General features: G+C 49.1%; 2 protein-coding genes and 1 long non-coding RNA gene across 8 annotated transcripts in view; 2 read left to right on the top strand and 1 right to left on the bottom strand.

Annotated features, from left to right (window-relative positions):
• ITPKB (inositol-trisphosphate 3-kinase B) overlaps nucleotides 1-8,776 on the top strand; it is a 105,037-nt gene extending 96,261 nt beyond the window's left edge. For all 4 annotated transcript variants that reach the window (XM_086345070.1, XM_086345071.1, XM_086345074.1 and 1 more), the window contains 4 exons: nucleotides 741-945; nucleotides 2,990-3,091; nucleotides 4,660-4,731; nucleotides 5,596-8,776. In XM_086345070.1, coding sequence (XP_086201196.1) covers nucleotides 741-945; nucleotides 2,990-3,091; nucleotides 4,660-4,731; nucleotides 5,596-5,811 — 595 coding nt within the window. In that variant the 3' untranslated portion in view covers nucleotides 5,812-8,776. The remainder of the gene's footprint in view (nucleotides 1-740; nucleotides 946-2,989; nucleotides 3,092-4,659; nucleotides 4,732-5,595) is intronic.
• A 13,335-nt stretch (nucleotides 8,777-22,111) lies between these two features.
• Nucleotides 22,112-95,682, bottom strand: STUM (stum, mechanosensory transduction mediator homolog). 2 transcript variants are annotated; one of them, XM_086345076.1, is made up of 3 exons: nucleotides 95,234-95,682; nucleotides 40,819-40,998; nucleotides 22,112-22,576 (listed from the first exon to the last, which is right to left on the bottom strand). In XM_086345076.1, exons 1-3 carry the CDS (start codon nucleotides 95,430-95,432, stop codon nucleotides 22,494-22,496), a joined length of 462 nt encoding a protein of 153 aa, XP_086201202.1. In that variant the 5' UTR covers nucleotides 95,433-95,682; the 3' UTR covers nucleotides 22,112-22,493. The 2 variants fall into 2 exon arrangements, with proteins under 2 accessions (XP_086201202.1, XP_086201201.1); XM_086345075.1 differs by lacking the exon at nucleotides 22,112-22,576 and adding an exon at nucleotides 34,967-36,075 and having other exon boundaries at nucleotides 95,234-95,649.
• A 51-nt stretch (nucleotides 95,683-95,733) lies between these two features.
• LOC147356813 (uncharacterized) lies at nucleotides 95,734-107,406 on the top strand. 2 transcript variants are annotated; one of them, XR_015143539.1, is made up of 3 exons: nucleotides 95,747-95,875; nucleotides 105,345-105,538; nucleotides 105,818-107,406. It is a non-coding gene; the product is annotated as an uncharacterized LOC147356813 (long non-coding RNA). The 2 variants fall into 2 exon arrangements; XR_015143538.1 differs by lacking the exon at nucleotides 105,345-105,538 and having other exon boundaries at nucleotides 95,734-95,875; nucleotides 105,818-106,061.
• Nucleotides 107,407-143,230: the final 35,824 nt, after the last annotated feature.

Consider the following 143,230-nt stretch of genomic DNA (forward strand, 5'->3'; position numbering starts at 1 on the left):
CAGCTGGGCCTGCAGGCTTCATCCCCGCCCCGCCCCCGACACCTGTGCAGAGGGCGCGGTGGTGAAACAGTTTGCTTAACTGTGTCTTCTCAAGGCCTGGTGTCTGAGAGGCAGGAAGAACCCAACATGTCTCTTCTGTAGCAAAACGGAGCCCCGAGGCTCCCCTCTCCTCCCCACCATCATGCTTCTCCCTCCAGCACTGTAGCTCCTTCAGAGACCGCCTTCTGGCCTGGCCTTTTTACTCAAGAAGGTGTTCCCTCTTCAGAAAGAGGCCTCAGGATCACCAGGGAGATGGACAGGGTAGAGGGACAGAACATGCTCCCAGACCCATACAGTTTCTGGCTTCCAAAGCCCTCGCTTCTTGGGAGGGTCCCAGGCAGATGTGGGGGGTTGGGAAGCTGGGCTCTGAATGAACCTGCCTTCAGCCCCCTCCCCATCCTTACCCCAGCAGGACGAGCTCCCAAGCTGCCCTGCCTCCTCCTCCCCTGCTGGTCCTGTGAGCTTCCCCGAGAAGGAAGAGCTCCTTGGGCTTTGTCAGGCCTTCCCAGTGGTCCCGGAATGAAGTTGCCCCTGTTAGGCAAGGCTGCCCTGGTCTCTGTCAAGAGCCAACCCCAGCCCAGCCCAACATGTGCCCGCCCTGGGTGAGCCTGGCTTGGCCAAGCTGACTGCAGCCCTTGGGCAAGGTGTCAGTGGGCCTTGGTCCAGCCGGCGGCCCTCATGTGGCCTCCCTTCCCTCCTAGGACCTACCTGGAGGAGGAGCTCACCAAGGCCCGGAAGAAGCCCAGCCTCCGGAAAGACATGTACCAGAAGATGATTGAGGTGGACCCAGAGGCCCCGACCGAGGAGGAGAAAGCCCAGCGGGCCGTGACCAAGCCACGGTACATGCAGTGGAGGGAAACCATCAGCTCCACGGCCACCCTCGGGTTCAGGATTGAGGGCATCAAGGTGAGGACGGCCAGGTGGGGCCTGAAGCTGCCTGAGCCGCCCAGCTCCTGGATGGGAAAGGACTGGGTCCTTGGATTCCACCAACATTCACCCCAGGGGTCCTTCAGAGACTGTAAGATTCCTCCCAGTATAGAGCCAGGGCACGGGCAGCCAGCGTTTGGGGAAACTGGCCTTCTCCTTGGTCTGAGGTGGGGTGGCCATGGAGGGAGCTGGGGCCTCGGAGCAGGGGTGCCTTCTAGCTCTGCCCAGCAGTAAGCGCTCTGCCAATGACCCTGCCTTCAGTCCAGACCATGCCTGGCAGTGAGTACCCACACAGCAGGGCCCTGCCTGGATGCCAGGGCTGGGACCTGGCTCATTCTGCCCAGGGTCCCAGAATGAGGACTTTCAGTGAGATGCAGGCAAGGGAGGGAGCCCGCTAGCTGCTTTGATATCCGAGTCGTCTGCCCAGGTGGGCAGGACTAGGCACTGCTCTGTCCGGGTCACCAAACACCTCTGGGGAGCCTGCACTGAGGCCACCCCTCAACTTCCAGGCCACCTCATTCTCCTTTCTTTCCCCTTCACTCATTTGAGTAGGGCCTGAGAATGCTCTCCCCAGAGTCAGGCTCCCAGACGCTGCCTTTGCTGTTGGATCTGGGCGTCTGCTCAGACGTGCGTTTCGTCCCAAGCAGCATGGTGTGAGGTGCTGGCCCCTCGGTCTCAGGCAGCCATCCCTGTCAGTGGAGGACAGTTCCTGAGCATTCTTGGGTTTCTCTTCTCTGTCCATTCTTGGCTCATGTTGGCCGGCCCTTGCCCAGAGTAGGGCATGACTCCCGAGCAAGTGAAGCCAGGGCAGCCTCCTTGCAGATGGCATTGGGTGGAAGTTTCTGCTGGGCAGTGGCCCCTGGGACAGCTGCTTTATGAGCTGAGAAAGCCACTTGCTCCTCCCCTGTCTTCTGAAATCAGCTGTTGCTGTTGTTATATGCACATCCTCTTCCTCTCAGCGCTCCTTTTCCTTTCTGGACCTGTCTGAAGCAGTCTGCTTTCCCCTTTACCTCTCTCTCCGTCTCAAGCTGGATCTTCTGGTCTGTCTGTTGTCTAGCTGTGTGGGAGCAGCCCACAGCTTCTCGGGCTCTGAGAGAAGCCAGCTGCCTTCACCAGCTCTCCACCAGCCTCTCCCCTCCCTTAGTCCAGGAAAGGCCCCCCGCAGAGACCCTCTGTGGGGTGGGGAAGGCCCAGGCCACCGCTCTCTCCCTCTGCCCAGGGTTCTTACAGAGGCAGCCACAATGCCTTAAGCTCAACTCCTGGGGTGCACAGACCCATGTCTGGGGGCTCCTAGGAGAGCCATCCTTTCTCACTCTTTGATCTTAAAGAACAGATATCCTCATAAAGGTGCTAATTAAGCCTCACGTGTTGCCTGGTCTGCCTGGAACAGACATAGCACCAGGCTTAGAAAATGGACCCATTTCGTGTGCTGGGCGGTGCTGGGAGCCGGGTGGGCTGTTAAATCTCAGCTTTCAGGGAGCCTAAGTCAGAGACCTGAAATTACAAAGGGAATCTGAATGTGGGGCAAGGGGCTTCTCTCTCCTGTGGGGAGCAAGGGCGTCCCTGGGCAGCAGGGAGCTTCTGGCACCCAGGTTCCACGGTGCCGACACCCCGGGCCTCTATGGGCAGCAGAGGCCCGTGCAGCTCCCTCAGAGCCCCACTGCTCGCACTCGGGACCCTCAGGATGGGCAGCTCTCACGGCTCTGCTCCCCCAGCTTGGCCCAGGTGCCCCTCAGGCTTCCATGCCTCCCTGATGCCCTTCCTCTCTCTGAGACTCTGGTGCCACCCGCTGCCTCTCCTCAGCCAGGGCCCAGGTCAGGCGCCCCTCTGCTGTGCTGTCCCACTAACCGCCCCGTGCCTGGTCAGTCCAGCGCCTGCCTCCTGGTGCTGCATGCGGGCGCCTCACTGCCTGGGGGTCAATTTGGGGCTCCTGGCTCTGAAGCATGGGGTGGGGGAATGAGTGCAGTGCCCACCTGCGGGCTGTCTGCTGAACTGCCTCCCGGGTGGGTGTCATTCTTTTCAGAAAGAAGACGGCTCTGTGAACCGGGACTTCAAGAAGACCAAAACGAGGGAGCAGGTGATTGAGGCCTTCAGAGAATTCACTAAAGGAAACCCAAACATCCTGGTGAGTCGGGTGCCCCTGGCAAAGGGGGCTGGGCCCTCTCTGGGGGTGCTTGCCAGCCCAAGACTGAGCAGTGGTACCCATGCAGAAAACCATGGCCCCGAACTTCTGCTTGGAAGGTGGAGAGGGAGATGCTGTGGTTGTCAGCCTGTCAGTGGGTGAACATGTGCTTGTTTTTTCCTTTCGTCAGAAACTCAGCTCCCCAGAATGTCTCCATCCCCTTCAGAGCACCCCTTTCCAGAACTGTATTCCTCTAGCGCCACCCACCCCCACCCCACCCACCGCCTGCCAGGTGTTACACCAAGTGCTCACCAAACCTTCAGAGCAGCCGCCTGCAGCGGCTCAGCATCCTTGTCCCCATTTTACAGATGAGGAGACTGAGTGGTCGAGGGCACACAGCAAGGAAAGCAGGGGAGCTGGGGCTCACACCCAGGGGCCTGGCAGCCTGCTGGTCTCTGCACTTCTAGGCCTGGCCAGCCCTCCACTAGGCTGAGACTGAGGGAGGGAAGTGTGCGGGGGACAGAAGGTGAGATGTCACATCACCCTCCCCAGCAAGAACTGACAGGCTCTCTGAGCCTGGAGGTGTGGGTGGCATAAGTTCGTGACAGATGACTTCATTTGCTGTAGGCAGGCTGGACAGATGCTCTGAGCACTGGGATCATGTGAGGTAGGGCGTGTTGAGCCCCCACACCCCGAGGACAGGGCACCCTGTGACAATCAGGGCCTTGACTACACCAGGGAGGTGGGCCCTGGAGCCCTCCTGAGAGGCACCTTCTCCTGCATGGGCTCGCCAGGACTGCTGAGCAGGAGGGCTGGACCCAGACAGCCCTTCTCCAAGGAAACTCAGCACCGGCTGGTACTGGGCAGTCTCCCTCCTGCCTTTTCCAGCCGAGAGACTTCAGTCTATGGTAAGAGCTAGGCTTCAGTCATGGGACAGATGCCCCAGCTCAGCAGAGCTGCTTCAGAGTGCATGGTGCCCGCGCCTGGCCAAGAGGGGTTTATTCCTGGCGCTGAGCCCCAGGCTGGCGCTGCTGCACATGGGCGTCAAGGGGACCCTGTGTGCTTGTGTGCGACGGGCTTCCCTCCTTGCAGCCCCCCGGGAGGGTGGATGCCCCAGAGCCAGCACAGCTCTGCGGAGAAGCCACTGGCAGAGAGATTTGTGGCTTTGGCTCTTTTATGCTGTTCTTTTCAAAAGTTCAGGGCAGTGAAGTTTGTGTCAGGAAGTTCGCACCATGGCAACCGGGCCCCTGGGTGCTGCCTCCACACTGCTGGCATTCCAGAATAGACTTAACCCCTGTGCGAGGGGCTCCTGGACTGACTCCCCTCCACCCCAGCACCTCCTGTCACGAAGCAGTGTGGAGTAGAGGGAGCGTGGGACCAGGGCCTCAGCTGCCATGCCTTCATGGGTCTCAGTTTCTTCATTTCTAGATGAGGAGCTTGAAATTATCAGAGTGCTAGGACCCTCTCATGGTGACAGTCAGTGACTTTTACCAAGGTAAATGACACCTAACCCCACCACACCACCCCCCCGCCCGATATATTTAAAAATCCGGGCATCTTTCTGTTCCCAGATTGCCTACCGGGACCGGCTGAAGGACATTCGGGCCACCCTGGAAATCTCTCCCTTCTTCAAGTGCCATGAGGTAGGTGTCAGGCGTTTGTCCTCAGGGGTGGAGACCTGTGCTCTGTGTGGTGGCCCATGACCTTGGGGCGCCTTCCTGAGTTGTGGGCCTGTCCCCCACGCTAACAGACCTGCTCCCGAAGCCCGAGGGCCGTCCTTAGGCTGACTGCAGCCGGGTCAGGCCCCTCACTCCACCCGGGAACCACACTGCAGCCATCTGCCAGGCTCCCCGGACGGCCACGGGGGCTGTGAGCTGTGGTCCTGTCACCCTCTCCTCCCTCTCCCTCCCGACCACGGGGGCTCCTCCGTTCTGAGTGGCTGTGGCAGGACTTGTGTCTCCTACACCCGAGGGTCTCTGAGCTGCTGGAGTAGCCAAGAAGCCCTCCATCACCACTCCAAGATCCTCAGGAAGGGCAGGCAGATCTCAGGGTACCACTCTGGAGCAGGGCTCCTGCTTTCCTCTGCAGGCAGAGGGCAGCACGCAGGGAGCCTGAGAGAGAGAGAATTTGGGGATTGACAGCAGTACCCGGAGGGGTTCGTAAGACCCTGACTTGCTGGGGAGCCCAGGCCCACGTACGAGCACGCACACACGCACACACACACACACACAGGGTCTACCATCCTGGACATTCCTCCCTGGCTCTGTTCACACTGTGGGTGGTCTCGTTCTGGATCCCATGTACTCTGCCCTGGGCGTGGCCATCCTCCTGGGCTCTGCTGCCCAGGAGAGAATGGGGGAATGGAGCCGTGGGCTCTGGGCCTCACCTGAGTGTAGCTCTGCCCACTTCACACTGAGGTCTCCGGCTTTCCCGAGCCTGGTCTGCAGCAGGGTGAGGTCAGGGTAGGGCCTGGCCCTTCCCAGCCTCATCCCCTTTCTCCCCTCCAGGTCATCGGCAGCTCCCTCCTCTTCATCCACGACAAGAAGGAACAGGCCAAGGTGTGGATGATCGACTTTGGGAAAACCACGCCCCTGCCTGAGGGCCAGACCCTGCAGCACGACGTCCCATGGCAGGAAGGGAACCGGGAGGACGGTTATCTCTCGGGCCTGAACAACCTCATTGACATCCTGACGGAAATGTGCCCCAGTGCCCCGCTCGCCTGAGGCTACCCTCCGCCCCACCTCACCACCGCCCTGGCCTCTTCTCGCCCTTGCTTTCCTTCTCCTTCTGAATTTTCCCTTCACTCCCCAACTGGGTGCAAGCCCCAGAACTGACCCTCCCGATCGATCGGCACTACAGGACACTTTGTAGAAGGGATGAGATTTTCTAGTTACTTCCTAACTGAAGGGCTCGAAGCCGGGGTTTCCACTTTCTTTGTCAGTAGGATCTCCTACTAGCAGAGAAATACCCAAACCCAGGCTTGGCCACCTGCTGGGAGGCCAGTTGGGGTTTAGAGCTGGGGGGAGGCTCAGGCAGCCATGGAGTTCCTGGCTCCAGAGGGGACCCTAACAGAAGAGCACCCCAGCCTCTGGGCAGGTTACCTGTGGGGGCCTGCTGCCCCCTGGTGGCTGGTGCTGGTGATGGCACTGTTAGGTGGGGCCCTCTTCTGCCTTACCCTTTGGGGATGGGCTGACTGTTGCTCTGGACGTGAGGACCTGCTGCCAGGCTTTCTGGTATTTGGGGCACAAAACCATGTCGGCCATGAGTAAAAGACTCTGCTTATCAGCCAAGGGACTCCCAGAGATGCCCTGGTGGCCTTTGTAGGTCTGCCAAAGCAGGGACCCCTCCCATTGGGTATTGAAACACCCCAGCACTGGGATAGACCCAGGATCCAAAAGTCCCAGATCCAACTTGACTGTGCTCTTGACATTGAGCTTCCTGGGAGGGCACAGGCAGGAGCTTTGTTCTTCCTTCTGTGGTCTTGGCATGAATTCAGGGGGACACTCTGCAAACCTGAGCTTTCAGAGATGTCCTCTGACCCCCAGGGCCTTCCACCTGTGCCTCCCACTCCCCTCCTTACTTTGAGCAGTCCTGAGGGCTGGATGGCAGCGGGCCAGAGCCCAGGCAGCCCCAAGGGAAGAAAGAACCTGCAGAGGACGCTCCTGTCCTCTCACCTCCCCACTTCCTAGTGCCAGCTGGTCCCCCTGATGCACACCCAGGGCTCTCACGAAACCCAGAGTGTCCATCAGTTAGGGGGCAGAGCCTCAGGCCAGCGCTGAGCAAGGAGGAAGCAGGACATTGGCTCACTGGCATAATTTTCCCCCCGAAATAGCAGCCTGGAGGGCTTAGACCAATTTCCCAAATGTGCTGTGGGCAGCTTCCAGAATATGTGGAAGATGCCAGGCATCTCTTCCTGGGGTTACTAGGTTGTTTGAAGATTCATAGGGAACCACTTGTAAGCCTTATTTTAGTTGTAAAACAAGTAGGTCTGTATTATTGAGAAGGATGTAAATCTTGCATGACTTTTAAAGAACAAAACTCCAGCTCTGCGGCCGTTTGGTGCTGTGGCCCAGGTGCTGCTGCAGGAGGTTGGACCCATGGCTCTGCAGGGAGATGCTCCAGGGACACATGGAGTGGATGTGTCCCCAGGTGTGTGTGCCTGGAGGACCAGTCCACAGGGAGGGCTTCCTGGGCTGCCCACCATCACCCCAGGGTCTCTGGGGGAACTGTCAACTTGCCCATGTGACTTACGTTTCCCTTTCCATCCTGAGTGAGTGACAGTTGGTGGGGGCGGAGGGTGGGACACACGAGGATGTGTAAGTACAGATTTTAAAAAAGGAAATCACTTTTCAACTTCCTGGCTCTTGTTCAAAACAGCAGTGAGCTCCCGTGTGGGCTGACTTGCTAAAGGTCACACCCCCGCCCGGCTGAGCACTAGAGAGCTCGTGACACCACCTGACCCTAGAAGCCAGAAGCGCCAAAGTCAGCTCAGGGTCTGGGAGCTGTGGTCAGCTGGGTCAGAAGGGACCCCAGGGGTCTCTGCTGCAACTGTCTGGGGGGGTCTGGGACATCATGAATTCAGATGTAAAGCCCCACTAGGGGCTGGTTGAGTTACCCTCATTCTATCTATGAAAAAAAGTTTGCTAAAGCAAAATAATGCTATGAACAAAAACTACAGGGGACCAGCTTAACCAATTGAAGAGAACAAACTTCCCAAGCACTTTAAGCAGACGCCAGTTGTTTGCAAACAGTGTGCTAATATACAAGTGATTTGTTCATTAAAGGTGCCCCAGAGGGCCTCCCCTTGGCAATTCTTTGCTTTGGGTGACAAGTATATACCTGAATGGTAGAAAGTGGTATCTCTGTGGGGTTATTCTATTACTTAGGGGTTTGAGGGGTTTGTATTTCCTGTGCTACTTCTCCTGCACACCTCCTCTCTCGCACCCCATTCCCCCCGCTGTCCCCCACTCCTCTGTTGTCCAAGCGGGCTGATGGATCCTGGAATGGGATTCAGGCAGTCTGGAAACCTCCCCCAGCCAGCCCGGTCCAGGTGGGGACCCCCTGGGCCCTGGCCCTGCAGGTGTTAGGAGGGAGGGCCGAGGTGTGCACACCTGCACACACGTGAGTGGGTGGCCCCGTGGGGCTCCTGGGGTTCAGCACTGCTCAGCAGTGGAGGGGGGTTCTCAACTGCTTGTCCCAAATGTGCTTTTAGTATCATGTAAGAGGTTTTTAAGTTATATTTATTTTGTGGGTTTTTCAATTGCACAAAACACTAAGTCTGAGAGGCCGGATGCTATTTCTCCTTTAAAGCTCTGCCTTCTTTCTGAACGTCTTTTCCCACCCAGTGGAAAGAGCCCGGATGTAGCCTTGGCCACTGCCCCCCTCCCCTCCCCACTCCCCATGGACTCTTTCCACCGCTAGCTGTATTTAGCTTTGAGTTTCTCTGCGTCTGGCCAACCCCCATGTGTATATAACCCAGGCCCTTGCTTGGGAAGAAGCAAGGTGCTCACCCCCTGCCAGTGCCTTTTTCTGGAGAAGAAGACTCCCCCGGGTGTTCTCCTTCCCTCTGCACCCCTCTCCTCGCCACACCTTTGGAGAAAACTGAGCTGTTACAGACCCCTGCAGCGTGCCTGTCAAACAGACTTTACACGCCCTGTACCTTCGTGAATAAAGGCCCTGGAGACCATGGTGCTGGGCGCCATCTGTGTGCTGTCCTTCCCACCCCACGTCCTTGAGGGGTGTCTGGGGGCGGGGGCAAGGGTATCTTTGCAAGTTGGAGGATCCAGTGGGGCTATGATAACTCCCAGGTGTGTGGGTCAGATTGGGTAATATTTTAATCGGCAAAGGGTTTTAAACACTTTTCAAAACTCTTTTCTACTCTTCCCATGAAAACTTCACATAGTATCTCAGGGACGAAGCCACAGTCTGCTCCCCCCTGGAGCTGGCAGAGCTGCCAGCAGCCTTTGCTTATGCAGCCTGGCTCTGGGTGCTCACGTCTCTAGTCCCCTTGGATCCCGGTATCGGCTCCATGAGTAAAGCTGTATAGTCTACCAGTGGGGAAACTGAGGCTTAGAACAAACACCTTGTCCTGGGTAATAAGTGGGAAGCAGGGATTCAGATCCAGAATTTGCCTGTTTTCAAAACCAATTCTGTCTTCTCCCTCCCTGGGAGGACATCTGGAGGGCAGAGAGCTTGTCTTGTCTTTGCCATGCATCCCAGGCACTGAGCACCAAGCCTGGCACATAACAGCTGCCCAGCGAGGGTTTGGTGGGCTAATGCACGGCCGTGGGGCTGGGTTGGCCGAGGAAGACCACTGAGAGCAGGAGCCCTGGCAGCATATCAAGGACTCGCCTTGCCCTTCCCTTCAGGCCTCTCCCAGCTCTAGATTGCTGGCGGCTTCATTTGCAGAACCCAGCGTTCTGTATCCAGGGGGCTGGTTCATCCTTATCATTTTGAAAAATTACAGGACAAAAGCACAAAACAGCCACAGTGCCTTTGCGCCTTCTGTCCCTCCTGGCTGGACTGCTCTCCCCAGGTTATCCCGTGGTAACTGCTCGTTCTCACGCCTGTATCTCATTCCTGTCCCTGCCCCACACTAGCTCTGTGGGCTCCAACCAGATTCATCCCAACTGCTTCCTGCCCTTTCTTTCCTCTCAGCCCAGAGCCCTGGGACGTGCCCATGTGCCTGTGTAACCCTGAAGTCTGGGGAATTTAACAGTCCCCCTTCCCGTGGTACAAACCTTTCCCCAGTGGGAGACAAGAACAGGTCACTAGGTCCCTGCACCTTCACCACACACCCACCTGCCTGATGGATGCAGCTCCCCAAAGGTCCTATCAGATCAGACCAGCAGCTGGTCTTCATTCTGACAAAGAAGCTTCATTGGAGAAAACTGAGCTGTTACAGACCCCCGCAGCGTGCCTGTCAAACAGACCTTAAATGCCCTGTTGCCTTCCTGAATAAAGGCTCTGGAGACCATGGTGCTGGGCGCCATCTGTGTGCTGTCCTTCCCACCCCACGTCCTTGAAGGGTGTCTGGGGGCGGGGGCAAGGGTATCTTTGTAAGTTGGAGGATCCGGTGGGGCTTCATGCTGATAAAGAAGCAGGAAACAAGCCTCCTCCTCAGGCTTTGCTCCCTGGGGAACCTCAGCAGAGATAACCATCCTTTAGCTCTTGGCTCCCATGTTAACTCCTTGGAAAAGTCTCTGAACCCCTGGCTAAAGCGAGTGCACCCCAGCCACACTCATCTCCCACCTGCTGCTCAGTGTTCCCAAACCATCTACAGGACTTGGGGTCTGTCTCCTCCATTCCGAGAGCAGAGACTTGACCTTTTAACTACAGTTTTCCACATTTTGCAGTGCCAGACACAGGGCAGGTGCTCAGGCAGTGTTGATGGGGTCCCTGAGCATCCCCAATGACCATGGCTTTCGGGCACACAGATGCCCCTTCTTAGGCAGGAGCAGAGTTGCTCCCAACCGGCATGGATTACTTGGCCTCCATCCTCTGCCGCCTTCTTGTCTGTGCCTCTTTCAGCCATCTGTTCTGAGTGTCTTTCTCTAGACCTTGCCATTGCCAATAATTGCTCAGTAGAGGCACTCATGGAGAACACTCCAGTATTCTTGCCTGGGAAGTCCCAGGGACAGAGGAGCCTGGCTGGCTCTAGTCCATGGGGTCACAAAGAGTCAGACATGACTGAGAGACTAAAGAACAACAACAAGGCTCACGACAGTGCTTTCTGGGATGGGTGAGTGTCACTCCCTCTCCTCACCATCATCACCCCTGCCCCCGCCAGGCTTTGTGATCGCTCCCAACCCATGTGCAGCTCCTGTGGCCATGAAACCCTGGCCTCGTATCCGCCTGCTTTCCCTGCTCAGCCTCCTATGTCTCCAGCACAGACTGATGGAGACATCGCTACAGCCCACCAAAGGTGCCGTCTCCACACCCTGCCTGGGACCTGGGCCACCCACTCGACCGGGGCTCCTCTCCAGCTGTGCAGTCAGGGCACCAGGAGCATCCAGGCCTTCTCAGCTTCCGCACTCCTCACCCTGCTAACCTGGAGTGGACCCTACATGTCCCCTAGAGGCTCGGGCCACAGAGAAAGGACCAGACCCCAGGCCATGGGGACACAGAGGAGCATGGGTACCACCAGGGCACACGTGCCCCTGAATGGGGAATAGCCATCCTCTGGCTTACTTAATGGGATCTTGGGTCTTTCTGCCTGCTTCAGACAAACTGCAGTGGCCAAGGTGGCCCGTCAAACCCTGCCTGCCCTGGGGAGGGAGAGTCAGCACCTGAACCAGTAGAGCTCAGGGACCCTGCTGCCTACAGGCCACACACTTTGTAGGTGGAGACAGGATGGGTCGGCGGGGGGCGGGGGCGGAATCACTCCGGTGTGGCTCCACTGCCTCAGAAGGGTTTGACCTTAACGCAGCCGGTAAGTGCAGACCCTTCCAGAACTAAGTCACATCACGTACCTCGGCCAATCACAGGGGCCTGCCCCTGCTCACCTCCCACCCACGCTCCACTCCACCGGAACAAAGCAGGAGAGCCCTGGGCACAGACATGGCCTGGTGGGCAAGCTGATACCACCACCCCACCCTGAGGTTCTGCTTCCTAAGGGTGACCAGCTGTCGGGGACCTGTGTTGTGGGGAACTGGAAGGTCAGTCACCCTGCCGCTTCCCAGAACCACTTGTTGTACCAGCTGCCTTGGCAGGCTTCCCTGAAACATGGACGCCAAGGTAAAGGCTGATGTGCTAACACTTCATTGGGAAGAGCAGTCCCTGGGGGCAAAGGTGAGGGGTGGGGTAATCGAGGCAGGGATAAGGGCAACATGAACAGGAGGGAAGCTTACAGAGAGGCCTTCATGCTAGGGTCTGTGGTCGGTCCTACAGGGCAGGGAGGAATGGACATTCCCACTGGTTATCTGTGTGCATCTCTGGGGTGACACTCCAGCTCCTTCAACAACCTGAGCACAGGTGCCTGTGCTGGGTCAGTGCTGGGTGGGGGTGGGGGGTAGGGGGACAATGTGCCTCCTGGACTGTGGGGGGCAACAGAGGGCTTTGCCGGGTTGCTCTGGTTTCTGGGGTGCTGTGGGAACTAAGTCTGGTGAGGAGCTTTTTTTTCCATAAATTATACCAACAGGGCAGCTCCCATCTGACACGCCTCTCTTCTGCCTCTTGCGTTTCCCTGACTGAGGGACTTACCCCACACTCAACTGGGCAGGACACTGGACACATCAAACCACCCTGCAGGTGTGCCAGGCCTGGGGAGGTGAGAGGGGTCGAGAAGAACAGAGCTCTCTGAGAGTCTACAGAGGGCCAGCTGGAGAGTTTTCGGCTGTCTGGACAACATGGAGGGATCAGCAGGAAACCTCCTTGAGATAGTATGAGGCCCAGCGGTTAGGGGAAGTTCTTGGGCGGTGTGGGCGGAAGGTACAGGGAGCCCCTTACCTGCCCCCTAAGCAGATGTGGCCTGCTCAGCCAAGGGACCACTCTTCCCACATTTGACATGGCCCCGAGGTCTCCCCAGGAATGTCACTGAAATCAAGGGAGTCATGTGGCTTAACACAGAGGTCTTTCACCTTTTGAGGGTCATGGATGCGGGAGATAATCTAGAGCAGTAGTCCCTAACCTTTTTGGCACCAGGGACCAGTTTTCATGGAAGACAATTCTTCCAGGGACTTGGGGTGGGATTGAACTGGGGGTGGGGGGTGTATGTTTCAGGATGATTCAAGTGCATTGCATTTAGTGTGCACTTTAATGCCACCACCAATCTAATACCTCCTGACCTGACAGGAGGTAAGGGTCTGTGGCCCAGAGGATGCGGACCCCTGATCTAGAGGGAGCTATGAACCCTCTTCTCAGAAAAATGTCCATGAGCACACGCACAGACAAATTTATATATGAATGCAGGGACTTCTAGACACTCCACAAAGCCCCTTGAAAAATTCCCAGATAGTATATGGGCCCTGGCTTAAGAACTCTTGGATTGTAATTGCCCTTCCCAACAATACATTATGGACATGTGCCCCACCCATCCCCTCACTGCAAGGACGTGTCTGTGCATGGGAGACTTGCCCGGCCTCTGCACCCCCTCCATCCTCCCCTCACTGCAAGGACGTCTCTGCATGGGAGACTTGCCCGGCCTCTGCACCCCCTCCATCCTCCCCTCACTGCAAGGACGTCTCTGCATGGGAGACTTGCCCGGCCTCTGCACCCCCTCCATCCTCTCCCTTAACCATGCGACCTTCTAAACAGGCACCATCTTAGAACTGCAGTCCATCTGTCTTTAAGCAGAGCTTGATGGGAAACAGCCATGCCTGGTTCCTTCATGTACTGCATATGGCAGCTTTCGTACTAAACAGCAGAGTTGAGTAGTTGCCAGAGACTGAACAGCTGCAAAACCTAAAATATTTACTATCTGGCCCTTCACCAAAATGTCCTCCAACCCCTGCGGTGACCGCTGATGAAAAATTGCTACCTGTCAGGCACCATATCAGGTGACTTAAGGCTACAGAAAAACTTATAAAACTTCACAAAATGGGCTTTGTTAATCCCATTTTGTACACAAGAGACACAGAGAGGGTGAATAACTTACCTAAGGTCACGCAGCTGAATCAGCCTTTGAACCAAAGCTCTAGATCTTTCCATGACCCTACATGACCGAGCCTCCCAAGCAGCCACGTTTGTCCCCACACTGGCTGCATCACAGGATTGCTGGGATGGCTTGTTGTCAAGCCGTAAGTCCTGGTTTCGGTGACTATAAACCTGACCAGGCCCTGGGGATGTTCATCCCAAGCATGGCTTCTCCTAGGGGTGGGTGCTGAGCTGCAGAGCCCCCAAGACCAAGAGGCTGCCCCTGGTCTCCAGCCAGCCTTGGGGGGTTGGGCGGGGGCGACCCTGGATCAGGAGCTGTCTGATGAGGCACTGTTTGTTCTGGACTCTGAGTGACCCTTCAGGGAAGTGCGGCCTGCGCAGCACCGTGACGCCACTGCTCGCCCCACCCCAGCCCAGCAGCCTGTGCAGAGCCAAGCGCATGTGCTGGCTCACGGGGGGCCTTTCCACAGGAAAACAGAAAATGCATCCTAACTTTTGAAAACACCAGGAAACCGCTCACGTGTCATTTTTCTCTCTTTACTGTGATGGCATTGGCCGGCTCCTGGCTTCAGCGGGACACACGGAGGCCTGAGATGACAAATTCAGCAGAGAAGTCAGGGAGGGAGTGGAAAGTGCTGAGAAGAGAGCTTTCACTCTTTAGCAAAAGGTGAGGGCTTAAGGTTATCTTTTTCTAATGAGAAAATAACTAGTTTGATATAATACTAACAACAATAATAACCTAAGAAATGGAAGGGCTTTCCTGGGTAGGTGCCTGTCTCAAAATGTAACCCAAAGGCATACACTGGGCGGCTTCAACAACAGGGATTTATCCAAGTTCTGGAAGTCCTGGATGAAGGTCTGGCAGGGACTGGGTTCTGGGGTGAGCTCTCTTCTTGGCTTGCAGACAGCTTCCTTCTCTCTATGCCCTCACCCGAGCAGCGGGTGGGGAGGAGTCAGCTCTTGTGTCTCTTCCTCATCTTCTAAGGGCAGCAACCCTATCTAATGAGGTCCCCACCATTATGACCTCACATAACCTTTATCAGGCCCTCACAGGCCCCATTTCCAAATACAGTCACACTGGGGGTTAGGGCTTCAGCATATAAATGGGGTGGGGTGGGGGTGTTGTGGGAGGGGGTGTGGGGGTTGGGAACACACAACATTCAATCCATAACAGAGCCCCTGTGCTCCCTAATACCTAGGGCTAGTTCCACCTCCACCTTCCGGTCCCGAACCTTCCAAACTTGTGAATGAATAAAGCAGTTTGAAGGGTAGGGATGGGTCATGCAATGCTAATTTCTGTGGTTTGCAATGTGGCAACATGTATTTGGGTTATTTTAAAAATAGTTTCTGCAAATCATGGACAACCAGTATCTTACTGAGACAATTTGCTGTTGACAGCAGCCCTGTTTTATTTCAATGGGAGAAAATGCCCAAGTTTAGTCATGCTTTAGAGAACACGTGCTGGAGTGAAATCAAGACTGCAGCCTACAGAGGCTGCTGAAGTAGAGAGCAGTCAGAGGAGGGTGCCCCCTTCTGGATAGACATGTGCATTACAATGTACAGGAAGAAATGGAAGATGATGGAAGATGGGTCAGTCAGTTCAGTCACTCAGTCGTGTCCGACTCTTTGCGACCCCATGAACCGCAGCACACCAGGCCTCCCTGTCCATCAGCAATTCCCGGAGTTTACCCAAACTCGTGTCCATTGAGTCGGTGATTCCGTCCAGCCAACTCATCCTCTGTTGCCCCCTTCTCCTCCTGCCCTCAATCTTTCCCAGCATCAGGGTCTTTTCCAGTGAGTCAGTTCTTCCGATTAGTTGGCCAAAGTATTGGAGTTTCAGCTTCAACATCAGTCCCTCCAATGAACACCCAGGACTGATCTCCTTTAGGATGGACTGGTTGGATCTCCTTGCAGTCCAAGGGACTCTCAAGGGTCTTCTCCAACACCACAGTTCAAAAGCATCAATTCTTCGATGCTCAGCTTTCTTTATCGTCCAACTCTCACATCCATACATGACTGCTGGAGCCCGGGGTGGGGGTGGGGGGAACATTTGGGGACGGGACGGGGAGAAGGGTGTGCCCAGGCACACTTCTGGTGCTGTGTGTGGACTTTCTCCCATTGACCAGAGGCTTTTATGCCAGGGCGTGATGAGATCACATTTGTAGTGGTAGATGGCTCTGGCTGCCTGTGCCCTGGGGGTGAGTGGAGGGGACAGATGAGGTGAGGGGACTCATTAGGAGGTTAGGATAAGCCAGAGGGTCCTGAAAAGAGGTGGAGACCATGGACTGAAGAATGTGAGAGGCATAGTGTGGGTGCCCATGCACACATGGCTGTGGGAGGGCTGGGCTGGGGTGCCCAAGGGTGACCAGCTGGTAGACTGGGGCAGGGGAAAGGCAGGAGGAAAAGCAGGACTAGGGGTGGGCGAGGAGGGGAGATGGCGAGTTTAGTTTGGATGACTTGAGATAGAGGTACCTGGGCAACATATCCAGGTGGAGCCGTCTGCCGGCAGCTAGGCACGTGGGCCTGGAGTTCAAGAGCAGGCCTGGGTGGGGAACGGGCTTCTGGAGTCATGGGAATAGACTGTGGGCTTCCCCAGGGAGGCTGGAGTGGGGAGGATGTTCACAATATCATGGTAAGTGACGAAAGCAGAATTCAGAATTGTATGTGCTATTTGGCCCAAGTTTTAGAGTTAAAAGGAAAACCTCAGATTATTCACAGTGCTTTTTTTTGAGTGATGGGATCATGAGTGTTTTATATTTCCTTCCTTACAGTTTTCAGTTTAATCAAAAATTTCCCAGCAGACATAATTTGCTTTCATAATCAGAAATATGTACGTGTGTATGTGTTTTGGAGTCGCAAAGAATTGGACAGGACTTAACGAACGAAGCTTCCCTGGTGGCTCAGACAGTAAAGCGTCTGCCTACAGTGCGGGAGACCTGGATTTGATTCCTGGGTCGGGAAGATCCCCTGGAGAAGGAAATGGCAATCCATTCCAGCACTCTTGCCTGGAAAATCCCATGGGCGGAGGAGCCTGATAGGCTACAGTCCATGGGGTCGCAAAGAGTCGGACACGACTGAGCGACTTCACTTTCACTTTCACTTTAGCGAATGAACAACAATGTGTTTTGTTTTTAGTCACTACCTCTGAAACCAAAATGTCCTTAACCCTCCCTTCCGAGCCCCCAAGCCCTGCTCTTTGGGTGCTTATCACACACTGTTGTATTTGTTCACCTGTGGGAAAGTCTGAGTCCTCGTCATCCTGGGGTCCTCAGCTCCAGCCCAGAGCCTGGCACATAGAGGCAGCATGAGAAATCCTGCATCAGTGGAAAAAGGAAACTTAGAAGGCCCACCACAAAGCATGTACCCAATGGCCAGGCAAGACCAGGGGCTCCCTGGAGCCCTGACAGTGCCCTTGCCAGGATCTTAGGCTAGTCAGGGCACAGGAACTTGCTATTTATGGAGCTCTCAGTCCTTGGCAAAATCTGTTTATAAAGAAAAAAATCTAGCTATTTGTAAATGTTCATGAAATGCTAATATTAATTATAAGGATCAGCAATGAATAATATATTAGTTCATAAATGAGCTCATAAAAAGCATCACTACTTTTATAGAGGACGATTTGGCAGTAAATAGTCTCAACTTTTTAAAATACATATCCACTGACTGAGCAAAACTGTCCAGGTGTTTATTTACAGATACCATAGCCCATGTGTCCGATGACACCGACACAGGAAAATTCAATCCAGGACAGCCAAAGATTGCAAATGCCGTCCATGTCATTGTGGGGCCAGGCTAAATGAAATGTTTCCAATGCAGCTGTTAAATATGACGCAAATGAACATATCTATGAAAAAGAAACAGACTCACAGACATCGAGAACAGACTTGTGATTGCCACGGGGATGGGGGTGGGTGGGAGGGGAATGAACTGGGAATTTGGGGTTAGTAGACGCAAACTATCATGTTTAAAGTAGATAAACAGCAAGGTCCTACTGTACAGCACAGGGAACTATATTTACTATCCTCTGGTAAATCAGAATGGAAAAGCATTTTAAAAAGAGTGTGCATATAAATATACACACTCACCTCAGTCGTGTCTCACTCTTTGCATCCCTATGGACTGCAGCCCACCAGGCTCCTCTGTCCATGGGATACTCCAGGCAAGAATACTGGAGTGGGTTGCCAGGCCCTCCTCCAGGGGATCTTCCCAACTTAGGGATAGAACCTGCATCTCTGATGTCTCCTGCAGATATATATATATATATATATATATATATATATATATATATATCTGAATCATTTTGCTGTACAGCAGAAATTAACACAACATTGTAAATCAACTATACTTCAGTTAAAAATGGACAAAGCAGTAGGACACGAGAGAGTTCAGAAAGAGATCTATACACGTGTTATGAATTCTTTTTCAACAAAAAATGCAAAGTAACTCCATGAAGAAGAGACAGTGTTTTCAACAAAAGGTGCTGAAACAATTGGGCATCCATATACAAAATAATCTGAACTTTGACTCAAATTTTGCATCACATACAAAAATTAACTCATGTAAACTGAACTCAAATAAAACCTAAAATTATAAAACTTCCAGAAGAAAATATGGGATAACATCTTGGTGATTTAAGGTTAGGCAGAGATTTTCTTGGATATGTCACCATAAAAGAAAAATATGATAAATTGGACTTCACTAACATTTAAAGCTTCTGCTCTTTTAAAAACTTTGTTAAGAAAATGAAAAACCAAGCCACAAATTGAGGAAAAATATTTGCAAAACACACATCTGACAAAGGATGCAACCATTATATCCAAACGTATGTTTTTAATTGTGGTAAAAAAGCCACATAACATGAAATCTACCCTCTTAACAAAATTTTAAATGTTACATTACACTGTTGTTAACTCTATGCACATTGTTGTACAACAAACTCTAGAATTTTTTCATCTTGCGTGACTGAACCTCTATATTCATTAAACAATTCCGCAATTCCTTCTCCACGCAGCCCTTTGTAACCACCATTCTATGCTCTGTTTCTGTGAGTCTGACTACTTTAGATACGTGGAATCATGCAATATTTGTCAGTCTGTGGCTGGCTTATTTTACTTAGCAAAATGTACTCAAGTTTCATTCATGTTACAGCACACGACAGGATTTCCTACTTTTTCAGACTGAATACTATTCCACTGCATGTATATTCCATGTTTTCTTTGTCCGTTCATCCCTTGATAGATGTCAGAAACTCCTGAAACTCACCAGTAAGAAAACAACTTTCCACCAAATGGGCAAAACATCTGAACAGACATCTTACAAAATAAGACAGGGAATAAACACGTAAAAGATACTCAACATCATTAGCCGTAAGGAAAATGCAAATGAAAACCACAGGGAGCTGCTACTACTCATCTATTAGAATGATAGGCTTAAAAAAAGAACCTGTGGTAGCAAGTGCTGGTGAGGATGCAGAGTAAGGGGGACTCTGACTCACTGCTGAAGAGAATAACACGGTAACTCTAGAGAACGCATAACAACTTCATATGAAATGAAGCATATGCTTATTGTGCAGCCCAACAACTCCACAATCCTAGGGATTTACCCACAAGAAATGAATGTTTTATGTCCACATGAAAACATTCTCAAATGTGTATAACAGCTTTATTCATTATCCTGGAAACTCTGCAGATCTCCTTCAATCTGTGAATACGTGAAAAATGCGGTTATCCTTACAGTGGTATACTACTCAGCAGAGACCAGGAGCAGAGTACTGGTGAAGGCAACAATGTGGATAAAGCGGAAATGCATTAAGCTGGGACTTCCCTGGCGGTCTAGTGGCTGAGGCTTTGCTTTCCAGTGCAGGGGGTGTGGATTTCATCTCTGGTTGGGGAGCTAAGATCCTACATGCCTCGGGATGAAAAAGCCAAAATATTAAAAAAAAAAAAAGGAGCAATATTGTAACAGATTCAATACTTAAAAAAAAAAGAAAGAAATGCATTATGCTAAGTGAAAGCAACCATGATGCTAGTTGTAATTATATATGAACTTTCCAGGTTGCCCTAGTGGTAAAGAACGCATCTGCCAATGCAGGAGACATAAAAGATGTGGGTTCAATCCCTGGTTTGGGAAGATCCCCTGAATGAGGGCATGGCAACCCGCTCCAGTGTTCCTGCCTGGAGAATCCCCATGGATAGAGGAGCCTGGCGACTACAGCCCTTGGGGTCACAAATAGTCGGACACGACAAGTGACTTAGCAGGCACACATGACTCTCAGGATATGACTTTCTGGAAATGTAAAAACTGTACAGCTGTACGTGTTTGACAAACTGTATATAGGCTTGTATACAGGATTATTTGCTATAAAGGGTGAATCATGTAAATTATGTCTCAAAAAACCTGAATGAGAAATTAATTGATGTCCCTTATTGACTCATTTGAAAAGACCCTGATGCTGGTAAAGACTGAGGGCAGGAGGAGAAGGGGATGACAGAGGATGAGATGGTTGGATGGCATCACCGACTCGATGGACATGAGTTTGAGTGAACTCCGGGAGTTGGTGATGGACAGGGAGGCCTGGCGTGCTGCGGTTTGTGGGATCGAAAAGAGTCGGACACGACTGAGCGACTGGACTGAACTGATGAATAAAAAACACCTGAAACAAATAAATCACCCAGCGTCGCTGTTAGTGTCTTGGACTAACTCCTTCTACATCTCTTATTTGTGCCTGCTCTACATAAGCTCTGTTCTAGGCATCGTGCACATGTTATTTCATTTATCCTTAAACACAGTTATTAATTACAGAAACCAAATTCTGTGAGGCTACCTCATGTTTCTGTGAAGGTATTTTATAGCTGTGTTTAAATTCCATCATCGGTGAACCTTAAAGTAAGGAAGACTATCCTCGATGACCTGGGTGTGTGCTAAGTTGCCTCAGGCGTAACTGACTCTGTCACCCCATGGACTGTGGCCCGCCAGTCTCTTCTGTTCCCGGGCATTCTCCAGGCAAGAATACTGGAGTGGGTTGCCAAGTGGTCCCCCAGGGATAACCTGGGAGGGCCAGTTTCAATCAGTTGACAGGCCGGAGGAGCAGAACTGAGACTTCCAGGGAAAGAAACGTCACCTGTGGCAGTTTCCACTCATGCCCAAGAGCTCCAGCCTGCCCTTCCGGGTGGCCAGCCCCAAAATGATGAGATTTGCCACAGTCGCCTGAGCCAATTCCTTGCTACGTATGTGTCCCACTGGTTCGGCTTCTCTGGTTGGTACGCCTGAAAGATACACCAATACTCAGAGACATCACAGACAGGCATCGGCTTATCCAGCGAGTTAGTAGCTCAGGGGTCCTGCTCTTTCCCACTGCGTTACCCCAATCAGAGACAGGAGAGAAGAACATTTGGGGGTTTTGTTTGTTTTGTATATGCCTCCTTCTTTTATTTATTTAAATGAATTGCATTTACATTGTTAAAATACTACACAATTCTGTAGTTGAGAATTGGGCATATTTGTTTGTGATGAATGCCTGAGTACAATTTTCCCCCCTCAAGCTCCTTTTCTAGAGTTGACATCAGAATTATCTTGGAGCCAGTAAGGAGGTACTAACATTTCTATGCTGTGAAGTTGAAACAATCTGATTCAGGGAGTTAAGTCCCAGATTTGTCACCTCATTCACACTTCAACCTGTCTTCTCTTTCAGATTATTAGAAAGGAACATTTTGACTTGCTTCTAAGTTTAAAAAAGAAAGGAATAGGATCCTGGACATTCCCTCCCTCCCTCCTACCCTATTTCCTCCGCAAAATCTCTGGCCATGAATTCTCTCTCTGGGGCCCCTTCTTTACTTTAAGCTTCTTCCTCTCTTCTCCCCACCCAGTGTCTGGCTCCCCCTGCACTAGATTGACTAGAGCCCCTTCTCTGATGAAATAGCCACGGGCTTTCCCGCAGCAGGGCCTTCCAGAAACGACCCGGAGTCCTCCCGACCATCATCGCCCTCCTCCACTGTCTCTCTTTTCTCACCGCCTCTGGCATGCGACAGTGGCTGTGGAAGAGGCTCCTTCTGTTGACCAGTTCACTCAGGAGAGAACAAAGTGAAGGTCCCGGAAGTGGCAGGTCTGAAAGTTCTAGCACCTGCAGGCTCAGGCCCCTCAGAGCTGGGGGTGTTGGGTGTGTGGGGTCTTAGACCTGCACCTGCTTTGAACTGGGGTTCCAATCACTCAGGAAGGGAAGCCAAGGTGGGTGCCAGGGACTCATTATTTCATGGGTGTATCTAAATCTGTGTTGGGCAGTGAGGTGAGAGTTGTAAGGACAGAGCTGTGGGTTCCCTGGCTCTTTTCTAATCTCAAGGCACTGGGTGGTGGGGCACTGGGGCTTGCAACCGTGTTGGTGAGACACGCAATCCATACACTGACACACACACACATGCTCAACAGCAATCAAAACACATTAAAAAAATAATTTTATTTATTTGTTTTGGGGGGAGCTGTGCTGGGTCTTCGTTGCTGCTAGGGCTTTTCTCTAGTTGTGGCGAGCGGGAGCTACTCTCCAGTTTCAGTGTGCAGAATTCTCACTGCAGTGACTTCTCTTGTTGCGGAGCCCAGTTTCTAGGACATGCAAGCTTCAGTCGTTACGGCACATGGGCTCAGTAGTTGCGGCTCCTGGGTGCTAGAGCACAGGCTCAAAAGTTGTGGCACACGGGCTTAGTTGCTCCAAGGCATGTGGGATCTTCTTGGGTCAGGGGTTAAACTCCCATCTCCTGCATTGGCAGGCAAATTCTTTACCACTGAGCCACCAGGGAAGCCCCAAACACATTGTTTTGAGGAACTAGGATTTCTTGTTCAAAATATGGGCATGTCCAGAAATCCAGGTCATATGGGTGTTGGTTGAAAGGACCAAAGGCATATACTCTGCAGAAGAGAAGAGAAGGGGAGATAGAGACAAGAGAGACACCCTCAGATGACTGAGGGGCTGCCTGTCTCGTCGAAGAGGGAGAGGACCTCCTGCATCCCATCTCATCCCCATTCTTTAGTTCTGGAGGGACCACGGGGACTGATGGGGAGAAGTTACAGGGAAGTAGGTTATGACTCAACCAACTCTTTCCATCCCCCAGAGGAACAAGCTACTGAGTCCCTGGTCATTAGAGGAATTTACATAAAAGTCCCTTGACCAATCATCTGGCAGATGGGAGGCGGGAATTCTTAGAAAAGGTAGGGGATTGGGCACCATGACCTCCAAGCTCCCTCCCAACTCTAAGATTTTACAAAGAGCCACTTGACATTCATAGTTTTCAACTAACAAATATGCTTTCATGTTTACCTGCCTTATACTGAAAAAGATACACTTAAAGGCTCAAGTTTTATACATCAAATCCTGCAAAACCAGTAGGGCTGCCTGGATCCAGGGGAGGATGTGATATGGAGTGACTGACAGGAAGTGAATCTGGAAAGCAATCTGGGGAGGTGAATTTTGAATAGGATGGTCTTTTTTTAAATTTTTATTTATTTGATTTTTTTGGTTGAGCTGGGCCTTCATTACTTTGCTCAGGCTCTCTCCAGTTGTAGTGAGCAGGGGATATTCTTCGTTGCAGTGCGCAGGCTTCTCACCGGTGTGTCTTCTCTCGTTGTGGAGCACAGGCTCTAGGCGAGTGAGCTTCAGTAATTGCAGCACGCAGGCTAAGTAGTTGTGGCTCATGGGCTTAGCTCCAAGGCATGTGGAATCTTCCCAGACCAGGGATTGAACCCGTGTCTCTTGCATTGGCAGGCAGGTTCTTATCCACTGTGCCACCAGGGAAGACTGAATGGGATGGTCTTGACTTTCACCACTCAAACCACACTACTGTCAGTAGAGAATTAGATCATTCCAACTGGGTGCTCAGGGCAGGCCTCCTCCTTGGGGCAGACCAGACCAATTGCCAGGCTGAGACCTCAAGGCCAAGGCAGCAGGCGAGGCCAATGATCTTCTTTTGTGGTCCTTGGCACACGCAGCACTCCCCACCTGTGCAAAGTGTGACTCCCTTAGAAGTTCCCAGATTCGCCTCCAGTGACCCGGGGCTTCACGACTCGGGGCTGCCATACGGCCACAGCAAACAATGCCTTTTGGGTTGCACAACAAAGAGAGAACAGAGCCTGTAGGTAATGCTTTCTCCGAAGTTGAGAGACATTTTGGAAATCCTTGTCAGGCCACCACTGCTTCCTGATGCTTGGCTGTTGACCTTCTTCCATATGTTCGCTGTCTTTTGGTCTCGATTCGTTCCTGTCCAAATGAAATTCTTTGAGCCCCTAGGCCTGTTGGTTTGTTCTTATTTTCATGGCTAGCATCCAGCACTTCAGATGGGCAGGAAGCCAATGGACACAAACTTTACTTCTATACTGGGTTCTGAGAGGATCTTTGGCACAGAATATTTCCTTTTTTAGGTAGAAGGTGGGAGGTGGGAAGAGGGGGCCAATATGCAGGTGTGCTTCATGTCAATTAACAACTTGCTGCTTCTAATTCCACCTTCCCCATGCAATGAAATTTCCCTGGAACAGGGCCAGAGATGGCATGCGAGAAATAAAAATATTATTGGAGCTGGTGTTATTTGGGGGAGAGTGTCATGTCTGAGAAACCTAGCTCCCTCTGTGAAGTGACTGGGGCCACTGGCTTGGCTTTGCGGAGAATTTTGTGGGGCTGGATGGCAGGACAGTAGCTGATTGTCTACAATCGCAGAGAATTCCCAGGGACTTTGGGAAACTAACCTCTGTGTTCCGTCTTCACAAGGGCTAATAAGGAGGAGCTTAGACCTAAGTCCTGAGCCTTCAGCCTTAGTTTCTTATTCCTTAACTGGCCTCTTGGTAACCAGAGAGCAACTCCCAGCATGCTTTTGGTGCCTCGTCACGTGCTCAAAGGCCCTGCATCCACCCAGAGGGTCCACACTTACAATCCTTCCTAGGTGGGAAGAGAAAAGGGTTTTTTTCGCATGTGTGTTAACCTTTTCTGGAACTTTTCATTTTTATTTGTTTATTGATGATTGATTTGGCAGCACCTCGATTTTTGCAGTATCTTAGTTCCCTGACCAGGGCTTGAACCTGAATCCTGGTAGTAAAAGCACCAAGCCCTAACCATTGGACCACCAGGGAATTCCCTGGAACTTTTCACTGAAGTGAAAAAGTTTTCATTAAAATCATGTGCATATTTACACCTACATTTTTTTCGTATAAAGACTGTTCTCCATCACTGTTGAGATAGGCGGGGTTGGGGGGAGTGGGAATCCGGGAGGACAGGGCTGGAAGAGATGAAAACCTGTAAGAGCTAGACACACCACTTGTCACAAGGAGGAGGAAACCACACGTGTGCTCAGGCCTGGTGTGGGCTCACGTGTGTGTGTGAGCGTGTGACGTATGTAAGGATTTTGTCTGTGTGTGAGATGTTGTAGAAGCTCCGTAGACGGTGGCTCTTCATAGTTGGGAAGATCAGTGAGGACAGGATGAGTCACACGAGGCTTTGGGAACAAATATTTACGTAGGGTTTTTTTCTTGTTAGAGAACCTCAGCTTGGACCAGTTTATGGAAAGGAAAAAAGGAAAAAAATGCAAGGAGTCGGGGAGGGAGAGGAGCTCAAGCTCCTCCTCATCTGTGAGGACCTCACAGATGGCTCACGCATTTAAACTGTCCTGTGGGCAGGGCCGCTGCTGCCTGGAGGTGATGGAGGTGACACCCTCCATCCCTCTCTCATCTCCGCTCTTCCCCTCGTTGCTGACGTCTTGCTTCATTCTCATGACTCCATGTTGAGGGGGCGGGTGGGGGACCTTGGCCATTGGTCGCTTTGGGCTGACAAACCACTGCCTCAAGACCAAAGAGGGGAAAAAGCTTTCCTGTACTCTAGTTCGGAGAAGGCAATGGCACCCCACTCCAGTACTTTTGCCTAGAAAATCCCATGGATGGGGGAGCCTGGTGAGCTGCCGTCTATGGGGTCGCACAGAGTCGGACACGACTGAAGCGACTTAGCAGCAGTACTCTAGTTAGGAAGATCTCAGGGGGATTCCTCGGCCGTTCAGTGGTTAGAACTCCACACTTTCACTGCTGAGGGCCCCGGGCAGGAAGGACCTGGATCTCTGCGGATTAATCCACCATAGCCTGTCCCTAACCCGCAGGACAGGCCTGTCTGGGGTGGGGTGGATTTTGTGAGTGAACGTCTTTCCCAGAATCCCATGGGCCAAGCGGGGGAGGAGCTGGCCCCTGGGAAGGGCGGGTGGACAGCAGAGCAAACAAGATCCCAGTCTTGCATCCTCCACCACGATGGATGTGGTTCCTGAGCTGGGCCCTGAGAGCCAGGGAGGATTTGAACGGAGAGAGGAGGAGGGCTGTCCTCCACTCAGAGAGAGGGAGCAGGCTGCAGACTCTAGGGGCACTGCCATGCCTAAAGCCACAGCACTGATCTCTTCGCAATAAAATCTATATGTCACCACCTCAGCTCCTTCAAAAAGATTCTGGACGTGTGTCAAGTTTCCCCAGAAACTTGAAACCAACAGCAGAGGTGGTGCTCTTTCCCCTGACTGCGGGGTTCCCCTCCTGGCCTGGAACCTCAGGAGATGGAGACAGCTTCTAAGTGTTTGGAAAGTGCTTATTTCCTCCACTGACAACATTCCCAGTTTTAAAAGTTTCTTTGCTTTCTAGAGTCTTTTTTTTTTTTTTAACGTAGCTATTTTTGATGAAAGTATAAATATCCACCAGGCTGACTGGAGAGACAGCTGCCGGCTCCTGCTCTGAGCACAGCCTCCACCCCCCCTTACCCTCCACAGAGCCAGCCAGAACCCATCAGGGGGCCTGGACTCAGACTTGTGGCTGGAGGGGGCACTACTCCAGGGCCCATTCAGGTTTCCAGGCTTTCCACAAGGACACTCAGGGCCGCAAGGCCACAGGAACGGCTGCACAGCTGTGCCCTGGAGGAGCCAGGAAGTGGGTGGACACCAGAAGTGCCCAAGGTGTCCTGAGCCCAGGACGAGGGGGCTACTCTGAAAGAGTACCCCACACACATGGCCAGACACTGCTGTCTCCTTTTTTGGAGGGAAGGTCCCACTTCTCCTCCTCCTACCAGCCAAGTGACCATTTCAGTAATTCCCAGTTTATGTTGCTGTGTGAGAAGGTCTCAGTGACCCAGCTGGCAGCCATCCTCCAGCACCTCAGGCCACTGGCCAGCTGGGGACTGAAAGAGGAGCTGTGCATTTAGGCCACACCTTCCCGCTCAAGGAGCTGCCCAGGCCTGCTGCTTTCTACCCTCCCTCCCTCCACTCCACTCTTCTTTCCCATAAACTGATATAAGTGGAGTCCCTCTTACTGGTAATAACAAATCTTAGCCAAGTCCTTGCTCCCAGGACACTCTGCCCTAGGTTTCTGTTCCCTTCCGGCTCCGTAGGCCACGCATCTTCAGAATAGATCCGAAACCCAGTCTATAAACCCAGCCATGGCCCTCCCACCCACACCGCCTCCCATCCCCAGAGCATCTTCCCACATCCCCTGCTGGGACTGACCACAGCAACTGCAAACCTGTCTCAGAGCCTGCGGTCTGAGAATGCGGAGATTTCTGGGGAACGGTTGCCTTTGTGTTTGTCACAGCCCCTTCCTTCTGGGTCTGAGGAGAACTATCTCTGTGGGGGACTCCTTTCCTCACCCTCTAGGAGAAGCGCTGGAGGCTTCAACCAGGTCACCCCTCCTGAACATGAGCAGATGGGGGCTGGGAGGGGAGAGGAGATCTCGGTGCCCCTGAGGGTTCTTTCCTGTGATGCAGCAGGGCTGGAGGGTGCTGCTAGCTTCATCTCCACTGCACCTTCCCGTCAGCCGGTCTGAAGCCGGAACCCTCTGCAGGAAGAAGTCTCTGGCCAAGAGCATTTCTGGCATAAGTTGAGCACAGCAAGTACCAGAAGAGGCACATGGTCAAGAAATGCCCCTTAGGCGGGGTCTGGGTGACCGTGAGTATCTTGGGTCATTATGTTACCTCAGGCTTTGCATCCTGGTTTTAGCAGTGACTAAAGTCAACCCTTGGGCTTCCCAGGTGGCTCAGTGGTAAAGAATCTGCCTGCCAATGCAGAAAATATGGGTTCGATCCTTGGGTCAAGAAGATTCCCCTGGAGAAGGAAATAATAACCTGCTCCAGTATTCTTGCCTGAGAAATCCCATGGACAGAGGAACATGGCGGGCTACCGTCCAAGGGGTTGCAAAGACATGACTTAGTAACTAAACAACAGCAAACAAAATCCAACCCTTAGGCTCAGATGCCATTTCTGGGGCCTTGAAGGGTCCCTGAGGTTGAGCCTGACGTCTCCCTGCAAGGTTGTACTTTGTGGCATATTCACTCTTTGGGGCAACAGCATCACCAAGACCCTGAGATGGCAGCATCTCTCAGTAGACACACAAGAATAGCCCCAGCCAGAGGACCAGGACCAGATTGGTGACCCGTGGGGTACCGGAGTGATGTGAGGAAACAGTGAGAGAAGCAAGGCCTTGCCCTTGGGTGTGAGTACTGGGGTGACACCCGGGGACTCGCCTCCCATGCCCCCCGGGACTGAATGCAGCTCTACAGATGCGGGGTCTCTCTGCTGCTCCCAAGGCATGTGAAATCAGACAGTCTGTTCCATCATCCACACTCAGTGCTCCTGAATGTCGAGCCACCTGTCGTATGCCTCCCTGGGCACCAGGGAGAGTCTGGAGCCTTCTTAATTCCAAGCACGACTTCCTCATTTAACGTTATTAGATTTCATCTTGTTATATGGCCTCTGCCTGCCAAGAGCTTTTTGAATTCTGATTTGTCTAATAGATTTAGTTCCCTTCATCCACAAATTTGATAAGCTCTGCAGGTCTTCATCCAATTATTACAGAGAACACAGGCAGGGCCACCGGCCATGCCCTGAAATTCCCTCCAAGGTAAGTAACATTGGTTCAACCAGGCCCTTGCTGCAGCTTAACAGCGAGTTGTAAGTTCCCCTAAGCACCCCTATTCTGCTTCTCATTTACATAGGAGACTTGGACGAATGAGTATGCCAGACACATGTCCCTCATCAACCGGTCTCCAATCGAGAGAAGGAAATGAGTTTCATCTGTGCCCCCATTCTTGGTGAGCCCGGTCTGGGCACCATGCTCAATTTAACTCACCAACTTGCGGTTACAAAGGGATCAGATTACCAAACATGTGGGCCTTTGAGAACTAATTTGCCCAACCCTCCCAGGAGAAGGGGTTGAGGAAGAAGTCTGAAGGAAGGCAAGGCCCATCTTGGAGAAGGGCAGCCTTCACAGCAGGAAGGACACCAGCTGCAAACACTGCCAAGGGAATGGGAGGGAGGCACTCCAGGGCCAGAGGTCTGTCCAGTTATGAGCTCGAGAGGACACAGGCAGGTGAGAAGCCATCAGAAAGGTCACATGAATGTTTATTACATAGAAAAGAAGGAAAGGAAGAAAAGGTTTCCAAAGCCATCGTTTTGGGATTAAAAAAAAAAAAAACCACAAACTTGGAATGTCAAAGAGATGCCATGCTTTCTATATTTATAATAGGAATATATAAATATGTACATGGAGATATGTACACAAGTTTTTATTGTCATACATGGTATTTTTCAATACATATACAGTAATGGTGCTTGAAGGACGCATTTAAAGCCAGGAGAAGGCTGGAGAAATTGGAACCCTCCTCAGTGAGCGCCTAGACGGTGCTGTGGAGACTCAGCCAGGTCAGGCAGGTCTGCCAAGGTGGGCACTGGGGAGGTGGGCACGGTTATGAGGATATGGGGGAGCTAAGTTGCAGGCAGGGCTGGGCGCCAGACTGCAAGGTTTGGGCCAAGGTAAGTCTGGAAACTTCCCTAGGTCTGTGACATTAAAGCTTTCTTCCTCTCTCAGAAGGGAGGAAAGCTGCAGTCATTGCAGTGGGCTGGAAAATATAGGAGCACTGGATCCCAGGGGAAGTCTGTGGTGGTGGGGTAGGCTCCCAGTTGTCTGGACGGAAGAGAGACAAGAGAGCCCTGGGAGATCAGAGAGTGGGTCTTGCTGGAGAACAAAAGAAATGTACGGTGATTCATCTAACATAAAGAAGAGAGACCCAAACAAAGCCAGTCATGGTATCAGAAATTATAAATCAAATACAACACGTATTCGTTATGAATTCTGCCGAGACACACAGAATCTGTCTTTTTTCTATATATGTTGTTTTTTTAAAAATGGTACCACATACAGCAATATGGAGCTTAGCCTGTGTAGGGGGGGCAGCCACATGCTACCACAGGCTGTCCAGGCCACCTACAACCACCAACACCCTCTCCCTGCTTGGCACAGGGGTCAAGTGCTAACCCAGAAAGTGGGGGCAGATGTGACCTCTGTCCCCCTTCTCTTCTTACTGGTTCCTGTACCTGGGCTGCTGGCAGTGGGGAGGTGGGAACAGAAAAGGACCTTAAAGAGAGGGTTGTATGCAGCCCTACAAGAGCTGGGAAAGAGACCATTGTCTCCTTCTCTCTGAGCAGACCCCCCTACCCCGCCACAGGAGGCCAAACTGAGTGTGGGGATGGGCACAGCCAGGTTTGGTAGGGTGGGGACGCTGAGCCCGTGGACCCTGGGAGGAAGAGATACAAGACCAGGGGTCCTGGAGAGAGAAGAAAAAGCGTGGGTATCTGGGCACAGGATGAAGCCAAATGTGCCATCCGCCAGAGCCCATGCTGGAGAGAGATGGTTCCCGGGTGGGCTCCTCTGGAGACATTAATTCCCAACCCTGAGTCTCCAGACAGAGCCTGGCCTGCCTCCTCCCAGCCTGAAAGGAGCTGTGTGTGCACGTGTGTGCTGTGTGTGGGTGTGAGTGTGTGCACAGGCGGGGGTGTGCGTGTGTCTGTGCTTCTGCTCGCTCCAGGGTGAAAGTGCAGGTGCGGAAGCGGACCGTGGAGTCTGGACCAGCCTGGGTGGTTGGCATTTGGACAAATCCAGGAAGGGGTGAAGAGGGGTGGGGAATGGAGATTTCACAGCTAGATCCAAGGCAAGAGGCAACTTGTACCAGAAATCAGGACACACGAGTGGGACCCTGTCGTCAACCTCCCCCTTCCCTGCCCTGGACAGGATCAGGAAGGGAGAGTGGAATTTGTCGGGGGAGGGCAGGCAGTATTTCGGTTTTACTAGGAAGAATCCATGGGGCCTGCTGCTCCCTCTCCCTGTCCCTCACCTGGCAAGGCTCAGCCTCCAAGCCCTTTGGCTCCGAAAGAAATGGGAAGAACGGCAGTTGCCCAGCCCCTTCTTGTACCCAAGCTACAGATGGTTAAACTGAGGCACAAGGCAGTAGGAGAGACAGAGTGCTGAGGGTGGAACTCACCCTCTCCAGGCTTGTGGGGCATTTGGGGTCACCTTGGTTTGGGGTTTTCCCCACCCATCACCAGAGGGGCTCGTCCTCTCTCCACAGGGGATTTGGGGTGGATCTATGAGAATCTGAGCATAATCCTCCATGCTCTGTGAGTTCAAGAACTTTCTAAAGTTCTAAGAATCTGAAGGGAACAAAAGTGATGAAAAATACAGGCCCCCAAGCATCGCCACCTACTCATGCTGACCTCAGCCTCCCTTCTGCTGACAGCCTGGCTTCCTATCTCCTCCAGCACATGCCAAGCTCTCTGGGGGCTCAGCCCTAGGCCTTGGAGAGCATCTCCCTTCTCCGACCTCCACTCACCTCGCCGTCCCACCTGGGATGCTGCTCTCCAGGAAGACAGCACCTTCGATCAGCTTCTCCAAAGCCACGCTCAGGACCTACTTGGCCCATTTGGTGCCCACTGAGGGCTTGCTGATGCACAAAATCAAAACAGGTGCCCCCACTCATAGGACTGCAGGAAGCTGGCACAGGGAGCCCATGGAGACAAAGGCTGGGTTCCATGGAGGAGCGTGTGTCAGCAAATGGTCAGCAACTGCTTCAAACTGCTCATCCTAGAGACGAGGTCATGGTCTCTGGGGAGTGGGGACTGGTCCTTTAAAAGTGCTCTGCCACCTTGGGATGCGGAAGGCGGTGGGAGAAGGTTCAAGAGGGAGGGGACATAGGTATATCCATGGCTGATTCATGTTGATGTTTGGCAGAAACCAACACAATATTGTAAAGCAATTATCCTTCAATTAAAAATAAATAAAATTTAAAAAACATAGCAAAAAAGGGCTCAGCCACCTCCAGCCTGCCTGTTGAAAATCCTCTAAACCAACCAGCAACAGGGAGGAATGTAACAGTGAACACCTCCTGCAGACACTAACTGGAGAATTTACATCTAAATTCTACATCCCCAAGCGGTTTACACAGCACAAGAGGCTTTCTTTGCCATGTCACTAACGTGATAAAAACAGCTGGTGTATTAAATCCCGAGGTGGGCCTGCAGCCCACAGCCTGCTCTCCTCCCAGGAGGGGATCCACCCCAGCTCAGGCCCAGGGACTCAGGCAAGCTGAAAAGCGAGAAAACTCCTGCATGTTAGGAGGCAGCCCCTCCCATCGGCTCCACCGTTCTTTTACACTGCAGTGCGGGGCGCCCTTCGGGCCTGCCTTCAATGAGGAGCGTGGGTCTGAGGGCCGCCTGGGGTGGTGACAGCAGGGTGGTGCCCTATTACTGCTGAGTGGGCCAGATACCACCCACCCCACTGCCGAGGACTCCCTCTCAGCCACTAAAGTCAGCTCCATGCCATGAGCGTGTGATGCAGGATCCGTGGCCTCCTCTCTTGGTGCCTCAGTTCTGACATTTGAAAACCCGGCACACTGAAATTTCACCCCATCCCCACCCCACCTCCCCCGCCACTCGGTAAGGGTCACGGGAGATCAAAATGCACCACACAGTGCCTGGCAAGGGCCCAGCGTCTGGGCACTATGTCCCTTCCTCACCTCCCCTCACGTACAGCCAGAGGCTGGCTTCGAGGCCACAGCGGGGTGGCTCCTGCCTGTTGCCCCAGCACCACAGAAGGCAGGAGGGGTGCCGACTGGAGCCAGGAGCCATCTGTCCCTGTGGCTCCCACAGGGACTGCGCCCTTCCCTAAGTCTTGTCGGGGACTCAGATCTTAAGATCCAGGGGGACTGTCTCCACTGTCCACAGGACACTCCCTGGCCGCCAGGTGGCTCATGCTGGCTGTAGGATCCTGCTCTAGCCCGAGGGAATTGCCACTCTGATCCAAGTTTCTCATTCACTGTGAGGTTCTCTGTGTGCCTGTGATCCCTGTCCCGAGTACCCATGGCTTAGGAATGTCCTACGGAATTCTGACTGATCTATGGCTGGACCTGAAATGCACCCTGGGGTTTTTGGACTATTACCCTTGAGACAAGACCCAACCAAAGTGTTGGGTGTCAACCAAGCACTTGCTTGTACAAGGTTCCTGCTTTTCAGTTGGCCGGTGCTTCATAGATTAACTCTGGCCATCTAACGGTCAGTGGACATGACTTTGAGCAAACTCCAGGAGATGGTGAAGGACAGGGAAGCCTGGCGTGTTGCAGTCCACAAGGTTGCAAAGAGTCAGACACAACTTGGCAACTGGACAAGCTAACCACCTGAGCGGCCAGCTCAGAGGACTTGGAGTACACTGGCCGCTGTTCCTTATCTAATGACAATGACGAAACTATTTTGAGCTGATCCACACTATTTTGGGCAGTCCTCACAGACTCATTGTTCAGAAGATAGGCAGGGGTCTACCTGGAAAGGGCCTGCCTCCCGAGGCTGGTGTGTTCTCAAGTTGGGAGAAGCAGCCACAGGTAAGGGAAGGATCTGGGGGAGGGGGCGTAGGACGGGAGATGTCCTTCCAGGCACACACACCCCTGCATGAAGCCAGCCCACACTGGGACTCGTGGTGATACCTGTCACTCAAGAAAACTCCCCTCATGTCTGAATTGTGTCAGTAAACATGAGACATAAATTGCTAGCTCTTCTTTACCCCCCTCACAGCCGCCCCCAGCCATGCCAGGAAAATAAGCCCCACCTCTCCCTATGGGCGCTGCCTCCACCTGACACCTGTCACTGCGAACTCTGGGGAGCTATCTGGGGGTGCCGGGCTGTGGGCTGTCCTTCCTTCCCTCTGCTGGAGCTGTTTTTATCTGACTCCAGTGGAGGCTCCGCGCTCCGACGCCACTTCCTCGAGAGCAACCAGCCGCCAGCCTGCCCTCCTCTTGGCCTGGGGGATGCTGTCTTCTCACAGCAGAAGGTTCTGACTTTCTGGATAAAGCCAAATCCGATCCCACGCCTTGACAACACAGAGGCTTCTAAACGTGAAAAGAAGCTGCAAAGGCTTGGGTTGAGGCCAGGAAGAAAGGAGGGGTAAGAGACAGACACTGCCAGGTGTCCAGAACATGTAACCTGGCCCCAGGCAGCTCCTCAGAACTAAGGGATGGACGGGGTGGTGGGAGGTGGGTAGGATCAGGCCAAGGAGCGGAGAGCCCACCTCTGATTCAGGGCCCGGGGTGGAGGTGGGGGGCAGCAAGTGGCTCAGGGAGTTCCATTTCTTCAAGGATGCCGGTTTGCTATCCAGGCCACAGGGAGCCTGAGACCCACCTCCCAGCAGGACTGTAACTAGAAAGTTCGGTGGATGGAGTGGGTGGGCCACTGCCCCAGGTGGAGAGTATAGGAACGGAGACTAAGCACGCAGTGGCCCCCAAAGGGGCGCACGGTGGAGCGAAGGGCCTACCCAGCTGCCGGTTCCCCAAGCCTTTCCATCCATTAAGGGGAAAACGACCAGAAAAGGCCACTCTTCTGTGCTGCTTCGCTTCAGCCATGTCCAACTCTCTGTGACCCTATGGACCATAGCCCCCAGGCTCCTCTGTCCATGGGATTCTCCAGGCAAGAATACTGGAGTAGGTTGCTGTGTCCTCCTCCAGGGGATCCCCCCAACTCAGGGATCGAAACTGCGTCTCTGTCTCCTGCATTGGCAGGTGGATTCTTTACCACTAGCGCCACAGGCCGCTCTTCCATCCCTGGCCAAATTCTGACTGAGTCCTTGATAGATAGGAAAAGCCCCTTGGAGAGGAACACACCCCGTGGCACACAGTCCAGTGAGGCCAGAAACTTGGCTTTGGGCCAGTCCCACATTTTAACAACCCCTACGTTAGAATGAAAACGAAAAGAAAGCAGACATGTGAATGTCTCCTTTGTCACTGTCATTTAGATCTCCTTTCTCTTAATTGCTGATTGATCTTGAATCAGACATCTTCGGGTGGTTGTGACTGTAACAATCACTTGGGTGTCGAAAAGGCCCCGATCATCCCTTTGCAACAGGAGGAATCCCCGTGTAACACCAGCAAGGTCACCCGAATGCCTCTGTTTGCAGGATTTTTGCAGAAGAAGGATTTTCAGAGAGGGGTCCACAATTATTATTATTATTATTTTTTGCAATTCTAAAACCCCTAAAGCTCTCAAATGGTGAGTTTTCTCCCCTTACGTATTTAGTGGCAAAATCTGACCTGTACTGAGGCGAAGCTATTTACAGTTTTATTGATCCTAATAAGTCTGATTATTCACATGCTCCTCTACAGAAGTGGTCCCGTGTTTCATGGTGTGAGCAGGTCCAGACTCCGCCGGGCTGTCACGAAATGGATGGCAAACGTTTCTTCTCTTCCTCAGATCTAAAATGTGTGAAGTCAGAGACCTGTCGGCCCTAAGGATTTCAGAGAAAGGAGTATGGGCCCCAGACAGTGTTGAGTGTAATGGGGAAGGCTGCCCATGTGGACCTGGGTTGGTGAACTTGTACATGAACATCTGGCAATTCCAGCAATTTTGCCCCAGGAATGGAGCCACTGCCTTCTTCCCAGGGAAACAAAGGTCAGATCCGCCCAGACCTGGAGACTTCAGTGGCGAGGAGATGGAGGCAGCCATGGGGCCAGCAGACACCCATAGGGACCCATCCCTGCCGACAGTGGAGGGCACAGCAGGCTTTTCCACACCAGGCAGGAATCTGTCTATCCTTACTCATGCCCGGATGTTGGCCCCAGGAGACCACTCCCACAGGGGCCCAGAGGAGGTGTCCACTGCAGTCCTGCCCCTTGACGAGCCCTGCTCGCCTGGACGGGGTCACTGCTGCCTGGCCTGGCCGCCCCGCACACCCTCACGGTGGGCAGCAGACAAGGCGAGGTGGCCCGAGCCTGGGGCACTCCAGCTTCTTGCATCAGCATCCCCGCCTCCACCCCACTCCCCACCCAACCCAGATACCCTCTGGGCGTCTGTGCTACAGGACTCTCTGGAGCAGCAGGAGGAGCTGGCAGCTCTCAGAGCCTGCTGAGAAAAGCAGGTGCGTTTTCAAAATAAATAGTATTCTCAAATGCCCTTCTTTCCACTCCAAACCCAGGAAGCGGCAGAAGAGAACACGTGAAGACCCCGGGCCGGCCGCTGCCTGACGTGGCCCTCCTGGGCACCGGGCTTCTCAGCGGCTCGCCCGGGCTCACAGCTGCTGTGGGATGCCCTGCTCCTTGTAGCCTGTGAGGGAGAAGCAGAGGAGAGATGGTCAGACACCCACTTCCCTCACCATTTCTCCAGGCAGTGCCTCCGGACTTGAATATGCTAGAACTTATTCACACAGACGTGTGAATGACTGCTATAGCCTTTGCCCAGCTTTTCCCAAGGGCGCTGTCTTCTTAATGGGAAACAGGGTATGAATGAAGAGAGTGGATTTCGGGGTTTAGTCGGGGAGACATGAGAGGAGGATTTCTGTTACAGACCTGCTGGGGGTTGAAAAGTTATCAATGTGCTCCTGAATCCACACCCCTGAAGCCACTGCACAAACGTGGCCCCGGCAGACTGGCCTGCTGCCATTTCTTAACGCGGCGCCTTGGGAGAAGGTGCCAGGAAGACTTCCCCAAGTGATGGGCATCTGGTACGTGTGGATGGAGAGGAGGAAGGAAGAGAAAAGGAAGACAGCATACAGAAGGGAGGAGCCAGGCCGGCGTGCTCCATCAGTTGGACACCTGTGAACCTGTGACACAGGCCAAGGTGACCGCTGGCTTCGAGCCTTTAAAGCCTTGGTGATGACTATGAGGACATGAGAAAAACTTGATCACTGTTGATATTAAGGAACTGATGCTAGTTTATTTGAGCATGAAAAGGTACTGCGGTTCCTTTATTTTTTAAGACATCGACTGGGATATTTAAGGGTGAAATTGTCATCTGGGTTTGCCGAGTAGTTACCCCTATTAGCTGGTAAGTCAGCCCACAGAGGAGCATCAGTGGACTTGTGTTTGTTTTTTTTTCTCCCTTTATTTACCAGGTTACTTATCAAGTTAAGGTGTTGGGGGTGGAGGCAGATGCAGGCAGTAATAGAAGAAAACAGAGCGGCCGTGAGTGGAGGATGGCTGAAGCTGGTCTAGGCGTTTAGAGACTCACTATACTAGGCCTTCTATTTGTGTCTATGTTTAAACATTTTCCAAAATAAAAAACTAAAAATAGAAGCTTGTTGGCCAACTGGAAACGGGGTGTTTGTGTGCAGGAAGTGGGGGGTAGGCGGGGGACGGGGAGGGGAGCAGTGTGGGGTAGGGGAAGGGCAGTGAAGGGGAGGGTCCAGGAAGCCCAGGCATGAGAACTGTGCACACCCCAACAGACTCACCTTGAGAAACTTCGGAGAAACACAGGAATATGAGGCAGCATGAGGAAGAGGAGAAAAAGAGAAAGAGAAAACAGTCTAAAAAGAGAAGCCAGACATGAGACCAGCTGGGACCTGGCACCTGGGACCCTTTGCTGCAGTGCTTGCACCCGGACAAACCCTCTCTGAACAACAAAATACAAAGAAACTCATCGTCGTGAAGTCACTCAGTTGTGTCCGACTCTTTGTGACCCCATGGACTGTAGCCCACCGGGCTCCTCTATCCATGGAACTATGACGGATCAAAAATAACTGCATGCATGTGCATGAGCAGTAGGGGCAAATTATGGACAAGAAGATACAAAAAGACCAAAAGAACCAACTGTCACTTCTGAAGCGCCTGGAGCAAAAGCAGGGTGTCATGCACGTCCCCAGCACACAGCACCACCTAAGGCACCCCTCCAGCCAGAACCCTGGACCTGCCCCTTCCTTCATCCCATATAAGGAATCAGTTCACCATTCTGCTCAGGGAGCGACCAAGGGAACCTGTTACTTGTTCTCACTCCCCTCTACTGCAACAGGGGCCCCCAATAAAACCTTGCCTGATTTCTCATCTGGCTTCCTGTCAGTCTCTACTGATTAAGGAGGCCAAGAACCCTGGTCGGTAACAGAGAGACTGCCTGAAATATAAAAAGGGAGAGGCTGCATGCTGGGGATTGGGAGATGGAAGGGGTCTGCAGTCTGCATTCACAGTGACCAGCCACTGTGGCCAGTGGGCAGCCCCAGAGGGTGTGTGGGCTTCGGCTCAGGAGTGCAGAGCATTCTCCCCTCCCTGGGGTGGTCATTCTCCATGAGACACCGCCAAGAAGCTCTCTCCTCTTCCCTCCGAATCTCAGCCAAGGTCGCTCTTCTGCTCACCTTCTGCTCCTCACTTTTCTGCCCCCAACCCATCTTTGCCTCAAGACGAATTCTGGATGGCTCCAAGGAGGGACAGCTACAGGACAGGTTTGACTGTGACAACCTAAAGATGTTGAAGTGACCCATCCTGGCCCCTATCTAAGCCGTGGGGTTCACCTTTTATGTGGACAGGAGTCACATATATAAAACCTAATGCTTTGGGAAAGACTAAGGCAGGGAATGGCAAACAGACTTCTATCTTGTAGACATCTTGGACCCATTAGTAGTGACTGCCTGAAGCCCTGTATTGAAAACGGGTAAGACTATTCAGCAGAAAGTGTCAAGACAGATTAGCAATGTCTGCCAAGGGTCAGTCAGTTCAGTTCAGTCGCTCAGTCATGTCTGACTCTTTGTGACCCCATGAATCGCAGCATGTCAGGCCTCCCTGTCCATCACCATCTCCCGGAGTTCACTCAAACTCATGTCCATCAAGTTGGTGATGCCATCCAGTCATCTCATCCTCTGTTGTCCCCTTTCCCTCCTGCCCCCAATCCCTCCCAGCATCAGAGTCTTTTCCAATGAGTCAACTCTTCGCATGAGGTGGCCAGAGTACTGGACTTTCAGCTTTAGCATCAGTCCTTCCAATGAACACCCAGGGCTGATCTCCTTCAGAATGGACTGGTTGGATCTCCTTGCAGTCCAAGGGACTCTCAAGAGTCTTCTCCAACACCACAGTTCAAAAGCATCAATTCTTCGGTGCTCAGCTTTCTTCACAGTCCAACTCTCACATCCATACATGACCACTGGAAAAACCATAGCCTTGACTAGACGGACCTTTGTTGGCAAAGTAGTGTCTCTGCTTTTCAATATTCTATCTAGGTTGGTTATAGCTGAAAAAGGCTCCTGTACAATTACCAAATATTTATTGACCCACACCAGTACTGCTGCTGCTGCTGCTAAGTCGCTTCAGTCGTGTCCGACTCTGTGTGACCCCATAGACGGCAGCCCATCAGGCTCCCCGTCCCTGGGATTCTCCAGGCAAGAACACTGGAGTAGGTTGCCATTTCCTTCTCCAATGCATGAAAGTGAAAAGTGAAAGTGAAGTCGCTCAGTCGAGTCGGACTCTTATCGACCCCATGGACTGCAGCCCACCAAGCTCCTCCATCCATGAGATTTTCCAGGCAAGAGTACTGGAGTGGGGTGCCATTGCCTTCTCCGCCACACCAGTACAGACTATCGTTAACTTACTGATTATTTTTATTAATATAAGCAGAGCAGCAGCCTTGCGAGTTTCTGATTTTAACTTTGATTTAGAGTTCTCTGATTTCCCCCTTAGGAGGTTTTTCTTGATGGTATATTTCTTTTGTTGTTATTGTTTTAATTAATTAATAAATTCTTTATAGTAGGTCCTTGTTGGTAATCTATTTTAAATCTAGTAGTATGTACATGTCAATTCCAAACTCCTAATCTATTCTTCCCCATGGTATGTTTCTTGGTGACACTCACGTAATGCTAGGTAAAAAAAATTACCCTGTGTTGTTGCAATTGGAAAGTCTCCTTCATTTTTACAGGAAGAGGTTGGAGTGACACGAGAAACAACAGCCCCTTATCCAGTATCTACGAGGGCAGACATTGTGCTGCTGCTGCTGCTGCTAAGTCGCTTCAGTCGTGTCCGACTCTGTGCGACCCCATAGACGGCAGCCCACCAGGCTCCCCGTCCCTGGGATTCTCCAGGCAAGAACACTGGAGTGGGTTGCCATTTCCTACTCCAGTGCATGAAAGTGAAAAATGAAAGTGAAGTCGCTCAGTCGTGTCGGACTCTTAGTGACCCCATGGACTGCAGCCTACCAGGCTCCTCCGTCCATGGGATTTTCCAGGCAAGAGTACTGGAGTGGGGTGCCATTGCCTTCTCTGCGTGGGGTGTGGGGAGAAGGGCAAAGGGCCTGTGAGGATGTGCTCCGTGTGAGTGAGGAGCTTCGGCCTAATGAGGTAGACAGAACGTGTGACAATACAGGGACGTGCACGGGGGCACGGGGGGCACAGGGTGAGGAGCGCGGCTGCTTAAAATAGGTGTCTGTCTTAAGATCTCGCCGGGTTATTTTTAAAATGTTCATCAAGTCTTCTTCGGCAGTTTTGTGTCGGGATCAAGTTTGTGTTAAGTGACTGGTGAAGGTCCGCTGAATACAAAATCAGGAAGAGGAAGGCTTTAGCACCAAGGAACAAAGAACTTACTTTAAAAGAAGTTGAAATTATGCGGCTCTGGCTGTTAAATAAAAAGCAGTTACAGGGTTTCCTGAGCACAAGTATGCCCGGTGGGCTTTTCCTTCTTTCTGGAAATGGCATGATGGAGGCTCAAGGGACTGAGCTCACGAGGGCCACACCTTGCTACCCCGGTGTTATCAACCCAGCTGTTTCCTTGACAAACGTGATGCCTGGTGTGTCTGAGCTAAACAGGTGCTCTCTCCCTTCCTTATTCATGCCTCTGGCTCAGGTCCCTGACTGGTGCTCTCGTGATACCCTGCAGGCCCCAGGGCTGGGCATGCGGGGAGAGTCCCCCAGGCCAGGCGGCCAGGGACACCAGGGAGCCCCTGGAGGAGGAGCAGGCCCAGCTGTGCAGATCTCCCTGCAAAGCCCCCACCTGACCCCCAACAGGATCACAAACAAACTCCCAGCCCATCCTGGCCCCCACCCCTCCTCCAGCCCTGCTCCCCTCATCCCGGCCCAGCCCCAGCCCCACAGCTACTCACTGGCGAGGATGACCATGTCCATGCCCCAGAAGATGCTCATGATCCAGCCCACCATGACGATGGCTGTGAGGATCTGGATGAGGGCTGCGGCGATGTTCAGCCAGAAGACACAGCACACGTGCCTGTCCGGGAGGTCCGTGCGGGCGCCACACAGCACGGTGAAGGCCGAGACGAACGTCCCTGTGAGAGGCCAGAGGGGACAGCCTTTGGAGGGCGCTGGGAGACGCAGCGGCACGTGTGCCCATCATGAGCTGGGGCCCAGTGGCTTGCCCTCCAGGAGCTCCGAGAGGAACAACTCAGGTCCAGCACTTTGCTGCTCAGACCACTGGTGCCCATGCTAGAAATGCCAATGTACCAGCCTGGAGGAGGCACAGCCCTGGGCGGCCAAGGACCCAGCACAGTCCTGAGGCCTCAGGGGAACACAGATGTCACCTAACAATCCATTCCTGCCATTAAGGAGCAACAATGCAGCCACTTGAAAGGACAACAGGCAGCAGGTAGAAAGGACGCCAACCTCGTGTGGCAAAGCTCCTTAGGGCCTAAGAGTTCAGAGGTAGGAGCTGGAGTCGTTGAAGGGACAGGGAAGCCACCCAGAGGGTAAATTCAGGAAATGACCCCCAGCACACACACTGACCACGGTGCCTGCAGAGGGGAGTAAGCTCAGGCCAGGGTGCATCTCCCAGAACCCTTCCTTCAAGGGGCTCTCCCAGACACCCCAGACCTGTAAGAGGAGGGACAGAGAGCCCGAGATTTTCTGAGCAGCCACAAGGCACAAAGCAACGTGGTGGGTGTGTCTGTGGTCCTTACTTCATCCCAAACTTCCCAGAGCCCTGCAGGTATTAATAATATCACTACATTTTTATTGACACTTTTCTCAAGCCAGGCTCTTCTCTACACAGGCTCTGAGCCCCATAACAACCCTGCAAGTTAGTTGGCGTTCCTCCTATCTGTGTAAGTTCCCTATGGCTGCTGTAACAAGTTACTGCAAACTTAGTGACTTAAAGCAACACAATTAAAGCAACAATTAAGGAAAACAGTATGGCCCTTCCTCCAGTGCTGGAGGTCAGAAGTCTGAAATGGGTCCTTGGGGCTGGCTCCTTTCTGGAGGCTCTGGGGGACAATGGTTTCCTTGCCTTTTCCAGTTTCTCAAGGTTGCCCACATTCCTTGGCTGATGGCCCCTTCCTTCGTCATCAAAGCCAGGAGCTGAACATCTTCTCTCCTCTCAGACCTCAGCTTCCATCCTTACATCCTCTCCCTCTGACTATGATCCCCCTGTCTCCCTCTTATAGGGACCCTTCTGATTATCCTGGGCCCACTGGATAATCCAGGGTAAGCCCCATATTTTTAAGATCCTTAAATTAGTCACATCTGAAAAGTCCTTCCTTTTTATGTAAGGTAGCATCTTTGCAGGTTCTGGGATCAGGATATGGACATCTCTGGGGGTGGGCATCATTCTGTCTATCATACTATCTTACATATTGCATTAACCTGGTGTTTCTGATGCTTTGGTATCTGGAGACTTGCTGACTCTGTAGAGATCCCCCTCCCAGGGCTAGCCAATTCCTAGGGATAGCAAATGACTTTCTTATGCAAGACAAACAATCGAGAATGCACACCCAGACTGCTCTTTTATAGACTCTCACCCTCTGGGTCACTCTCTTCTGCCCTAATCACTCAGAGCCAGGCACCAGACAGCTCAGGCAGTCCTGACACCCTGGGGAGCACTAGCCCATCCTAAGCCTGCTTGACCTATCTTGACATTCCTTCCCATGGAAATCACAGCAAAGGCTCCCACCCATGTCTCCCCCTAACTTCCTCTGCCTCCTAATGGACCCTGATCCTTCCACATGTGCACCTCCAAAGTGTGGTATGCCCTCTCCTCTTAGGAACTGCGAGTAACAAACTACCTTTTCAATGGCTGTCATTTCCTGATCTGTTGGCCTCACCATAGCTCACTATTAATAATAACAAAACCTACATTTTAAAGTGCACACATACACTCAGAGTCAAGAATTAAGTATCACAGAGAGACCCAGCACAGCCAAAAATAAATAAATTAATTAATTTTAAAAAGAGGGTTAAGTATCTTGTCCAAGTTCTCACGCATGGGTAGGCATTGACCCCACCACTGTCTGATGAGAAAGACAAACTTGGAGAAAGGAGAACTGAAAAATGATGGGGACATGAATTCAGGGCTTAGTAGCAGACATGGAAGGAAATAGGACATAGGGACCATTAGAATGTATATGTCACCATCCACTGCCTCTGCTTATGTATCATGCTGTGAGGCATGAGATAAACACTAGATGATACCATTTAAAACACACAGCCAAAGCGGAAAGATGGTAGAAGATGAACAGGAGCATGTGGGGGAAATACTAAGTAAAATTAACACAGGTGCCACTTACCGCATCCCTATAGTGCATTACAACACACTACCACCCTCTCCAGGGACCATCCCCATGGAAAAGAAATGCAAAAAAGCAAAATGGCTGTCTGGGGAGGCCTTACAAATAGCTGTGAAAAGAAGAGAAGCGAAAAGCAAAGGAGAAAAGGAAAGATACAAACATCTGAATGCAGAGTTCCAAAGAATAGCAAGAAGAGATAAGAAAGCCTTCTTCAGCAATCAATGCAAAGAAATAGATGAAAACAACAGAATGGGAAAGACTAGAGATCTCTTCAAGAAAATCAGAGATATCAAGGGAACATTTCATGCAAAGATGAGCTCGATAAAGGACAGAAATGGTATGGTCCTAACAGAAACAGAAGATATTAAGAAGAGATGGCAAGAATACACAGAAGAACTGTACAAAAAAGATCTTCACGACCCAGATAATCACGATGGTGTGATCACTGACCTAGAGCCAGACATCCTGGAATGTGAAGTCAAGTGGGCCTTAGAAAGCATCACTACAAACAAAGCTAGTGGAGGTGATAGAATTCCAGTTGAGCTATTCTAAATCCTGAAAGATGATGCTGTGAAAGTGCTGCACTCAATATGACAGCAAATTTGGAAAACTCAGCAGTGGCCACAGGACTGGAAAAGGTCAGTTTTCATTCCAATCCCAAAGAAAGGCAATGCCAAAGAATGCTCAAACTACTGCACAATTGCACTCATCTCACACACTAGTAAAGTAATGCTCAAAATTCTCCAAGCCAGGCTTCAGCAATATGTGAACCGTGAACTTTCTGATGTTCAAGCTGGTTTTAGAAAAGGCAGAGGAACCAGAGGTCAAATTGCCAACATCTGCTGGATCATGGAAAAAGCAAGAGAGTTCCAGAAAAACATCTATTTCTGCTTTATTGACTATGCCAAAGCCTTTGACTGTGTGGATCACAATAAACTGTGGAAAATTCTGAAAGAGATGGGAATACCAGACCACCTGATCTGCCTCTTGAGAAATTTGTATGCAGGTCAGGAAGCAACAGTTAGAACTGGACATGAAACAACAGACTGGTACCAAATAGGAAAAGGAGTTCGTCAAGGCTGTATATTGTCACCCTGTTTATTTAACTTATATGCAGAGTACATCATGAGAAACGCTGGGCTGGAAGAAGCACAAGCTGGAATCAAGATTGCCAAGAGAAATATCAATAACCTCAGATATGCAGATGACACCAAACTTATGGCAGAAAGTGAAGAGGAACTCAAGAGCTTCTTGATGAAAGTGAAAGTGGAGAGTGAAAAAGTTGGCTTAAAGCTCAACATTCAGAAAACGAAGATCATGGCATCTGGTCCCATCACTTCATGGGAAATAGATGGGGAAACAGTGGAAACAGTGTCAGACTTTATTTTTCTGGGCTCCAAAATCACTACAGATGGTGACTGCAGCCATGAAATTAAAAGACGCTTACTCCTTGGAAAGAAAGTTATGACCAACCTAGATAGCATATTCAAAAGCAGAGACATTACTTTGCCAACAAAGGTTCGTCTAGTCAAGGCTATGGTTTTTCCTGTGGTCATGTATGGATGTGAGAGTTGGACTGTGAAGAAGGCTGAGCGCCGAAGAATTGATGCTTTTGAACTGTGGTGTTGGAGAAGACTCTTGAGAGTCCCTTGGACTGCAAGGAGATCAGCCCTGGGATTTCTTTGGAAGGAATGATGCTAAAGCTGAAACTCCAGTACTTTGGCCACCTCATGCGAAGAGTTGACTCATTGGAAAAGACTCTAATGTTGGGAGGGATTGGGGGCAAGGGGAGAAGGGGATGACAGAGGATGAGATGGCTGGATGGCATCACTGACTCGATGGACATGAGTCTGAGTGAACTCCGGGAGTTGGTGATGGACAGGGAGGCCTGGCATGCTGCAATTCATGGGGTCGCAGAGTCAGACACGACTGAGTGACTGATCTGATCTGATCTGATCTGACCACCCTCTCCTACTCACACTGCCTCTAATTCTTATGACAGTTCATGATGGTTATCATTATCCCCACTTTACAGATGGGGAGACCAAAGATCAAAGAGGCTAAATGACTTGTCCACAGACTAGAGCCCAGATTTAAACCCAGATTTGTCCAGAGCGGAAACCTGAGCTCTTTTCAGTCTAGGGTGTTTCAGCCTTACATTAAAAATTAAGGAAAACAGTATGGCCCTTCCTCAATAAAATTAAAAATAGAGTTGCCATATAATCCAGGAATTCTACTTCTGGGTATATACCCAAAAGAATTGAAAGTAAGGTCTCAAAGAGATATTAGTATGCCTATGTTCATTGCAGTATTATTCACAATAGCTGAAACATGGAGGCAACCCAAGTGTCTATAGAGGGATGAATGGACAAGCAAAATAGGATCTGTACATATCATGGAATAGTATACATCCTTTAAAAGGGAGGAAATTCTGACACGTGCTACAACACAGATGAGCCTTGATGACATTACGTTAAGTGAAATAAGCCAGTTACAAAAAACCAAATGTATTATTTCACTTATATGAGTTACCTAGAGTAGTCAGAATCATAGGAATAGGAAATAGGATGCTGGTTGCCAAGGTCTGGGGGGAGGAGGTTACGAGGAGCTATTGTTTAATGTGTACAGCCTCAGTATTGTAAGATGAAAGAGTTCTGGAGACAGATGGTGGTGATGGGTGCACAGCAATTTGAATGTGCTTCATGCCCATGAATTGTGCACTTAAGAATGGATAAGACGACAAATTTCACATTCTGTGTAGTTTATTACGATAAAAAGAATTGGAGGGAAAAAGGAAAGAAAGTTCATCCTTAATGATTTTCAAAATATTCTTGAACCTTTCCACATTCCCCCACCCCTGCCCAGGCCAATGTCCTTCATGGACACAGATGGTGCCCTGACTCTGGCCAACAGTATCCTGACTCAGTGGGATCTGGCTGAGGTTCTGTGACCCCCTGTCTCTTTGTAGCTGTGGCCTCGCCATGGTCATCCTGCCTAGGAAATGGGAACAAGTTCTTACTAGACTGAACCATAAGAAATCGCCATCTTGGTAGGTCAGAGTAGCTGAATAACAGCAATTTCATATGGCTCAAGCTAACATGTAGCTGATATGAAAAATTTGAGCATAAGGAAACCCCTGAACTCAGAGATTCTTAGTTAACTAATCCATCCTCTGCCCAAAAACAGCATATCACCAGAATTACCAAACTGATTAGAGGCCAGTGAGCCTCTTCATGCATCTAGTTGCTTGCCAGGGAGGCAGGGAGACCTAGCCAGCCTGCTGCTCTGGGGACAGGAAACATCAGCAAAGACGAAGGCTTACCTGCTGGGGAAGCTGGGCTGACAACATGCGTGTGGTGTGGGAGGGACTTTCGGGCACTATTCTTTTACCCACATTGACAAACTAAGACATGTATAAAAATAAAAGCACATTAGTCACATACCAACCTGTACAATATGTACATATATTACCCGCAGTTGCATCAATCTGGATAAATTACAAATTAGTTGTTAATTTGGATAAATAATTTCATTTACTAGGAAACAGTGGTGATAGGTCCCTTTAGCCATTTGTTGTTTTTGTTCAGTCACTCAGTCATGTCCAACACTTTGCGACCCCCATGGGCTGCCAGCACACCAGGCTGCCCTGTCCTTCACCATCTCCTGGAGTTTGCTCAGACTCACGTCCACCAAGTCAGTGATGTCATCCCTTTTGCCATATGAGGTAATATATGCCACAGAAGGGTTTCCCAGGTGGCACTAGTGGTAAAGAACCCACCTGCCAGTGTAGGAGACAAGAGATGTGGGTTGGATCCCTGGGCTGGGAAGATCCCCCGGAGGAGGGCTTGACAACCCACTGCCATATTCTTGCCTGGAGAATCCCATGGACAGAGGAGCCTGGTGGGTTACAGTCCATAGTGTTGCAAAGTTGGACACAACTGAAGCGATTTGGCACACATGCCCGCACATGCTATCGAAGGTAAGCATCAAGTGAATGGATTTATAATATACAGACATCGTTTTAATCTACTCAACAGGAAATTTAAAAAATGATTTTAGCACTGCTGCTGCTGCTGCTGCTAAGTCGCTTTAGTCGTGTCTGACTCTGTGCGACCCCATAGACAGCAGCTCACCAGGCTCCGCTGTCCCTGGGATTCTGCAGGCAAGAACACTGGAGTGGGTTGCCATTTCCTTCTCCAGTTGCATATGAAGAGGTATTATTTTAAATGAGTCTTACTTGCTAAAGAAAGAGCCCCCACTCCCAACAGCAACCACTTAGTTCTACCAGTCCAACCAGTTATTCCATGAGCACCAACCCTGAGCCAGTGCCAGGCCCTGAAACAGAGAGTGCAGGCTGGTGGTGGAGACTTGGCTGGGTCCCTTGTGGGGAGCTCATGCTCTGGTGGGGATACTGGGTTCCAGAAAGAACAGTGACGAATCAAGTTTGGTTTATCAGGAAAGACTTCACAGAAGCAAATGTGATGAGGGGAAAGGTATAGAAAGCCAATGGGAAATAGTCAAGGGGAGGGGGTGAAGAACATCCCCAAGACAACCTAGAATGTCCGTCCAGAAGCCCAGAGGGTGGCAGGGGACCTTGAGGGTGCCGCGTGCGGGGCAGGGATGAAAAACGGGGCTGGAGGTGGGCAGCTGTCAGACTAGGGGGGGCCCTGAGGGCCTTGTTATGGGGCCTGGCTTCCTCTTCCAGGCAACCAGGCAGCCCCTGGGAAGGCTGGTTTCAGTGGGGAATCACAGGTCAGGGTTGTGACTCCCAAGGGGAGGACAGGGCACAAGGGATAAGGCAGAGTCTGGGAGGTGAGATGAGATGAGGCAGGCAGGGAAGCATGGTAGTGGGTGCAGGGGAGAGAAGGAACCCCAGGAGGGGGGGCGGGGTGTCCTGGAGATTGAGGGGCCTGTTCATTTCAGAGAAGAGAGAAGGGGGCACAGTTGGCTCTGGGTATCTGGTTTCCCACACTATGTGGTGAATGTGGAGCCACAGACCAGGTGGGGACCCCAGTGAGGGTGGTACTCATGGGCTGAGCAGAGCCAAGCTGGAGACAGGCTCAGGAGGGTCGCCTGCAGGTAGCAGAAGTCGTCAAAGTGAATAAGGTCACCCAGGAGGGGGTGGAATTCAAGGGAAGACCCAGGGGACATCAAGGCCACAAAGGGGACAGAGGGGGCCCAATCAGAGAGAGGTGAGAGCGTGTGTCCCAGACACAGAGGAGTCTCAGGGAAGAGGAGCTGGTGGACAGGGTCACCTGCTGCAGAGATGGAGTGGGGACAGGCAGGCCCTGGGACGAATTAAGTTACCAGTGGCCTCGGGGAGAGTCTGAGAAGCTGAGGGGCTGAGAGCAGGGAGCAGGATATCAGAGTTTCAGGGAGAGAAAGAGGTGAGGATTCGAGCACATGGGAGAGGACCCCTCTCTCCTTGGGAGAAACTCAAGCTTGTTTGGTTGCTGAGGAGAAGCCAGCAGGGAGGGAGAGGATGAGGATATAACCAGACCAGAGGATGCGGGTAGCAAGGTTCTCGAGAAGGTGAGGGGTAGGGGGATCTACTGCAGATTTTCCAAACTGGTTTGCACATTAGAATTCTCCAACTGAGGTTTATGTATTTCAAACTAGGAAATTTATTTCCAAATTGGGAAAGGAGTATGTCAAGGCTGTATATTGTCATCCTGCTTATTTAACTTCAATTGCAGAGTACATCATGCAAAATGCTGGGCTGGATGAAGCAAAAGTTGGAATCAAGATTGCCAGGAGAAATATCAATAATCTCAGATACGCAGATGACACCACCCTTATGGCAGAAAGCGAAGAAAAATTAAAGAGCCTCTTGATGAAAGTGAAAGATGAGAGTGAAAAAGTTGGCTTAAAACTCAACATTCAAAAAACTAAGATCATGGCATCCAGTCCCATCTTCATGGCAAATAGATGGGGAAACAATGGAAACAGTGACAGATTTTATTTTGGGGGGCTCCAAAACCACTGCAGATGTTGACTGCAGCCATGAAATTAAAAGATGTTTACTCCTGGGAAGAAAAGCTATGACCAACCTAGACAGCATATTAACAAGCAGAGACATTACTTTGTCAACAAAAGTCCATCTAGTCAAAGCTATGGTTTTTCCGGTAGTCATGTATGGATGTGAGAGTTGGACTATAAAGAAAGCTGAGTCCCGAAGAATTGATGCTTTTGAACTGTGGTGTTGGAGAAGACCCTTGAGAGTCCCTTGGACTGCAAGGAGATCAAACCAGTCCATCCTAAAGGATATCAGTCCTGAATATTCATTGGAAGGACTGATGCTGAAGCTGAAACTCAAACACTTGGCCCACATGACGCGAAGAACTGACTCATTGGAAAAGACCTTGATGCTGGGAAAGATTGAAGGCAAGAGGAGCAGGGGGCGACAGAGGATGAGATGGTTGGATGGCATCATTGACTCTATGGTCATGAGTTTGAGCAAGCTCTGGGAGTTGGTGTTGGACAGGGAAGCCTGGTGTGCTGCAGTCCATGGGGTCGCAAAGGTTCAGACACAACTGAGTGACTGAACTGAACTGAACTGAGGTTTATACTAATGCAGGTTGCAGGGTACCTCCAGGCCACCAGAGGCACAGGGATGGGTCCAAGGACTGCTTGTTTGAAAACAGAAAAGAAACATTCCCCCAACTGATTCTAACACACAATCAGGCTTGAGAATCCTTCTCTGATAGGTGGAGAGATTGGCCTCTCAGATAGAGAACCAGAAAACCACACAACCTTGTAGGAAATTAGCCCACAATTCTTGCCTTTTACTCTGTCCCATAGCATCCCCCACAAGACTTAGAGCTGAGTCAGGGAAGCTGTCCTCCACAGGAGAGGCAGGGGCCTGGCCACAATGTTTCTGGCGGGGGCCAAGGTCCAATCAGGGCTTCCCTGGTGGGTCAGTGGTAAAGAACCCACGTGTAATGTAGGTGATGCAGGTTCAATCCATGGGTTGGGAAGATTCCCAGGAGAAGGAAATGACAACCCACTCTAGTATTCTTGCCTGCAGAATCCCGTAGAACAGAGGAGCCTGGCTGGCTATAGTCCATGAGGTCACAAAGAGTTAGACGTGATTGACTGATTAAACAGCAACAAGGTTCAGCCAAACACTAACTGGCACAAAATGATGGTAATGAACTGAACTGTCAACTACCATAATCAGTGTGCTGAAAGACACCTGGGACCTAGGTGCAGACATATGCATTCTGTGTCCCTATGACCCCAAGGGAGAGAGATGGGCAGGGGAAGCCTGAGGAGGACCCTGGCCCCACCCCACAGAGGCTTACAGCAAAGACGCCAGAGGGCTTTGCAGTCACAGCCCCCTCTGGCCACCAGGGCTCTGCTGAGGTCACTGGCTTCCCCAAGGAGCTAGGGCTGAGGCTCCAGGAACGGGCAGTGGGAGGGGAAGGACTCTTTCACTTCCATCCTGGATGTCCCAAAGGGTCCTGAGGAGGTGGTGGGGACAGGAGGAGGAGAAGCAGGGCAACGCGCAAGCTGGCAGTCTCCCATCAGGACAGAGCCTGAGGGCTGAAATCATCCTTCTCGAGCCCCTTCCGGCTCAGGTTTTCTCTTGACTCACAAGGGAGTAGTGGAAGGTTCTGAGCTTAAGGCAGGGGAGGGGGGGATGGGGAGGGTCACAACAGGGAGAAGGGTAGAGCTTTCCTCTGAAGCAGCTGCTCCAGAGAAGATGTGCTCCCCTGGGACGAAGGCCAGGCAGTCCAGTTGGATTCCAGGCATCACCTGCAGCTGCCTCTGTGGTCATTAAGATGTGCCGCTCATCAGTGGCTGAGACTCACACCTGGATGCCCTCCATCACTCCTCTAGGAGTGTGAGTCTCAAGAAGGAAATGTAAGAGAAGCCTTGGTCTGGACTTCACAGCCTAGTGACAGGACAAGCCACACCTTACAGAACACATCCCACTGCTAACTGTGTCCAAGTCAGAGCCAGAGTGAGATAAATGGGAGATCACGTTCGGGGTCAAACTCAGTTCTATAAGATTCCATTTCTCAAACCTGATGGGGGGTGGCATAAGAAGCAATGGAAATTGTACTAAAAAATACATCTTCCTGGGTCAAACAACACTGAGATTCTAATTCAGCCAGTCTAGTCATCAAGTTTTCATCATTATGCAATCATTTCAATTGGAAACTGGACAAAAGCCCTAGGAAGACAGAATCAAGATAGTTTCAAAGTAGGGCTTCCCTGGTGGCTCAGTGATAAAGAACCCACCTGCCAATGCAGGAGATGTGGGTTCGATCCCTGGGTCAGGAAATGGCAACCCACTTTGGTATTCTTACCTGGGAAATTCCTGGACAGATTGAATTCCAAAGAAGATATACAGATGGCCAACAGGCACATGGAAAGATGCTCAACATCACTAACCATCAGGGAAATGCAAATCAAAACCACAATGAGATATCACCTCAAACCTGTCAGAATGGCTTTTCATCAGAAAAAAAAAAAAAAAAGCAAGTGCTGGTGGGGATGTGGAGAAAAGGAAACGCCCATGAACTCTTTGTGAGAATGCAAATTGATACAGCCACTGTGAAAGACAGTATGGAAGATCCTCAAAAACTTAAAAATAAAACTACCATATTTTCCACTTACGAGTATTTATCTGAAGAAAATGAAAACACTAATTAGAAAAGATATAGTCTATGTTCATTGCAGCATTATTTACAATAGCCAAGGTAAAGAAGCAACCTAGGTGTCCACCAATAGATGAATGGATGAGGAATGGATAAATTGAATACTACTCAGCTATAAAAAGAGAATGCAATCTTGCCATTTGTATCAAAATGAATAAACCTAGAAGGTATTAATGCTAAGTAAAATAAGTCAGAGAAAGCCAAATGCTGAGTGATTTCACTTATATGTAGAATATAAAAAACAAAACAAATGAACAAACATAATAAAACAGAGACAGAGACAAAAATACAGAGAACAAACTGGTGGTTGCCAGAGCGGGAGGAGAGAAATAAGTGAGGGACATTAAGAGGTACAAACTTCCAGTTGCAAAATAAGTGAGTCATTGGTATGAAATGTACATTGTAGGTAATACAACCAGTAATTATATAATATCTTTATATGGCAACAGATGGTAACTAGACTTACCATGATCATTTTGAAATGTAAGAAATATCAAATCACTATGTTGTGTAACAGGAACTAACATAGTGTTATAGGTCAATTATACTTCAAAAACAAACACATTCACAGAAAAAGAGACGGGATTTGTGGTTACAGAGACAGGGTGGGAGAAGGTGGAACTGCATGAAGGTAGTCAAAAGGTACCAAATTCCAGTCAGTTATAAGTAGTAGGGATGCAACGTATAATGTGATAAATATAATTAACCCTGCTCTATGCTTATTTAACTTATATGCAGAGTACATCATGAGAAATGCTGGGTTGGAAGAAGCGCAAGCTGGAATCAAGATTGCTGGGAGAAATATCAATAACCTCAGATATGCAGATGACACCACCCTTATGGCAGAAAGTGAAGAGGAACTAAAAAGCCTCTTGATGAAAGTGAAAGAGGAGAATGAAAAAGTTGGCTTAAAGCTCAACATTCAGAAAACGAAGATCATGGCATCTGATCCCATCACTTTATGGGAAATAGATGGGGAAACAGTGGAAACAGTGGCAGATTTTATTTTTGGGGCTCCAAAATCACTGCAGATGGTGACTGCAGCCATGAAATTAAAAGACGGTTACTCCTTGGAAGGAAAGTTATGACCAACCTAGATAGCATATTGAAAAGCAGAGACATTATTTTGCCAAAAAAGGTCCATCTAGTCAAGGCTATGGTTTTTCCGGTAGTCACGTATGGATGTGAGAGTCGGTCTATAAAGAAAGCTGAGCGCCGAAGAATGGATGCTTTTGAACTGTGGTGTTGGAGACTCTTGAGAGTCCCTTGGACTGCAAGGAGATCCAACCAGTCCATTCTGAAGGAGATCAGTCCTGGGATTTCTTTGGAAGGAATGATGCTAAAGCTGAAACTCCAGTACTTTGGCCACCTCATGTGAAGAGTTGACTCATTGGAAAAACTCTGATGCTGGGAGGGATTGGGGGCAGGAGGAGAAGGGGACGACAGAGGATGAGATGGCTGGATGCCATCACCGACTTGATGGACGTGAGTTTGAGTGAACTCCAGGAGACGGTGATGGACAGGGAGGCCTGACATGCTGCGATTCATGGGGTCACAAAGAGTCGGACACGACTGAGCGGCTGAACTGAACTGAACTGATGTTATATATGGGGCTTCCCATGTGGCTCAGTGGTAAAAAATCCACCTGCCAATGCAGGAGATGCAGGAGAAGCAGGTTTCATCTCCAGGTCAGGAAGATCCCCTAGAGAAGGAAATGGCAACCCACTCCAGTATTCTTGCCTGGAAAATCCCATGGACAGAGGAGCCTGGTGGGCTGCAGTCCATGGGATGGCAGAGTTGGACACAACGTAGCGACTAAACAACAACAACATGTTGTATATGAAAGTTGTTGAGAGAATAAATCCTAAGCGTTCTCATCACAAAGGAAATTTTTTTCCTATTTCTTTAATTTTGTTTCTTTATGAGAGGATGGATGTTCATTTCATGATGTGTGTAAGTCAAATCATTATACAATACTGTATGTCAGTTATATCTCAATACAACAGAAATAAAAATACATTAAAAAAATCTGCCAGTGTCTTTGCCCCATCGATCCTGGACTTGTGGCAAAAGGCTTTATGAATTGTTCTCACCATTCCAGACAGCACAAAGACCCCTAATGAGGTGGCAGCAATTCATCAGAAGGTGGCTTATAAGTTGGAAGCTCATCATTTCAGTGCAGTAACGGCGGGGGGGCGAGGGGTGCTCCTGTTGTCAGCAGCTCTGAGCAGACATTCTATCCATCTCTGACCAATTAGAGATGGGAAAGTGAGTTTATTACAACTTAAACCTTTCTGAGCATCAATTTCAAGGAAGAAAAATAATGAAGGGTGGACAGGTGAGCTTTCTGTCCCCCCAGTAAAGAGAAGGTGTAAGGTACCCAGAACCACTTTGCCCTCAGCCCCAACTGCTACACGGTGCCCCTCTCCTCTCCCCTCTCCCTAGTCAGAAAGGACTAGGACACCCACTCTGTACTCCTCCCTGGGCCTCAGGCAAACTCTGAGGAGTCACTGAGGGATTCAAGGATTGAGGAGCTCCAGGAAAGGCAGCCAGGAAGAAGCCTTCGGGTGGATAAGGGGGTTTACAAGTGAGACCTCCGCAGGTAACAGTCCTGGTTCGAGACTACAGCCACTGTGGGGCCTTAGATTTTCCAATGGAAACAGCTCCATGGTTTCAAGGAAGGAGAACAGGAAGACCCCATGGCTACCACGAATAAATCTGTCGTCCTTCCTTTGAGGACAGAGAAAACAAGACCAGCTCCCTCCTCTGTCCCTCTTACTGCGGCCACTGTGACATCAGGCTGATGGGGGTGAGGGGGCAGGTTGACTGCAACTGATAATTTAATGGCAATGGGCACTGCATCAGCCTCCCTGTGCTTGTTAGCAAACCTCCTCTGCTCTCAGCTCCAAAACACACTCCCAGCCCTGGACAAGCTGCAGGACTGAACTGGACCCCTTGGACTCTCGGGGGCCCCAGGAAAGCCTGGGGCAGATCTTCAGCCTAAGCAGAAATATGCTGCTGCTGCTGCTACTAAGTCGCTTCAGTTGTGTCCAACTCTGTGCGACCCCATAGACCGCAGCTCACCAGGCTCCCCCGTCCCTGGGATTCTCCAGGCAAGAACACTGGAGTGGGTTGTCATTTCCTTCTCCAATGCATGAAAGTGAAAAGTGAAAGTGAAGTCGCTCAGTCGTGTCCGACTCTTAGTGGCCCCATGGACTGCAACCCACCAGGCTCCTCCGTCCATGGGATTTTCCAGGCAAGAGTACTGGAGTGGGGTGCCATTGCCTTCTCCAAACAGAAATATAAACACATGCAATTTCTCAGTTCCTCAGTTTTGAGCCCTGTCACAACAGATTCTGCCTTAAATGGCAGAGGATAAACCGAGGAAGTGGGGATGGGACCAGGAAGGCGGCTGTGTACTGACCAGGGCGAGGAGCCCAAGCTGGCACAGAGGCCCCAGGGGACCGAGTTTCGTCCCTCCTGCCTTCCAGCAGGTCCGGCGTTCAGGGTGGCCAGTCAGGTGGACAGACGGACAAGGGCAGCAGCAGTGACATTTGCTGGAGGAGACAACACCGCTTCCATCTCTTCAGAATTCGCAACCTGACAAGATGCAATTTCCATGGATGGGTAGACACTGAGATTAAAAACAGAGAGGGGCTCTGCCCAAGGTCAGAGCTGCCGGGGAGCCCTTCTGAGATCACTGCAGTGAGAACCCGAAATGAGGTGAAACCTGAGGCGCTGCTCTGGGGACACTGCTGCAGCAACAAACTCGGGAACTAGAGCCCAGCATCCGCCCCTGAACCCAGTGGGCATCTCACCCACATGGGCAAGGCCTCTGGGCTCGAGGCTGACCCTCATTCGATCACCCAAATGACAAGTAACATCTTTGTAGCGGCTGCCATCTGCTTGCATTGAGATTCTTGAATTGGAGTCACTCTCTCTTCACTGAGACAAGTGAGAGGATGAGGCTGCCCTGAACCTGTGGCACCCAAGTGAGTGGGAGGCCAGGTGTGCCAGCACCCGAGGGCGCTCATCGCTGGGATGCTGGGGGAGCTGACCCAGGTGCCCCGAGCAGTGGCCCCCCAGACGGGGCAGGAGGGAGGGCACCTCGGCCTGGCACCCTGCCTGAAGCCCTCGGCAGCAGAGGCCTTGGGGACCCCCGACCTGTGCACCACAGGTGGTGGTGGAACAGCCCCCATCAGAACACCCAGGCCTGGAAGTATGCATTCCTGGGTGCAAAGTCGCCCCTTCCTTAAAATCACACCGATTCATCTCATCCACTCATTGCCTCCACGTATTCAGGCAGCATTTATGAAGCACCTGCTGGGTGCCAAGAACTGGGCTAAAACCAGGTGCACCAAACAAACAGGAGTGTCCCAGCCCTGAAGAATCTCACAAGGTGGCGAGAGACAGAAGTCATGAACAATCCGTGAGGTCAGTCCTGGGGGATAGGGCCAAGGGAGGGGACCCCACATTATAAAAGGGATTCTGAAGCCAGAATGGCTGCAACCCCTACCCCCGCCCCCCAAAGAAGCCATGAGATCCTGACAAGTGACTGAACCTCTTTAGGCTTCAGTTTCCCCATCTGTGAAGCTAAGGTAGCAATAGTAGACTGCCTCACAGGGACATGAGGACTGAATTCGAGCATGTAAAGTACACGGGACACAGGGAGCCCTCATGGGAGCAAGGGGAGAACCTTCACCCCAAGCAGGGAGACCCAGAGAATCTTCCCCAGGAGGTGATGCCAGAGCAGAATCCTGACGAACAAAGAGTTATTCTTGAACATGAATGAAGCTGAAAATCTAAATGAATCCTGCTCTCCTAGTGGCTTGTAGCCAATGGTACTACTCTTCATTCCACCTTAAAACATGATTTATTATAACTTCTAAGTTCACTATGTCAGCCTCATGGAGACGGAGGCTCTGTATGCATCCATATGTCATAGTACTCTGTGGCCAGTAAAATTACAATTATGATGACTCTGCAGCAAGCCAGACAAGTGCTTTAAGTGAAACTACAAAAATAGTATGTATACTGTACAGCGGACTATTTAAAAATATTCACATCTGTGGACAAGGATTGGAGTGTATTAAGCAGATGGGAATTGTTTTGCTGTGGCAGAATTGCGCTTAGTTGCTCAGCTGTGTCTGACTCTTTGAGACCCCATGGACTGTAGCCCACTAGGCTCCTCTATCCATGGGGATTTTCCAGGCAAGACTACTGGAGTGGGTTGCCATGCCCTCCTCCAGGGGATCTTTCCAACCCAGAGATTGAACCCAGGTCTTCCACATTGCAGGTGGATTCTTTACCATCTGGGCCACCAAGAAAGCCCATGGAAGAATTTGAGGTAACTTTTTCTCTATTTTCAAAACCAAATTCTCTTGGAACTTCCTTGGTGGCTCAGTGAATAAGAAGCCACCTGCCAATGCAGGGGACCCAGGTTGGATTCCTGGTACGGGAAGATTCCACAACTGCTGAGCCCGTGTGCTATCGCCACTGAAGCCTACATGCCTAGAGTCTGTGCTCTGAAACAAGAGAAGTCACTGCAATGAGAAGTCGGAGCACTTCAATGAAGAGTAGCCTCTGGTTGCTGCAACTAGAGAAGAGCCTACACACAGCAATGAAAATCTAGCACAGCCAAAATAAATAATTAAAAACAAATCCTTTTTTCAGTTAGAAAAAGTTTCAGGCACCTGTTAAGATCCGATTCTGTGGCCCACCAAACAGCATCTTACTGAAACGGAGCAGGACTCTATGGTCCTTGCAATCCCTCCATATCATCTACCTGCCTTTTGCCTGAGGAACACTTAAATCAAAGAACAAGTTTAACCGAGAAGTGAGAAATACGGAACAAAGAAAACAGTCAAAGGAGACTAAATAATAATAATAATGTAGTCATTAAGCACAGTCAAGGGCCTTCAGTTCTCAAGGGCTATAGCTAATATTCTGAGCCATATCCTGTGAGCTGTCTTACAGATACTAAAACACCAGGAGAAGTTAACTACATGATGTCCAGACTGTACTCATGACATAAGCTGCCACAATTCTGAGAATTGGCCTCAGAGAAATGGGAACAAACGGGCCCTAGAACTGAAGATTAACTGTATCTAAAATAATCAAGATGACACTGGTCAGACCACTGATGATCAACTTGAAGATGATGGTCAGAGATGACTGTATTGTTTCTGCATGTAGTCTCCCCCCTCCACTTCTGTCTACAAAAGCTCTTGCCCCGCTGGTTGCTGTGGCAGGTGGTGGGAGTGTGGTGTGCAGGGAGAATCGGCCTTCGGGCAGATGTCCACCATTCTCTACCCCCAACTCAGTTGCCGGCATCTGAAGTAAAGTGAACTTTCCTTTCCACCAACCTGGCCTGTTTATTGGCTTTTGAACAGCAAGCATCCAGACCTCACATATTCCCTTCGGTAACATGATTGGTGACAGAGAAAATCACATTGCAGTCAATCAAACCAGAGGACAGATGACATGCAGACACCTAACACAGAAAAGAAATGATGCTGTGTGACAACACCTGGGCTGCAACAAAAGTCCCTGAACATCCAGGAACATCTCTGGAATGCAGCCCCCAGTAGAGCATCTTTCCCAGTGAAGCTGGCAAAGCCGGATTCTTAGATGGGAGGGTCGGGCTCATTTGTTGGAGGTGGGAGGAGAAGGAGGAAGCTGAGGGTTCCTGTTTGGAAGCCAGGAAAGGACTCTAGTCCCAAGAGACCTGGAGAAGCCATGGTGGCTTCAGCAGTCACACGACAGTAACAGTGGAAAAGGAGGTGGCTGAGCTGGTGCCCCAGCCTCCCAGAGGGCCAGGGAGGAGGAGGGAGGGCAGCAGGAGGCCTGTTTGGGGTTGGTGCTCAGGTGCTCCCTGTCTGGCTGGGGCCTCCCCATAGGCCCGGCAGTCAGACACACCTGCTCCTTTCTGGAGCCAGGCCTCGTGGAGTGGCCCCAGTGTGTGCTTCGTGCCAGGGACAGCTTCCTGCTGGAGCTTCTGGGGCTGGGCTCAGGTTGGCTCTCGCCACGCAGGGCTGATGTTGCAGCTCATGTCATGGAAGCACGCCACACCTGCAGAGAGAGGGTGTCCGCTGCGGTTCTTCATTTCGGAAGTAAGCAACTCAATAGGCTCAGATGACAAAGGGAGTCATTGGCTCACATAAATTGGAAAAGTTCAGAAACGCAGTGTGGGCAGTGGTTAGAAAAAGTGGGCTCGAGGGTCAGACTGCTGAGCGCAATTCCTGATTATCATTTACTGGCTGTGGGGACGTGGGCAAATTACTCTGCCTCCAGAGGCCTGTCTCCTCATCAAAAATTTGTTGACCTATTTCTTCATCTGTAAGGTAGGAGTTATAATAATACCCTTATGCAGGCTCTTTGTAAGGCTTAATAGAAATTATGCATTTAAAGTGCCTGGAACACACTAAGTCCTTAACCACTGTTTACTATATTATTATTAATAAGAATTCAGGATTAGTTTGATTCCGTGACTCAATGGTTCAACACAGACGCAATGTCTTCCACCTCTCTGTCTTCCATGGCATCAGCTTTATCACAAGACCTACTTCTCTCATGGTGACAAAATGATCGTAGCAGTTCCAGTTTTCACGTCCACATAGCACTTGTCCAGAGAAGACAGAACATTTCCATCCTACTATTCCAATCAAGAGTCCTGAGATTAACCCAGAGTGGGCTGTCACATGCCTGCCTTTGAACCAACGATTTGGCAGAAGGTACTTGCTGTCTTAAGCAATTGGGCTCGCCCCTGGAGCCAAAAGTAGGGTCAGCTTTCTTTATAATGCCCAGATTGCATTGGGATGTGGATTCCTGAGTGAAAATCTTAGTTTGGGGGCAGAGAGTGAAAAGAGGGTAATATGGGGCTGGTAAATTGTCCATGATGTTCACTAACAGAGGAGAAATGTGTTACAAAATCCAGCAGAGAAATGACAGACTGGACCATCTGTTTTGAAATGAAGGTGTGATTTCAAAAGGTAGCCCCAAATTCTTTGACATTCTTCCATCAAGGAGCGGAGGTCTACATTCCTTTGTCTTAAACTGTGCTCTGTGGCTGGCCAACAGAACATGTTATTATCAAAGCACAGAGCTGCCAACCACGTGTGGTATCACCTTTGACCCACACAACTGGAGGCAGCAGCCTAGGACGAGAAAGGCTCATTGGCCCTGTAGCAGGGCCATCTGACTTCTGTGCCTCCTGGACACAGAACTAATGTCTCTTGTCCCACCTCCCATTGAGGGATGCCAGGCTGAGTCAGAGACAGAGAGGAGGACTATGGTGACCACAAGGCCACGGGGAAAGACAGAAGAAGGGGCCAGTGAGGAGGGGCTCCCTGAGGACCACTCCAGGTGGACAAGGACAGAGTAATAAGCATGGAGGGGGAAGAAGAGAGAACGGCCTCTACTTTCCTTTCGGCCAGACATGTGTGCTTGACGTCTAAAGACAGATCCCTTCCCAGCCCTCCAACATTCGTTACTATGGCTCTGCTGATGGATCTATAATGTATCAAGCATGCGTTAGAGATTAACATTTTACTGTATTACCTCACCCGATTCCCACAACAATCCACATCTTTATCCTCTTTTAACAGACAGGACCTAGAGTAAAGGTGCATTAACCAACTGTAGACGAGCTTCCCTGGTGGCTCAGATAGTAAAGAATCTGTCTGCAATGCAGGTGACCTAGGTTTGATCCCTGGGTTGGGAAGATCCCCTGGCAAAGGGAATGGCAACTCATTCCAGCGTTCTTGCCTGGAGAATTCCTTGGACAGAGGAGCCCAGTGGGCTATAGTCCATGGAGTCACAAAGAATCAGACATGACTGGGAGCAACTAACACACACACAACCAACTGTAGTCAGCTGCAGAAGGCAGGAGCCAGGGCGTTGAAAATGCAAATGAGATTTCAGTGGAATCTCAGAGACACCTCAGCAGTGGAGGGGCCCCAATTCTCTCTGAACCCATGTCTTTTGCAATGTGCTTTGCAACTCCTCCCATGAAAAGAACCTGTTTCCCCACCCTTTGAATCCAGACTGGCCTTGTGACTTTCACGGGCCGATACATGTGCTAGAAGTGGCATCATACCAGTTGTGAGCTGAGAGCAAGAACCACAGGCGCCTGCACTTGCTCTCGTACAGCTCTGTCCAGGCACCACATGAACAGGCCCAGCCCATCTGTTGGGGGATGTGAGCACATGGAGGAGGCTCCAGCCATGCAGCCCTCCTGAACCCAGCCCACATCACATCCCACAGGCTGCTGTTTTAAGCCACTACATCTAGGGGAGGTTTCTTATACAGCAAAAGCTAGCTAAACACCAACTGGGCCTGTTTTCAGAAACCCAGTGGCTACCAGGAAAGGGGAATGAGAGGCTGGAGGACTGGAGACCCTTCACTCCATCAAGAGAACAGGAGGGAGGGATTGGACTCGGGTTTTGGCTGCAGACCCTCTCCTAGGACCTGAGAAAGCCTTTCCAGAAAATTAGCCTCCCCCTGGATCATTCTCTAGAGAGACTACCTCTGGGGCTGCACTTTGTACCACTTGCTAGTTTCTTAAAGGGGCAAGGAGCACAATGGATTTGATAAATCTACTTATTTCAGGCAAGGGCCAAGAATTTAAACCAGCTGGCCTGATGGAGGCCTTCCTGTAGGTCTGGGAGGCTTGGACCTGACCCCTGCAGTGCAAGGCGTCACATAGTTGTCCCAGCTGCAGCCTTGGTATAAGTGGGGTTGCAGCTGCACCCCTGGGACCAGAGCTTCCAAGAGAAGGTTGGGAACTTCTATGGTGGCTGTAGGCTGACTCAGCCGAGGGGGGCATGGGGAAGGGACGTGGAAGCTGTGATGCTCAATGGGGCAGACACGTGAGTAGGGAGGGAGGGAAAGGCAGGAGCTAGGAGGTTGAAAATGGAAATGAGATTTCAGTGGAATCTCAGAGAAACCCCAGCAGCTGTGGAGGGGATGTCCATGTTACCAACCAGGAGACTGGCCGTGATCAGTCCAGAGAAGGCTCTGCCCAAGCCACTGTGACCGGAGGGGGCCAGGCCAGGCTCAGGAGGGAACTTACTAATGGGTGGCAAGCCCCGCAGCACTGGCTCCTCCCCGCATGCTCGCTTCCTACTCACCGGCCACCTCTTCTCATCTGATTTTGCTGGTTGCCTATTCTTCACCCTCCCACTAGCTGGCTGTCCATCTTCCCCGACCATCTTCTCTGCTTACACTCCCTCCTGCTGTACAATCTCCCCGAGCACTCCAGCTCGGAGCACAGCGGTGCCAGCCCATGCTCCACCCAGGCCCCCACGGGCCTCTGGTTGCCACTATGTGCTACTTGCATGTAGCTCTCTCGCCACAGTGAAAGGCCTTCGGGGGCCCCAGCCTCGTCTGGTCCACCTTTGAGGTCTCTACATTGCCTAGAAGCATAATCGGCTCATAGCAGGTACTCAAGTACCTGATGAATCTGAATGGAAGACAATTCCTGGGTGGAGAGTGGTCCTAGGAAGGTACACTCTCCCCCTGCGCAAGCTACGAGCATTTTGAAGGGTGTAGCCAAAAGGTAAGAAAGCTGACTCTGAAACCAGCCTCCTTGGGTCTGAGCCATGGCTCTGCCCCTTACCACCAGTGTGACCCTGGACAATCTCTTAACCTCTCTGGGCCTCAGTTTCTTCGTCTGAAAATGAGAGCAATAATCTCTACCTCTCCTGTGTTGTCATCAACTTTACAGGAAGCGTTTGGTGCTTAGAACAGTGCAGGGCACCCACTCATTGCTGTGGTTCAGTCACTCAGTCATGCGTGACTCTTTGCGACACCATGGACTGCAGCACACCAGGCTTTCTTGTCCTTTACTATTTCCCAGAGTTTGCTCAAACCCATGTCCATTGAGTCAGTGACACCATCCAACCATCTCATCCTCTGTCACCCCCTTCTCCTCCCACCTTCAATCTTTCCCAGCATCAGGGTCTTTTCCAATGAGTCAGTTCTTCGCATCAGGTGGCCAAAGTCCTGGCATTTCAGCTTCAGCATCAGTCCTTCCAATGAATATTCAGGGTTGACTCCTTTGGGATTGACTGGTTGGATCTCCTTGCTGTCCAAGGGGCTCTCAAGAGCTGGAGAAGGTGCTCTTCTCCAGCACCACAGTTTGAAAGCATCAGTTCTGTGGTGCTCCAGTAAGTGCTATGAAAGTGCTGTAACTATCAGTACACTAGAAATAGGGTTTGCATTTTTCTCCCCTCTATTTTCCAGGCACTGGTACAATGCCTGGCAAGTGGCAGGCCTTTAGTAAGAGTTTATTACATAAATAGATCTCCACAGAGGCATCAACTAAGGCCCAAAGACGTGTGTCTAAAGAACTGGGCAAGGTGTGTTTGTAGATTTCTGCTGTTTCTGCTGCCCTCCTGTCTTTTCTCAGGGGTCATGTGGTTGACCTTGAATGGACCATGAGCTGCTTGAGGGCAAGCCTGGGTGGTTAGCTTATAGGTAAGTCCATCTGCACTGGGCTCCCATCCCACACCCTGACCTGCTTCTGCACTGTGTACACAGCTCACATTAAAGCAGAGCCCTCGCAGGACAGCCTTAGCTGAGAAACTGATGGTTACACAAGCCGAGGAGACAGATCTGCCTTTCACAGCCCCTATGGATAAGAGATAGGCTGAGGTCCTGGGAAGACAAAGCAGCTGCCTACACGTGCTCCAAACTCCTTAGGAAAGGCCAAGTGGTAAAGGAGAGCAGAGTCATACTGTGGCCTTCCAGCCCTGCTTGGGCACTTAGCACTCACTGTGGGACCTCAGCCAGCACTTCTCGTCTCTGAGCACCCTTCCACTCTCGGGGTGGTTGTTATTACTGATGTTCTTGTCTTTGGCACCTGCAGGATTCAGTCCCCAGGACACTAAACACTTTGCCTTCTGAAACGGAAATGACCCAGCTTCTTGGAGGGTTGTGCAGTTCACGAAGTATCTTCCCATTCTTCCTGCAGACCCATCAGGGTCTGAGAACAGAACAGGGAAAGGACAGAAGCCCTCGGGGAACAGCCTGACAACAAGAGACCAAAGCCCTGTTGAGAAGGAGCTACAAGAGAAGTAGAAGGAGTTTGTGTCCCAGAGCACCCCACACCCCCAAAGTGAACACAAACAGACCCAAGCACACATCAGGAAAAATGTCCTTAAAGGGTTTAGTGGACCACAGCCCCCTCCCACCAATGAAATGCCAGGAACATTTCAAGATATGTGAACAACCATGCCACATAGACAGTAGCCCCAAAGGACGTGTTTCCTCCCCTGCAAGGCTGTGACTCCTGCACCCACACTGCCAGGGCGTGACCTCTGCAGCAGCAGACCCCCAGAATCCACATCGGGATTTAGACGCATGGGTCCTGGCCACAGTTCACCCTGATAGAAGTCAGGGTACTTGGTTCCATCACCCGCTTTATTCACTGATTCACTGGGCTGCAAATTGGCTCTTTCCAGAAATGAATTTCACCCTCTTTGAGTGTGCTTTCTGGGAGTGATTTGAAATTAAAAAAAAAAAAAATTAATGTGCTTGTGACCTGAAGAGCAGATCCCTGGGGATGAGCTTGCTCTGAGCGGCAGCCACCCCACGGAGACCGATGACATGCAGGACAAGAGAATCCCCCATAAACAAAGAAGAACGTATTTCACTTCCCAGCCACCCCCTCAAACGCAATGGTGTCCCAAAGCAGAGCACAAAGTGTTGGTTAAAAATGCAGTCCTGTTCCCTTATGTCCCTTTCCTGTGCTTCATCAGCGGAGACAGGCACCTGGACATTTGGATGCTGAAGGGCAGTTGCCAACTTCAGCATCACCCACCTCATCTCTAGAGGTGAAATCAGCAGAGAGTCAGGTTTATACTGCACTCCGAAACCCAGGACATTACCTGTTGCAGTGATCCAGCCCACCTCCACAGGGTTGGGAGAAGCAGGTGCAAATGGAGAGAAGCCCACCAGCCTCCTCTGTCCATGGAATTCCCCAGGTAAGAATACTGGAGTGGGTAACCATCCCCTTCTCCAAGGGATCTTCCTGACCCAAGGATCCAACCCAGGCTGACGGAATGGCAGGCACACCAGCCAAGGTCCTGTGGATACCACAGTGGGCAGACAGTGCAACGTGAGGTACCAACCACAAGTGGTTATTTGTTACAGTATATCTACGTCTGCAGTTAATGGCATGAAATTAAAAGACGCTTACTCCTTGGAAGGAAAGTTATGACCAACCTAGATAGCATATTCAAAAGCAGAGATGTTACTTTGCCAACACAGGTCCGTCTAGTCAAGGCTATGGTTTTTCCAGTGGTCATGTATGGATGTAAGCGTTGGACTGTGAAGAAGGCTGAGCGCCGAAGAATTGATGCTTTTGAACTGTGGTGTTGGAGAAGACTCTTGAGAGTCCCTTGGACTGCAAGGAGATCCAACCAGTCCATTCTGAAGGAGATCAGCCCTGGGATTTCTTTGGAAGGAATGATGCTAAAGCTGAAAGTCCAGTACTTTGGCCACCTCATGCAAAGAGTTGACTCATTGGAAAAGACCCTGATGCTGGGAGGGATTGGGGTCAGGAGGAGAAGGGGACGACAGAGGATGAGATGGCTGGATGGCATCACCGACTCGATGGACCAGAGTTTGAGTGAACTCCGGGAGTTGGTGATGGACAGGGAGGCCTGGCATGCTGCGATTCATGGGGTCGCAAAGAGTCGGACGTGACTGAGAGACTGAACTGAACTGAACAGTTAATGGCAGGCTCATGTCATTCTTGAGGCTTGTAAATTTCCCTGTATGCTTTGTTTCCAAGGATAACCACTTGGAAAGTCTAGTTGAGGAACATCTCATATACCAGAGATGGTACCTCTTGATTTGCTTTGGGCTGAATGTGACACAAAGCCAACTCAAACTAGCCTGAGTGACATCATCGCAACTGATAAGAAGTCCAAAGAAGTTCAGTTGTGTCCCCAAGGCTCTTCCCATCTCTGCACGACCACACTTTAACCCAAGTCCATACCCAGACGGCTGTAGCAGTTCCAGGAATCTCCATCCAGACATGATAATGTCTGCAAGAATAAAGAGAGCCTCTTCCTGTAGCCCTGTTTCAGGCATGAGGAAACATTTCCCTGATTAATGATCATTGAGTCACCTGTCAATTTCTGAACCAGTCACCCATAAGAGGTTGGAGTCACAAAACTGGCTTTGAATGAGTCATCTTGGTGGAAAGGATGCTCGGGGTCAACCTCCCTGCCCATCACACTAGGCCTTTACCTGGGAACAGTGGGCCTCTCTCCTCTTCACCTCTGGGCATACCTCCTCCCAGGCAGCCAGATGCTCCAAATCAACCCCAGAGACCACTGGGAGCAATGTCACAGCCGAATGTCTAGAGAGTCCCTCAGAACAACCACTGCATTTCAAAAATGTCCTGCCCGAGTGTCCATCACTGATGAATGGAGGCACAAAATGTGGAATATTTACAGTGGAATGTCACTCAGTCTTAAAAAGGAAGGAAATGCTGACACGTGCTATGACATGGATAAACCTTGACGACATCATGCTAAGTTGAATAAGTGTTAGTCGCTCAGTGGTGTCCAACTCTTGGTGACCCCTGTGGACTACAGCCCGACAGGCTCCTCTGTCCATGGGATTCTCCAGGCAAGAACACTGGAGTGGGTAGCCATTCCCTTCTCCAAGGGACCTTCCTGAGCCAGGGATCAAAGCCGGGTCTTCTGCATTACAGGCAGATCCTTTAGCGTCTGAGCCGCCAAGGAAGCCCAGTTGCAAAAGGACAAATATGGTATGATTCCACACAGAGGCAGAGAGTAGAACAGAGGTTACCAGGGAGGGGAGGGAGTGGGAATGGGGAGGAACTGTTGAATGGAGACTGAGTTTCACTTTCAGATGATAAAGTTCTAGAGATGGAGAGCGGTGAAGGTTGCATGGCATCGTGAATATAATTACTGTTGCAGGGTTGTACATGTAAAAATAGTTAATATGGTCAATCTTATGGATATTTTACCGGAACAAGAAAAGTGCCCTCTGGATGTCTACTAACTCACTAGTTGCTGGCAGCCTTAGTGAGAATAGAGTCTTTACCAAGGACGTTCACACCCCACAGAGCAACCACTTGAGAGCTTTGATCCTGTGTAATCTTGCCATGATTTAACTTCATTACGGCTTTGGGCATACGGGAAGAACCCCTTTTTCTTCTCTGATTTGAATGCCATGCTGATTAAAGAGGCCCAACCCACAGGGAGGCAGCATGTGAATGCCAAAATGAGGGCCCCTAGATAGGGGCACTCACAGCTTGGGGACCCCAGGACATACGGCCTGCCCCCTGCCCCCTAGTACAGCGCAGTCCCTCTAACTCTTCCCCTGCAGTCACCCTACTCAAAGGCTCCAGGAGACGGAACGTTACTCCCTTTAATGAGGTGCTTCTGAGACCCGGGGTAAGAAGAGACAATCAGTCTACCTGCCAGGGGCAGCTGGGAGAGGAGTTGTGTTCTTTTCTGGTGATCCCCGTCTGACTACCGAGCCAAGGAGAGAAGCACGGGGTCAGACGAGTTGCTTCCACAGCTCATGGATTTCTGGGAGCAGAAGTCATTATGTGGAAGGAGTCTTATCTGGGGCTTTGCATCCTCAGTAGAAGGTTCTCTTTTCCGGTCTAAACAAGCAGAATGATGGAGTTGGCAGCCCAGGAGCTGGGGGGTGGGACTCGGCCCCAGGCCAGCTCCCAGGCAGGCTCTGGGGAGAGCTCACCACCAGACTTTGCCTATTAGGGCAAGAAGGCTCTGCAGATGTGAAAGGCCGGATCTGTGGTCACAATGTAGTTGCCTCTGATATTTTGGAAGTTCAAACTAGCCACTGTAGGTCCCAGTCACCTAAAAGGGGGCTGGAAAACGGGTGAGTAAGGCATACAGCTCTGTAGAAACAGCTCGTTGCTTTTTTCCTTCCGAACTAGCACTTTGGGAAGCTTTGTATCTGATGGACTCCCAGGAATCCCCATTCCATCTCCCCAGTAGGAGTGGTACAGGCAGAGGCTGGCCCAAGGCCGCTGCCCCAAACTTCCCTGTTGCCTCTGAGCCATCCCTACTTTGCTACCCAAGGGCCAGCCAGGCCTGGCTGCTGAGTGCAGGGGCCTGGCTCTCTTCTGTCCTGCCTGTCTCTCATGCTACCCACCCTGAGTGCTCTGCTGGGGTGGGGGCTGGAGAGTGGCCTGTGAGAGACTCAGGCCAGGCCAATCTGTCTCTCTGAGAACCCTCAGCTCCCAGCCGGGGTGCTTGCTAACTTCATGCTCCCCTTCCTGCATCTCCCCATCCCGTGTGCAATGGGGTAGGGCAGTGGTCACCTCCACCTGGGGTTCACCTGAGCCAGGCCTGGCACAGTCTCCACCCTGCTCATAACATGGGATGGGGGGTGACAGTCCATACCTGTTCGGTGAGCTTGTCCCCTGTGAGTGCCCGGCAGGCCTTCCCCTGGAGGGTGATGAGGTCTGCAGACCCAAGGTCCCCTGATACCCAGCCGGGTGCCCCCTTCCATTTCTCTGACTCATTCACTGTCAGAGCCTGACTCCTACCCGCTCTGGGCTTCAGGGGTCCTCTCGCAGCCCCAGCTCAGGTGCAGCCCTGGGGATGTTTAGTCTTCAGACTCCATAACAGATTTCTGAAGCACACCCCACTGGCTGCCTGCCCCATTGCTCCTCCAGAAAGGTGCTTCCTGGCACACAGGGCACAGACTGGTAGACAGGACCGGACTTATGGACCCAAATCTAATCAACATGAGTAACTCCCCAAGGAAACCCTCAACCTTGACTCGGGTTTACATCAGGGGCAATTTCTCTAATACTTTGTCCTTTGGCTTGGCCTGCAAGTCGGTTGCAGCCACTGTGGCCCCTTCCTCCACTCAGCTCTCTCCATTCTGAATGTTGCAAGTGGTAACGTCCCCACCCTCGCACCCCGAGATGAACATGTTTCTGTGAGGTCGCAACATCCCTCACCTGTCGGCTCATCTGTAACTTTTACCTACTTCATATCAGTTCCTCTTTTGGAAACAGTGCCCATAGCTTCCTCTGGGGCCTTCCTCTCTCCTACACTCAGGCCTTGAAGTTAGGATGGGACTAACCTTGACTACCCCTCCCAAACTCCCAAGGCAGAAGGGTGTTACAGAGCTGGACCATCCAGACATTCTACTCCCTGGGCCACAGAGATGGGCACATGACTCAAACCAGGTCCATAAGATTCAGTTCCAGGAGATTACTACCAACTGGGAGGAAAAAACCCTCTTTTGACTGGAATTGCTAGTGTAAAAGACTTCAATGTGGAAAACCGAGAGCTACCGTGTAGAAAGAACCCACCTAAAAATCAAACATAGAGGAATGGAATTAGGGCCAAAGTGGGGAAGAGAAACTGAGTCCTGAGAACATCTTTGAGCACCTGGATCCAACAAGGCCTGAAATCCACTGTACCCCAAGATTCCACAGTTCTACGAGGCAACACATTTTCTCTTCTTCTTAAGCCAGCTGAATTGGCTTTTTGATATTTCTGATTGAAAGATAGTAACCCACCACCATGTGTTCCAAGAGCTCTATGTGTATTACCTCACGTACGACACGAAGCCTATGACGTAGGTACTAGTAACATCAAGCTGTTTGAACTGAGGCACAAAGAACTTAACTGACCCGCATGAGGTTAGGAAGAGCAGAGTCAGGAATGGAGGGCTGAAGCACCACTTGGGAGAACCGCAGTATGCAATAAGTAACCAAGGTGGCAATCCAGATCACCTTATCAGAACTGCCCACGTAACAGTGTTGTGGGTGCTGAACTGACTCTCAGATAGTTGTATTAGAACAACAAGCTGAACTTTATAACCTTCAAAAGGCCCAGGACTCAGGCATGACCTCCATCCTGCATCCCTGTGGGGCAAGAGAAGGAAGATGTGGTCACACCACACTGCTCAGGGCTCGTAGTCAGGGGCCTTGGGCTCTCTCCCTGCCTCCTGCCACTGCCCCACAGCTTGCAAGAGTCCATCTCACCTCTGAGCCTTGGTGTCTGAGTCTGTAAATTGAGATGCTTGGACAGCATGTTCCCCAAGAACCCTTTCAGGTCTAACTTCGGTGGCCCTGGTCCTGTGAAACTAAAGAAAGCTGTTCTGGCAGAACCGACAGCATGGGGCCCATGACTTTGCTTCTTAGTGATGGGGCAGAACCACTGGGGTGGGGAGGGGTGCTTTTGCACATTTTCTCAGAGGTTGGTGGGGTTACCTACATGTGGGTTTTTCCTGTGGCTGGCAGAGAGTACCTGGGCCCCAGGAACTCTGCCCAGTGGCTGACTCAAGGACTCTGGGAACACGGAGAGGTTTCCCTGCCCACCTAACCTGCCTGCAGGCCTGTGCACTGGGCATGGCCCAAAAGAGAGCATCTCCCCCTCTGACCCCGAGGTGTCAGGGGCTCTGCCGTGGGCAGGGTCTGATGCCGGTGCCTCCTGACTGGCTGTGTTCTCCATCTCCTGGTGGCACCTGGCCGCATAGTGCTGTCAATCTCCCCATCTTGGTTTTCCTGGTTTCCACTGAAATCCAGGGGCCTTCCCAATGGCTCAGCTGGTAAAGGACCCACCTGCCAATGCAAGAGACACAGGTTTGATCCCTGAGTCAGGAGGATTCACTGAAGAAGAAGATCCCCTGGAGAACTGAAACCTAGCTTCATGAGACCAGCACTGGTCTCATGAGACCAGCACTGCAGACCCAGGAATTATTTGAGTGACTAAATTTTTGGCACTTCATACACACATATTCAAAACTGTTAAATGCATATAGTAAATATTAGAGAAAACTGAAAAAGCCCCATACCCTGTCCCTCAAGAATCTCATAGTCAAAAGCTCTCTTCTTTCCAAGGTCAAATTACATCCCAATGACCTTGACCCGGAACACCTGTGCTGCAAATGCCCCTCGGTAGAGGAAAGTGAGGGCGCCGGCCTCCGTGATGACACAGGTCACAGGTTCTCATAGCAGCCCTAACACCGCCATGACATCAACACTTACTTATTCACTGTTTGTTTAAGTGTCTTGCTGCTTATACACAGAAGGGCAAAGTAGGAAGATTAGAAAGGGAAGAGGTTCTCAGGGGTGAACTGGGGGCTACAAACCCTCTGGGGATCCATGAACTAGGACTGGAAAAACTTACTTCTTTATTTTCACTAACCTTTAACTTAATTTTAGCTTTTCCTTTCATTATAAATGTAGGTGACAGCTACAATAATATTAGCAGAACCTGGTCTTCATCACTAATCAAAATCACGGATAGTTCCATACCACACCGAGGCTGAGAAGTAGATTTTTCAAACTATCACTGACAGTTATTACTATTTCAAAGTTATAGCCCTTATTAGACTCACTGCTGGATCTTTTTATTTAGTGTATTAATACAGAAGCATGCTGTTTCTCTACACAGATTTGTTTTAATATTTTGATAACTGTTTTTTAATATCACTGTTTTCTTTATATGTCTGCGTACTAAAAGTGTATTACAATTATTTTGAGAGGGAATCGAAGGTTTTACCAGACTGCTAAAGGGTCCAATGGCTTCAGAACCCCTGGATCTGGGTCTAATATCCCCTCCAGGTGCAAATCTGCCACTCTCCAATTACACACTATAGAAGGCCATTTGACTGGATGCTGGGTCTCCAGGTGGCGGGGAAGGAGGGAGGTGTGAAGAGAGGCGAGCCCCCCAGGTGATGTTTGTTCCAATGCCCAGAAGGAAGCGGCCTGGAGGAAGGTGGCTTGGTGTCCCCGGGTAGGAACTTTTCTCCCTCGGAGCTCTCCAATCGAATCCAAGGGCTGCTGCGTCTGTTCCGGGCTCCGAGTTTCTCTGCCCACTGGAGGTGCTGTGCTCAGACTTTTCTCGTGTACTCTACAGATTTTTATTGTGTTTTCTACGGTGCTTGTGGGCATCGTTGGATGTTCTGACACTGCCAGCGTGTTCTGGATGAGCCCTGTTGCTAAGAAACAAACCCCAGAGGTATCTTTAAACACACAGCCCCGTAAAAGCACATTCCTCCTTGCTCGACTCCAGGGTGTCTCTTCTCGGGGCTGCTTAGGTTCAACTAGCAGCTGTTTTCCAAAGGCTTCATTTTGAGCCTCAAGGATAACCCTTTGAACTGCTCCAATGACCCAACAGGGGGGCCGAGTTCAGTGCTCGGGGTGGTGGCCCTGGGCAGAAAGGAGGGCACCACCCTGGCCAAAGCTTCCTGCAGACTCCAAGCTGGCAGCTGGTGAAGGAAGGTCTCCTTGGAGGGATCAGCACAGGTTGAAGGGACAAACGGGGCCATGACGTGCAGAAGTGCCTTGAGGGACCCACATACCCACCTACATGCTGGGGGCTCCTTTTAGGATTTCTAGAAACCCCTGACCTCACCATTTCCTGCAGAGCAGTTTCAACTTAAACAGCCTCTCTCTACCTGGAAGGCTCCAGTCTTCCCTGGTGTGTCCACCAGCCAGCACAGAGCAAGGGCTCCAGAAAGGGACACCACCTTCCCCTCCCAGCCCCAAAAGCAGGGAGGCCCCGCAGGCAGGCCCTGCTGGTAGTGGTCACCCCTGGTTCCCTTCTTTTCCCCTAGGCCTGGCTCTGGGGACACCACAGATTGAGGCTGCCCAGGAGTTTATCACAGAGAAAGCAATGGCACCCCACTCCAGTACTCTTGCCTGGAAAATCCCATGGACGGAGGAGCCTGATAGGCTGCAGTCCATGGGGTCGCTAAGAGTCGGACACGACTGAGCGACTTCACTTTCACTTTTCACTTTCATGCACTGGAGAAGGAAATGGCAACCCACTCCAGTGTTCTTGCCTGGAGAATCCCAGGGACAGGGGAGCCTGGTGGGCTGCCGTCTCTGGGGTCGCCCAGAGTTGGACACGACTGACGTGACTTAGCAGCAGGAGTTTATCAATGGGGTTCTGTTTTAAAAATGCAACTTCTCCAGTCCCACCCGACTCCTACTAATACTAACGCAAACTCTCTGGGAATAAGAGTTGGGATGTGACAGCTAACAAGCTTTGCAGGGTTTCTGATACACCCTGAAGTTGAAGAACCACCGTATAAGACCATGCACCAGCCATGTCGCCAGCTGGCTGTCCTGATATTAAATTACTGAGGACCTGCTGGGAGCCGGGCATTATACCAGCCCCAGAGGGCAGAGCTGAGTGAAGACTGGTTCTATGTTCAATAGGCTCACAATTCAGAGGCCCTGCTGGCTCACACAGCATCGGTCCTCTCAGGGCTAGAATGGGAGGACTGGCTTCATCCCAGTACAAATTCCAAGGACGATAATATTTATTTTGTTAAGCAATTTAAAAATAGGCAAAAAAACTTAAATAGAGATTTCTCCAAAGAAGACAAACAAACGGCCAGCAGGTACAGCAAAAAAGTGCTGAACATCCCTAATAATCAGGAAAATGCAAATCAATGAGATATCACCTCACACCTGTCAGAGTGTCTGTTATCATGAAGACAGGAGATAACAAGTGTTGGAGAGGGTGTGAAGAAAAGGGAACCCTCGATCACTCTCGGGAATATAAATTGGTGCAGTCACTAGGGATAACAGTATGAAGGTTCCTCAAAAAATTAAAAATAGAACTACCATATGATCCAGCGATTCCACTTCAGTGTTTTTATCTGAAGGAAATAAAATCATTATCTCAAAGAGATAGCTGCATTCTCATATTCATCACAGTATTATAGTCAAGATATGAAAAGGGCCTAAATGTCTGTCAGTGAGTGAATAGATGAGAAAATGTCATATATATATTCACATATATATGAATGTTATTGAGCCTTTAAAAAAGAAGGAAATCCTGCCATTTGTGACAACATGGATGGAACATGAAGGCACTATGCTGAGTGAAATAAGCCAGACACAGGAAAGCAAATGTTGTACGGTCTCACGCACGGAATCACAAAAAAACTAAAAGCCAAATTCCTAGTAAAAGAGAGTAGAATGGTAGTTACCAAAGGCTGGGCCATAGGAGAAAAGGAGAGGTGAAAGACATTAATCCCTTTATAGCTTGGGGGAAAATGTAATCCTCACTGTGTTCCAAGCACAGTTCTAAGACTTTATATGTTATAGCTCATTTCATCTTCTACAAAGTAGGTACTATGATTATCCCCATTTTGCAGATGAAGAAACTGAGGCACAAGCCTTTAAGTAACTTGCTCAATGTCACACAGCTATCACATGGTAGAGTGGAATCTTGGCCCTCAGCAAAATAAAGAAGCAATACCCTGAAAAGGATCACTGGGATTCGGGAAAGCACACACAATAAATTGGGGATCCCCAACTCCCCATCATCAAATGCCCTTCTTGTTCCCAAACCCAAAGGGGGCCTCTCCCTCCCACACCCCCATTTCTGGGCAGTGTAGCAGGTGGTTCTGCTTCTAATTTATTTTTCGCACCCTGAGAGTGAAATCTTCCCATTCCTGGCAGGGAGAGTAAGGGCCAGCCTGGCCTTCCTGCACCCTGAGCATCTCAGATGGCAATGCCCCAGGGCAAAGCTCCCCACTACAGTGCACACCTGGGCCTCCACTCCACAGCAGGGCAGCAGCCGCTAGAGGGGGCCACAGGCAGAAAGGCTCAGGTCCCGCGGCTGCTGTGTTCTTGGCTCAGCAGGCTCCTACCCTCTCCGAGCCGCCCACCAGCCCCTGCCATGCTGCCTGCTACTGATGCATTGTTAAAAGAAAAGGAGAAAAAAGAAAAAAAAAAAAAAAACCTCTAAATTAAATATATGCTAAGGGAAGAGGCTGGAACAGCGCTCCGGGCACCGTCCTGGTTCTGATTCCTACTCTGGATGGGACGGGGCAGTGAGCCACTTTCCAGCACTCTCTATGCCAAATTCCTCTAGGCTATTTCAGGGCAAATAAGAATGTCTGGGAAGCCCTCTGGGCAGTCCTGGAAGGCATCACTGCGGGAGACTCCCCTGGTCCTAAACAAGTCACTCCACCCACGGTTGATGGCCAGACACATCCCAGGCACCCGACAGGAAAGTCCCAGCCACAAAGGTGCCAGCTTTCCGCCTGGCATCCACAGGTGGACCCAGCCCAGGTCACCCCCAGAAGGAGCCTCGCCCCAAGGCTCGCTTACTCTAGAAGCACCAAAGGGCGCCTCACATCTCTCCTTCACATTCTTTTTCAATAAACACCCTTAACAGCAAGAGAGCAGCAGTTGCTATCTCCAGTCTACACAGACGGTCTACTGGGTGAGGGGGAGACTATGAGTGGTGTACCTGGGGCTCCGCACCTTTCCAACCTGTGCAAACCGGAATGTGCCCCTGTCCTCTGCACACTGGGGGCACCACTGTGCAGACTCACGTGTGCACACGCTGGATGAGCAGACATAGCCCCCTCCGGGTATCACAGTTCACTTTCAAGGAATGGAGATCAGCATGCTGCCAGACAGGGAGTCTGGCACGTCCCCTGGGTGGCCCTGTTCGTATTTCCGGTGCTACATAAATAATAACAGTCAACACAATGGCTTTCTAGTAATTCATAATTTCTTATGATTCATAATTCTGTATGATTCAAACCCCTCGGCTGTGTCCAGGTGCTCGATTAGGCGGCTCCTGGCACCGAGTGCCCAGCCTGCTCACTAGAGAGCCCTCACTGGAATTCATCTCACACTGACACACTTCCACTTTTAACTCCTCTTACTGGTCATTTCTCTTCCAAAATATTTTTAGTTTCTAGAAAATCCTCTCTTATTCATTCTGCTTCTCCCTCGATGGCTTTGTATATTTCATTTTCTGGGAGATGAAGTTTCACTGAGAAGCCCCTCCGTTTGTGAACTGAACAAATATCTAGCATTACTGGTAAAAAGTTGGGTGCCACTGGGACCCTCTACCTCTTCTTCTAATTAAATCTGCTTTTCCTTAACTGCTAGTGTTCAAGATGACTATAAAACTATTTCTGGTTCAATATGTTCTTCTTTTGTTTAACAGGAATATTGCTTTGATTTCCTATTATTTTCCATTACAGACTTCAGCATTTTAACAGTATTATACATTAAATGGGATTTTTTATTTTTAACAAATCTGATTAAAAGGAATAAAAGAGCCCTCAGGCTCTTCACCATTCCTTGGGCAGCTCCAGAGTGTCTAGTTCTTAAAGGTTTTATGAAATCCACATTTAGAGAGACTGCAGGTCAGTGCGACCCGGACAGGACCATTAACTAGCAGAGACCATGCCCACGGTCCGGCACTGCACTGGTTTCATCTGGAGAGCAGACTGGCCTCCTTTTCTGCTAATCACATCCACTTTCCAGAAGCCTCTCAAGTCAATTGCATTGTTTAGAGACCCAGGTCTCTGCCATCACATGGATTCTTGGAATCAGATTTGTAGCATTTGAGGGAGCAGCCACGGGTGGCTGCCAAATTCACCTCCTACTTTCCCCCAGCCATATCAACCTCAGCCTTCAATGTGCAAAAATCTCCACAAAAAATCATGTTTATGGAAATTATATCGCCATGGCAACTGTAAAGGTCTCACAAGTATTTTTAAAATAGCAAATTAACAAAACCCACTCATAAAAATCTAAAATCTGTTCCTTGATGGGCATTAGTGAACACACAGATTCTAACAAATACCAAACGTGTTTTGTGACATGATGGCCGAATGTCTGTAAAAAGTGCTCCTGATCTTGGATTAACTGGGGACAGATCTGTGAGATCTGTGAGAGCAAAGTTTGATTTTTCTAATAAGAGGTTGCACCTTGGATACATTCTGGAAAATAACACCAAGATCTTCTGGTGCAGAAAAATATGGGTAACAGATCTGAATTGCTGAAATACTAATTTCTTACTTTCTATTTTCACATCACTGATATTATTACCTTCCCCACTCTGCAAGACTATTCCATTTTTAACTCATAGGTTTTTAACAGTTGCATAAGCTTCTGCCGCTGTGATTTAGCCTGGCTGAATCTCTATTATAAAACCTGCTTCTCAAAAGTCTGCACACAAATCACAGAGGAGGAGGGGATAAAAAAACCAGATTCAGAGGTATCCAACCAAAACCTTTTTTCTTTTTAAAAGTGTAATTGGTATGGCTATCAAAGGGGATCCTTTTAAGCAGATGATGCACTAATTTTTGGAGTCTTTTGTAAAGACTTAAAACGCAATAGGCGTATTTTGATGACTCTTCTCATAACAAGGAATCGTTGAGGGTTTTAACAACTCAAACAGTGGAGGTTCTTTTTGAGAGTGGAGGAAGAACAATCAAACCATGTACCTGACAACTTCTTTCTTTAGTTGGTCTCATCCTCCAAAGTGTGGTGGAGGGGAGCAGGGATAGACAAAGGAAATTGTGAGGTGAGGGGGGTGGGCAAAAGCAAAATGATGTGTCTTCCAGAGCAGAACACACAGCAGAACACACATTTGCTCTCCGTGAAGCCTAGAGTGGAGAAGGGAATCACTACCCACTCCAGTATCCTGGCCTGGAGAATTCCACGGACAGAGGAACTTGGAGGGCTACCATCCATGGGGTCACAAAAAGTCGGACACGACTGAACGACTTTCACAGGACAGTGAGGTAAAATAGCTGTTACAACAGCCTGGCCTGACGCTGCAACTTCCAAAGTGATCATAAAGACGGAGAAATAGCAAAAAGTTGCTTGTGAATGGGAGCTAGTTCTTAAAAGGCGGACGGTATTCAGACTCACATCAGGAAAAGAGGGAGAGAGAGAGAGCGGGCCGAGTGGCCAACAGGCTCCAGTGTGAAGGAGGGCGGTGGCTCTCGAGGCAGCGATGATGCTTCCAGCAATCAGAGTCTGCGACGGGGACCGAGGGTGGGGAGGGGTGGGAGGTGGGGGTGAGGGGAAGGTAGAACCCTGGCTTCTGCCACTGGGGAAGGAGGGGCAGCCCAGAGATCTCTGAGCCAGGGCCCGCGACTGTCCAGGAGGGAGCTGGGGCTGGTGTCTGTTGAAATCCCATAAAGGAAAACACAGAAGGAAGATTCCTGGCCCTGGGGTGGGGGTGGGGGGGTGCCGCTCAGCACGGTGTCAGCACCCCCTCCCTGGCCCCCCCCCTCCCCCGGCACTCTCAGGAATGTGGCATCTCACGAGCACGAGAGCCATTTGGAAGCTGGACGCCCACTCTTTTCTGGCTTCGTGTACTGGCTGTTCCAGAGCTTCCAGGAGGAAGACTGTGTTAGAAACCAACTTCTTAGCAAAACTGGGCTGTGGGGGGAGCGGGGTGTGGACAGAGGCGGTAGTGGTGCCAAGCTGGTGGTTCAGGTTCCACAGCCCAGGTGGGGGTCTCTGTGCCAGTCGGGGTCAGTGACTATTGACAGAGGTCTGGGCAGGACCAGGAGGACCACCAGGGAGAGTGAAATGCTGACGTTTTGCAACAGAAGGAGCAGGAAGGGCGGTGTTGTCTGAGTCTGGAGAGAGCTGGGTGCAGGAAGAGGGAGTACTGGCCTGAAGCTGCAGTCACAGCCAAGCCAGAAGGAGCTGGAAGGGCCAACACCCAACCTCTCTCTTCCTTTCCTCTGACCTCTGCCAGTGCCTCCCATTGGCCGACACACCTGGAGCAGGTGAGGTCACATGGAGCTCAGCCTCCAGGCCAGGGATGGGTGGAGAATGGATGGTGGGTGGGGGAAGAGGAGGGGGTAGCCTCCCCTCCTGCCCACCTCAGCAAGGGCAAGCCTCACTCAGGCCCTCAGAGCATGAAAGCAGGAGATGAGCCAGGTGGCAGGAGTGAGAGGAGCCAGACAAGCTGCTGGAACAGAGCCCCCATTCACTTCCTGACTGATAGGGACATGGTCGTGGGAGCTTGATCTTATTTCATTAACTATCTCAGCACAAACAAGGAGGCAAGAACAATAATCACTTTCCTTTGGATGAGTACAAAGTGGGGCCCATGGTGGTGGTGGGGAGGGTGGGGTGTGGGTGGGTGAAGACCACTGGGCCAAGGGTGCTGTTACACAGGTCTGGAACCAGAAGCCAGGATTTGGGATCGCAGCCTGGCAGGGGCCATGCTCCTTCCCAGCTCATTATCAGTCAGCAGGTGTGGCTGGGCTCCTGCTCCATGCTGTGGGCTGGGCCACACTCCAGGGGACACAAGAGAGGAGTAGTTGAGGAGACAAGACTAACCCATGTGATAGATTTCTTGGTGTTCAATTGCTAAGTCATGTCTGACTCCGTGACCCCATGGACTGCAGCATGCCAGGCTCCTCTGTCTTCCACTGTCTCTCAGAGTTTGCTCAAATTCATGTCCATTGAGTCGGTGATGCTATCTAACATCTCACCCTCTGCACCCCTTTCTCTTTTGCCTTCAATATTTCCCACCATCAGGGTCTTTTCCAGTGAGTCGGTTCTTCACATCAGGCGGCCAAATATTGGAGCTTCAGCTTCAGCATCAGTCCTTCCAATGAATATTCAGGGTTGACTTTCTTTAGGATTGACTGGTTGGATGTCCTTGCAGTCCAAGGAACTCTCAAGAGTCTTCTCCAACACCACAGTTTGAAAGCATGAATTCTTCAGTACTCAGCCTTCTTTACAGTCCATCTCTTACATCTATACGTGACTATTGGAAAAACCATAGCTTTGACTATGTCGGCATGTGATAGATTAAAAAACCCAAAGCTTGAGTGACGGGTAGGCCAGGAAGTCCAAAAGAGTAAATAAATTCTCGATTTTAATGCATATTCTACCCGTCAACCCTATCCTCTCCCTCCAGTCTGTGTTCACCATCTCCAGACTTACAGTAAGAACCACGTGCATCTCCCCCACGGTTGGTGGTAGTGCCAATGCCCTGATGCCTAGGGGTGGTGGGTGAGGGACTCCATGCAGACTATGAAATGATGGGACGCAAACAGCATTGGGGAGATGTAACTGCTCACTCCTTCCTTCCTGGGTCTACCTTTAAGGAGCGCGTGAGTCTACCTCCAAGTCCTTACATCCTGGCACAGGGAAGACCAGCTCTCAGTCCTCAGGGGAGCCCACACAGGAACACTGATGGTACCTTGTGGGAGGTTCTGCATTAAGCTCAGAGGAGAAGCCAGCAGGGAAAATAAAACGCACAGCCATCCCATCCAAGTGTGGGCCCAAGCAATCAGGGATCTTGCCAAGGTCATGGCTTTTCTTTGCTTTCCTTTACCCCAAATCGATTCCCAAGCCCCAGGGTTAGACACCTCTCCTCGGAATGGACTCAGAGTCCAGCCACAGGCACTGAGGGCCCAGACCTTGGAAACCTGGCCATGCCCAACCTGGGAGTTTTGGCATATCAGCCACTTGTCCCCCTCTCTGCCTCGAACCACAGAACCCCAGCTATAGGACCTAAGATGGTTATGTTTATTTTTCTCCTCTCTGAGTCAGGCCACGGCGCGATCCCTGGAAAGATTCCACTTCTAGGTTCAATCCATATGACCTCTCAGAGCAGCTCAGGCCGAAGGGCGAAGGGCGGCTCTCCCATGCCCTCCCAGCATGGTACAATCATTGATTGTTGGCTTGAGGCTGGTTTCTTTGAGGCCCACAAGTGATTCTTGAACTTCACTCTGAGATGTCAAAAAGAGGAATTACCAATACCAGAAAGACTTCTCCAAAATAGCTCTGCAGCACTGGGACCTACTCCAGCTCTGGCTGAAGCATTCAGATGCCTGATGGGCCCCCAGGGAAGGCTGGGAAGGCAGCCGGGTCAGTCTCAATCAGCCACTGCAGGGCAGGCCAGTTATGTGCACTGCCCACTGGCTCCAGCCTCCCCAGAAACTCACTTCATTATAATCTAGCCTGTATTTTTTGATAGATATGTTGATGGAGCAGAGAAATGGTTCACACTTCCAAATGGCTGCAGTAAGCTTCTGCACCACCTTGGGGTTTTAATGTTTGGCATTCCTGAGAAAATCCCTCTTGGGCGTCTGGGCCCTGCAAGCCAATGCCACCTTATATCATGACTTTTTTTCCCCATGGCCCCAGGTGGTCCCTGACTGAGGTAGAGCTGGTAGACCTCAAGTGATAGGAAAGCACTTACATTGGGTGTAGCCACTTGGATTTAGGTGCAGTTGGGAAGGCAATGGCACCCCACTCCAGTACTCTTGCCTGGAAAATCCCATGGACAGAGGAGCCTGGTAGGCTGCTGTCCATGGGGTTGCTAGGAGTCGGACAGGACTGAGCAGCTTCACTTTGACTTTTCACTTTCATGCATTGGAGAAGGAAATGGCAACCCACTCCAGTGTTCTTGCTTGGAGAATCCCAGGGACGGGGGAGCCTGCTGGGCTGCCGTCTATGGGGCTGGACACAGAGTGGGACACAACTGAAGCGACTTAGCAGCAGCAGGTATACCTAAACTATGAGTTCAGAATTTTTGACTTTTAACCATATAATTTTTAACTTCTGATTTTAAAATACTTTCAAACCTAACAGAAAAGTTTCAAGAATAATACAGAAAAATCCTGTCTACCCTTTACCCAGATTGCCAGTTTTTTAACAGTGGACTAGATTTGTTTTGTCCTTCTCTCTATCTTTACATATTATTATCTTTTATTCTGAACCATTTGTAAACAGGCTGCATACATCATGGTTTTTTATTCCTTAATACTTCAGTGTGTTTCCAAAGACAAAATATTCTCTTACATTTCCACAGCACTGTTACCCATTTTAGGAAACACAATATGGATACAATGTTTTTTTCTAATCTACAGTCCACATTCCAATTTTGTCAACTGTCCCACTAATGTCCTTATTGGTATTCTTTTTCCCTCCAGTACAGAATCCAATACCCTTAAGATTATACTTTATATTTAATGATCATGCTTTTTTGTATCCTTTAATTTTCACAATGATGATATTGTGATGATACCACATGACAGGTATTTTGTAGACTGTCCCTCAATTTGGGGCTTATCTGATATTTCCTCATGAATAGATTCAGATTATACACCCCTGGTTAGAATACCACAAAAGTAATGTTGCGTCCCTCTCAAGATATCACGTCCAGAGGCATGCAATGTCTGTCTGTCCATCCTTGATGATGCTAATTTTTTAAACAGCTTTATTGAGATATAAGTCACATACTGTGGCGTTCACCCATTTAATCATGCAATGGCTTTCAGCATATTCAGGTGGTGCCACCATCACCACTGATCAATTTTAGAATGTTTTCATCACTCCCAAAAGAAACTCTATGCTCATTACCAATTATTCCCCCTGACCTCCCAACCGTATCACTCTCCCCCACAACTATCTCCTGTCTCTACGGATTGGCCTATTCTGGACATATCATACAAATGGAATCACATAGTGTATGGTCCTTGGTGACTGGCTTCTTTCTTCTAGCAGGTTTTCAAGGTCTAGGTAATGTTATTTTGTTCACCCAGCCAAGAGGCTGTCTGGTTTCTCCATTGTATGATTCTTCCCCTTGCAATTAAGAAGCATTCTGTGGAGAAACACTTTAAGATCATGCAGATATCCTGCTTCTCATCAAAATATCCCCCTAGATTTAATTTGATGGCTATTGCCCAAACAAATCTTTATTAAAATGGTTTACTAAGATTGATTTGCCTCCACTGCTCCCCCCTCCATCCCCACCTACACTTAGCTGTTGTTGGCTGTCGACCTGGCTATTCCCAGTCCCACGGTGGCTGTCCTCAATGAATCCGCCACAGAGCAAGCCCTCTGGCCCACAGATGGGGAGGCCAACATCCTGCCTCTGCCCCACATCCCTCTCCTGAGGAGCTGAAACACCAAGGACCCTCAAGAGACACCCTTGCTGTGGCACAGCCCTGCTCTAGTGCCGTCTCAGACCTGGGAACGGAATCCCTTCCTTCTGAGTCAGGAAGGCTAAGAACTGACATGAACGCTGTGTCCCTCGGCTGAGGGACACACTTACTAGGGTAAGGGAGTAAGGATGTGCTCTTGACCCCACCTTCACAACCAGAAGTCAGCTGCACACACACCTCCCCCCCGACAAGTGCCTACTGGACCCTGCCAGGTGCTGTGGGAGGTGGAAGGTGATGTAGCATGGCCCCACCCTTCAAGGAGATGATTCCAGTACAAAGATTAAGACAACAGAAGAACAGAATTTAATGAAAACAAGAGAAATGTCCTAAATGGCCTGACAGTCCCAGGAGGGTGCTCCACATGGGAATGGTCAAAAAGGGGTTGGAAGAGCAGGGCCTTGGAGATGGGCCTGGGAGGTGGGCAGGATTTAGACCTGATGGTGCAGGAGGATGCTCCAGGCAGGGGTCCAGAGGGGCACCATAAAACCATGTGCTTCAGTTCGACTAAATTAAAGGGAGGGAAAGAAGAAGCGAAGTTTGTTGAATCCTGGTGGGTCCAATGTGGAATGTGAGCTTAGTCCATGGACAATAGAGAGCTATTGCAGGTTTCAGAGAAGCAGAAAGAAATCAGCAGAGCTGAGCTATGGGCAGAGATGGGCTTAATCTGCTAACATGGAAATTCTATTAAAACCATAGGAGCACTGAGCTGTAGCCCAGAAGACCCACGTCCATCTGAGGTGCTATGGGCGTGGCTTTCTGCCGCCTGGCCGAAGGGTGACTCTCAGGCCTATGCAATATCCACGACCAGGGCCACGCGTCCCCAGGGAGAGGGGACATTTCCACCTCGGAAATGGCCCACGTTTCAGCTTATACCACCAGTGCCGTGTTTTTGTGTTTTCACTGAGAAAGTTTTCCTTCTTGCTGAGATGTTTCTTTTTAAAACAAAACAGAAAATAAAACATGACAACCTCCCAAACAATGTTTGTTCCGGAAGCCTCCAGGTGGCTCGCATCTCACCCATCTGGGCCTCGCCTTCTGAGACGCAGATCCCTGACTAGCAGAACTTGGAGGCAGTCGTGACCAAAAGGTGCCCCAACAATCTCCCTTCCTCAGAAGCACCTGCCTGAAGGTGTTCCTGTCACAGGAAGCTCCCGAGGTTCTGAACAGAAAGTGGCCAAATGCTGAGGCTGGAAGGCAGGGCAGGAAGAGGAGCAAGAGGCTCTGGATTTGCTAAACACCACCGAGCTGCGCATTCTGAAAGTGATATTTATGGTATGTAGCTAGATCTCAGTAGAGCTTACGAGGGGGAAGGCTGGGGCCGTGAGAAGAAGGGACTCTGGGTGATGGGACTGGATGTGGTCACTGATGAGTCACGTGGTGTCCCCTGCAGCCCTCATCAAGTCTATATAATACCTGCACAGTCGTTTAACTTAACAAATAAGTAATTAACCCTCTAGTACAGGGCTTCCCAGGTGGTACAGCGTAAAGAGTTTGTCTGCCAATGCAGGAGACTCTGGAGACGTGTATTCGATCCCTGGGTTGAGATCTCCTAGAGAAGGAAATGGCAACCCACTCTAGTATTCTTGCCTGGAAAATTCCATAGACAAAGGAGTCTGGCAGGTTATAGTCCATGGGGTTGCAAAGAGTTGGACACAACTGAACAAGCGTGTGAGCACGTGCGTGCATGTACACACACACACACACACACACACAAGTTCGAGGCACCAGGGTGGAAGGTCTGGGGCTAGGAAAGTGATGTGAGGTTGTGGGGAAGAGCCTCAGGTCCTGGAGGAGGCCTGTTCTCTGTAAAATGAAGTCGTCAGATGGCCCTAAAGCTTCCTGACCCTGGGAAAGGTGGACCATTTTCTTTATTGAAGTTTCAGGACAAGTGACAGGCTCTTCTCTGCAAGCACCAAATCATTCTTGGCTTCAGGGTTCAACTTCTCAGTGAAGATCAAAGCCTACAGAAGGCCTGGCCATGGACCCTACACATTCCAGGTTCTAGGACAGCCCTGGTCTCATGTTATTTTATTCTTTTCAAGAAAAATGACTTATTCAATGAACTTAAGACCTTTCATAAAATAAACGCATATAAGTATCCATCCACAGATGAATGGATGAAGATGTGGTATATATATAGGAAGGGATATTACTCAGCCACAAGAAAATAATGAAATATGCCATTTGCAGCAACAGGGATGGACCTAGAGATTATTATACTAAGCGAAGTAGGTAAGAAAGAGGACAACAAATACCATATGATATCACTAATATGTGGAATCTAAAATACAACACAAATAAACGTATCTATCAGACATATCCACCAGATGGAGAACTGACTTGTGGTTTCCTGGGGGCTGTGCAGAGGCTTGGGAGTTTGGAGTTAGCAGTTACAAACTATTAAATATAGGATGGATAAACAGCAAGGCCCTACTGTGTAGCACAGAGAACTATATTCAATATCTTCTGATAAACCATAATGGAAAAGAATGTGAAAAAAGAATATATATATATATATATATACACACACACACTTGAATCATTTTGCTGTACATCAGAAATTAACACAACATTGTAAATCAATTATACTTCAATAAAATTAATTTAAAAAATGAAATTCTGTCATTTTCAACAGTGTGGACTGACCTGAAGGTTATTACGCTTAGTGAAACGTCAAAGATAAATACTGTATGATTATCACTTATATGTGGAATCTAAAAAAAGGAATGAATGAACGTAACAAAACAGAAACACAGAGGGAACAAACTAGTGGTTATTAGTGGAGAGAGGGAAAGGGAGAGGGGCAAGACAGGGGCAGGGGATTAAGAGATACAAACTGCTATGTATAAAATAAGCTACAAGGAGGTATTGTACAGCACAGGGAATACAGCTAACACTTTGTAATGATTTTAAATGGAGTATGATCTATAAATACACTGAATCACTATTTTGTACACCTGAAACTAATATAATATTATAAATCTGCTATACTTCAATAAAAATACACTCTCCCAAGGCCAAGCCCACCTTTTGCCCAGGTGATGGCGTTTCAAGGCTACAAACCACCAGTATGGCCTCCAAGATGAATGAATGGTTTCCTTGGACTCGTGAGCTGGGAAGTTCAAACACAAACCTAAGAACTGCCTAACTTTTGTAGTAAGATAATGACAGGTAAAATTTAAAGGGCATTTGTGTGTGTGCCTGTGTGTGTGCACACACTTGCATGCACACTCACACACCAACCTGATGCTCCTATAGCCTCTTAGCAAACAGTAAAGTTGTCCTCAGAGACATATCCCTCGCAGAGGCCCAGGGTTTGGGGGTTGTAATGGCAGAACCTTCTCATAAATGGTAAACCAAGCCCTAGAGGCCAGGCACTCCCTCGCCTCCAGCATGTCAAGTGTGTGAGGTCCAGGCAGGGCCCAGCAGGAGGTCCCAGGTCTTGGCTCTGAGCTACGTGGCACCAGAGGCTGAAAAAACCTCCCTGTTTAGGGCTCTGCTGCCCGCCTTAATGACACTGAGAGGGAAACTCCAGGACTGATCTTGGAAACAAAGGAAATTTCATTCATGTTAACTGGGAGTGATAACCCCCTTTCTGACCGTGGAGTGCTTCGTGGTTAAACAGAACACAGTAGCCTTATGAGATGGTAGAGCAGGGGTTATTTCCATTTCACAGACGGGGAAACAGGCTCAGAGAGGAAGGGGCTCAGAACTACACACATGTGAAGAACCAGACCAAGCTCTGGGGCCTCCTAACTCCCTGGGGCTTTGTGAATCTGATGCACTAAAGATGTGACTTAGTCCAGTGCCCTCTAGGTCACCCACTGTATTCACCCTCCCCCTCGACCTGTGCATTGCAAGACCACTTACAAGCTAATGTATAAAAGTCACTGTGTCAAGTGACACCTGTTCAGCGAGTCTCCCGTGGAACATATCCTTTCATGAGTGGGGTCACAGCCTGGGCAGTGACACTGAGGAGTGACCAGGTTAGGTTCAATAACATGAATTGCATCCACGTATCTTCTGAGATGTTGCAAGAATTGGAGCTGCTGTGGGGAGCAGCCACGGTCAGCCAGCAGGTGACCCTGAGGAAGTTGGTGTCAGACTCAGTGTAGACCCAGGAGCGTGCCGAGCAGAGAACTGACGCGCTGCCTTCTACAGCACGCCCCTCCTGCTGTTGGCAGGTCTGTGCTCCAGCTGAGATGCAAAGTCAAAGGAGATGAGGTCCCTGTACACCGTATGTTTGACAGAGACAGTCCTCTTAAGGAACACAAACTCGCCAAAGAAAGGAAGTCTGGGGAGGATGGAGAAAGCCACAGTCTTAAGATCATCTGGAAGGTGTTATGGGCTGAAGAGTGTCCCCTCAGAAGTCCTACCTCCCAGTGCCTCCACACATGACTGTGTTTGGAGATAAGGTCTTTAAAGAGGCAAATAACTGAAATCGAGGCTTTTAGGATGGGCTCTAGCTCAATATGACTGGTATCCTTATAAGAAGAGAGATGTGGACACAAAGACACACAAAAGGAAAATCCTGTGAAGACGCACGGAAAAAGTAGTCACCTACAAGCCAAGGAAAGAGAATTCAGGAGAAACCAGTGCTGCTAACACCTTGATCTGTGACAATTTCTCATCTTGAAGCCACCTGGTCCATAGTATGTGTTATGGCAGCCCTAACAAACCAATACAGGCCCAGTGAGCTGGTGACATTTGAGCAAAGTAAAGGATAGGAACAAGGAATCCACACAGATGTCTGTGGAACAAGTACTCCAGCACATGCAAAAGCCTTGAGGTGAGAAGATGCTTCCAGCACAGTCAGGAAACAATGAAGAGGCCAGTGGGCTGGGGTACAGTAAGCAAGAAGGAGAGGAGATGAAATCAGAAAGACAGTGGGAGAGATGCTGTCCCCCAGCCCACAGTGGTGCTGTGTTATCCAATATGATGGCCACTGTGGCTAGTGGGCACTTGAATGGGGTTAGTCCAAACTGAGATTCAATGCCAGTGTAAAATTCACAACAGATTTTTGAGAACCTAGTACACAATAAAAGAAGCATAAAATATCTTGTCAATAATTTTTATATTGATATACATTGAATGATAAAATTTTGGATACACTCAGTTAAGTACAATATACTAATAAAGTTAATTTCACCTTTTCCTTTTTTATAACATAGGCACTAGAAAATTTTAGATTATACTTGTGGCTCATGTTGTATTTCTTTTGAAAATTTCTGGCCCAGGGTCTGGTGGGTCATCATGAGAACATGAGCTTTTACTCGAATGATATGACAGCCATTGAAGGGTTTCCAAGTGACAGGATCTGACTCACTTGGGTTTTTAAAAGGATCACTCTTATTGCCATACTGAGGACCGACTATGAACAAGGTCAGTAAAGGCAAGCAGCCCATTAAGAGGCCATTGCATTCTGGAGAAGATGGAGGATTGGGCCAGCAAGGCAGACCCAAGGTAGGCAGAAGTGATCAGATACTGACTGTATTTTGAAAACGGAGCCAAGTATTTCCTGACAGACTGGGCGTGGGGTGTGAGAAAAAGAGGAGTCAAGGATGAATCCCAGACTCTGGCCTGAGCTACTGGAAGGATGCCATTGCTAAGATGGGGAGAGATGAGGGAGTAGATTTGGGGAAGAAAATCAGAAGGCTGTTTTTGGGTAAGTTAAGTCTATGATGCCCTTTGGTTTCCAAGGAGAGATGTTGAGAAGAAATCAGTTGGATATAAGAGTCTGGAGGTCAGGGGAGAGTCTGAGCTGGAGATCTGGATCTGGGAGTCATCATCACGAGGATTTAATTTACAGCCAGGAGACTGAGCGAGAACATCAGAGGGGTGAGTGGGGGCGGAAAAGAGAACAAGATCAAAGAGAAAATCAAGATCAAGAAGATCGAGTGCCTGGGGAACTCCCAAGTTTAAAAAACTGATGAGATGAGCAAAGGAAACGGAGACGGCTTCACAAGGTATAAAGAAAACTAGGGAGTGTAGTGTTCCAGAAGCCAAGTAAAGACAGTGTTTTCAAGGAAGGAGTGAGCAATTGTGTCCAAAGCAACTGCAAAGTCTGAAGACAGAATTGACCACTGGATTCAGCAAATCTGGAGGAGACTGGCGATCCTGATAAGCACAGTTTGGGCAAGTGATGGAGGTAAAAACATGCTTAGAGTGGGCTGAAGGGGGATTGATGACAACAAATGTAGACAACCCACCCAGGGAGCCGCACCATAAAGGGGAACAGAGCAATGGGCAACAGGCAGAGGTGAGGGTAGGGTCAAGAGAGCCCATTTTAAAAAGATGAGAGACAATTTTAGCATGTATATGTGCTAAGAATGAGTCATTCAACAAAAGAAAACCGATGATATCAGAAAGAGTGGCAACTCTTCTGGTGTTTTCCTAATCTCCAGAGTATGCTTATATTGCGTTTTCTGTCTTATCAACTACAGATGTCATTTATTGACTCTTGTTATGATGCGTAAGAGCTAGCTTACTTTTATCATTCATCATTTCTTTCCACTCTTATCTCAACATGACCCCATTGTCCTGATACATTACTATCTCAGTGTCTCTGCTGATTTCCTTGGTAGCCTTTATTTCTTGGTCTATCAACTTCAGACAGCATGTCTTGATCACTTACTTCACATGAGGAGGGTATTCACACCTCTACCCTACCCTCTACAGATTAGTCAGTTGTGGTAGGTTGTGCTGGGAAATAACACTAACACAACAGCAGAAAAATCTCAGTGACTCAGATTTATTTCTCACTCGTGTGACATGTCATGCCCTGCTCCCATTGTTCTCCTTATTCTGAGAACCAGGTAGAAGAGCACATCTGAGACCTGCCGTTCTCGTGAGAGAAAGAAAAGAACGGTGGCAGAACCTCACAAAGCCTCTGAAAATGTCTGCTCAGGCCCAGCATATGTCACTTCCACTCACTCAGCTGGCCAAAGTGAGTCACATGGCCAAGCCTGATAACGTTGGGCAGGGAAGGAAATAGTCTCCTCCCACAGGAATCATGGCATTAAGTGGGTATGTGACATCATCTTTCAGTTCAGTCGCTCAGTTTGTCCGACTCTTTGCAACCCCATGGACTGCAGGCAGGCTTCCCTCTCCATCACCAATTCCCAGGGCCTACTCAAATTCATGTCCATCGAGTCGCTGATGCTGTCTAACCACCTCATCCTCTGCCATCCCCTTCTCCTCCCACCTTCAATCCCTCCCAGCATCAAGGTCTTTTCCAATGAGTCGGTTCTTTGCATCAGGTGGCCAAAGTATTGGAGTTTCAGCTTCAGCATCAGTCCTTCCAATGAATATTTAGGACTGATTTCCTTTAGGATTGATTGGTTGGATTTACTTGCAGTCCAGGGGTCTCTCAAGAGTCTTCTCCAACACGACAGTTCAAAAGCATCAATTCTTCAGTGCTCAGCTTTCTATATAGTCCAACTCTCACATCCATACATGACTACTGGAAAAACCATAGCTTTAACTAGACGGACCTTTGTTGTTAAAGTAATGTCTCTGCTTTTTAATATGCTGTCTAGGTTGGTCATAGCTTATCCATAAAGTCATAGCTTATCTTTCAGTGGATAAATGGAAATAACAATTTATTCTATCACAATTTACCTGTCAATTTCTATAAGCTGTTTTTTTTTTAATTTTATACTGCCAAGGGAAAAAAATCTTACATCCACCTTTATAGCTATTATTAAGTAGTCTTCAGTGCTTTGCCTGTGGTTGGTGTTAGAAGCTAAAAACCACTGAGATGCATTTATATCATTATGACTAAGCAAATACTCTTCACTACAGAATCAAAGAGACCCATATTGTGCACCACTATTCACAGACCGACTCTATGCACTTAAAAGAGCTTTTCTTATATTCCACCACTTGCCTAAAACCAGGTCACAGTTTGATTTGCTTCCTATTTAAGCTATACCTTTAATACAGTGTTTTTTGTTTTTCCTGAAGTTGTTACTTTTTTCTTTTTTTAAATTGTTGATAGAAGAAACATCTGCCTTCTACACACATCCCTAATATCCTCAAATTCTTTTTCATTTAGTGTTTGGAATCCTCTGTTCTTTTTGAAGCCTACTGACCTCCTGATATAACTGGATAGTTTGCTTCATTTGGAGATCTTAACACTTTTACACAGCTTTTTGTCTTTACTGCAGTTACTAATTGCCTTCTGTTTTTCTTGCTTTCTGTTTTGTATCACCACTTTAATCTCTTACAGTGTACCAATAATACTCTCTACTCTGTGGATTGTCCCTTTCTCCCAACTTCCTCAGAAACCTCATTCCTGGAGCCTTCTACCCTCCTATAGTAATGAAGACTGACTGCTCTCCAGGCCTGCTGAACAATTTTATCCTGGGTTGCTTTTCATGGCTGCTTTCAACTGGATATACTATTCCCTGGATCTCATACCTTCTTTTTTGGTTTACTCTCTTGTTTTGCTGAGATACATCCTCAAATGATTTCCTTAAAAAGACTGACTAGGATGTAAACGTTATTGGTTCTTTCACCCTTGGGACTGCCTCACTTCTATATAAAATAAAGGCCTTGGACCAGACGATCTCTAATGCCTATTCAAGGAATATAATTCTGGTTGGTCAGTGTGCATTCTATAAATAGTATCCTATATCAAGGAGAGACTTTAAATGGTTCTTGCTCTAAGGAACTTACAATCTACTTGGATAGACAAAGAATAAACTCTTGTAACAGTAATAAAAAGGTAACAATACAAAAGATGCCACAAGGCAGGGCATGATTCATCATCAACTAGAGGCTCAGACTTAAAGGAAAGAGAGAGAAGCTGAGCCAGCCTGTGATGTGCTGACCAGGGAAAGGAGATCTTAGCTGAGTGCCAAAGAGCAGGCAGTATATTAGGGGGGGATTAATTATTTATGAATATTCAACAGTAGATTAATAGCCAACATTAATCTGATGGAATAGTTAACAGCCAGTGAAAGTTCTCCTCTGTCCCACTTTCCCTGCCACAGAGTTATCAACATTTTCATTTCACCAAGTCAATCAAGATAGAAACAATTTTCAAATATGAAAGTATAGTTTTTCTCATAACAAATAGATAAACCCTTTGGCCATTTTGGGGCATAACAGTGAACTTCCACTACGTGTATAAGTAATTGTGTATACTTATAAATGCCATACCTGTTGGACTATGAAAGTGTTGGCCATGGTCTCTGTTAGCAGAGTTTCACTGAACAGGAAACTACCATCATCCATTATTCAAGTTCATTTTGTATTGTTCCAATGAGGATCCAGAATGACCATAAATCACTTCCCTTCCCATTGACTCCCCAAGAGAGGAAACATCCCTCTGATGGTATGTTACCACAACAGCCCTTCTGCTTGGACCAAGGCAGCACCAGGGAATTGTAAGGACTGGGCGTCTCCATGGTGGGTCCTGCAGACTGGATGAACCTGAAGTGCTGTCAGAGAAAAATGGTGCCTTCATTCAGCCCAGCACTGGCACTCCCATCCCATTTGCGAATGAGGAGAACACTTGCAGGTAAGGAAGTTTCCAGAAAAAAGAAGAGCTCTTTGGGCCCGTGCTGCTACCAGTTTCCAGAGAGCAGGAGTGATGTGAGGATGGCAAGTGCTTGGAGCCACATGATGGAAACTTTTAGCAGGGTCTAACCTAATACTACTCCTTCAGGGAGGCATCCTCTGAACTCCCATCCCAGCCCTGGAAGAATCAATTACTGCTCAAATACTGTTCCTGCTGCCATTATAGCAATAACAAATTTAAACAACGTTTGCATCAATTTTCCTTAACAATATATGACATCTTGACTGATTTATTCATCATCACATCCCCAGTGCCGGGCACACAGTGGGTGCTCTGTGTTTGTTGAATGAAAGAGTGAACAGATTAAAAGAAGCTTCATTTCCTCAAAGGGCAGGGCCAGACATGAATATTCAGTTTTCACAGGAGCATCAGATATGCTGGAGGACCTAGAGAAGTGGATCTGGGCTAAGGGAAAATTTTCTAAGTGCTGGGGCCATTCAAACCCCAACAGGGTCAGTTGCAGGGGGCGGGGCGGGGAGTGGGTGGCAAAAAAAAAAAAAAAGCCTGGAGATTTTGCCTGGGCTGTTTTGTTGTCCAGGATTCCACTGCAGGTCAAGGGAAGCAGAGAGGTCAATACATACTCAGAAGAAAGGTCCCAGAGGGCAGCCCCCCACCCCAATACACCAGAGATGGGACCAGGGCTCAGCTCTGCAGAGGGTCAAAGAGCAAGACGGACCCACGGTCTCCACAACACTCTCTAATGGCCAGACCCCAAGCTTTATGTAATCTCATTTTATCCTCCCAGCATCCCGGAGGGACAGGCATCCCTGACTGACAGATGAGAAATACCAGCAAGGATCAAGAACTCCCTTCAGTGTGTGTGGGGGCGTGGGGGGTTGGGGGTGGGAGGCAGGAGCCCATGCACCCAGTCAGTTGTACAATGACAGCCAATACAAAACAATAAAATGCCTGGATTTTCAGTCACTGAAAATTCAGAAGTCTATGTACCCATGGCTCACCTCAGCCTGTTTTATTACTTTTGTAGTTTGCTTTTTTTCTCTCTCTCTTTCTTTTATTCTGTCTTCTTAGAAAGGTTTCTTACAAAAATCCCATAGGATTCTGATCTAACAATAACAGCAACAAAATGTTATAAAGGGCATGGGCATGCATGCTCAGTCATGTCTGACTCTTTGTGACCCTCTGGACTATAGCTGGCCAGGGTCCTCTGTCCATGGGATTCTCTAGTCAAGAATACTGGAGCGGGTTGCCATCTCCTCCTCCAGGGTATCTTTCCAACCCAGGGATGGAACCCCATCTACTGTGCCTCCTGCATTGGTAGGTAGATTCTTTATCACCCAGCCACCTATGTAAAGACAGAAAAACTGGGGGAAGGTGGGAGGAGTTGGCAGGAGGGCAGGGGGTGTGGCAGCGGGCCTAAGGGTGAGAAAGGGACCTAGTGAAGCAGACCTAGGAGGTGCTCAGATGAACAGGGGCTGACCCAGCAGAGACTCGGTGTAGCTCTGCCCACCTGGCAAACAATGTGCGTCTTTCCTCAAAGACCATAAGATGGCATTTACTTCACCACCTTAAGAAAAGGAGAATCAAGACACATCCCTGCCGGTGATCTTCACATCCCCAGGGAGATGGACAGGCAGTGAGTTTTTCACTCCAGCAGGTGGGAATTTCTGACACAGCTACATTGGCCTCGGCTTGCCTTCTCACAGGGTCCACATGTGCAGAGAGACCTGGCCTGACGACACCTACCAGGCTGCTGAAGGCACGACAAGGGGACGCCCACCTGAAGGCCACCTAGCTTTCTGCTCAGACACATACACTTCTCCAGCAGCATCCCCCCACCTCCCCCTAGGGGGCAGAAAGATGAGCAGGAAGGGGAAAGGGAACCCGACCTGCGTGGCTGGGTGCGATCTTCCCTATCAGCACCCCAGAAGCCCCTGCAAAGCTGGTTAAGAGCCGGGCGTGAGAAAGGCCAAAGCAAAACAGAAAGCCACTTCTAGCTGACCTCTGTTCTTGGGAACTTGGAGCCTTGCAGCGGCAAGCTTTTCTCCTGGGCACAGAGGTGCCTGCCTCTCCAGTCCCACGCGGAATTGGGGCGTGGGGTGCTCTTAACTCGGAAGAAGAGCCGGTGCCAAGTTGGCAAGTTGGGAGTGAGCGGGGAGGGGATGCAGACATATTTGGGTGTGGGGTTAGGAGAGGGAGGGTCAAGAAAACTTCGCATTTCCTCTCTTTATGCCCCCACTGGGCACTCCTATCTCTGTGATGGGCCTCTGTTTTAAAATTTGGGACACAGGTGCCATCAGGGACCGTCCAGGCCGCCAAAGTCCAACACAGAATTACACCCGCGGGCACTCCACGTTCTCAGGAACGGAAGCGATGGGGGGAGTTATGGGGTCAGCTCTGGCCAAGTGCGGTTCAAACCCACAGGCATCTAAACTAATAAAATCGTCCCTTTTCCTCGGCGTCCTGCGGGGAGTGCTAGTGGAATCGCTGGCACGCCGGAAGGCGGTGGAGGAGACTCTGGCTAAAGAGCTCTCGCCCCCACACGCCCCTCACTGCGAGAACGCAGGCGGGGCTGCGGGGTGTCTTCTGTCCCAACTCATCTCCCTTTTTTCCCCAGCTCGACCGACTTCTCCAATGCCCAGGAGCTTGGTCACTGGCGGCCCCAACGCTGGTCTTGCTGGGGCCCCGCGCCCCTCGGAGGATGGAGCTCGTGGGAGGGCGCGCACGGCGGAGAGAAGAGGCAGGAGTAGCCGGGGCCGAGAGAGCCGCCCGTGGGGCTTGCCGGCAGACTCCAACATTCCCGTCAAAGTTTCCGGCTCCTCGAGGCCGGATCACCTGGCTCCCAGGTCGGAGAAGGTGAAAGGAGTGTCAGGGAGCCCTGTGCCTCCCTCCGGGCGCCCCCTCCACGCGCTTCTGCCACCTGCCAGAGGGCGCTAGGAGCGCCGGCGCGGCGCTTGCAGCCCGTGGGCGCGGCCCGAGGGTCCCTCCCTGACCCCTCCCCTGCCGTCCTCAGCTCCCGGGGCCCGGGGCGCAAGGGGTCGGGGCCGTCGCGTCTTACCCAGTCCCGGCACGAAAGTGTTGAGGAAGAGGCAGATGACGGCCACCGGGAAGGGCATGTAGGGGATGGCGGCGCGCAGAGGGCCCTTCTTCTCGCGGACTTGCACCACCACCCCGCTGGACGAGGACGCCCCCCGCTCCGCCGCAGCCACAGCCGCCGCCGCCGCCGCCGTCTCGGCGTCCTTGTGCGAAGGCTCCATGGCCGGGCGCGCTCCCCTCCCCGGGAGCCGGGCTGCCGCGGCCGGGGCTGCCGCCCAATGCACAGGGGGCGGGTGGCGGGCGGCTTTCCGGGCACTGGGATCCGCGCCGAGCTCAGGCGGCCAGCGCGCTCCGGGTGCGGCGCGGCTCGCCCGGAACCCCGCACGACCGCGTCCCCACGCGCCCGGCCCTCTGCCGCGCGCTCGGCTGCGCTCCCACGCCCCCGGCGGAGGGGCGGGGAGGGCGGCGTGACACCCGCTGACAGCGCTCCGACGCCCCTCCCCGCGAGGCCCCTTCCCCGCCCTCCCTTCCACTCCCCCACATCCCCCCGCCCCCCAAATACCATTAAAATCTGGGCGGAGGGAAGCAAGTAGAAGAGGACCGCGGAGGGAGCTGGCTGTCCAGATACTGGGAGGCATGGACACACCTCTCTCGCCCCAGACAGGTGAACGGGGCGGGGACCTCCGCCGAGGACACTGTGAATTGGGCGCGTGCGTTTGGCTGGCCCGGAGGGGAAAGGCTTCGAGACTGAGTCTTCTAATCTGGAGGTTGTGTTTTAACGCTAGGGAGATGGAGGCAAGGAACGCGCCGCGCCTGCTGCCTCCTGTGCTTTAAATTCATTCTGATTTGAATGGATCTCAAGTCAGTGAAAAAGCGATTTTAGGATCGATCGAGCTGAAAGCAGGAGACCCAGCTATTCAAACAGGTCTCCATGAGGCTAGTTAAAATGGAACCCTTCCTTACACACACACACACAGACAGAAAGAGAGAGAGGGAGGGAGAGACGCGAAAACTAAAAGAAATGAGCCTGTTGCTCGAAGGGGGGATGTGGGGAACTGTCCCCGAGCAGTTCTGGGGAAAACCTGGGCTTTTTGTGAGCTGGCCTGGTGGTTAAGAAGCCAACGAAGACACAGCGCCCTCTGGTGTTGACATGCAGCAGTTGGTAGAAGCGGGATTTGGCCAGCCGTGTGCAAGCGGTTAACAGGAGGCCCCATATTTAATCAGATTTTCTGAATATCGCCGCCTTCACCTCCACACCTGGAAAAAGTGAAGGGATGCAAGCAACCGCCACTTACGTTAGGGAGGGATTCAATGCATCAGAATTATCCTGATATTCAGCAAATCGTCTGAATAATTGGAAGGATGCAAATCCACTTGCTTCCCAGCAACCCTCTTTCTCCAGGAAAAATGGTGATTGAATAATCCTCAAACAGCCCAGAGACTCTGGGGAAGGATACTAAAAAACCGTGTATTATTTTGGAGGTATCTGAATTAAATTATTTTATTTTATTTTTAAAAAATATTTATTTGGCTGGGGCAGGTCTTAGTTGCAGTGGGGCGGGGTAGGGGGCGTGAGGGGTTGGGGCCGGGCGGGGAGGGCTGGTCGACTGGGAGTGGATCTTAGGTTGTGGAATATGGACTCTAGTTCTCTGACCAGGGAGGGAACTCGGGCCCCCTGCATTGGGAAGGAGGAGTGTTAGCCACTGGACCACCACCAGGGAAGTCCCTGAATAGAATAATTTTAAAAGCAGATGGTCAGCAGGGGATAGTGGTGATACTAGTGAGCACATACTAGTAACTAGTTAGGCCTGGCAATCATAAGTAAACAAAACTGAAATACTTGTTCTGTCTGACCACTAACTACCTGTATGACTCAAAAGAACTCATCAAGCTTTTTATGGGCTTGAGTTACTGTGATTCAAATCAATATTCAGTTTAATATGCATTTATCAGGGGTCTAATATGACTTGGATTCTGGAGAGAGGTAAAACCCAGACCCTGACTTCAAGGGTCTAATAGATGAACTGACAGATACTAACAACTACAAGGGCAGAATTATAGATGGTGATGAGTGCTGTAGCTGCGTTAAGCAGAAAGTGCTGAGAAAACATGGACCCATCTGTGAAACCAGCTAGAGAAGGGAGGCGTCAGAATATCTCCCAAAGAAGGTGATAGTGGATGAGACTTGCGAAATGACTACAGTTAATTGCTCGCAGGACATTTATTTTATTTTAAACAAACACATTTATCCAAGCCCTCTACCAGGCGCTGTGCACTTTACACATTTTAACTCATTTAAGCCTTACTACATTCTATCTTATTGGAGAAGGAAATGGCAACCCACTCCAGTGTTCTTGCCAGGAGAATCCCAGGGACATCGGAGCCTGGTGGGCTGCCGTCTATGGGGTCGCACAGCATTGGACACGACTGAAGCAACTTAGCAGCAGCAGCAGCAGCACACTCTATCTTGTATTATTCATTACCCCATTTTACCAGTGGGGTCATTGGTACACAGAGAGGTTAAGTAAGGATTCTCTGGACGTTTTTTCACGGAGTACCTGAATGGTTTGAGGGCCACTGAAAGGATTTCAGGGAGGGAAATGGATTTACATCTTCCGATTTTCTAGATGATGTGCTTAATATCTGGATGTCAGAAAGATATATAGATAGAGCAACAGCATGTACAAAAGCATGGAAACCTAGACTTGTAGGAACTTTCCAGAAATAGGAGTGTGTCAGGACGAGGACTGGCGTGGGCAGGGGCTGGAGATGGTGGTGGGGGATGGGCAAGAACTAAGTAATGATCTCCAACAATTTGGATTGTATGGAATCAGTGCAACATTCTAAGCAGGCATGTGGCATGACCTGAGTGTTACAGTTACTATGTAACAAACTACACCCAGACACAGCTATTTCATTATGATGACAGATTCTTTGGGTCAGATTGGACAGAACAGAGCTGAGACAGCTCTTCATTGCTTTAAAATATGTCTAGAGCTGAGAGGACTCAAACAGTGACAGCTGGAATAGCCATGGCTAGAGGATCCACTTCCAAAAGGATCCTCAACTCTGATATCTTGACTGGGATGACTTGACAGCTGGCTCTGCTGGGGCTGTTCTGTAGAGCCCCTACACAGGGCCTTTCTACATGACTTGGACTTTTCACAACGTGGAGCCTGGTTTCTGAGAGGAAACTTCCCCAGAAAGGACATGGCAGGACCAGTGCCCTAACATCAGAAATCACGCAGCATCAGTTCTATGGGCTGTATTCATCAAAGCTGTCACAAACCTGCTTAGATTCAAATGGAGGACACCCCACCTCTCAATGGAGTAACGTCAAGAATTTGAGCCCTGATTTGAAAGCCACTCTAATGAGATATGCTGACGAAGGTCTATATAGTCAAAGCTATAGTGTTTCCAGTAGTCATGTATGGATGTGAGTTGGATGATAAAGAAGGCTGAGTGTCAAAGAATTTATGCTTTAGAACTATGGTGCTGGAGAAGACTCTTGAGAGTCCCTTGTACTGCAAGGAGATCCAACCAGTCAATCCTAAAGGAAATCAATATTCATTAGAAGGACTGTTGCTGAAACTGAAGCTCCAGTACTTTGGCCACCTGGTACAAAGAGCTGACTCATTGGAAAAAACTCTGATGCTGGGGAAGATTGAGGGTAGAAGGAGAAGGGAGCAGCAGAGGGTAAAATGGTTAAATAGCATCACTGACTCAATGGAGATGTGTTTGAACAAACTCCAGGAGTCAGTGAAGGATAGGAAACCCTGGCATGCTGCAGACCAAAGAGTCAGACATGAATTAGCGACTAAACAAGAGCAACCAATGAGATATGGTTTGGTGGAAGGACTGCTCAGTCAACTGTGTGGAGGTTGGATTCTAGGGGATTGTGGACAAAAAAAAAAATGTTGCCTGCCTTTTCAGTCAACAACAAACGCTGATCTCCATCAAGTGGGCAGCTACTGCAGCGACCTGATGGTGTGCCCTGAGGATTCAGGATCAAGAAAAAGCAAGATACTGGCCCTGGATAGTTAAGATGCATAACAAAGGAGTAATTTCAATGAACCCAGACTCTTGCATCTTCCATATATAGATAAGCACTAAAATTATTAACTCTAGATCCCTTTTGTGTGTGTGTGTGATTTGCCATAATCTTTTGATGTTCAACTACATTTGTTTATTTAGCAAAAAATCCTATATATCCTTGCTCCTCCCTTACCTCTTCGGAACAGTTTTTCAGAGTTATCTGAGAGGTTATTTCCCAGGTTTTAGTTCTCAGTAAAGTCCCCTAATACAACATAACTCTCAACTTTCAGGTTGTGCCGTTTTTTGGGTTTTTTTGTTGTTGTTGTTGTTTGGTTGGTTGAGGTTCTTTTTTTTTTTTTTTTTTCATTTGACGGTGTAAAATTAGATCTCAATGAGAGGGGAACCTCTTCCCGACCTTTCCCCTATGGTGAATAGGGCAGGAATAGTTTTTATTAATAGACCAAAAGGAAAAGTTGAGTTTGAGGGACTGAGGGCGGCCAAGGGGTGGTGGGCACTTGCTGATTAAATAACCAGCTGTCTTGACTGTCAGTCAACATGAGGCTCAGTAAAGCAGTTTGGGTTGCAGCTTTGGGAGCCATCAGCGTATGAATAACAGTTAAAGCCCTGTGGAGTAAAACAGACGTGAAGTAAGAAGAGTGGAGGACCTAGGAGAGCCATCAGAAGTTACTGAAATTAAGCAGAAAGGAAGGAGGAAGGAGAAGGTTTTTAAAGAAGAAACACTAGGAATGTTTCATGGAAGCCAAAAAGGAAGATTTTTAAGGAGGAGTGGTCAGCAGTGTCAAATGCCATGGAAGGACCAAGGAAGACCTCAAAATTACCTATGGGGTTTGGCAGTTAGGAGGTTCAGCTCCCTGGAATCCCAACTCTAACATCTCACCCACTGTGTCTGTTTTTAAGGAATTTGTCCATTTCATTTAAACTGTTGAATTTGCTAGGATAAAATTATTCATAATATTCTTTTATTGTCTTTTTAATGTCTGTGAAATCTGTGATGATGTCTCCTCTTTCAGTCCTGATATTTGTGCTTTCTCTTTTTTCTTAATCCTTCTTGCAAGGGATTTTTCTGTTTGACATTGTGACCACAACTTGTATTTGAAGCAGAGTTTAAGATCTAAGTTATTTCACGTAGGAAGAGGTCTCCAAAAAGGTTAAAACCTTAAAAAATTATCTCCCCCCAAAATCAGACACAAATATAACAACAGAAAAAAATCAGTTGATTGCATCAGCCAAATATATCTGGGCCAGGCATTGGGTCATCAAGATAAAATCTGTTGTTTGGCCTTGTTCTGTCATCAGCTGAATAAAGTACTTCAGCTTTGGACCTCTTTTTAGCCAAAAACTTTTTTTTTTTTTGCTTAAGTCAGCTTCCAAACTGTACAAGGAGTTCATATATCAACCAGGATGGCTCCTTTTGGCAAAGATTATATTGTAGCTTTGGCAGTAGAAAGACAGACCTTATTTGGAGCTCTGTGTCTGAATGATTTCTTAACCTCTCTGAGCCTCAGTCTCCACAATTGTAAATAATACTTATCTCATTGGTGTACATGTCAGGATTAAGGGAGAAAATATGTGCAAGCTACTCAATAAATGGCCACTGAGTCAGAAGCCTTTCATTCCCAGGAATACCTTGGTGGCTCAACAGTAAAGAATCTGCCTGCCAAGCTGACAAGGGTTCAATCCCTGGGTTGGGAAGATCCCCTGGAAAAGGAAAGGGCAACTCATTCCAGTATTCTTGCCTGGGAAATCCCATCGACACAGGAGCCTGTCAGGCAACAGCCCATGGGGTCACAAAGAGTCAGACACACCTTAGCCACTAAACAGCAAAAATAGAAAATCCTAACTCAAATTTAGCTTACAGGGAAGACAAGGTGTTTATGGGTATGGTGGCTTTTTGATATATGAATTTGGCAAAGCTGAATTTCAGCTTCCAGAACTCCCTTTCTAATTTGTTTCCATTTCGAGTGGATTAAAGGTGATGAACTCTCTCAAGAACTGAAGGACAGAAGCAGTCAGTGGCTACTTCATACCATACACGCACCTTCTCTGAGGTATTTCATCAAATGTTAATCTAGGTGTTGTGATAAAGGAATTCTGCATATGTGATTAAAGTCCCTAATCAGCCAACCTTAAGTTAATCTATGACAGAGTGTCCTGGCTGGGCCTGACTTCATCAATTACAAGTGCTTTAAGGCCTCATCTGAGGGAGAAACTCACAGTGACTGTTAGGGCAGCAATTGCTCTCCCTTCCTTCTAGATCTTCCTCTGTGACTGAAACCTGTGAACATCAAGGTTCAGCTCTTCCTTGTGATCTTCTCTCCCTGTCTGCCTGGACTTTAGATTTGCTTGTGTGTGCTCAGTCATGTCCCACTCTTTGCAACTGTATGGACTGTAGCCTGCCAGTCTCCTCTGCCCATGGGATTTCCCAGGCAAAAATACTGGAGTGGGTTGCCATTTCTTCCTCGAGGGGATCTTCCCAACCCAGGGGTTGAACCTGCATCTACCAGATTTGCTTAGACAGTCCCTATAGCTGTGCAAGCCAATCCCTTGTAATAAATCCATATTTACATCCTTTATCTATCAATCATCTATGATTCTGCTGGTTCTACTTCTCTGGTTGAACCCCAACTGATAAAATGGGATTGCAAGTCTGGGAAGTCCAGAGAAGGACTCAAACTATAACAATGAGTCATCTAATCAATTTCCCACCCCCCTCCATCTCTCAGCTCTGCTTCCCTCCGTGTGAGGGGGCTTCATTCTGTAGGCTGGTGCTTCCCATGTGGTGAGGAAGATGGCCTCTGAACGCTTTAGAGTCACATCTTCCCAATCAAGCCAAGCAGAAAGACACTTCTTTCTTTCCCACAGAAGGGGTTCTGATTGGCCCACCTCTTGGATTAGTCACTGTTGCCAGGATACTGTGTTAAATTTGACCAGGCTTCTGAGAGGTAGGATTCTCTCAGCAAGCCTTAAAGAGTGAGTAGAAGCACCTCCCCCTAAAAGAGGTGCTACTGTAACCAGAACAGGTGTCTGGGGATGCCTATTAGACAAACATAGCTGTAGTGACCACAGCCCACCACAAAGATGGTTAGTGGAATTCTTGGTGATGAGCCTTCTAAATCACTGATCTTTATCTACATGAGTCATGTGTTTGAACTTCCATCCACAAGCTGACTTCCACTGACACTTCTTGTTGCTTTTCCCAGGCACAATACACTCCTGTGACGTGTGGTCTTAAAGACAGAGCCCAGCCTGGCATCTACTCATAACTGTACTTCTACCCAACCATGTGCTCTCAATCAGAGCAGGTCATCTCTCTGTGCCTCCATTTACCCATTTATTGAATAGGAATGTTCATGCCCACCTTTCTCACTCTAAAAGACCAGGCATGGAACAGCAGTAGTATTTCAAGTCTTGGGATCAGGTGGATCACTTCCCTGCTTCCTCTGTGGATGGAACTTCTCATCCTCCTTCCTAAAGTGACATTTGCCCTCCCTACTCCTCCCCTGAAGCCATAATGGTATAATGTTTGCAAAGGAACATAATGAGAGAAAAGGAATGTTTGTAATGCCAAGGTCAAACAGAGAAGTGGGGGCATGGGCTTCCCCACTCTCCCATCTTCCCATGCTGGAAGCAGTATTCTCTGCTGGGATCCAGTGAGGGTTCTTGTTCTAGTGGAGGGGTCCACCCCATCATGGGTATTCTTTTTATTTAAAAGGGTAACAGTAGAAACTTTGACCATGGAGGGATAACCAGACCAGGCTGTCTAGATTTGGAGACTGTTTACAAAATTTGGAAACCTAGTGCTCTTAGGAAGTCACCCTCTCACAGGGAAGGGTAAAGCATGGCAGAAGCTACTTATCCCCCAGGTGGGAAGGTGAGCTTGGGTACAGCATCTCCAAGTGGGGAAAGAAGGACCTGGAACTCAGAATTACTGTTAAACAATCTTGCTCCTTGCCCTACACAGTCTTTAAGGATCAAGGGAAGAATTATTATCATAATTGAATTTAGAGTCTTGATGATCTGAAAAAAAAAAAAAACATGTTAAGATGAACTCAAGCAAGACTTGGGGAGGGAACAGATTGCTATCTCTCTTTAAAACAAAAAAAATTTGGCCACAACACACAGCATGTGGGATCTTAGTTCCCCCACCAGGGATCAAACCCACACTCTCTGCATTGGAAGCGTGGAGTTTCAACTACTGGGCCACCAAGGAGGTCCTAAGGAGACTGCTATATCTCTTTAAGAGTCCTCAGCAGACACTTGTAGCCAGAGCTTTACCTTGGCAAGTCCTATTTCTTGTGCAAACACTTTTACAGTTTTCTAAAGTTGGTCAGGCTGTGCTGCAGGCCAGGTTACTAAGAAAAATGCAGAATGCTGTTAAGAGAGAGACCAGAAGAGCTAGCAAAGGCCTTCCTGATCTAAAAGTAGGCAGATCTACACCCTCTTAATAACCAAGCACTCCTAGACTCCTGCACGCTGAAAAATGGGCCAAATTCTGAACCACAAGAGTAAGAGAGAACCCTACCCCAGGGACCTCTTCTGTACATGGGGAAGTAGTTGTAAAGGTAAAAAGGTTTCTCCAGAGAGGACTGAGCAACCTGGAGCCCACCTCAGACACGAAACAGCTAACATCCTGCCCAAATAGGAGCTGTAGCTACCTGTGGCTACTTAAAGCTCGTTACAATTCAGCCAAACTTAAACTTCAGTTTCTCAGCTGCACTAGTCTCATTTCAGGTGCTCAATGGCCACCTGTATGATGTGGCTAGAGAACATTTTCCTCATCCCAGAAAGTTTGGACAGCACTGAGTTAGAATAGGATTAAGCTGAATGTTTAAAAGATGCAACTCCCAGTGGTTTAACCAAGATACTAGTTTCAGTTCAGTTCAGTCGCTCAGTCGTGTCCGACTCTTTGTGACCCCATGAATCGCAGCACGCCAGGCCTCCCTGTCCTTCACCAACTCCTGGAGTTCACTAACCCTAACCCTAATTTTTGACACTGTTTCCACTGTTTCCCCACCTACTTCCCTCTTTTATAAAATTCTATGTCAGTAACGTAGCTCAGTTCCCCAGAGTCATCAAGACTGATTATGCTCATGTGGTGTCCACAGAGTGAGGGACCCAGGATCCTTCCATCCTGATGCTCTGCCGCAGCAGGGTGTTTCCTGGTCCACAGGGTTGAGAATGGTGCCCCAGCGGGGGAAGAGGAATGGGGATGAGCATCCCCATCCTTTCAAAGGCATCACCTAGGCCAGCATCGATCACTTCCACTTAATCCATTGACCCCATTTTTTCTCATGGCCTCACCTAACTACAAGGGCAGCTGGGAAATTCTATTCTGGTCAAAAATTAGAAGTTTATTCTTATGGGAGAAAGAGTGCATGGATTTTGGGGGCATGTAGCCATCTCTTCCGTGGCAGTTCTGTGAGTAACCCTGGAATCCATTTCTTCCAGTTTTCTCTCCTTCTTGTAACCTTCTCTCTGTTCTCCATCCTTCTTCTTTCCTGTTTCCTCCCTCTTCCTTCTACCCCACTCCCTGCAGCACCCCCTTCTACACAGCAGGCCCCATATGCCCCAATTTCACATACACAATCTCATTTTACCATCACAGCCACCTTGTGAGGGAGGTATTAATTGTACCTATATGACAGATGAGGACATGGTGACTCAGAAAAGTTGAATAATGAGCTGGACTGGATTGGTCCTGAAAGCTTTCTCCCCACAGTCACTAAGTTTCACCTGCTTCTTCCTCTCCCCCACCAGCCCAGGTCTCTCCTTCTCCTCAGATTCTCTTCTCTGCCCGTCTCTTCCCAGCCTAACCCATCTTCCCTCCCCTGGATTTTAGGCTGTTATTCTTTTCTGTCTCCCAGTGTAACAGGCTGGCTTCACTCAGCTCCTAATAAATCTGTGAAGTTGTAATCAATCTGTATATCAGCTCTCCTGAGGAAACCTGGTGGGGATTAGGTTTGCGTTTCTCTGTAATTATAGCTGAAGACCTAGGCAATGAATCAAACTGACTGACAGAAAGAATGGGGTTACCTCAAAACACCTTGCATCTCCTCTCCTGTGGTCTATCCGGCCAGGCCCCAACCACAGATGACCTGCCTCGCTGCTGCGCCCCTCCCCCCCATCCCCAAGGCTGAGGGTGTGAGAGCCAGACCAGACCTCTGACCTTGGGCTGGAGGTCAAGATCCTGAAGGTCACAGAAAAAGGGGGTCTGCAAGATGTGCAAGAATCTTCCAGAGCGCTCATCTAACTACGCATCCTCTCTCCTCCTGTGGGTCTGGGTAATTTCTCCCTCCTTTAGTTTCCTGGGGTTTCTCTCCCTACACTTGGGTAAAGTGGGAGAGAGGGGGTCTTTTTGAGGAGTGTCAGTCCCCTAACTAGTCTGGAAACTCTACACTTGATTTTGGCTATTTTTGGCAGAATCAGAAGGAGATGGTAGGCAGCAGTGTGCGTGACAGTGGAGACCAAAGATGGGGGAGGGGTGCTAGGCTGCCAGGTGGTGGAGATGCCTTGGAGACTGACAATCCATCTGCCTCTCCTTTCTTTCCAGGGGCCCAAGCGGGGTTGGCGCAAGAGGACTTGGTCCAGGCAGGGATGCTGGCCTTTCTTCCCACGTCCTGTGAGGTTCCTCACCATCAAGCTTAGACTTCGGTAGCCTTCACCTCCCCCACCCCACCCGCAACTCCTCTTCCTTGCAATACCCTCCCATACCCATACACAGAGGCTGGTGCATCCTGGGTGTTCAATCAATGCGAATTGAATCGCCTACTCATTCAGGCGCTGATCAACTCATATATCCACATGCGGTTTTTATTATTCAGCTGTCCCAGACATTCCCCAATTCACTGATGTCTTTTCTGAAGCAGTGGGAGTCCTAGGCCTGATGACTTGCTAAAGGATGAGAAACCAGGAGGAATCAAAAGAGAAAAAGGGAAGAAGAGAGAGGAGGGTTTGGAGAGGAAAGGTGGGACAGAGATGGAGAGATCTTGCCCTTCACCTAAAAGGTGAGCTGAGCCAGGGCAAAGGGTGAATCGTGTGCCCTTATACTCGCAACAAAGAGAGTAACAGACTAGGAAACAAAACAGAGGAACACAACCCCAAAGTCCAGCCAACCTACCAGGCAGGCACTATCAGCCCTGGACACCCTCAAACCACGCACACGCAATACCAGGTAGAGACCCTGTGTCTTCTACCGAGCTGCGTCCATGCCCGTCAACTGAATTCCCTCAGCCCTAAACCTGGGAAGACGAGCCCAGCAGCCCCTCACCAGCAGCCCAGCTGGCCGGCTCCCGCTCCCCACTGCCCACTTTTCCCTTTCGAGGGGCCCCTCCCTGGGCCCAGGCTGCTTTGCACAGTTGCCTGGTCTCACGCTTCCTGTGATGACACATTGCTGTTGTTCTGGCAGGCACCACAGGCTGGTCTCCCTCTGCACTTAGTTCCTGGGCGTAGGTTGCCTTGTTTCTCCCTAAACCACCCAGCACTTACGGCAGTGCTGCCTTCATGCTACAAAGAGTAGCCCCAGGAGGCCCTCAGGCCTGGGCCCTATTCCCCACCCCCACTCTCCCAGGGTCCCGGGGGAGCCTTGGAGAGCCCCAGGGGAGGCTCACACACACACCAGATACCAGGAAGGGACATGCTAGAGTCCCTGAGAGGCACTGTCGCATGGGGTCTGGAGTTGGACATTCCAGGGAAGGACAACCCTACCTCTGTCACCTACCAACTGTGCAACTCACAGCAAGAGACAGACTCTCAGAGACTCTGTTTCCACAGCTGTAAAACAGAGCCAGTAATAGTATTCACCTCATAAGGTTGCCCCGAGGGCTGCAGAAAGAAGGCTTAGCACAACGCCTGCACATAGCAAGTGCTCGATAAATTGTATTTATTACTATTATCATTACTGACACTTTCCAGAAGGGACAGATACCAGTTAGTGCTAGTCATCCTATTTCCAAAATACAAGCTCACAAGTCCAGGTGATTTATCATGCCCATTGTCCTCTCGAGAGGTGGGAGGAGGGAGACATGACCCTAGAACCCTATAAGAGATGACCCTATAAAGTAGCAAAGTAGGTGGTGATCTAAGCGAGTAATTAAGAGTGACCTTCCTGGCATCTCAATAAACCATCTTTATCACTCACTAGTCATGGGTCCCTAAAATGTCCATCACAGTTCACTTCTTAGGGATCTTTGTCCAGATCCCCAGACAAAGAAAAGGCCTTGAGTCATCTTTGGGGGACTTTCATCTTTGATCTGATCACTGATGCCTGGTCAGGTAGCAGGGAGAAAAATTGTGCTGGACTAAGATGAGGGCTGAGTCTTTGATTACCAGCTGAGAAGAGCAGGTCTGGAGTTGGGCATGGTGGGGTGGGTGTGGGGGTAGGGTTGGGGGTGGGGAGAGTATGGATCCCAGCAAGCTAAGTCATGGAGCCTGGAGTTTCCAAAAGAGGGTGTAGGGGACACACTCCAGGGTGGCCTCCATGATTCCCGCCCCCTGCTGTTGATGCTGCTCTTTGAGCCTGGATGAGAACTGTGAGTTATTCTAGCTCAAGGTGAAGGGATTTTGTAGATGGAACTAAGGTCCCAAATCAGTTGATTTTGAATAAAAGGAAGATTGTCCTGGGTGAACCTAACTTAATCAGGTGGAAACCCTTAAAGGGGGACTGGGCCCTGCCCGAGCGAGGTGAGAGCTCTCCCTATAGCCTGGGGAGGTGAAGTCAGTGACCAAGTTGACAAGGCCACCGTGGCAGGAGCTGACCTTCTAGGGCCTGCAGGCTGCAAAGTCAGCAAAAAGCAGGAAGCCTCGATCATATCACTGCAAGGAAATAAACCTTGCCAACAACTCAAGTGAACTTGGAAGTGGGTTCTTCCCCAGTTGATCCTCTGCAGGAGAATGAGGCCAGCCAACACCTGGGTTGCAGCCCAATGGGCCCCTGAGCAAAGAACCCAGTTGGGCCACATGTGGCCTCCTGAGCCATGAACATTGTGATAGAGTAGTGTGTGTTGTTCATCTTGCTAAACTTGTGTGATCTGTGATGGTTGACAGAAAATTAACATCACGGAGGGAAATGTCATGGAGCCGAAGACAGCCTCCGACTGTAACACTCCAAGAAGTGCCTGCTTGGGCCAAGATATTGAACCCTGATCACCTTCCTGGCCCCACTCTATTTTTGACTTGAGATGGAAAGGGACCGTGTCTATGGGGCCTGCTCCTCTAAGGACCCTTGCCTGAATCTGCTATGAGGAGATTGGCCCCCCGAAGTCACACCGCCAATACCTCTTGCTCTGAGGGAAAGCCCAATGCTCTAAGGTAAAGTGCCCGCACTGCCAGGCTCACCCAGGGAGGGAGGTGCTGGGGGCTCAGGGGGAGCTACACATTCTCCAAGTCAGACCTGGTCCCAGGGCAGTGGCCTCCCTCCGTGTCCGTGCTCCCAGGGAGTGGTCATCCTAGCAATGCTGGCCTGGGGCTCTGTCACCTGAGACCTCACACCACCTTTAGGTAGACACAAGGCCACCCCTGGGTAAGTCCCCCTGGTACTAACCCCTGGGTAAGTCACGGAGACTGTACCCTCAGCCTTGGTTCTGGAGCTGACACTGGACCCTGCTCACCTCAGCTGCCTCCCTCCCTGCCTCCATGGCAAAGACCTGTGCAGCCTGCTTCCCACGCCAGACCCTGTATATGACACCACCCCATCCTGTGTCCCCACAGGCAGCATTGCCCTTGACCTGACTTCATATTTCTTATGGACGAAATCTCTCTGAGTGATTTTTAAGCTTTTATTTTCTTAGCCTTAGAAGCCTTTCTTCACACACATACACAAAATCATACTAGAAAACTCAGTCTGCAAGGACACAAAAGTGGAGCAACTCTGGTTGAGTGAAGGGAGGTGAGTGGGTAGAGGCCACACACAGTCCTGTCCCCTCCCCAGCTTCAGCTGAAGTGTTTCTTGGAAGGTTGTTTAGACCCTCCTGCCCAGGACGCAGTCAGGACTCCCTGTTTGTCTTCTGCAGGGCTGGCCAGGACAGGAAGTTCCACCCTCTCATCCCCAGGACAACTGTCAATCAGTAAACACAAAGAACGTTCCCAGTCCATAAAGACTGAGTCCCTAAATAAACAGCCATTAAGATATTTTCCACCTGGTGGGAATGTAAGTTGGTACAGCCACTGTGGAAAGTACTCTGGAGGTTCCTCAGAAAATTAAAAATAGAATTACCATATGAGCCAGCAATCCGACTTCTGGGCATATACCCGGACAAAACTGTAATTCAAAAAAATATATGCACCCTATGTTCATAACACCACTATTCACAACAGCCAGAACATATGTCCATCAGCAAATGGACGGAAAAGAAGAGGTAGTATACATATACAATGGGATACTACTCAACCTAATAATGCGATTTGCAGCAACATGGATGCAACTAGAGATTATCATATTAAATGAAGTAAGTCAGGAAGAGAAAGACAAATACCATATGTTAGCACTTATATGTAGAATCTAAAATATGGCAGAAATGAACATTTCTACAAAACAGAAAGAGACTCACAGACATAGAGAACAGACTCATAGACAGAGAGAACAGACTCACAGACAGAGAGAACAGACCCATAGAGAGCAGACTTGTGATTGCCAGGGGGGAGTAGCGAGGGAGAAGGATGAACTGGGAGTTTAAGGTAAGCAGATACAAGCTACTACATTTAGAATGGATAAACACAAGAGCTTACTGTGTAGCACAGGGAACTATATCCAGTCTCCTGGGATAAACCATAATAGAAAAGAATATGAAAAAATGTACACATACACGCACATATATAAGTGAATCACTTTGCCACACAGCAGAAATTAACACAACATTGTGAATCAACTATACTTAAATTTTAAAAAAAGGTATTTTTCATGTGGAAGATTATGATCCCTGTCCCCTCACCTGCCTCACAGGTGGCCTGACACCTGAACTTGTTATCTATGAGACAAATGTTCTTCCTGACCTGCCAAGGACAGTTTTAAATAGATTCAGAGTTGGAAGGAAGCATATGATTACTTAGCCCAACTCCCAACTCAGGAAAGAATTCACTATACATCCCCGCCAGACTCTCTTTGGACACCTCCCATGATGGGAAGTTCACTATCTCACAAAGCAGGCATCTCCCTGTTGGGCAGCTCCTATTAAAACTCCAGTTGGTCTCCCTGTACCACTCCCCCAATGGTCCTGCATCTGGAGCTCAAAGAATAAGTTATGTAACCTTTACTAAGAGGAACATAGCTCACTCAGGGCAGTCTGTTCCTCTCCTACACCACTCTCCTCAGAGACATCTGTATAGACTGGTGCATTGGTGGCCCAAGGAACCACATCTCCCAGTATCCATGGCCTGTACATCTTGTCTCACTGACTCTCAGATTGGCCATGTGACTTGCTTAGACCAATTGAGATATTAGCTACATGAAGTTTGATTAGTGCTTGCAAATTGGGGCTTGCCTTCTTACAAAGTTCCTTCTTAGAAGCCAGCTACCACGCTGACAGAAGCACAAGATAGGTTATTGAATGACGCAAGGCCACGAGGAGAGAAGCTCTGGAGGACAGGACACCACGCTGGATGTTCCAGCCATAGGTGGGCATCCAGCTAAGTGCCACCACATGAGTGACCTAAACAGGACACATGGAGCAGCACTGCCTAGCTGAGCTTAGCTAACCCACGGAACCGTGAGATATAATAAATCATTCCTTTAAGCCACTACTTTTTGGAGTGGTTGTTATGCAGTGAGAGGTAACTGAAAACCACCAATAGGCTTTTTCTGGGAATAAGTTTCTGAAACAGAATAGCCAAGATTCTTCATCCCAGGTAAGACATTTACAAAGAACAGAGACCAGCTGGCTCAGCTACGAGATAACAAGCATCTTCACTGGGAATACTGGGAGTCCTGCCACTTGGAATTAAATTAGAAGGAACAGGTCAGAGGAGGGGAGGAAGTAGGAGCCTTTGGTTTGAGCAAGTCAGAGAGCCCTGGCTGGATGACAAATTATACAGAACAGCTTGGCTTTCTGCACAAAATGGAATTATGTTTCGGCTCAAATTCTTTGCCACTTATAAATTGCTTTTCATTTTATTACCTTCCAAACCGCCATCCAGCCAGGCTTGAATGTTGTTTTGGATACGCCAGTTTCTTTCCAAAGCTGTGAAGGTGCAAATCATGTGCCATCCCCAGTGGTTTGGGAAGAAATGCCTTCTCTTTCCAAAAAAGCAATTTGGGTACATGTTGTGGTAATGACTTAGAAGTAGAAAAAAACAGCAAGATCAATTGGGGATTATAACAGCATTCTGAATAGGCGAAATCAGTGTAAAATGTTCTAGAATGAACGCTTCCTCAACCTCCATGCACTCCATTAGCATTATTTGAGCACCTATAGTCCCTGCCTTCCCAGAGCTCTCTATTCGAGAGGAAAGACTGACAGGTGAACCAGCAGATGCAGTGTGGTGTGATAACAGGTGAGTTGGGGTTGGGGAAGCAGCTAGAAGAAGGCTGACGCCTAAAGAAGCTCTACCTAAGCTGAGAACAAAGGGTCAATAGGATAGCTGAACAAAGAGAAAGAATGTTGAGTGGCAAAGATTACTAGTTCCTGTCCAATATCCATCCGTCACGTCCTTATGATTAGACTATCACCTTGTCATGGTGTGCAACGTGTCCAGCTAAAACACTCCCTTGTACTAGTAATGAATAATGAGATAGAAATGGAAGTTTATACAGATTCTTGGAAGGAATTCTGTCTCACTTAGGACCTGCCCAGAACATGTACCTGATGGCTGGAATCCCAGCAGCCATTTTTTACCATCAAGCAAACTTGAGGATGAAAACCAACTGCTGAGAATGGTAGAACGGAAAGTTAGAAGGAGTCTGGGCCACTGACAACTGTGAGGCAGCTGGGCCGGCCCTGGAGAGCCTCCCATGTAGCCCCCCATGTACTTTCTTTCACGTGCAAGAGAAATAAATGCCGTATTCAAACTACTTATTGGTTTTGTTGTTGCAGCATCACAAGTTCTAACAGATATGGAAGATGCAAGAATCTTGAAGAAGGAAATGGCAACCCACTCCAGCACTCTTGCCTGGAAAATCCCATGGACGGAGAAGCCTGGTAGGCTACAGTCCACGGGGTCGCAAAGAGTAGGACACGACTGAGCGACATGTTGTTGCAGCATCGCAAGTCCTAACAGATATGGAAGATGCAAGAGTCTGGACTCACTGAAATCATCCCTTTGATATGCACCTCAGCTATCTGGGGCCAGTATCTTATGATTTTCACATTCTGAGTTTCCTCAGGGCTTGCCGTAGGGAATGGCTGCAGTTTGACAGGTGCTACATAGCAGGGCTTCTTTCCTTCCTGAGTTCCCCCCAGGGCTCACCAGCTCACCTTCTGTGGTGACTGCAATTGCTGATGCACCCTTAGGGTCACAAACAATCAGACATGACTGAAGTGACTTAGCATGAATGCACGCATGTGACATCCTTTGTTTTCTGATATGGCAGGAAATGGTCCATTTCTCAGAAACAAAAAGTCCAAAGTCAAAGAGTGTGTCTCAAAGTTGGAGACCTGGACACAGATGACTGCCCTCATGACTTCTAAGCTGCATTCAATGTAGCTCTGAGCCCCTTTCCAGGGTTGGGTCACCAACCTCCCTTTCCCAAGAGAGGCAAAAAATTAGAGAACAGAACTTGCAGAAAACCAGCAAGAACTCTAGCTTTCCACTGAGGTAGTATATCTGAGATGCCCACTGCCAGGCTGGCATGGTCCATGGGCAGCTTCATCTCTGCCCAGCAAAGCCTGGGAACGAGGATGCTCATGGAGAAGCCTAGGTCCACAGCTCACTGTCAACAGCCTCTTGCAACCGTGAGCCTCCCTTGCAGAGGTTGACAGCACCCAGACTCCAAGGGGAGCAGGCCTTGCTCCCCACCACCCTCAGAAATCCCCAAACACAGCCCCTCACCTTCCTTGGGGAAACTTCCTCACCTCCTTCTGGACCAACCCTTCCTAGCATCAGCTCTGGCCCCTCCTCCAACCCAAAGGAACTCAGCTTGAATCTCCTGAGTAAGTTTCAATCACAAAAGATATTTTCTTCCCACTTTTTAATCCCTTCTCCCTGCCCCCAGAGGGAAAGAATGTTATAAGAAACTCCTTTGAAAACTCAGTTAGGTGCCTCCCACCATCACTGGCAGAAGAGGCCCCTGAAAATGATGCAGCCTTGAGCAACAAAGACCATGAGAGCCAGGGCTGAAGGACTTGGAAGCCAGGCTGAAAGGCTGTCTCTGGCAGAGACACAACAGTGTGTGTCAGTAAGGACAGTGACCTTGAGAGATTGAAACAAGTAAAATATATTTAAGTCTTCGAGTCTGTAGTGATATCTTTTTAAAAAGAGAAACTCATTGGTTATCCGCTGAGGATGCTAATAAACTGATTCATTATTTTGAAACTGACAAACAAAAGGGAAAGCTCAAGGAGGAGATAAGGATAGAAAGAAACCACCCTGTTCTGAGTAAATATATCCCAGGATGCAAAAGAAGAAAGAGGAGGAGGAGGAGGGGGACGAAGAGGAGAAGGAGTTTAGTCTGTGATGACTCTGATGTCATGGAAACAGGAAAAGCAGCCGTTTTTCACTCCAGCACTGGGAACCACAACTTATACTGTCCTTGCTGGTCAGCTGGGGGGGTCTCTGTGGGCCAGAGCAAGCAGGGCTTCTTAGGATATAGTCCTCCAGAGAAAACACCATGCTGAAGAGAGTGAGGGATGCATGGCAGAGGATAGCAGCAAGAATATTCCAGAAAGCATGTGGGCATGTTCTCGGAGTCCAACGAGCTCTTTTACACAATGCTGGGTGAGGCAAAGAAGATGCCACTTCCTTGGGAAGGATGAGAACTGAGCAAAACCATTGGGTTTTGCAGTTTGCAGACTTTAAAAGACTTTGAATATCCTTCAAAGGAGTTGATTCAGGAAAGTCACGTTGGTTGTTGGTTGTCAGTTACTCAATTGTGTCTGATTCTTTGAGACCCCAGACCGTAGCCTGCAAGGCTCCGCCGTCCCTGGGATTCTCCAGGCAAGAATACTGGAGTGGGTTGCCATATACTTCTCCAGAGGTCATGGGTTGTCCCCAAACTGCAAAGCCTGGAGGAGGGAAAGTTCAGCCAGCCTCTGCTGAGAGAACCAGCAGGAAAGTCAGAGAAGGAAACGTGACTCAGGGATGAAGCCGGGAAAAGGGAATTTCTTTTTAGCCTTTTTTTTTTTTTAAAGCAGAGGCAAAATATCATAGTGGTTAAGATCGTCAGTGCTGAAATCAGACAGACTTGGTTGAATCCCAGCTCTGCCAATTACTAGTTGCAAGTTACTTAATTTCTCTGTGCCTCGGTTTGCTCAGCTGTGAAATGGGATATAATTGTGGGAGAGGCTGGAGCAGCCAATCATTACAGAGTGGACAAGACCTGAACAAGAGACAGCTGAGCACTCATGACATGAGAGGGAGGCCGTGAATTTCCAAGTTGGGGGCCACCCCGGTTCTCACTCAGGGCCACTGGCTTTTGCTTTGCCACTCTCTCTTGTGCCGGGTCTCCACGTGGGCTGGGGGATCCCCTGGGGCTGGAGAAATTGCTGAGCCCCTGAGGGTGTCCCCTGGCTCATGTCTTCTCTGAAACCTTCCCCTCAGAGAAGAAGTTTAAAAGCTGGGCTTCAGACATTGGTTTTATGCCTGGTGCTTTCTCATTGTCATCTTGTTAAGTCTCTGTCTAGACAACAATGTGAAGTGGGTATTACCTGCTTTTTCTACAGAGGAAGAAGATACAGTGCCCAGAGGTCACACAGAGCCATGGTGAGATAGAGCGGCTCAAGTCCATCTCAGGCATCCTGGCTGTGTCTGCCTTTGCCCCCTGTCCCCCAGCCCCATGGCCCTTCACTTCTCTTTCAGCCTCCATCCCCAAAACGGTCTTCAAGGGGGACTTCCTGGCCCTGGGGTGGGGGGGTGGCAGGGTGGTCTGAGACATGCTTTTCCACCAAAGCTTTAAACCTACCTGTAAAGAGGATGCCAAATAGTGAGAGCTCCTGTACACTGAGTGCCAGGCTCCATTCCCTAGCCCTGAGCTGGCACCCAATAAGCAACATTGCATTTAATCTTCTTAGACCATGTAAGGTAGGAACTGAAAGCAACCAGACTCACAGGACAAACATCCCTGAGAGAGGGGTGCTGAGCTGGCCCCTGCGGAATTAATGACCAGCAAGAGAGCCTGCAGGCAGGGCACGCTGTGACAGGAGATGGTGGGGAAAGGCAAGAGAAAGAGGCGTAATTGAGTTGGGGTTGAGGGGCAGGCACCTTGAGAGATTTCTTTATAATTTGGTGGGCACCCTGGCCAGGTACCAGCCTGGTCTGTTCACTGTCCTCCCTTAGCCTCTTCTTCATTTGAGGATGGACTGGGGTCCAAACACCCAGGAGAAAGACGAAGAGACTCCCAGGATCTCACTCCTGAGAGGCTGGGAGGTCAGTGGGCAGAACTAGAAGGTCTGGGCCACCTGGAGCCAGTAGGATAGGAAAGGGAGATGGGCAGGAAGGTTGGGCGTGGGGAAGCAGGGACAGTAAAGACGAGGGAGCAGCGTGGGGAGGAAGAGAGGTAGAAAGGGAGCTGGCAGACATGGAAATACAGTGTAATTACAATTTGCTAACATTGCGTCTGACACTTTTAAGGTTCAGATGAGACTATTCAGACCCCAAAGGGCCAGTTCTCCACAGAGCTCACTTGTGTCCCAGAGGGGTGGGCTAGAGGTGTGAAACATGTGAAAATTATGTTGACACATCACAGAAGAAAAGGCTGAACGACCCCTGGCTCCAGCCGGGTCACATGGTGTTGAAGGCGGCGCTGCAACAAGAGCCCGGGAGTCTAGTGTGTGTGGAGGCAGGCCTGTCTCTCAAGGTTAGTGCCACCCTGTCCCAAGCTCTCGACTCTGGAGGGAAGTTCACGGTCTTAACTGCTGTTCAGTGTGTGGAGTAGGAGACAAGAGACTTGGAAACGTGTGAACACCTGCCCTAGTGGAGAGAGACAGGGGGCCCTTGCTATCACAGGTGGGACTCAGGCCTGCTCCAGGGAGGCAGGCTGCCCCGACTCAGCAAGGACTGCCGTCACCATGGAAACTTCCCTGTAAAGGACTGAATGGCCTGCATTTTGAGTTTCATCTCCCGACATAGGATTTTAGAATGCAGAGAGCAGGGATGAATTTTCTCTGTTTCGGTGCCAGCTGAGCAGCGTTATGTAGCCCAGGAGACAGCCGCTGAGCTGCTCTGGAGTATGAATGAGGTGGGGGCATCTCCCTGAACCAGCCTCTCCCATTGGCCACTCTGCTTCACTCATAGAGGCTCCAGGTGTGCTGCGTCAGGTGCCAGGGACATGAGGGTGAGCAAGGAACAAATCGTGACCCTCACATGAAGCGGGGGTGATAACACCGCTCTCCAGATCCCTGTGGGCTCGTCCGAGGCCTTCCTGCCCAATTTGTCTCCCCAGAATACCCAGGAGAGGGGAGTGCTGTGCCCAACACTGGTACCCCTGTCTGGGAACCCTCGCCAGTTCCAGGATAAGTGTGAACATCGAGCCATGACTGAACACTGAATCTAGAATGTAGTCAATGTGTGTCGTCATGCTAAATAAGGGAATGAGAATTCTTCAAGTAAATAAGAGAAAGGACAGCCTGCAGGAGGGAGTGGAGAAGGTAATGGCACCCCACTCCAGTACTCTCGCCTGGAAAATCCCATGGATGGAGGAGCCTGGTAGGCTGCAGTCCATGGGGTCTCGAAGAGTCAGACTGAGTGACTTCACTTTCACTTTTCACTTCCATGCATTGGAGAAGGAAACGGCAACCCACTCCAGTGTTCTTGCCTGGAGAATCCCAGGGACGGGGGAGCCTGGTGGGCTGCCGTCTATGGGATCACACAGAGTCGGACATGACTAAAGCAACTTAGCAGCAGCAGCAGCTAGTAAGTGGCAAAACCGCATCCTCCCCAGTTTTTTTTTTTTAATTGGAAGGTAATTGCTTTAAAATGTTACATTGGTTGGGCTTCCCAGGTGCTACTAGTGGTAAAGAATCTGCCTGCCAATACAGGAGACATAAGAGAAGTGGGTTCGATCCCTGAGTTGGGATGATCCCCTGGAGGAGGGCATGGCAACTCACTCCAGTATTCTAGCCTGGGGATTCCCGTGGACAGAGGAGCTTGGTGGGCTGCAGTCCATGGGGTTGCAGAGTTGGACACGACTGAAGCAACTTAGCACACAGGCATGTTGTGTTGGTCCGTCCTGTTTTGAAGCCCAGCCTTGCAGGCACTCCAAATGGCCAGTGACTGTGTGACCTCCCATGGCCACTCGGGGCCCATCTGTTCCAGCTGGGTCACCAGGTGCTGAGGAGGAGGGACTATCTAACCTACACAGGTGTCCCCCAGCCCTGCCTTTCCTGATTCTCCATGGGCTGTGTGTGACTGTCCTCCTTTTTCTGTCTCCAGCCCCTCACATGATCAGCCTGGCATTCTTGTCTGCATTTGGATCCCATATCCCATCAAAACCTCCTAAAGGCCCTCTTCCTGATTTTCACCTCTTTGGTCCCATTTAACCACATGCTTCATGTGCCAGAGCAATTCATGCCCCCTCCCTTCCCGGGATAACTGACCAGCTCTTTAACAGTCTGCTGGCACTGCCTGCCCAGAACGCCTGCCACAAACTGCCCTATCTGTAAGGCAATCGAGTCATTTAGGGTCGATGTTTCCAGAATTTTGTCATCATTTTTAACTGCTTTGTAGAAGTATCATTTGCATTGTATTCAATGGCTTTGAGTAACAATTGTGCAACTGTCACCACGATTGGATTTTAGGTCATTGTCCTTACCTGGAAAAGATCCCTATGAACAACTGCAAGTCACTCTCTGTTCTGAGTCCCAGACCCAGGCATGTTATGATATTTTTACTAAAAAAAATAAGAGTCAAATTTTTTTTCCAAATGCTTTGCTTTTGAAAGTAAAGCTTCAAAAACATCCTCACAGGAAGACTGTAACAGCCATCTATGCTCATTTCTCACGGACTCGCTGATGATGCAAGGAAGGGCCGAGTATCTGCGGGGACATAGGAGTGGATGAGCACCCTCCTAAGACCACGGTTGTAGTTGTTCCGTTGCTAAGTCTTGTCCAACTCTTTTCGACCCCATGGACTGCAGCATGCCAGGCTCCTCTCTCCACTATCTCCCAGAGTTTGCTCAAATTCATGTCCACTGAGTCAGTGATGCTATCTAACCAGCTTATCCTCTGCCAACTCCTTCTCCTTTTGCCTTCAATCTTTCCCAGCATCAGGGTCTTTTCCAACAAGTGGGCTCTTCGTATCTGGTGGCTACAGGGTCCACAGCAAAGCCAGGACTGGAACCCTCCAGCTTTCCACATCTAGCAATAGCTGCTACAGTAACTCTTCTAAAGCCCCTCTAATGATGGCTATCCTAGTTAACCGATCTTAATTAACTTAATTCTTTTTTTCCCCCACCATTTTTCTCACTTTCCCTTCACCCAGCAGAAAGGTTAACTAGAACTGAATGTCTCAGAAACAAACAGCAAAGACATGCCTGCAAACTTAGTCTTGTCCGACTCTTGGTCTTGAGACCCTTTGGGCTATACCCCACCAGGCTCCTCTGTCCTTGGGATTTTCCAGGCAAGAATACTGGAGTGGGTTTCCATCTCACTCTCCAGGAGGCCTTCCTGACCCAGGGATTGAACTCACATCTCCTGTGTCTCCTGCATTGCAGGCAAATTCTTTACCTGATGAGCCATCAGAGAAGCCGATGGAAACAGCAAAGAGGGAGGTAGAAAAGAAAGGGTTATAAAATCATAGGTCATTCTCTGAACTTCTCAAGCAAGACAGGAGGCTTCTCCTTGACTTTCTCACCTTCACGTGGTCTCCAGTCTCTGAGAGCTCCCTACTGACAGTCTCTGTGTGTCTTTTTTTCTCATTATAGGCTAGCACAAGACAGTGAGTATAGTTCCCTGCACTTTACAGTAGGTCCTTGTTGTTTATCTGCTACATATATAGTAGTGTGTATCTGCTAATCCCCAACTCCTAATTTATCCCTCCCTGTCCCATTTCCCCTTTAGCAACCATAAGTTTGTTATCTGTCTGTGAATCTATTTCTGTTCTGTAAGTATACCAATTTTCGGTACCATTTTTTAAAATTCCGCTTGTACATGATGTCATATGATATTTGTCTTTCTCTGTCTAACTCACTTCACTTAATTTGATAATCTCTAGGTCCGCTCATGTTACTGCAAGTAGCATTATTGCATTCTTTTTATGGTTGAATAATATTCCACTATATATAGGACTCTTTCCTTCTGCTGTGAACTGTAGTGTTTTCCTAGCATGTTTCCCTGTCCCTTTTAGGGACAATGGATCCCCACTCCATAGATGCAGATGGTCCTTAACCAGATGCACATTAAAAAAAAATTCAGATGGTGGGACTTCCCTTGTAGTCCAATGGTTAAGAATCCACCTTGTTAGGCAGGGGACAAGAGTTGGATCCCTGGCCTGGAAAAATTCCACATGCCCCAAAGCAACTCAGCCTGCATGCCACAACTACAGTCCATGTACCAAAACAAAAGAGCTGAGATGATGCAGCAAGACCCCATGTACTGCACCTAAGACCCAATGGAGCCAAGTAAGTAAATAAAATAAAATAAAAATTTTAAAGTTCAGATGGCAACACGGGAAAGAGAGTGTAAAGGCAGAAACTAGAGGCCAGGAAGTCTGGTAAGGGATCATGCAAAAATCCAGGTAAAAGATGATACAGCCCTGAGTAGCAGGGGGCAAGGGGGAGAAGCTGGGGAGGGCAGCTCTGAGAGATGTTTAAGAAGTGGACTCAGTGACTTTGCTATACAGCCAAAATTAATACAACATTATGAATCAACAATACTTCAATTTAAAAGGAAGTGCTTCTTATATTTCCTATATTAGGATTTTATCTGTTTAGTTTTCATGGATATTTATTTCCAGGAAAAAAATTGTCTTTACTTTAGAAACAGTTTTTAACATGCTGCTGCCACTGCTGCTGCTAAGTCACTTCAGTCGTGTCCGACTCTGTGTGACCCCAGAGATGGCAGCCCACCAGGCTCCACCATCCCTGGGATTCTCCAGGCAAGAACACTGGAGTGGGTTGCCATTTCCTTCTCCAATGCAGGAAAGTGAAAAATGAGAGTGAAGTCGCTCAGTCGTGTCTGACTCTTCGGAACCCCATGGACTGCACCCCACCAGGCTCCTCTGTCCATGGGATTTTCCAGGCAAGAGTACTGGAGTGGGGTGCCATTGCCTTTTGAAAGTGCTCAAATTCATCAAAACTAAATCTATTGCACCCCTTGAGATGATTAGATGGTTTTTCTCTTTCAATCTGTTAATATGATAAATTGTATATGCCATGTTCTAGTAAAAAAGACATCCCTAACATCTGGAAGCGTGGCCGAGAGAAGCTACCCCACGCCCGAGGTCAGGGGCGGCGACCGAGAGGAACAACCCCATATCCAAGGAGCAGTGGCTGCACGGGCACAGGAGGGCCAAGAGGAGCTACTCCACGTTCAAGGTCAGGAGGGGTGGCGGTGAGCAGAAACCCCTCATCCAAGGTAAGGAGCAATAGCTGCACTTTGCTGGAGCAGCCGTGAAGAGATACCCCACGTACAAGGTAAGAGAAACCCAAGTAAGATGGTAGGTGTTGCAAGAAGGTATCGGAGGGCAGACACACAGAAACCATACTCACGGAAAACTAGTCAATCTAATCACACTAGGACCAGCCTTGTCTAACGCAATGAAACTAAGCCATGCCTGTGGGGCAACCCAAGACGGGCAGGTCATGGTGGAGAGGTCTGACAGAATGTGGTCCACCGGAGAAGGGAATGGCAGACCACTTCAGTATTCTTGCCTTGAGAACCCTATGAACAGTATGAAAAGGAAAATGATAGGATACTGAAAGAGGAACTCCCCAGGTCAGTAGGTGCCTAATATGCTACTGGAGATCAGTGGAGAAATAACTCCAGAAAGAATGAAGGGATGGAGCCAAAGCAAAAACAATACCCAGCTGTGGATGTGACTGGTAATAGAAGCAAGGTCCGATGCTGTAAAGAGCAATATTGCATAGGAACCTGGAATGTCAGGTCCATGAATCAAGGCAAATTGGAAGTGGTCAAACAGGAGATGGCAAGAGTGAACGTCGACATTCTAGGAATCAACGAACTAAAGTGGACTGGAATGGGTGATTTTAACTCAGATGACCATTATATCTACTACTGCAGACAGGAATCCCTTAGAAGAAATGTAGTAGCCATCATGGTCAACAAAAGAGTCCGAAATGCAGTACTTGGATGCAATCTCATAAACGACAGAATGATCTCTGTTCGTTTCCAAGGCAAACCATTCAATATCACAGTAATCCAAGTCTATGCCCCAACCAGTAACCCTGAAGAAGCTGAAGTTGAACGGTTCTATGAAGACCTATGAGATTTTTTAGAGCTAACACCCAGAAAAGATGTCCTTTTCATTATAGGGGACTGGAATGCAAAAGTAGGAAGTCAAGAAACACCTGGAGTAACAGGCAAATTTGGCCTTGGAATACAGAATGAAGCAGGGCAAAGACTAATAGAGTTTTGCCAAGAAAATGCACTGGTCATAGCAAACACCCTCTTCCAACAACACAAGAGAAGACTCTACACATGGGCATCACCAGATGGTCAACACCGAAATCAGATTGATTATATTCTTTGCAGCCAAAGATGGAGAAGCTCTATACAGTCAGCAAAAACAAGACCAGGAGCTGACTGTGGCTCAGACCATGAACTCCTTATTGCCAAATTCAGACTTAAATTGAAGAAAGTTGGGAAAACCACTAGACCATTCAGGTATGACCTAAATCAAATCCCTTATGATTATACAGTGGAAGTGAGAAATAGATTTAAGGGACTAGATCTGATAGATAGAGTGCCTGATGAACTATGGACGGAGGTTCGTGACATTGTACAAGAGACAGGGATCAAGACCATCCCCACGGAAAAGAAATGCAAAAAAGCAAAATGGCTGTCTGGGGAGGCCTTACAAATAGCCGTGAAAAGAAGAGAAGCGAAAAGCAAAGGAGAAAAGGAAAGATATAAACATCTGAATGCAGAGTTCCAAAGAATAGCAAGAAGAGATAAGAAAGCCTTCTTCAGTGATCAATGCAAAGAAATAGAGGAAAACAACAGAATGGGAAAGGCTAGAGATCTCTTCAAGAAACTTAGAGATACCAAGGGAACATTTCATGCAAAGATGGGCTCAATAAAGGACAGAAATGGTATGGACCTAACAGAAGCAGAAGATATTAAGAAGAGGTGGCAAGAATACACAGAAGAACTGTACAAAAAAGATGTTCATGACCAAGATAATCATGATGCTGTGATCACTCGCCTAGAGCCAGACATCCTGGAATGTGAAGTCAAGTGGGCCTTAGAAAGCATCACTATGAACAAAGCTAGCGGAGGTGATGGAATTCCAGTTGAGCTATTTCAAATCCTGAAAGATGATGCTGTGAAAGTGCTGCACTCAATATGCCAGCAAATTTGGAAAACTCAGCAGTGGCCACAGGACTGGAAAAAGTCAGTTTTCATTCCAATCCCAAAGAAAGGCAATGCCAAAGAATGCTCAAACTACCGTACAGCTGCACTCATCTCACACGCTAGTAAAGTAATGCTCAAAATTCTCCAAGCCAGGCTTCAGCAATACATGAACCGTGAACTTCCAGATGTTCAAGTTGGTCTCAGAAAAGGCAGAGGAACCAGAGATCAAATTGCCAACATCTGCTGGATCATGGAAAAAGCAAGAGAGTTCCAGAAAAACATCTGTTTCTGCTTTATTGACTATGCCAAAGCCTTTGACTGTGTGGATCACAATAAACTGTGGAAAATTCTGAAAGAGATGGGAATACCAGACCACCTGACCTGCCTCCTGAGAAACCTATACGCAGATCAAGAAGCAACAGTTAGAACTGTACATGGAACAACAGACTGGTTCCAAATAGGAAAAGGAGAACATCAAGGCTGTATATTGTCACCCTGCATATTAACTTATATGCAGAGTACATCATGAGAAACTCTGGGCTGGAAGAAGCACAAGCTGGAATCAAGATTGCCGGGAGAAATATCAATAACCTCAGATATGCAGATGACACCACCCTTACGGCAGAAAGTGAAGATGGATCTAAAGAGCCTCTTGATGAAAGTGAAAGAGGAGAGTGGAAAAGTTGGCTTAAAGCTCAACATTCAGAAAACTAAGATCATGGCATCCGGTCCCATCACTTCATGGGAAATAGATGGAGAAACAGTGGAAACAGTGGCAGACTTTATTTTTTGGGGCTCCAAAATCACTGCAGATGGTGATTGCAGCCATGAAATTAAAAGACGCTTACTCCTTGGAAGGAAAGTTATGACCAACCTAGATAGCATATTCAAAAGCAGAGACATTACTTTGTCAACAAAGGTTCATCTAGTCAAGGCTATGGTTTTTCCAGTGGTCATGTATGGTTGTGAGAGTTGGACTGTGAAGAAAGCTGAGCACCGAAGAATTGATGCTTTTGAACTGTGGTGTTGGAGAAGACTCTTGAGAGTCCCTTGGACTGCAGGGAGATCCAACCAGTCCATTCTAAAGGAGATCAGTCCTGGGTGTTCTTTTGAAGGACTGATGCTAAAGCTGAAACTCCAGTACTTTGGCCACCTCATGAGAAGAGTTGACTCATTGGAAAAGAGTCTGATGCTGGGAGGGATTGGGGGCAGGAGGAGAAGGGGACGACAGAGGATGAGATGGCTGGATGGCATCACCGACTCGATGGACGTGAGTTTGAGTGAATCTGGGAGTTGGTGATGGACAGGGAGGCCTGGTGTGCTGTGGTTCATGGGGTCACAAAGAGTCAGACACGACTGAGCGACTGAACTGAACTGAACTGAACATCTGCCATTATACCCAACTAAATGTGGCATTTTTTAATGCCCTGCTGGTATTTTATTTGCCAGTATTTTGTTTAGTGTTCTCATATCTGTATTCATGAGTGAACTGGGCCCATGATTTTCATTCCTGATAAAATCTTTGGTTTTGGTATCAGTTTTGGAAAAGGAAGATGCTGTAATCTGGCTTTAACATCTTTACACAGAAATCTTTGAAAGCTTGTTTTTATTAATTAGTGGTACCTAGAGAGAACTGATTTTTACCCACTAAGTACTTTAAAAAAATCAACTAACTTAGCAATATTTGGTAGCATTTTCTTGTGGCTTGACATTGTAGTCAATGTAGATGTTAAAATCCATCTTTTTCCCTTTAAAAAGAGTTGGATGGGTTTGCCCGGCTCCACTCCTCCAGCACCTTCCCTGCTTGCTCCCGTTCCTCAGAGTCCGTGGGCCACAGTGCCCCCAGCACACCTGTGCTCCTGCAACCCTGCCTCACGGCCTGGACCATGGCGCCCCCAGCACACCTGTGCTGCCACGACCTTGTCCACGACCAAGGATGTGGCTCCCGAGAGGCCCAAGCCAGCAGGTGTGTGACGCGTGCTTTCTACACAGCCCGAGAAGTTCCCAAGTTTCTTAGAAAAATTTTACATCAAAGACATCATGAGTTGTGGACTCCTGGTGAGTGCACTCATGTTGTCATTCAAACAGAACTTTCCAGATTTGCTTCTGGGCAGGCAGCCCAATGTGAGAGCCCTTGATGGCCAGGCAGCCCCACTCAGGAGCAAGGCATCGCTGTCACAGCTGGCGGGAGCAGCTCGTGGCCAGCTATCCCCTCCAGCAGGGCCTCACCTCCATCAGCGTGCTCTGCTCATCCTCCCAGCCCAGCTCCTCCATTGCTCCCGGCAGTGAGCAGGTGGGCTCCAGGAGCCCCTCGGCGCAGAGTGAGGTCCAGCTGCGAAGTTCAAAAATAAGAAATCCTGTGCACCTGGTGCCTCCCAGCACAGCATCCCTGCCTTTGCTCCTTTCCTGTTCTGGCTGCACGGGCCTGAGCTGGACAGGCTGCCTCGCCATCACACGGGGCCCCTCCTGGCTCCCACGGGGAAAGTCACGGAGGCCCCTTCTGCTGGATGGGCCAGCCAGCCCCTGCTCTGGATTAAACATGGGGAAGCTCTCTCGACAAGACCCTAAGGGATGTCTGAGCACCGGGTCAGAAGGATCGTAAGGTTAGATGGCCAGTTCCCTACAGAGAAAGGGTTTGTGCTTTGTCTGCTTACCCATTCTCTCTCCTTTCCCTCCTTCCCCACTAGAAAGAAAGGAGAAAGGGAGAAAGGGAAGTGGGAACAGGGGAAAGAGGGAAGGAAAAAGGAAGGGAGGGAGAAAACGTCAAGCAAATAAAACCCTGCATCTTGAATTCCTATGAAAACAAGAAGGATTCAGGAGTCAGGGTAGTTTGAGGAAACTGAGGCAGCTCTGAGGGTGGGAAGGCAAGCTGGCTGCAGGGGTCAAAGCCAGTTAACGTTTGGCAGCTCAGTGGGCATGCCAAGCCCTGGCCGCGGGCTGCCCTGAGCTGCCACAAAGCAAGGGGCCCTGGACACGCTCCTTGGGACGGCCAAGGCTGCTTTGTGCTGGATAAGCGCGACTAGCTCCCTCCATGAAGGCATCCGTCACAGCCCTGGTTTCCTGACCAGGATTCCCCGTCACCACAGTCACCCTGGCCCTGGGGTTTTATGATACGCTGTGGGCCAGGTGCTATTTGTGGGTTCTCTCAGCAGACTTCATCAGCACAAAAGAATGGCAAAGGGAATGGTCCCATCAGTCTCAAAACACGTCTGTGATGTTTATTTTTTTCCCTTATGGAAGAAGGAAATACTCAGAGAAAGCATGGAAAAGTACAGGAAAGTTTTAAAAAAGAATTTACCCGAGGTTGACTACTCAGAGACAACTGACATTAATATTTTGGGGAACACGTATGCCCCACTTAACATCTTTTGCTTTCTTCTGCTTTAAGAGGATAGCGGTAAATAGGTGTTAAGTAAAATGGCAAGTATCACAACACAGAGAGATTCTCAGTGAAAGAACTGTCCTTCTTAACCTCCCAGGTAAGTTTTCCCTGAAATTCATTCTCTTTAACTATTATCATATGGTGAGGGGAGAGTCTCTCACTCTCTCTTCCCATGCTTTCCGAATCAATTCTTTATTATTTGACTTCTTTTGCATCATAAGCATATTATTTTGAGAGATTACAATTTCATTCTCTAATATCTCCAATAGCCTCACAAAAAGCAGGTCTTATGCAAATGTGCAAGTCTAAACCCAATGTGGCAGACTGAAGATGGTCACAAATTCTTGGACAGATTTTTATATCCCCCCAAAATTCACCTGTTGAATTCCTAACCTCCAGTTCCCCAGAAAGTAACTGTGTTGGAGGCAGGGCTGTTAAAGTGGTGATTCAGTTAAAACGAGGTCATTAGTTTAAGCCCGAATTCAATATGACTGATGTCTTTGTAAGAAGAGGAGGTTTGGACACACACCGATACCAGGGATGTGCCCATGCACAGGAAAGACCATGGGGAAAAGCAGCCATCTGCAAGGCCAGGGGAGAGTACTCAGGAGAAAGAAAACCTGCTGACACCTCAGACCTGGGCTTCCAGCCTCTGGAACTGAGAAAATAAATTGCTGTTGGTTAGTCACCCAGGCTGGTGGGTATTTTGTCATGGCAGGCCTAGCAAACTAATACAATAGCTGTGCAGCCTTGGGCAAGTCATTCACCCTTTTGGAACCTCAGATCTCCATACACAAGCTGAGTCATCACAAAGATAAGAATCAATGTAAGTGATACATAGTGATATCTAGCATTCATTGGGCTTCCCAGGTGGCTCAGTGGTAAAGAACCTACCTGCCAACGCAGGAGATATGGGATTAATCTCTGGGTTGGGAAGATCCCCTGGAGAAGGGAATGGCAACCCACTCCAGTATCCTTGCTGGCAAATCCCATGGACAGAGGAGCCTGGTGGGATACAGTCCATGGGGATCACGAAGAGTCAGACACGACTGAACGACTGAGCATACATGCGCAGCATTCAGTAAATGGTTAAATCAAGGTGCAAAGTAGCATAGCTAGAATGCTTCCTCTGCGTGAAAAAGATATTTTGATTATCTACTCAGTTCAGTCGCTCAGTCGTGTCTGCCTCTTTGCGACCCCATAGACTGCAGCACACCAGGCCTCCCTGTCCATCACCAACTCCCAGAGTTTACCCAAACTCATGTCCATTGAGTTGGTGATGCCATCCAACCATCTCATCCTCTGTTGTCCCCTTGTCCTCCTGCCTTCAATCTTTCCCAGCATCAGGGTCTTTTCAAATGAGTCAGCTCTTCGCATCAGGTGGTCAAAGTATTGGAGTTTCAGCTTCAGCATCAGTCCTTCCAATGAACACTCAAGACTGATCTCCTTTAGGATGGACTGGTTAGATCTCCTTGCAGTCCAAGGGACTCTCAAGAGTCTTCTCCAACACCACAGTTCAAAAGCGTCACTTCTTCAGCACTCAACTTTCTTTATGGTCCAACTCTCACATCCATACATGACCACTGGAAAAACCATAGCCTTGACTAGATGGATCTTTGTTGGCAAAGTAATGTCTATGCTTTTTAATATGCTGTCTAGGTTGGTCATAACTTTCCTTCCAAGGAGGTTATCTACTAATGTACAACAAAGCCTCCCAAAACTTAATGGTTTAACACATCAACAAATATTAGATTATCTCTCATGAATCTGTGAGTTCACTGAGTGATTCTTCTGTATTTTTTTCCTGGGTAGGGGAGGTGTGGAGGGGAGGGAGGTAGATTCTCCTGCCGCCACAGTCAAATGGCTGCTGAGCTGAATGGTCCAAGATGTCCCACACTCATATGTCTGTTAGTGTTGGTGGGATGGATAAGGGGCTTGGACTTCTCGATCTCCACATGACTGGCTTGGACTTTTATTTTGACAACTGAATCCTAAATCCCAAGGGTGAAGGTGTCAAAGAGGAAATGAAAGCTGACAGCCCCCATAGGCCTAGAACTGGCAGAGGGTCACTTCCCCTGCATTCTATTGGTTAAGGCAGTCACAGGATCAACTCAAGTTCAAGGGGAGTGGGAGGACACTTCATCTCTCAATGGGGAGAGCAACAAAGAATTTGTTGCCTCTCTAATCCAGCACAGAGCTTCCCTGGTGATTCAGATGGTAGAGTCTTCCTGCAATGCAGGAGACCCGGGTTCAATCCCTAAATCGGGAAGATCCCCTGGAGAAGGGCATGGTTACCCACTCCAGTATTCCTGGGCTTCCCTAGTGGCTCAGATAGTAAAGAATCTGCCTGCAATGCAGGAGACCTGGGTTTGATCTCTGGGTTGGGAAGATCCCCTGGAAAAGGGAAGAGCTACTCACTCCAGTATTCTGGCCTGGAGAATTCCATACACAGAGGAGTCTGGTGGGTTACTGTCCATGGGATCACAAGGAGTCAGACACAACTGAGCGACTAACATTTTCACTTTCAAGGCACCAACTCCTTACTCAGATAACTGACTGAAAGGAGAGAAATCCTTCTTTATCAGATCAGATCAGTTGCTCAGTCATGTCCGACTCTGTGACCCCATGAATCGCAGCACGCCAGGCCTCCCTGTCTATCACCAACTCCCGGAGTTCACTCAGACTCACGTCCATCGAGTCAGTGATCCTATCCAGCCATCTCATCCTCTGTCATCCCCTTCTCCTCCTGCCCCCAATCCCTCCCAGCATCAGACTCTTTTCCAATGAGTCAACTCTTCGCATGAGGTGGCCAAAGTACTGGAGTTTCAGCTTCAGCATCATTCCTTCCAAAGAAATCCCAGGGCTGATCTCCTTCAGAATGGACTGGTTGGATCTCCTTGCAGTCCAAGGGACCCTCAAGAGTCTTCTCCAACACCACAGTTCAAAAGCATCCATTCTTCGGCGCTCAGCCAGTCCAACTGTCACATCCATACATGACCACTGGAAAAACTATAGCCTTGACTAGATGAACCTTTGTTGGCAAAGTAATAATTCTGCTTTTGAATATGCTATCTAGGTTGGTCATAACTTTTCTTCCAAGGAGTAAGCGTCTTTTAATTTCATGGCTGCAGTCACCATCTGTAGTGATTTTGGAGCCCAGAAAAATAAAGTCTGCCACTGTTTCCACTGTTTCCCCATCTATTTCCCATGAAGTGGTGGGACCGGATGCCATGATCTTAGTTTCCTGAATGTTGAGCTTTAAGCCAACTTTTTCACTCTCCACTTTCACTTTCATCAAGAGGCTTTTTAGTTCCTCTTCACTTTCTGCCATAAAGGTGGTGTCATCTGCATATCTGAAGTTATTGATATTTCTCCCAGCAATCTTGATTCCAGCTTGTGCTTCTTCCAGTCCAGCGTTTCTCATGATGTACTCTGCATATAAGTTAATATGCAGGGTGACAATATACAGCCTTGACATACTCCTTTTCCTATTTGGAACCAGTCTGTTGTTCCATGTCCAGTTCTAACTGTTGCTTCCTGACCTGCATACAGATTTCTCAAGAGGCAGATCAGGTGGTCTGGTATTCCCATCTCTTTCAGAATTTTCCACAGTTTATTGTGATCCACACAGTCAAAGGCTTTGGCATAGTCAATAAAGCAGAAATAGATGTTTTCCTGGAACTCTCTTGCTTTTTCCATGATCCATCAGATGTTGGCAATTTGATCTCTGGTTCCTCTGCCTTTTCTAAAACCAGCTTGAACATTAGGAAGTTCATGGTTCACGTATTGCTGAAGCCTGGCTTGGAGAATTTTGAGCATTACTTTACTAGCGTGTGAGATGAATGCAATTGTGCGGTAGTTTGAGCATTCTTTGGCATTGCCTTTCTTTGGGATTGGAATGAAAACTGACTTTTTCCAGTCCTGTGGCCACTGCTGAGTTTTCCAAATTTGCTGTCATATTGAGTGCAGCACTTTCACAGCATCATCTTTCAGGATTTGGAATAGCTCAACTGGAATTCCATCACCTCCACTAGCTTTGTTTGTAGTGATGCTTTCTAAGGCCCACTTGACTTCACATTCCAGGATATCTGGCTCTAGGTCAGTGATCACACCATCATGATTATCTGGGTCGTGAACATCTTTTTTGTACAGTTCTTCTGTGTATTCTTGCCACCTCTTCTTAATATCTTCTGCTTCTGTTAGGTCCATACCATTTCTGTCCTTTATCGAGCTCATCTTTGCATGAAATGTTCCTTTGGTATCTCTGATTTTCTTGAAGAGATGGCTAGTCTTCCCCATTCTGTTGTTTTCCTCTATTTCTTTGCATTGATCACTGAAGAAGGCTTTCTTATCTCTTCTTGCTATTCTTTGGAACTCTGCATTCAGATGTTTGTATCTTTCCTTTTCTCCTTTGCTTTTCGCTTCTCTTCTTTTCACAGCTATTTGTAAGGCCTCCCCAGACAGCCATTTTGCTTTTTTGCATTTCTTTTCTATGGGAATGGTCTTGATCCCTGTCTCCTGTACAATGTCACGAACCTCCGTCCATAGTTCATCAGACACTCTATCTATCAGATCTAGTCCCTTAAATCTATTTCTCACTTCCACTGTATAATCATAAGGGATTTGATTTAGGTCATACCTGCATGGTCTAGTGGTTTTCCCAACTTTCTTCAATTGAAGTCTGAATTTGGCAATATGGAGTTCATGGTCTGAGCCACAGTCAGCTCCTGGTCTTGTTTTTGCTGACTGTATAGAGCGTCTCCATCTTTGGCTGCAAAGAATATAATCAATCTGATTTCGGTGTTGACCATCTGGTGATGTCCACGTATAGAGTCTTCTCTTGTGTTGTTGGAAGAGGGTGTTTGTTATGACCAGTGCATTTTCTTGGCAAAATTCTATTAGTCTTTGCCCTGCTTCATTCCGTATTCCAAGGCCAAATTTGCCTGTTACTCCAGGTGTTTCTTGACTTCCTACTTTTGCATTCCAGTCCCCTATAATGAAAAGGACATCTTTTTTGGGGGTTAGTTCTAAAAGGTCTTGTAGGTCTTCATAGAACCATTCAACTTCAGCTTCTTCAGCGTTACTGGTTGGGGCATAGACTTGGATTACTGTGATATTGAATGGTTTGCCTTGGAAACGAACAGAGATCATTCTGTCGTTTTTGAGATTGCATCCAAGTACTGCATTTCGGACTCTTTTGTTGACCATGATGGCCACTCCATTTCTTCTGAGAGATTCTGGCCCACAGTAGTTGATATAATGGTTATCTGAGTTAAATTCACCCATTCCAGTCCATTTCAGTTCGCTGATTCCTAGAATGTCGACATTCACTCTTAGATAATAAATCAGAAGAGATGATAAAATTGAAAAATCACTACTTCACAACCCTTAAAATAATGAATCTGACCTGCTACAACAATCAGGTTGCACCACTTGAACCCACTTGGTAACAGAAAGAAACAAACCAGACCCGATGCCTTAATGCAGTCATGCAATTTTAAGTGTAGAGCACCACCTTTGAAATATTTTTGCCTAAAAAAAGGAATCCAGTGGCCTGTCAAAGAAGAGGTTGGGAGAGGCAAGTGTCCACCTGTGTGCAATGTTACTTTGAAGAGAATTTTAAACCAATAATAAAACCAACTAAAAGTCAGTCTGCTTTTTGTGACTGCCAGACATCAGCAATTTGAAACAGTGTCAGTGATAAAATATCCCTTTCCTCCCAGCTGTCTGTTCCTAATGGTTCTCTGTCCTTGATACACCATTGCCTGAAACGAATCAAGTTTGTAGAATAAATAACAGTTTACAGAAAATACAGAATATGGGAGAACAAATTAAATGACATCATAAGGAAGCATTCATCCCAATCTAGAATAAGGAGCGTTCTACTTGACAAATCACCCAGGTTCTCTAGCAACCAAAAGCATGGAAGGAAGGGAAAGGGGGTTGTTACAGACAGAGGAATGGAGGCATCTAAGGAGACTTAACTAAATGGACGAATATGCAGACCACATGGCTCCTGATTTGGACAAACCAACTGGTTAAAGATAATCATAGAAAGGTAATTATGCTAGCTGTGATAAGGACATGATGGATATATTTTTATATGTGTATATAAAGTCTCATATATATAATAATCTCTTTCAAAAAACTAAGATAATGGTATCCGGTCCCATCACTTCATGGCAAATGCAAAGAGAAAAAGTGGAAGCAGTGACAACTTTTATTTTCTTGAGCTCCGAAATAACTGGATGGTGACTGCAGCCATAAAATTAAAAGACGCTATGGGAGGAAAGCTACGACAAACCTAGACAGCATATTAAAAAGCAAAGACATCACTTTGTTGACAAAGGTCCATATAGTCAAAGCTATGCTTTCTCCATAGTCATGTACAGGTGTGAGAATTAGACCACGAGGAAAGCTGAGCACTAAAGAACTGATGCTTTCAAATTGTGGTGCTGGAGAAGACTCTTGAGAGTCCCTTGGACTGCAAGGAGGTCAAGCCAGTGAATCTTAAAGGAAGTCAACCCCGAATATTCATTGGAAGAACTGAGGCTAAAGCTGAAGCTCCAATACTTTGGCCACCTGATGCAAAGAGACAACTCATTGGAAAAGATTCTGATGCTGGGAAAGACTGAAGGCAAGATGAGAAGGGGGCAGCAAAGGATGAGATGTTTAGATAGCATCACTGACTCAATGGACATGAATTTGAGCAAACTGTGGGACATAGTGGAGGACAGGGAAGCCAGGCATGCTGCAGTCCATGGGGTCGCAAGAGTCAGACACAATTTGGTGTCTGAACAAAAATAAAATCAGTTCAAAATGACTAAAATTGTTTATGACTGAAATGACACGACACCTAGGATTTGTTTTAAAATATGCCAGTAAACAAATGAGGAAGCAACCAAAGTCAACAGAATAAAAACAAGATTGTCCATGAGTTGATAGCTGTTGAAGTTAGGTAATGGACACACGGCTGTTTGTTACTAGTCTCTCTCTTTTAAAATTTTTTCATAAGAGAATGAAAAACAAATCGATGTATGCACAGTGGTAGTTGCCATCGTCACCACCATCAGACCCGAGTTGCAGACTCAGGCATGAGGAAGGTGGCATCTAATTCTCCGGGAAGGAAGGACTTGCAAAAGCTGGATCAGGTACCACCCAAGAGGACTGGACTAGGCCCAGTGGTCAAAGCACAGGCAGAGAAAAGAAGCCCAGCTCAGCTGCTGAGCACAGAGCAGAGCCCAGGCAAGCAGGCATATCCCCCAAAATGAAGATAATGTCACTGCAAACAAGTGTAGGTGAACAGGCATGGGGTTGCCTCCAGGAGGTGAGGCAACATTCAGACATCCTCAGGGAAGAAACCTGTCCTCCACTGGCCACAGGGTCTCAGGACTGAGGAGGGGGCAAGAGGGGTGTTTAAGGACTAAGCAAGGGATTGGCAATAGAGAAGAAAGGCTTTCTCCCATTCAAAAGTGAGGGGACATATGTATACCTATGGCTGATTCATGTTGAGGTTTGACAGAAAACAACAAAATTCTGTAAAGCGATTAACCTTCAATTAAAAGATAAATTAGTTGTTAAAAAAAAAAAAAAACAGAAAGGCTTCTGCCCTGGGACTGCCACACAACAAGGTTATCAGACAATTTCATCAATAATGAAAATTAACTACTAACTCACCTTACAAGAGACCCCTGAGCTCAGGAACAGCGGGGGCATGTTCCAGAACCCGGATCCAATTTGGAGGGGGGTCCCTGCACTGGCATCCAAGCTCTAGACACACCCCAACCCAGAACAAGACAGATCAAGCCCAGAGGGTAGGGCATGACAGGAACCTGTGAAGGAGACTAAATGACCCCTAGGGTGAGGGTTAAAGTACTGAACTAAACACATGAAATTTTCTATTACGGTCACACACGCACACACACACATCATTGAATACGTGTTAGAATAATGCTGTTGCATTGCTTTTGTCCCATTTAACAATACAGAAGCCAGTTATTTCACCAGGAAAAATGAGCTTATTCACAAACAGCCAGAGAACTGCAACTTGGATGTACAAACTATGGCGGACCATAGACAAACCCAGAGAACAGGAAGGGGAGCTTGCTTTTATACAGAAACCAGGAGTTTAGAAGAGACTGTAATAACCAAAGGGTCCATTGGAGGAGACAGGAATCCAAAGTATGCAGGATTCCCATTGGTTGGACTGCTGCAGTCTTTGATTGGCTTGATTGTCCTCCAGTGAAGAGAAATCGTCTTCTTTCTGCTAGAAAGTAAAGTAGGCAAGACCTTCCTGTGTGACATAACTGTACATCTCTTCCTGTTTGGAGTAATTGAGGATGCATGGTGGGGGGTGAGACCATCCCTACAGACTTATCCCAACTCTAGTTTTAACTAGGGTTCTTTATTACACTTGTAAATGTATTTGAATTTATTTAAAATGTATGTATTAATCTGTGTTTATTACATTCGTAATCTGCAAATCTCTTATGATTTATTCACATAGCTTCTTGCACATGCAGCATCACTATATACTCCCAGGTTTTTTTAAATAGTAGAAATGTCCTCCAGTCAGCCTGCACAAGATTTGGCACACTTCATCTGAGCAATAAGGCTGACTGCCTAAGTGCTGTGGGATCTGTATTTGTAAGATGAGAAGCTGTTTGGAAGTCCCATGCTGACAGTATTTAAGAGATGAAATAATTGGGGGGGGGATTAAATTATCTGGCTGCAAGATGAGAGAAAGCGGAGGTAATTCTAAATGAGGTGATTCCCCTTCCCTTTTCAAATTCTGGGGCCACCAATGACCTGAACCCTAAAGGTGGTGACAGAGAACACTCAGCCCAGCCACCCCACCAACTCCCCCCACCCTGTCCTTGTCTTTGAGACACCTGCAGTGTTATGACAATAAGGGAAATGCCCCAGGCTCTCCCAGCCCAAGAAAACTACCTAAACCCAAACCTTTCTTTAGAATTCAATTGAAAAATAAATCTCTAATTCAAAACTAAATGCCACAAATATTAAAATGCAAACAGACAAGCTATTTTTCAATGCACAAGTCATGTTTTCAGTTGATTAAGCCTCACTTGTTCAGCACTCAACAGACAATAAACTCCCTATATACGAACCTTCAAGGTGAGAACTTTCAAAGATGCACGTCCAATCAAGTAAGTTAATTCACGTGTCTGGCGTTCAGTGTCACACATGTGCATCCTCTACAAGTGGCTGTGCTTTGTGTGCTTTACTATACGTATTGTATAGAGTTCAGTATCTTTATTTCAAGCCTAGGATGTCTGGAAGGAAGCATTAAAGCATCAGTGATGTAACTGGTACTCTACTGTACTTCTCAAGGTACTGTGCTGTAAAATTTAAAACGTTTTCTTCATTTTTCGTGTTTGTTTTTATGTATTATTTGTGTGAAGACGATTATGAACCTATTACAATACCATACTATATAGTAGATGGTGTTAGTTGGGTATCTAAGGTAACTTTGTTGCACTTACAAACAAGTTGGACTCAGATGGGAACTTGTTCGAATGTAGAGGACTTGTTTTAGCTCTCCACGCACAATTCTCCCCCAGAGAGACTGCAAATGGCTTCAGGGCAGCTCTCTTTTACCCAGCTCTTAGCAGGCCAGCCTAGAAGACTCCTGATGTTTGCTACCTACAGTCATATTTCAAAAGCACTGATAAAGGGGCCACATTTGCTGTGTTTTTGGGGCTTGAGTGACTGTTGAGAAACAAGTGTTTTCCCGTCATACTGCCTTCCATCCTCCTCCTGTCTTTTTTCGCACTCCTCCCTCCCCCCTCTCTGTATCTGAGGACGTGCATGTGTGCACATCCATGTATGCAGTGTGTGCACAGCTGTGGGCATGTGCATGTTGGAGTGCTAGTGAGAGTCGGGGTGGGAGGATGTGGTCTCACACACACCCTGTCCTTTCATTGTCCTGGCCTTTTCCTTTTTCCCATTCCCACTTCTGTGCCTTTAACTATTAATGCATTTAGAGGCCCTGCCCCGTTCCCGCCCCACAGCCTCTTTCCGTCTGTGTTGCTGGGACAGGAGCCGGTGGGAAAGAACATGCGCTGCACCTCTGTCCACAGTGGAGACAGAATCTCGGGCTCCTGCTCCCTCTTCCCTGCACCCTGGCAGACCGGGGTCCTGAGAGCACAGTCCTGGGGTGAGATAAAGAGAAAGAAGGGCTGAGTGAGCTGGCCGACTTCATCCTGTCCTCCCAGAGCAGAGGTGGTATGAGGCTCTGCCATCGGCCTCCGCCTCCCCGTGTCGTTTCTGAGTAGGGCTGACTGCCCTCCTCAATGGCGACTTGATTCATTGTTTCGTCCCCTAGTAGCTCACAACCCCAGGGCTGCTGAGGTGTGAACGGAAGCCCACTTAGGAACCACATCTTGGTTTCTCTTCCCCACTCACACCCCAGCTGCCTACACTGGCCAGCAACGTCCTCTTCTTGGGGACAGAGAGGTCACTGCAACAGCACCACTCACCTCAGATACCCTGGTACAATCCGCTAAGGATAATTCTTAGGGAAACCTTGCCATCTCCATTGCATTAATTAGTTCCAGAGCTGCTAATTAAAGCCCTGAGCTGCTGCACACGAGGACTGTCTGCGTGCTGGGGTGAGGCCACAATGAGGAGCGGGGATAAAGCCAGAGACACGGCTGGGCCCACGGTGATAGGACTCTCCAATGACAGGCCTAAGACGTAAATGAACCTCCAAAGGCCCTTTAAGTTTGGCATTCAGTTATCTGGCTGTTTTGATAAGGAAGGACTGAGACCTTGTCATGATTCGCTGGGCCCCTTGCATGTGGGTGAGGGACAGGCTCCAGATCTCAAGTGAACCCTGCTCGCTCCAGGGTGAGCTTCTGTCTTACATTAATGGAAGGCTAATGAATGTCTCAAAGGAGAGGCTTTGCGACTTTCATGTGGATTGAAGGATCACCCCAGTGGGCAGCTACAATGCCAGTGACTGCCTGCCTTTGGCCTGTGGCAGCATTAATAAGGCCCTTCAGTTCAGATCAGTTCAGTCACTCAGTCGTGTCCGACTCTTTGCGACCCCATGAATTGCAGCACGCCAGGCCTCCCTGTCCATCACCAGCCCCCAGAGTTCACTTAAACTCATGTCCATCGAGTCGGTGATGCCATCCAACCATCTCATCCACTGTCATCCCCTTCTCCTCCTGCCCGCAATCTTTCCCAGCATCAGGGTCTTTTCAAATGAGTCAGCTCTTCACATCAGGTGGCCAAAGTATTGGAGTTTCAGCTTTAGCTTCAGTCCTTCCAAAGAACACCCAGGACTGATCTCCTTTAGAATGGACTGGTTGGATCTCCTTGCAGTCCAAGGGACTCTCAAGAGTCTTCTCCAACACCACAGTTCAAAAGCATCAATTCTTTGGCCCTTCAAGACACCGGCAATTTCTACCAGAGTCGGTCTTCTGTTCAATGGCCCCCGTGGGAGTTAATAAAGAGAAAAAGTCTAATCCTCTACCTGCCAGGAATATGCACACCCCTGGAACTCTATACCATTCACGCAGGGCTGCAGACTCGCCAGGGACAGTCTCCTCCTTGGCCCAGGGTGGGGCTGGCATTTCCTGGCAGACCCTCTCCTCAGAAAAGTCCCAGAATCTGGGAATTTCCTCACAGAGGGACCAAGGGAATCCAGTCACGTGTTGGACCCACCATACCATACCCATAGGCTCTCAGGTAGGATATGCAGGAAGGGGCTTTAGAGAGAAGAGGAAAAGGCAAGAATTAAGGAAGTCAAAGGTCAGAGGGCAGGTGACCAGGGAAGGTCCTCTTGTCCAATGGGGAAGCTCACCAAGCAACGCCAAGCTGTACCCCCATCCAGAACTGTCCCCAGGCCCCAGGACAGCCACTCCCCTCCCTCCCCACCTTCTGAAGATGAGCCAGGCCAGCAGAGCCTTTTCTCCCACCTCCGGGGCAAAGGCAGCTCTCTGAGCCAGTGGCTTTGAGTGAGTCACTTCCCTTCTCTGGGTTCAGTTCGCTCCTCCATTAAATAGTGGTAGGCTCATTAGATGCTGTCATAGATGGACACCTCTGGGCTGACTTGGAGGGTTTGGGTGGAATAAAGTAACAGTTCCTTCACAAAGTAGAGGGCTCATCCAAACACCTGGCATTACCCTCCCTGGCCTGTGGGTAACGTCAGTAAGGACCCCACACTGCCCGTCAAGCCCATAACTCTACAGCCTATATCCCATTCCCAGAACTACAGCCTGCTAACCGCCCCCTCCCCTGTCCTCCAAACACCTTGCTAGTCTGGCAGCCCCCTTCAGGCCTGCCACTATTTCTGCCACCTCCAAACCAGCTTCCTATTCCCTCTCTCTCCTATTACCCTCTTATTTTTCTTCAAAGCCCACTTCACCACCAGACACCACCAAGTCTATGAGTTTGCTATCCGTCCGTCTACCCTCTCAGACGGCAGGATCAGGGTCCACCCTGATCGTTGCAATACACAGTGAGTCCTCCACAGATAACCCCGTGCCTCAGTGCTCATGGCTCCGCTGTTGCCTCCACCTCCCTGCAAGATCCAAGATCGTCACCTCTTCAGGTCTCCCCTCACCTGCCTCTGGAGGCCTCCCCAGCTCTGAGCCCCCCCTTCACTCTAATGCCTGCAGGACCAGGCTTCAGTCACTGGCTTCCCTTTGGGACACAGCAGTAGCAGTTCTGGGGCCTAAGATGTACACCAATGTCAGCCCTGGGGCCAGAGGTTCAGACGTGATGGTTCAGACAAAGAAAACCAAACGCCCTGCACATAATTGGCACAGAGGTAAAAATCTCCTTCTCAGAGCCTCCAGCCCACAGAACTTCACTCGTCCCTTCCGGGCACCACAGATGCTTAGTGAAGGCTGAGATCTGTCTCCGAGAATCAAGAACCAAGAGAGTATTTCTGGCCCAATTAAGCTTTAGTGCTTTGACAAGTAGAAAATGCAGCCTCATCTATTTACATCCCTCATGGGAGAAGCAGACCGGCTCTGTGTACACGTGGGCCATTTTGCTTGCCTTCCTGCGGGTGCACCACACCGAGGACACAGGTGGACAGGCAGGCCGTGACGCGGGCGTCTCTAAAAGGATGTGGTCGACTTGTGACCTCAGCCTCAGGCAACGGGTACAAGTATTGTTTTACAAATTATCAGTATTAGAAAATCAAGTAATTATCTCCATTTCAAAGGTACAAGAAGCTTTCTCATCCCTATTACCAACAACAACATTGAGTTTATAAGTGCAGTGCTGCCAGGCATACGGTTTTTATTCTTTCAGACATGGCAGATCGTACCCTGTCAGTTTCAGCAGGATGACCAGATCTGAGTCATGATCCCTCCTTGAACCTTAGATAGGTAGGTAGATGGGAAGACAGATGAGATGGTCCACTAAAGTACGTGCATTTGAAAAACTCATCAAAAAGAAAAAAAAAAAATCAACTCTAACGTAAGTGTCCATTTGAAACAGCTTCCCCCATGACTCAGCGGGTAAAGAATCTGCCTGCAATGCAGGAGACACAGAAAACACCGGTTTGGTCCCTGGCTTGGGAAGATCTCCTGAAGTAGTAAATGGCAACCCCCTCCAGTATTCTTGCCTGGAGAATCCCATGGATAGAGCCTGTTCCATGAAGTGAATGTCTGGCTGTCACCCAAAGAACCGTAGACCTCTTGTCCTCAGGGCAGAGAGAGCCTGCTCACCCCCACCCCCAGGCTAGCCCCAACCCTACCCAGATACTAGTGGCCTGTCCTTGGCTTGTGCTCAGGAACCCTGCTGTACCACCCCCTGCCTCAGCCGTGAAGAGTCCTCTCTCCCTGAGGATGGATCACCTTCAGGGAGGGTCAAAGCCCCCTCTGTGCCAACAGCCCCTTGCCTTTTTGTATAGGCACCAGCCCTGTGTGACATGGGTCCTCCTCCCTCTCAGCTTCTATGTGGGAACAAGGATCATAAACCATAATAGGTAGGGGTATCCCAACACAAGATAGCAGAGGGGCTGGTGTGAGGGGAGGGAGGGGTGAATGGCCGGTACCTCATTTGCTTATTTAAGCTCTGCACTTAGTATGTAGCCTGTAGTGTTCATTTCTGAAGCCTGGGGTCTAGCACAGTGGGTGTCACGTGGCAAGCTCCCAGGAGTTGCTGGGCCTGAATATAGGCATGATCAGGTGGGCAAGGGGTGAACTGTCAGCCTGACCCATCAGAGTCCTGTTAATAACAAAAGTGTTAGTTATTGGACTTCCCTGGTGGTCCAGTGGTTAGGAATCGGTCTGCCAATGCAGAGGACGTGAGTTCAGTCCCTGGTATGGGAAGATCCCACGTGCCTCAGGGCAACTAAGCCCGTGCTCCACAACAGGAGAAGCCCCTACAGTGGGAAACCACCATGCTACAACAAAGAGTAGCCCCTGCTCGCCACAGCTAGAGAAAGCTTGCTGCTGCTACTGCTGCTAAGTCACCTCAGTCGAGTCCGACTCTGTGTGACCCCATAGACGGCAGCCCTCCAGGCTCCCCCGTCCCTTGCACACAGCAACAAAGACTGCAGCCAGAAATAAATAAAAAAATTCTAATATTAGATACCATTAATCAAGCACTTACTCTATACCAACTTTTAACATGATGAACCCTTATGGACTCACTAGGGAGAGAGGTGTTCTAAGTCTCATGTTTTAGACTCAGAGGGGTTAAGCAACTTTCCCAAGGTCACACAGCTTATGATATAGCTGTCAAACCCAGGATAGTCTGACCCAAGAACCTAAGTTTTTGACTCTGATGTAACTCTCCCTTCACACCCTCGCCCCTCTCAGAAAAAACACAGGGGCAAGACCAGAAAAATGAGGTCAGCAACATAACCACTCCCTGGGGAAGCCTTGAGGGAATGTGGCTCCAAGGGAGCCTTCAGACAAAGCCTCTGCCTCCACAAAGGAGTCTTATAATTGAGGCCTGTTTTTCTACCCAACTGTCATTCAGCAGAACCAACCAGGACTGCTAACCAGCTGGTGTGCACCGGTACAACTGTACCTGTTGGTAAAATGTTGAAATACATTCACACATGTTGGCAAATAGCTTCTGCGCTGATGTCTGCTGCCTGGGCCCCAACACCCTGATGGTTCAGGAGCCCCTGTGGGAATCTGGGAGCTTCCCCTGATCCCATGACCCTAGGGTTAATGCCTGGCCCTGCATGGGGCCTCCAGGTCCTATTCCAGAGAAGGACTGGGGCTTGGTCGATGCTGGGTCCATTCCTGTGCATACCACTTTTCATCATTTGGGAATTCTCCTTTGGATTCTGTCCTCTTATGGGAGGAACTGCTGGTCTGAGAGGGCACCTCCAGCATTTCCTAGGCCCCTGGAATAAAACAGTCCTTACCCAGACCCCCTAGGGAAGCTGCATCTGGTGGGGGATGGCAGGGTGTCAGGATCCTTCAACACAGAAGGGTGGCCCCCAAGGCAGAGTTGACCAAGGCAGCCATCGCTCCTTCAGAGACCCCCATAACCAGGCTGGGCAACAGTCAAGCATGCCTGAACCAACTGTGGGATTCTGGTGAACCAGAAACGTTGGAAGAATGGTCCAGGGAAGAAGTCTATGGTGGCCCAGAAGAGACCAAACACTTAGGAAGTCAAAGCTGGAGCATCAGCTATGAGTGTGGGTCTGTGGGTGTGGGGCAAGGCCAGACAGAGAAACGAGCCTCAAAGACAGAAGCTGGAAGAGTAAGGACAATTTGCTTAGAGGCTTGGGAGGTGGGTCAGAGCACGTGTTGTTGTCGTTGTTGTTCAGTGGCTCAGTCGTGTCTGACTGCGACCCCGTGGACCGCAGCACACCAGCCTTCCCTGTCCTTCACTACCTCCTGGAGTTTGCTCAAACTCATGTCCATTGAGTCAGTGATGACATCCAACCATCTCTTCCTCTGTCACCCCCGTCTCTTCCTACCGTTAATCTTTCCCAGTATCAGAGTCTTTTCCAATAAGTCGGCTCTTTACATCAGGTGGCCAAAGTATTGGAGTTTCAGCTTCAGCATCAGTCCTTCCAATGAATATTCAGGGTGCTTTCCTTTCAGATTGACTGGTTTGATCTCCTTGCTGTCCAAGGGACTCTCAATAGTGAGTAATTTCAATCTAAAGAGATGAGTATTATAAGGGGCCTGAGGCCTGTTTCACATGGCACTGGTATGTGGCCTGCAGGCTGGGTGGAGGCCCAGGACCTGGACGCAAGCCAAGCTGTAAGGAGGGGAGCTGTGACTGAGGGAAAGGACAACACTTTGCTACCAGCAAGGTCCCCGAAGGTCTCTCCCCTGCCCCCACCACAAGCCCCCAGCTTGTACTGAGTGCGTCTCCCATCCCTGCATTCTGAGTCAAAGTGTGATCAGACTTCATATGCTCTGCACCAGAGCATATAAAGATGACAAAGCCCTGTGGATTCCTCTCTGCTCATTACCACCCTCCCAGGCCTGCTGTCTGCTTCCCAGCCTCATATTGTGTTCGTGTGCAATTCAGTAGATTTTTTATTACAGTTGGAATTAAATAAGTGAAAGATGGATGCAGTGGGCTGAGGGAAAACAGAAGTTTAATCAAAGGAAATAACAGAGCCGGTCTGGTTCTCGAATTGCAGGATGTACTGAAGCGCCCAGCAGGGCCTGGTGACGACGTTCCTCTCAGTCTTTCCCTTTGAGGCTTCCTCCCCCAGCTCGTGCCCATGAGGGGATTCAGAGGTGACGCGCGTCCCCCACGGGTAGGAAACGTGGTGGGCTGGGCCAGGGCCAGGCTCTCAGGGCCGCCACTGAGCTCAGGAAAGCTGAAACCCAGGTTCTCCCTCCCATCATCTGAGTGTCGCTGAAGGGGATCATCCTTTTACTTTTCTGTTGCTCTGAGGTCCTAAGGGCAGCGAAACCTGCTGAAAGGGATTATAAATTATGGCTTGGGGGTCCTGCAGTCGTGGGTGTCGCCAGGACTCATGTGGTAACAGGCAAGGGTC

Source organism: Bos grunniens, chromosome 16 (assembly GCF_055505025.1).
Source record: "Bos grunniens cultivar Pamir isolate PY7600 chromosome 16, Bosgru_T2T1.0, whole genome shotgun sequence".
Taxonomy (NCBI): domain Eukaryota; kingdom Metazoa; phylum Chordata; class Mammalia; order Artiodactyla; family Bovidae; genus Bos; species Bos grunniens.

What these genes read in the sequence shown, in the direction of transcription:
- STUM (XM_086345076.1), bottom strand. Translation starts at nt 95,432, where the DNA reads ATGGAGCCTTCGCACAAGGACGCCGAGACGGCGGCGGCGGCGGCGGCT. An exon ending in CACTTTCGTGCCGGGACTGG is followed by an intron (nt 40,999 to 95,233) that starts GTAAGACGCGAC and finishes GGCCTCTCACAG; the next exon opens with GGACGTTCGTCTCGGCCTTC. An exon ending in GGACATGGTCATCCTCGCCA is followed by an intron (nt 22,577 to 40,818) that starts GTGAGTAGCTGT and finishes TCTCTTCTGCAG; the next exon opens with AGTATATGCCTTTGGTCCTT.